At 41.5% G+C, this 136,283-nt stretch overlaps 4 protein-coding genes across 10 annotated transcripts; 2 read left to right on the top strand and 2 right to left on the bottom strand.

The window, feature by feature from the left end:
• The first annotated feature begins 7,147 nt into the window (after positions 1-7,147).
• LOC144693031 (alpha-1-antiproteinase-like) lies at positions 7,148-27,491 on the top strand. Of its 2 annotated transcripts, none has more exons than XM_078562319.1 (5): positions 7,148-7,304; positions 13,016-13,674; positions 18,272-18,545; positions 18,691-18,841; positions 26,061-27,491. In XM_078562319.1, exons 2-5 carry the CDS (start codon positions 13,041-13,043, stop codon positions 26,259-26,261), a joined length of 1,260 nt encoding a protein of 419 aa, XP_078418445.1. In that variant the 5' UTR covers positions 7,148-7,304; positions 13,016-13,040; the 3' UTR covers positions 26,262-27,491. The 2 variants fall into 2 exon arrangements, with proteins under 2 accessions (XP_078418445.1, XP_078418446.1); XM_078562320.1 differs by having other exon boundaries at positions 7,168-7,285.
• Positions 27,492-40,484: 12,993 nt separating this feature from the next.
• fkbp3 (FKBP prolyl isomerase 3) lies at positions 40,485-49,275 on the top strand. Its single transcript, XM_078562317.1, has 7 exons — positions 40,485-40,697; positions 41,363-41,464; positions 44,537-44,650; positions 45,587-45,722; positions 47,581-47,648; positions 48,156-48,253; positions 48,896-49,275. The coding sequence occupies exons 1-7, from the start codon at positions 40,593-40,595 to the stop codon at positions 48,948-48,950; spliced, it is 678 nt and encodes a 225-aa protein (XP_078418443.1). The 5' UTR covers positions 40,485-40,592; the 3' UTR covers positions 48,951-49,275.
• A 9,362-nt stretch (positions 49,276-58,637) lies between these two features.
• Positions 58,638-64,475, bottom strand: LOC144693030 (ubiquitin-like FUBI-ribosomal protein eS30 fusion protein). Its single transcript, XM_078562318.1, has 5 exons — positions 64,347-64,475; positions 62,811-62,892; positions 60,447-60,591; positions 59,493-59,548; positions 58,638-58,937 (listed from the first exon to the last, which is right to left on the bottom strand). Exons 2-5 carry the CDS (start codon positions 62,883-62,885, stop codon positions 58,812-58,814), a joined length of 402 nt encoding a protein of 133 aa, XP_078418444.1. The 5' UTR covers positions 62,886-62,892; positions 64,347-64,475; the 3' UTR covers positions 58,638-58,811.
• Positions 64,476-77,962: 13,487 nt separating this feature from the next.
• Positions 77,963-133,251, bottom strand: prpf39 (PRP39 pre-mRNA processing factor 39 homolog (yeast)). Of its 6 annotated transcripts, none has more exons than XR_013579449.1 (16): positions 133,150-133,251; positions 130,946-131,400; positions 127,929-128,054; positions 127,112-127,230; positions 118,720-118,887; positions 117,848-118,010; positions 101,185-101,292; positions 96,917-97,081; positions 93,508-93,634; positions 93,016-93,284; positions 91,488-91,570; positions 91,290-91,384; positions 90,993-91,177; positions 89,169-89,243; positions 80,600-80,717; positions 78,263-79,053 (listed from the first exon to the last, which is right to left on the bottom strand). XR_013579449.1 is itself a non-coding variant. In XM_078562322.1 (14 exons), exons 1-14 carry the CDS (start codon positions 133,160-133,162, stop codon positions 78,997-78,999), a joined length of 2,148 nt encoding a protein of 715 aa, XP_078418448.1. In that variant the 5' UTR covers positions 133,163-133,251; the 3' UTR covers positions 77,963-78,996. The 6 variants fall into 6 exon arrangements, 2 of the variants coding, with proteins under 2 accessions (XP_078418448.1, XP_078418449.1); XR_013579448.1 differs by having other exon boundaries at positions 91,293-91,384; XR_013579450.1 differs by lacking the exon at positions 91,488-91,570 and having other exon boundaries at positions 78,730-79,053; positions 91,293-91,384.
• Positions 133,252-136,283: the final 3,032 nt, after the last annotated feature.

Here is a 136,283-nt window from a genome sequence, read left to right as displayed (position 1 = left end):
TTCTCCTATAGTGAAGTTTCTTTCACGACTGGTAATCGTGTTCATTTTTCTGGGCCTCCTGACTTCTCTCTACCCTCCCACCTAAATTTGGCCTTATGAGGCTCAAACGTGTCCTGAGATGTCTCTTCACATAACTCTGCAGGGGCAATACCAGTGGTTGTATGTGTCCTATAGCTGAGCAGGAAACATGATAACTTTGTTGCTATAGAGTCCCCACCTAGTTTTTTCATCCTGGCCTTGAAGGTCTGGACTGCCCTCTCGGCCAACCCATTGGATGCAGGGTGGTATGGCGAGGTCTTAACATGTGTTATGCCAATGAAACTTGTAAATCTTTGGAATTCCCTGCTAGTGAATGCCGTTCCATTATCAGACACTATTATGTCTGGTAACCCGTGTATCTCAAAACTATGGTGCAATCTATCTATGATGGCAGCAGGTGTGGGTGATCTCACTTCGTATACATCCATCCATTTGGAATGAGCGTCGATAAGTAAGAGGAACATTGTGCCCAAAAAAGGCCCCAAGTAGTCAACGTGGAGGCAGATCCATGGCCTTCCTGGCCATTCCCAAGGATGCAGTGGAGCAGAAGGAGGAAATTTCTGCACCTGCTAGCGCTGCATGCAGCTCTTTACCATGTTTTCAATTTCAGTGTCCATCCCTAACCACCATAAGTAGCTGCACGCCAACATTTTCATTCTAGAAATGCCGGGGTGAGCGCTATGCAATTCTATCAATAATGGCTGTCTTCCTCTGGGAGGCACAATGACTCTCGCTCCCCACAGTAAGATGCCATCCTGGCAGGTGAGCTTGTACTTCCTGTTAAAATAGGGCTCCGCTTCGTCCGACTTTGGCTCGTTAGACCATCATTTCAAGACTTGTTCCCTGACGTGATACAACACTGGATCACGGTCTGTCCATTCTCCGATCTGTTTAGCATTCACTGGTGACAAATCCAGAAAGTTTAATAACAAGACAAGTTCTTGGGGAATTGGGACGTTCACAGTGCTGTCCTTTAGAGGTAATTGGCTTAGTGCGTCAACATTGGCAATCTGGCTTCCCAGCCGGTGGATAAAAGTATATTCGTAAACAGCAAGAATCAGTGCCCACCTTTGGATGTGTGCCGAGGCAATTGGGGGTATTGCTTTATCTTCCTCAAACAAGCTTGTGATCGGATATGATGGCGAAGTGGTGACTATGGATGTACCGGAGGAATTTCTTAATGTCAAATACAATGGATAAGCCTTCTTTCTCTATTTGTGAGTACCTTCGTTCTGCCACACTGAGTGTTCTTGAGACATAGCCAAATGGCCGTTAAGAGCCATCTGCCACCTGATGGGAGAGTACTGCTCCTACTCTGTAAGGGGATGCATCGCAGGTTAAAATCAATTCTTTCTTTGGGTCGAAATGTACCAACAGGGCCAATGAATGTAGTAACTGCTTTACTGCCATAAAAGCCTGTTGTTGTGGGGCTTGCCAAGTCCACCTGTAGTTGTTCTTGAGTAACCCATATAATGGAGCCATTACTGTTGACAAATTTGGGAGAAAACAATCATAGTAGTTAACCATTCCCAAGAAGGACTTGAGTTCTGTGGCATTTTTCGGGGCTGGCGCCTCACGAATAGCTTTCACCTTGTCTTCTACTGGATGAAGGCCTTACGAGTGACACAGATAAATTACTTCTTTTGCTTGGAAGATACATGTTTCCCTTTTCAAGCATACTCTGGCTTGTGAGAAACGCTTCAATACCTCTTCCAAGTTAGCCAGGTGTTCTTCATCAGTTTGTCCTGTTAAGGACATCATCGAGATAAACCACCACATGGGGTAGACCTTGAAGTAAATTTTCCATAGTCCGTTGGAAAATGGCACAAGCCAATGAGACTCCGAAGGGTAACCTGGTATACTGGTATAACCCCCTATGTGTGTTGATAGTCATAAAATCCCGAGAGACTTTTTCTAGCTCGACTTGCTGGTAGCGTGGCTCATGTGGAGTGTCGTATATGTGGTTCCCCTTGCCAGTTGGAGTATAATTCATCAATTTTTGGTATAGGGTGCCTATCAAGTCTAGCCGCTTTGTTATTGGTCAACTTGTAGTCCCCACATATTCGCACCTGGTCAGGCTTTAGTACTGGAACTATGGGCGCTACCCATTCGGAAAATTGTGCAGGTTGTAAGACTTCCAACCTTTCCAGCATGTCTAATTCAATATCCACTTTTTCACGTAATGTGTAGGGCCTGGCCTCGCCTTCAAGTATCTGGGGGTTGCTCCAGGATCCCCATGGATTTTAGATTGCAGCCGCTGAATCTTTCCGAGCTCTTCCCCGAACACAGAGGCATATTTATGTAGTAGTTCTTGCAGGTCTTTCATTCTGAGTTGAAAAATCTCAGTGCACTCCAACTTTATTTCCTCAGGCTAGTTCCAACCAAGTAGAGTTGGACCCTCCCCTGCTACCACTATCAGGGGTAGGTTAGCAGACTGGCTTCTATATTGTACTGAAACCTTGCATATACCTTTGACTCGTACGTCTTCGCCAGTATGTGCCTTTAATCTAGCATCTAAGTTTTCCAGTTTAAGTGAGTGGCTTCCTCCATTCAGATACTTAAACGTGTGTTCCCTATGACTGGCATGGATGCGCCTGTATCCACCTCCATTCAAATGGGTTTTCTGTCGACTTCTACTGTCACGTAAATTGGCTCTGCTTTACCCATTTTTAAGTTGTGCAGTGAGTAAATATCTGATTCTGTTTCTCCTGGTTCCTCCATTATAAAAATTTCACGACTCCTGCCTTTATGTTTGAAATTTTGCTTCAATCTTTCTTTACAATATCGCTTAATGTGCCCATTGCGATGGCAGTAGAAACACTGGGTTCTTTTAAATTGTCGTTCGTTTGTAGGCTGTCTGGTTCCAATTCTACTATTATTAATGCGGTCTTTATCCGTTAAACCATTGCTTTTTGCTGGTCTGTTAATGGTGGCTGTTTCCTGCCTTTCCGTGAATCCCTGTGCTTCCGCGCCATTTCTAACCGGTGCCACCCTCCCAACGTGAAGAACGGCGCCATTTTGTGCTCCTTTCATTTCTTCTGAGTCCCTGACTGCGCTCTCCATCGCGGGCACCTACTCCAGTGCCTTGCTGAAGTCTAAATTTGTTCCTGACAACCTTTTTTGAATGGCGTCTTCATTAATCCCACACACTAATTGGTCTCTTAACATGTCGTTAATTGACGTCCCAAACTCACAGTGCTGTCGGTTGTAAGGCTGCTACATAGCAAGCGACTGTCTCTCCAGGGGCGCAACACCTCGAATTGAATTTAAAACGCTGCGTTGTTACCGAGGGTTTCAGCTGAAAGTGACTTTTCACAAAATTCACCAACTCATCAAAGCTCTTGCAATCTGGGGCATTGGGTACCATTAGACTATGAATTAGGCCGTATGTTTTACTACCACGTGTCGATAAGAGGATCTCTCGCCTCTTCTTCTCCCCAGGTATGTTGTTGGCCAAAAAGAAAGGGTGTTCGATATAATGGGACCAGTCATCGGTGGTCCAATCAAACGGTTCGATGCGGCCAAATTGTGGCATACCAGAGGGAGATAACTTCGATGACTTTGGTGAGGGCTTACAATTGTAATGTACTTACAATCGGCCTGCAAGGCACAGCTGATTCATTTCAGTCGAGTTTTCACAGCTTCCTTGGTGCCGTCGACTGGTCGTGTTTTGCCTCATCGCAAGTTGTTATGCTCTACTATGGGGTCGCTTTGCTTGCGAACCGGTTGCACGCTTATCTGTCGGCAGGTGAATTGATTACAATATACTGCAGACACAGAGACCAATATGAAATGAAGCACATGCTATTTATTTACACAAACAACAGAGCACTAATATGATGTGTACTTCTCCAACCAGACCCTACTGTAGACTAAAGTTAACATGGTAGCCCATGCGACACAGCTATTGGGTCTTACTGTCACATGGTCAATCTGCCCACATTCTCTTAAAGGTGTACTACACCTCAAATTAGCACAACCACCAACTGAGCAACCCTACCACACATCTAAGAATTTTCATTAGAAAATTATGTTGATTGTACTTTGTAAGATTATGTGTCTACTTATGAGGGGATGCATCCTTGATTTTATCCAAGTTTCTCCTGTGGCTGCTCCACCAGTGCATGCACCTCCTCCACTTAAATCCACAGTCCATTCTAAGGCTACCAGAAATGCTGGTTTTGGACATGCAGTATGTTAATGCATGAAAGTGACCAGTGGATACTCTGCGATTCCCTTACTCTTGTGGAGAGACAAATGATTCAGCGTCTCCCCGCAGGACACAGCTGAAATCAGAGACTTCAACAAAGAGAGAAATTTTATAACTCCTGTTTATCCTGTTTTTTTGGGTGGGGGTGGGGGGAGAGAATTAATGTAGATTGTGCCAAACGCCACTGTGGTACAGATAATGTAATTTCTTTTTTAAAAACCAACAAATTCCTTAAATAATATTTGGAGAACAAACAAGTTTAATTATTATTATAACTATGGGATGACAAGCTGGGCTACCCATCCTACATCCAGGAAATAAAGGAATGAAAGTTAAAAATAAGATTTTAAAAATAAGATAGAAAAAATGTTTTTATGGAGTAACAAGTTGAGATATTCGCCCTGTGGACATATAGACTGAATGAGAAAAGTATTAAAGCTGAAAATTAGACCACCATAATGTTTCTATGAAGTAATTTATTTGAAGAACTTCTTATAACCAAATGATTTCATTGAACAATTCACTTAATTACCTTCTTTCACACAATTATTCTAGTTAACAATTTTAATCCCACAAACATGAAACACATTCACACAAAATTATTATCAAAAGCATTGTTTGGCAAAAAATCTTTCTTTTCACAATTAATTTACTTTGATTTACTTTACTTGCCTTGGGTCTAGTTTAATTGGATTTACAAATTTTATTACATGCTTTCTACTAATCATTCTCTACATCCTCAGAGTCAATCTCAAAATCCTCAGGATCTACATCTACACATATTTCCTCAATATTTGTTAATACTCTGAATATTTCATCATCAGTGTTAAAGGCAATATCTGTAGCATCGCTGTGTGCATTTCCAATGGCACTATGTGCTTTTTCAGTATTTGTTGAAACATCGAAAATTTCATAATAGACCACGTTAGACATTCTTTCTTCTTGAGCCAAAATAAAGAGATTTCTCGATCCTACTTATCTGTTATATTTTCTGAGGTTTTTAAGAATTGTTTTGATTTTGTTGTTCCCATAAGAAGAACATTCAGTGGGTCAGGTGGCTCATTTAAAGTTGGCAATCATATTTTACCATTTGCGCAACACAGTGACGATCTGTATAACCGAAGCATAACCTCCTGACTTTTGTATTCAATTCCCCTCACAATAAATGATAACATTCTATTAGCTTTCCTAATTACTTGCTGTATCTGCATGCTAGCCTTTTGTGATTCATGCTCTAAGACACTCAGATCCCTCTGCATCTCACAGAATCTTTACAGTGCAGAAGGAGGCCATTTGGCCCATCGAGTCTGCACTGGATCTCAGAGCTCTGCAATCTCTCGCAATTTAGATAATATGCTTCTCATTTATTCTTCCTGCCAAAATGAACAATTTGTACCTTGCCCCCACTGCTTAGTTTAAAGCCCTTTCTACTTCCTTAGTTATGCAACTTGCAAGAACACTGGTCCCAGCACGGTTCAGGTGTAGGCCGTCCCAACGGTACAGATCCCACTTTCCCCAGTACTTGTGCCAGTGTCCCACGAGCTGGAATTCATTCCTCCCACACCAGGCTTTGAGCTACGCTTTCATCCCCCTAATCTGATTTGTCCTATGCCAATTTACACGTGGCTCAGGTAATAATCCAGAGATTATGACCTTTAAAGTTCTGCTTCTTAACTTGGTGCCAAGCTCCTCATACTGACAATGCAGAACCTCCTTCTTTGTCCTGCCTATGTCATTGGCACCAACATGGACCATGACGACTGGGTCGTGTGTCCCCCCCACCACCCCCTTCCACAGTGTCTGCAGCTCGGCCTCCAGCTCAATAACTTGAAGCCGAAGCTCCTGCAGCTGCAAACACTTACTGCAGATGTGTTTGCCCTGGATCACACCAATATCCAGAAGCTCCCACATCCTACAATTGCAGCACATCACCTGTCCTGTCATCTCCAATATGTCTTAATTAATTAATACAGTGTTAGCAAGGGCACAGTGTAGGCAGGGTCACAGGATCCCTTGCTAAGAGGCTAAAGCCTCCCCAGTGGGCATGGTTAAATGTCAACTTCCCTACAACATGCCCTTGGTCCAAGATTTCATCCTACAAAGTTTGGTTGGGACCAGCCCTAGGACCTCAAACCTTAACATCCTGCCCTGCAATTTTTTCCTCTTCAAGTACTTATCAAATTTCCTTTTGAAAGTTAATATTTAATCTGTTCCCACCACTCTTTCAGGCATTGTATTTGGACTGATAACAACTTGCTACAATGAGTGAAATTCTCCTTGCTCTCCTCTGGTTCTTAATTACCTTAAATATGCATCCTCTGGTTAACAAACCTTCTGCCACTGGAAACAGTTTCTCCTTATTTACTCTATCAAATCCAAGATGATTTTTGAAAACCTCTGTCTCCTTATTTACTCTATCAAACCCAAGATAATTTTGAAAACCTCTGTCAAATCACAGCCTAACCTTCTCAGTTCTAAGGAGAATAGCTCAACTAGTCTGTCCAATTAACTGAAGCCCTTTATCTCTGATATCGTTCCAGTAAATCCCCTTTGCACCCTGTCTAACATCTTGATATCATTCTGAAAGTGTGCCCAGAATTGGACAGAATACTCAAGTTGAAGCCTTATCAGTGTTTTATAAAAGTTCAGCAAAACCTCCTTGATTTTGTGCTTTACACCTCTGTTTATTTTACCAGGATCCATATGCCTTTTTGACAACCTTCTCAAATCCTCTTACACAAATTTATTATAAATGTTATTGAGGCAAAGTAACAAATGTTCTCTTTCAAAAATACAGCAAAATGATTCCATTAAAGTAGCCCAGTTAAACATTAATGAGTAGCAGATAAAATAATTTTGCAAACAAGGCTTGTGCATCAAGCAAATAACAGTGCTGTTGACTTTGTGTGTGTGACCTCCCAGCCAAGTCACAAAGGTCTATTTGACAACATTTCAACATTTTAATATTTTCAAAAAGTAAGACAGAGAACAGTAAATCACAAATTGCAGATTTCTCGAATGAAGAACAGCTAATAAGTGGGTCCTAAAACTGTCGGTAAAGTATTCAGAAAATCATTTTGCAGAATATTGTGGTGCATTTTAGGATAGTTATTGCTTTATAATAAATATTGTTAGTTTTATGTTTTCTTATTGGATATCTCCAGACTAGCACTAACTGTAAATAAGCTGAAGGTTATTTTCTATCCTTTTTTGTGTTGTGGAATGATTATTTGCTTCACTGATCACAGGACGATATTTCAATTTTGCCAAAAAAATCATCGACAACAAATATCACATGTAAAATACTATTTAACAGTCGTTAACAGAAACAGTTTAGAGAAGTCCTAAAAGTTATGCCAGGAGATGTATCTCTACAGAATGGAGAACGGCGTGATTCCGCTATATCCTGCTCCCAGCTACTACTTCAATTGAATTTGTCGTGCATTGTGAGAGAAATGCAAGCCTTTATCCATTGGACAAAACAAGTTTAGGTTGCACTGAGTTTGAAGCCATCTTTGAGCTCGGCGTTTTCATGGTTTTAAAATTTTTTATTTCACAGCTCATGATGGATTCTGTAGAGTATAAATATTTTCTGTTTGGAATGAAATGGAGCTTGGTTGGGAACTTGTGCTCACAGGCTGCAAGGGCGGGAGAATCGGGTCTACAGCATTGTAGAGCTTGCTCCAATCAGCACTCCCTATGATCATGGAGTGCAGAATCATCCCTCGTGGGCCAGGTTTTACTGGAATGGGTCATCTCACAGTGTACCCTGTAAGTTAGACTGGTTTGTGCATGTTTATGTTTTAAAAGTTTTTGCCCACAAAGTGATTGAAATTGTGAGCTGATAAAGAGGGCAACGAGGTGTGTGGCACCGTGGTGAATAACAGGACAAACATCTTCACCAATGAAATTTTTAAAAATTGAAAAGAAACAGAGGAAGGACTGGGTGAATTAGAGTTGGTGAATATAATGTCAAAATTAGGTATAGAAAGATTAATAAAGAGAAGGAACGAAAGAAAAGAAAAAAGAGATGGAAAGGTCAAGTTAGAAAAAATATGTTAAATTTAAAATTTGACAATTTTAACGTATCTTAAAACAATTCACAGTCTCAAGGAATGAAACTCCACACTTATAATTGTTCACTTTCTGGGCAAGAAATGTTAATTGGCAGTCATTAACAATTGTCATGTCATTAAAAGGGTGCCTAAACTCTTAATTATTAGAGTCAATTTTCTGTGTTGAATGGGCAATTAACATGCAAATGCAGCAACTTCAGGAAAATCACAGGGATGTTAACGGGAAGAAGCTGTTTGTGCAAAGCTAACAGCACAACCGGCACAAATCATCCAACAACTTCTGATGATTTGCAGCTCATGGGGTATTTCTTCCTTACAACAAGTTGCTGGTTGATTAGTGCATTAATAATGGCATGTGCTGTTTGGGGCACCATTATTTTTTTCAGTAAATGCTGGCCCAATATCTTTCCAAGAATAAGGGTCTGTTCCAGTTATTTTTCTATCACCTCTCTCTTTCTCCTACAAATAGTGGCTAAAGATAAGAACATGAAACTGTTGCAGCAGATGTAATGTTGTGGAACTGTAAAAACTACAGCAGACGTTAATGTATTTGAGTAAGCTTGTTCTGCTGAATGTTTCCTGTGTATCACTTGCATTTTTACCTGTTGTTTAGTTTTAATTAAAAAATGGGTAGAGTTTGCTGAAAACTTGTGCAATCGTAATGGTGCATCAATGGTGTATGTCATTATTGTGGTGCAGATACTCCAAAAAATATGGTGTGAGTGACTTATGCCATTATGTATGCCACATCATTTTTATGTCACTCCATTGGGTCCCTCACCGAAAATACAGCCAATTATCATATATTTGCCCCCATTAAAATCAATGGTGAGATAGACTCTGCTGAATTCAAGCCATTATGATTGCTACAGCCACTTAGACCATCAACAGAATGGCACTGGCAGGTATGTTGGCGTAATCACAGAAATCGTTGTCTATTGTTTAAATTAGATACAATTGTGTCATCCTAATTATGTGCTTTCAGTGGTGCGACAATGTCCAGTGTCACTGGCACAAAGTGCAACGTAGAGAGATTTTATATATATATGATGGGAGGGAGTTGACAGTTCCTATTCTTAAGTTAACATCTGAATGTGACTTTCTTTTATATGTACTTTGGATTGTTCATCCTATGTATTTGTTAGTGATTGCACAACCTTCTTAAAATCCATGTAATGTATCAGAAATAGCACTGGGATTACACATTGTTTTGGCAACTAAAGACTTTTAGTTACTCTGGTTACTATGGCAGAATTTTCCCCCCGTTGGGGGCGGGGGGGGGGGGAGTTTAGGAGTGGGCACGTCTCTGATTGGCGGTGCGCCACCATTTTACGTGGGTGGGCCAATTAAGGCCCGCCCAGCGTGATGTCCACCAGGAAGCGTTATGCGCTCCCTGTGCGGGCGGGGAGGGGTATTCCCTGAGCCGAGAGTGCGCTCTTTCGCGCAAGTGCACAAAAGAGCGCACTCATCTCCCTGGGGCTAAGTGCTGCCTCAGGAAGATCGGCTCCACAATAAAAAATCTTAAAAATAGAAACAAAAATTTCCCTGACATGTCCCCTCATGTGACACTGTCACATGAGTTGGGACATGTCCGTCACTTTCAAAGACACTTTTATTAAATTTTTAAAAACCTACATGAAACCTCATCCCGCCCGTGGATGAGGTTTCACGCTTTCTCTAATGCCCGCCAGTACTCCCAGCCTGCCTGCCAACCTGAAAATTGAAATGGGGCGGGGTGACGTCAGTAGTTCCGCCGGGAAATCCTGGCCTATGTTGTTCTTATAACCTCAATGGGAACCGGAGAGGGTCACTGTTCCATCGAATTAATTAACCAGGCAGATAGGCAAATAACCAGGCAAGATAGTCTTTAAAATGAATCAACTCTCTATAATTTGAATTTGTGAATGTTTCTGCCATCAATTCAACTTTTAAAATTCTATTTTAAACACTTCTGGGCCCAAATAGCACCGCATTGCAATGAATTTTACTTTAGCCATTGGCTGCTCCATTCTCAGTCTGTATCTATGCTGTCTATAATGTCTTCCACCTGTTCTTGCAACAAATTGTGGGGTAACGTTACCATAGGAGGATTAGAAAGCTTAACAGTATAACTTTTGGTAGTACAGAACTTGAGTATTGCTGAAAAAAGAGACTTTTTTTGTTGAAGCTTTTTGCTTTGCACTCATCAGAACAATTCGCAAGAAAATACCAATTTAAGGGGAAACAGCATATTTATACTGTATGAGCAGAAAGTGCTGATTGGTTGGCAATTCGACTCCAATTGGTAGATGTATTGCCATGGAGAATGCGCCAGTTGATGGTGACTGGCAGTTAACTGCTGAGCATTGTTTGAAATTTAAACCAGGCAGCTTGACTCCAATTGGTCAAGACATTTTCCTGGGGAATGAACCAGCGAATGGCTGTCACTTATTTTGTTTAGCTGAAACAGGCACAATGTCTAGGTATTTGTTCTTTCTGTCACACAAATGAGTAATGTGGTGTGTGAATTTCAGTGCCAGTGTGATGCTAGTTATGTAGGCCATATGTCCCAAAGACTGGAGGATCATATCAAACAGCATGTCCCTTCCACTGCTCGCAATGGGCAAGCTATGGACCATATGCAACCAGCCTGTGCTTGCAAAACTCAAAACGCAGTGTCCAACATTAGATCTGATTCTGCGATTGGACAACATTTGCTAAATAATCCTCAGTGTGCTAAGAATTATGCTGAAAACCAATTTAAGATTGTCAATCAGGCGCATTTACGTGTACTGGAAGGTACATATATTAATACACAGGGCTCTGTTCTTTGCAGACAGAAAGAACATGTACACACATTGTGCCTGTTTCAGCTAAACAAAATAAGTGACAGCCATTCGCTGGTTCATTTCCCAGGAAAATGTCTTAAACAATCAGAGTCAAGCTACCTGGTTTAAATTTCAAACAATACTTGCCAGTTAACTATCGGTCACCATCAATTGGTGCATTCTCCATGGCAACGCCTCTACCAATCAGAGTCCACATGCCAACCACTCAGCACTTTCTTTTCATACAGTATAAATATGTTATTTCCCTGACATTGGTATTTTCTTGCGAATTGTCCTGATGTCACTTTATTCAGCAATACTCAAGTATAACTTGTTTGTCATCAAGATCACCATTACATCAACTATTTTCCCATTGCTAGTGAGATAAAGGTAGCAAGGACAGGTGGTTTTGCAAGAGAATGCCAAAAGGCAGCAGTTGAATGATTGGCCTCTGATAGTGAAGTGGAATGGGAATAAGTGGCAATATAAAGTCAGGGGAATGGAGAGCAGCAACCCAGATAGTCTGTGCTGTTCAGATAGAATGTACTATTGGAGTAAATACAGTGATGGAATAACAGCATAACTAGAAGAGCACTGTGTCACAGAACCATAGATAAGAGGCAGTGGAAGAAAACAGAATGATCAGCAGTGTCCAAGTTAGCAGAGAGAACACAGAGGGATAGAGAAACACAATCACACAGGGTATCATTGGTGGCTATGACCAGGGTGATCTCAGTGCTGTAGGCAGGTCAGATACTTTGGGGAGACTTGACCATGGAATGATGAAAAAGGTATGAGGTGGGAATGATCTTGGAGAGAAAGGGCAGTGATAGCTGAAGAAAAAAAATTGAGGGTGGAGTTTCAATCGGTGAATGGTGAAAGCAATTTTGAAAGGGATGGGAACAAAAGGATAGGGGAAGGCTGATAATGCTGACAAGCTTTTTAAGAACATATGATTACATAGAATAAACATTTTAACAATAATTAAACTATTGTAAAATAAATTACTACAATAAAATTTTCTAGCTTTAATGGAATCATTTCCCTCCTCCCTTTCCTAAACTAAAATACTCACTAACACCTTGGCTGAGATTAGTTAACTCAGCAGAGACCAAAAATCAAAATTTCATCCCAAAATGGGTCTAAGTCCTTCCAAAGCTCTCCTGAAAGAGTTATTTTCAATCACCTAATGGCTGCTAACAATTGAATTCTATTACAGGCAAATATTCAATTTCTCAGCATTCTCAAATAATTCCTTAGGTTAAATGGTGAAAGTTCCTGTGCCACTATGAGATGGTTACATTCAATTAATATATATTAGAAAATCCTGGGCAAGCTGCCTGTAATTTACCATCCACTGAAATTGCACCAACATGTACTGGCTGAGGCCCAACTGATGTAATGGAGTCTTGTAAAATTTACCTCAAAAATTTAGAGCACATGGCATTGCACGCTGAGATATCTGGAGATGTGAGGAGTAAATTAGCTGTGATGTTCTCTCTACCTCACTTTCCTCCATCAAGATACTCCTTAAAACCTCCCTCTTTGACTAAGCTTTTGGTCATCTGACCTAAACTCACTTTATGTGGCTTGATGTCATACCTTGTTCATAATGCTCCTGTAAAGCGCTTTGGGATGTTTCATTATGTTAAAGCACTATATAAATACAAGTTGTTCTTGTTGTTGTGGTAATCTTCTTAGTGGTTGAGTTGAAATTGCACTTGCAGGAATCTGGAAAGAGATGACCTTCCCAACATTTCAACATGGTAAATTATAGTATGGAGGATGCAGGGAAGGAGGTTTACCTAAGAAGAAATAATTTATAAAGGAGGCAGGAAAATAAATATATTTTGAAAAACCAAATTTTCTTCTATTAAAAACAGGAGTCAACGAGAATTGACAGAAGCCATGCTCCCTCCAATAATTTTGCTGTTAATCACTACCTCATTCACTGGAACAGAAGTTTCTGCAGTCATGAAGCGTCATGTCCATCATGAAGAGGGCTTTCAAAGTCATGGACAAGAATCTGATATGGCAATGGTTACTTCTGCAAATTCTGACTTTGCTTTCGACCTTTACAAACGAATAGCTAACCACAGCAGTTCTAACATTTTCTTCTCCCCTCTGAGTATTTCCACAGCTTTAGCCATGCTATCTCTGGGAACTAGGTCTGTCACTCGTGAGCAGCTTTTCAAGGGACTTCACTTCAATGATATGACACAGGAAAGAATAGCACATATGAACAGAGGCTACAAGCGACTTCTACAGGCCCTATTGGCAGAACACAATGAGCTTCAGCTATCTACAGGAAACTCTCTTCATATTCAAAAAGGTTTTGATGTGTTGCCAAACTTTCTAAATGAGACCAAGAAGTTTTACAATGCAGAGGTGTTTCTTTTAGATTTTAACCTGGATCCCGAAAATGCTAGGCAACAATTGAATGATTACGTGAAAAAGATGACAAAAGGAAAAATTAAAGATATGTTTTCCACGATTGACCCTTCAACTAAACTAATGCTTATTAACTACATCTTTTTTAAAGGTAAATCAATTTTTGTTGTTGAATGTTTTGTATGTTATACATCAACTATTATAAAAGAGCATATTGCAGCAAAAGTAGCCAAACACACCATAGTTAATATTTTGCAAGATATGAAATTATTTTATCTGTATTTATAGAAATTCTTCTACTTTATGAATAAATAATTTACAAATAGTTACAAATAATTTTAGTTAAAAATATAATATTGAAACTTTAGACAAAATCTTCTCAATTACTCTATAGGGTCAATTTAATTCTACTTGTTTAGTTCAGTGAAATTAGATTTTATTATCATATAACGAGGGTGGGCTAGCAGAGTGCCCTTTTCCAATTTCGTAACAAACCAACGAGCAATCAACCTCAAAGGCAGTTACATTATTTGTCAATGTGGGCTTTGCATTAAAAAATGTGATCTAACCACTAAAGAATATGCAGTTCAAATAAAATAGGCTAAATTGTGAACCATGCATTTGAAAAGCTCTAAGTTTGGCAACACAGAAGTAGATGATGAGTAGTTCCTTACAGAATAGGAGAATACATATATTTACATCACAAAACATACAACCAGATGTCACCAGAATCAATTAGACATTATAAAATATTACTAAGCATAATTTTCATGTGAAATCGAGTTAGAGAGCAGGGGATAAATGGACATGGGACACAAACATTATTCAATCTCCATTTTAAAGTCATATATTGTTTTTATTTTGACATAATACTTTGATTTAATATTATTATTTATAGTTAGATAGAAAAAAACTGATGGCATTTTGGGAAGCAGAAAAATAGAGTTGGTTAGAGCATAGAACTCTGCAGTACAGGCTCAGGATCAGGGAAACATTAAATTGAGGTGTTACAGTGACACCATTGGTAGAACATTGTAATTACGGTGGGGCAAGACTAAATGGCTGATTTCTTTATAAATGTGGAATGGCAAATTATAATGAAGCAGGAAGTAAAGGTTTTGCACCTATATGATTTTGTATATGCCCCTGCGTTGCTAACACTGTAACAGTAACCATAACACTTGTTATTTCTACTGTCCTTATTCATACTCTCCTCCCACCCAATATAATGTCTAAATGTTATAAGAAAAATTGTTATTCTTGCTAGCTCCAGAAATGGTGCTGTTACCTCTCCCAGCCTTTAATAGCAAACACAGATTTTTTAAAATGCGAGAGATTTTTTTCTAGTATTTTTAAAATAAAACATGTTCTGACTGTGGTTTGGGCAGTAAATGTTGCAGAGTATTTATTACATGTTCAAAACTTATTGCTGGTATTTTGGATAAACAGGTTGTGTATTCAGGAAAGCCAACTCCATTTCTTAACCCATGAACCAGTAACAGTAGCTTGAGAAGTCTGGCCAATTCAATTGGATTGCTGGCATTTCTAAAGTTTAGATGCTGATTGATGTACCAATGAAGCCAACTGTAAAAATGGGCTTTAATGCCATCAATGTGTAGCTGCTCTGTGATCGCTATTCTGCTTCCTAGGCACCTCCCACAATACTGTTATTTTGTGCCAATTATTGTGCCAGGCTGACTTAGAGACAAAGGGGAACAGGGTTGCCCTTTTCATTACTGGCTAATAATGATTCCTTCAGCTTCCTGGGCCTCACTGTATCAGCACTCAGTCTTTTCAATAGCAACCATGGGAAGAACCTGAATTGATACAATGAGACCTAGGAAACCACCAGGATCAGTATCAAACGTACAGTTGGCAAATTGAAAGAGTGCCTTAGATATCTGAATAGATCAGACAGACATTACAGTGCAGCGCCCACATAATCTGCATGATTATTGTCACCTGCAGCATGTTCTATAACCTTGCTACATAAAGAGGCATAACATGAAGAAAGAGGTGAACAATTTAAAAGTAATGCTGAGGTTAAAAAAGGATTTACATTTATAGCACGCCTTTCATGACTTGAGGACAGCCCAAAGCAGTTTACAGCCAATGAAGTAATTTTGAAGTAGGAGGAAGCTAATAGCCATGATAATGAAGCTTCTCTTCCAGGTGCCTTAGTTAGGCAGTGGTTGAATTATTATTTAATTTTGGCACTCCATGTAGAAAGAACATAGAATCATTGGAAATGGTGCAGGGTAGAGTGTAGATTCACTAGAAATATACTAGGGCTCAGGAGTTGCAGCTGTAAAGTCGGACTAGAGAAGTTAGGGTTATTTTTATTAGAGATAGGAAGGTTAAAGGATGACCTGATTGCTGTTTTCAAGATTATGAATGATTATCGTTGGGTATAGATTATTTCCACTGGTCAACGAGAAAGTAATGAAAAGCCACAGTTGTAATTTTATCACAAAAAGAATCAAAATAAAGGTTTAAAGCTAATCTTTATATAGGAGGCTAGAATTTGGAATTCTCCGCTGGACACTTGTCGAAGAGGAGCCCATTAACTTTTACAAAAAGGCATGGATTCACTGCTTGAAAAATAGGAATATTGAAAGGCATGAGGGGAAAGCAGGAAACTGGGATTAGAATAGATGGCTCATGTGGCAAAAAAGCACTGCAACAAAGGAAGATAGCTATTGGAAGAATGCACGACAATGGATTCGTTTTGGATCATTCTGGCAAACAGCTGACACACACACAATAGATCGAATGGCCCTCTTCTGTGTGATAATGGTTCTATATAAAATGGGCAGTGTCAGACAGCTACTCGCCCTCAAGGCTATCCTGCCTAACACTAAATGAACATGCATCATGCAGTTAAGTTGATTTACAAGAATTTTCTGAGCTAATCTCCTTGATGTCATGCCCTAAAATGGGCTCAGAGAATTGCTTGTTCTATTCCAACTCTGCTATTATATAAGAAGTCAGTGCTTTCCCTTCTGCATGACATTACTACCCAGAATTTACCCATTACTGTTTAGCATGGTGCAGCACAATGTTCACTGCAGGTTATGAGGGCAAATGTTGTGGCATTACTATTAGTGGCAGGTACTAGACCAGGCTTGTCCAACCCCCGGCCCACAGGCCCATGTGGCCCCCGGAACCATTATTCAAAAACAGTAAGACAGCTCCGTGTGCTTTAAGGTTTCTTCAGGAGCCTGATCCTCCAACCACAGCCTGTTTTTCTCCCACACTTGCTGTCAATTGTCTCAAACAGGGGGAGGACCAGAGGACCAGGCTGTGATCGGAGGGGCAGCGTACTCCGGCAACTGCGAGTATGTGAAGATAGAAAGACTTTGGAGCACACGTTCCCCATGCTTTTCCTCAGCTGCAGTCGCTTTCCTGTGGATACTGGTGCTCTGGCCCGGCTGGGGTCACTTTCCCCCGGCTGCGGTCACGTTCCCCCGGCTGCGGTCACTTCCCCCCGGCTGCGGTCACTTCCCCCCGGCTGCGGTCACTTTCCCCCGGCTGCGGTCACTTCCCCCCGGCTGCGGTCACTTCCCCCCGGCTGCGGTCACTTTCCCCCGGCTGCGGTCACTTTCCCCCGGCTGGGGTCACTTTCCACCGGCTGGGGTCACTTTCCCCCGGCTGCGGTCACTTTCCCCCGGCTGCGGTCACTTCCCCCCGGCTGGGGTCACTTCCCCCCGGCTGGGGTCACTTTCCCCCGGCTGGGGTCACTTTCCCCCGGCTGGGGTCACTTTCCCCCGGCTGTGATAATTTTACAACAACTGAAGACCTTTCTGTCATTCTGACAACATCTGTAAGTCTGAAAGGATTCCATCACAACTGTAGCTGCTGTATTTAAACAGGCAGCGCCCAGGTGAGGGGGTTGCAGACGGTGCCAATAGGCAACCCCAAGGACTGAAAGCTGCAACACTTGCATTGTAACACTGCTGTTCTACTACCAGAAATCACCCATTGACAGCATCATACCAAAGGGCTGAAATTTCCAAGTTTCTGCTTCACCTCTGGGAGATCTAGGGAGCAGGAGTCTCTGCTGCCTGAGGTAGGCAAGAAAGCCCCATTTCCAAGGGACGGAGACATTAGCATCTTTGGGGTTAGTGCATCATGCCTGTAAGGGTGCGTCAGCAGTGCCCATCCCAGTGGAAGCTGGGAATATCAGTGATATCATCATGCTGCTCTAATGTAGCAGAGGAGACCCAAGTAGGGCCTCACAGTAGAACAGCCGCACAACTCTTCAGCTTTCAAAGTAACTATCCGGCCATCCCTGTACAGTGGAAGATCCATCTCCCCACACCCCGCAACCACCTCCCCAAGACGATGTATCTTTTGTAGCTTTTACCAGATCCATAGTGGACAACACAGGCTCTCAATAGATCTGGTTTCCAATGGGCAATCTGGGAAATCTTGGAGATCCCCCCAGACACACACCCTTTGAAGTTGAGATGGCTGGCAGAAGATCACCCATAACCCATGTCAATGGAATTTCCTGGCCACTTTTCCAGGGAACAAAATCCCAGTGGAACCAAATTCTGCTCCATTTTCCATCATTAACAGTTTGAAGGGAGATGGGCCAAGAGCCAGGATTTTAGGTTTCAAGTGTGTTATAACATTGTAACAATAATCTCATATGTGCTTTCAACTCACGACAACTCTTTCAATATCAATTTGTCAGAATTAATCACTGCTCCGTTACCAAACACTGTCAAATTTCTGCCTGACAGGAAAATGGAAGAGCCCATTTGACCCAACACATACTCATGAAGCATTCTTTAATGTGAACAAAAGCTCACAAGTAAAAGTTCAAATGATGCACCAAGACAACAGGTTTAGTAAGATATCTGACTACCATCTTTCCAGCAATGTGATAAAACTTCCTTACGTTGGAAATGCATCAATGATCGCCATCTTGCCTGCAGAAGGAAATCTAGAATACGCAGAACAAAACCTTTCCCGAGAAAAATTTGAAGAGTGGCTCCAAAAACTAGGCCACAAAAGGTAACTAAAATCTCATTCTAAACAGTCAGGTTAAGTATATGAAGATTTTTTTCTCAAATTGATATTTATACCAGTATAAGTGTCAATGGTTTAAAAATGTTCTTTTGCTTGCTTTCTCCCTTCTGTTCAATAATTTGTTGAGCAGTCAACAACTTAGCCTTTCCTTTCCAAAACTGTCACTGTCAATATCATGCCGGTTAAACAATATCCTAATGGAAATGGGTGTGACAGATTTATTTACATCTGATGCCAACCTATTTGGAATAAGTGGGAATGAAAGTCTGAAAGTTTCACAGGTAAGCTCATAATGATGCAAAACATTTTTTTCTGTCCTGGCAGATGCACATTTGAGACGTGTGTCTGTGTATGTTAACTAGAATGAAAATAAGTACACTTTTTGCCAAATTCAGTTTTTGTTATCCTACTGAAATCAAACCTACCTAATGTTCTTGACATTTTGGAAGGATAGTAAGCCAGGAAAATAAGGTGGGGTTGCTCTGTTAATTAAGGATTACATTAGTACAATAGCAAGCGATGGCCTTAGTTCTAAAGATCAAAATGTAGAATCTGTTTGGGTAGAAGTAAGAAATGGAAAAGGAAACATGTCACTGGTGGGGGTAGTTTATAGCCCCCCTAACAGTAGCTACACTGTAGGACGGGTATGCAGGAAGAAATAATGGCAGCTTGTAAGAAAGGTGCCTCAATAATCAGGAGTGATTTTAATCTACATAAAGATTGCACAAATTTGTTTGGAAAAGATAGCCTAGAGGATGAGTTCAAGGAGTGCATTTGTTAGAGCAGCATGTTCTAGAGGCAACCAGAGAGCAGGCTATTCAGACCTGGTAATGTGCAATGAGACAAGATTAATGATGACCTCAGAGTATAGGAGTTTCTAGGTAGCAGTGATCAAAACAGGATTGAATTTTGTATTTAGTTGAAGGTTGAGAAGTGTGTGTCTAAATCTAGTGTTTTAAACTTAAACAATGACAATTACGAGGGTATGAAGATAAAGCTGGTTAATTTAGGTTAAAAGATAGGACAGTAGAGATGCGGTAGCAGACATTTCAGGAGAAATTTCATAACTTTCAGCAAAGATATATTCCAGTGAGAATGAAAGGCTCTACGAGAAGGACATATCACCTGTGGCTAACTGGGAAAGTTAAGGATAGTATCAAATTGAAAGTAAAAGTGTACAATTCTGTGATGAATAGTGGTAGGTCAGAATATTAGACAGAATTTTAAAAACAGCAAAGAATGACTAAAAAAATGGGAGAAATTAGAGTATGAGAGAAGGCTAGCTAGAAATATAGAAACTCTTACTATCTGTTTTTATAAGTATTTAAAAAGGAAAAGAATAACTAAAGTGAACATTGGTCCTCTAGGGAGTGAGTCTGGGGAATTAATAATGGGAAAAAAGGAAATGGCAGAAGCGTTGAATGGATATTTTGTGTCGATCTTCGTTGCAAAAGACAAATAACATCCCAGAAATACTTATCAATCAGGAGGTGAAAAGGATGGAAGAACTTAAGACAATTACAATCATCAGGGAAAGGGTACGAAGAAAACTATTATAACTAAAGGCTGACAAGTCCCCAGGACCTAATGGCCTGCATCCTAGGGTCTTTAAAGAAGTAGCTGCTGAGATAATAGAAGCATTGGTTGTAATTTTCCAAAATTATCTAGATTCTGGAAAGCTCTCATTGGATTGGAAAATAACAAGAAAGGAGGGAGACAGAAAGCAGGATACTACAGGCCAGTTTAGCCTAATATCTGCCATAGGGAAAATGCTAGAATCTATTATTAAGGAGGTTATAGCAGGACACTTGGAAAATCTTAATGTGATCAGGTAGAGTCAACAATGATTTTGTGAAGGAGAATAGTTTTTGACTAATTTATTGGAGTTCTTTGAAGAAGTAACGAGCAACATGGATAAAGGGGAATCTGTAGAGGAGTTAGTGACAAGAAGTCAGCAAATTAATATTATCAGAGGAAGTTGGAATGGACACTGGCCAGAATTTTCCGGCTGCCGCGCGGGTGGCGAAGCCCGCACGTCAGTGCTTAAAATGTCACGCGAGCGTGCCGACGCCAGCGTGCAGCATCACGATATTTTGGTCGGCGGGTGCGCTCAGCAGCAGGGCGCTCACCTGCCATTAATTGAAGGCCTCGCTCAGGCCCTTAACTTGTCAATTGTCCTGGATTTTGAGGGGCCCGTGCGAACTTCGGGTCGGAGCACGGGCCCAACAGGCAGGCGGGTAGGAGATTTTTTAAGAAAACTAATGCAATGTCTGGATATGTGGACTCAGAGGGGTTGCTCATGTTTTACATGAAGTTTTAATTGCTGAAAATGTTTTAAAGTTGCCTGTGTGATTGTTAGCAGTTCTCATCGATTTCCAAGAGCTTCTTGTGTACTTTGAAACCAGTCTGCAGACAGTAATCTTTCTCGGGCCTGCAGCTTTCCAGAGGCCTCTATTTAGCCTGGGGGTATGGGTTCTGACCTCTCCACTTGAGGCAGTTCCCCTGAGGAGGAAGGGAGGGAGAGAATAAGGAGGAGGCCAGGACTGAATAATCAGCCTCCAGGGGAGCCACCTTTGGGAGGCCAGGCGCAGGCACAAGGGGCGCAGGGCCAAGAGGTTGTCCAAGGTGGAAGAGGCCACAGAAGACGCCACTATCCTGCTGCCAGGGTATACAGGCGGCGAAGCAGCTACCTCAATAATGACTGAGGTGCAGTGCCGAAGGAGGCTCCGACTCTCAAGGGAGACAGTCAATTATATCTGTCAGATGATTGGCCCTGAGATCTCCCCTAACTGTGTGGGTGGACACCCCATGCCAGCGGCTCTGAAGCTCACAGTTGCCCTCAACTTCTATGTCTCTGGCTCCTTCCAGGGCTCGGTGGGTGATCTTTGCGGTGTCTCCCAATCAGCTGTCCACACTTGTGTCAAGCAGGTTACAGACACTCTATTCAGACAGGTATCCACCTTCATCCACTTCCGCTGTGACCAGGTAAGTCAGGCACAGCGAACCAGAGGCTTCACAGCCATTGCTGGCTTCCCCCGTGTCCAGGGTTCTATAGACTGCACACATGAGGCCATCAAGGCACCAGCAGGTGAGCCCGGTGCCTTCGTCAACAGGAAAGGATTCCACTCCATGAACATGCAGATAGTGTGTGATCACAGGATGCAGATTCTGCAAGTTTGTACAAGGTTCCCAGGCAGCTCCCACGACTCCTACATCCTCAGACACTCCCAGGTGCCGGGACTTTTCAGTGCTCCGGCTCGGCTGGATGGGTGGCTGCTGGGTGACAAGGGCTATCCCCTCAGAAGGTGGCTTATGACGCCACTATGCCATCCAAGAACAGAAGCTGAGCAGCAGTACAATAGGAGGCACAGCACCACAATGGCTGTGGTGGAGAGAGCCATCGGTCTTCTCAAGATGCGCTTCCGTTGCCTGGACCACTCAGGGGGCGCACTCCAGTACCCCCCAGATCGTGTCTCTCTGATAGTGGTAGCATGCTGCGCTCTCCACAATCTTGCGCTGGAAAGGGGGGATGCAGTTGACAATGAAGACCTTGACCCACTGGATGAGGCTGCACATGATGAATCCAGCAGTGGCTCAGAGGATGAGGAAGCACAGGGGCAATGATGAGGGGCAGCACGCCAACCCGCTACTACACCAAGGAGGCAGGGACACCCGGGACAATTTAATCCAAAGAACCTTCAGCTAGCTCCACACACATGGATCAGCAGGAACAGCATTGCCTGGCGCTTCCACACGTGGCACTTAGGTGCTAGATCTCCCACCTGTTCAGCTGCAACTAAGGGCTTAGTACAGAAACATCAATGTCCACTCAAACACTCATGATAAATATGTGAAAAAGAAAAATGCACCACAAACAAAAGACCCTCAGCCATGGTAACAAAGGTGGACTTTATCCTGTCCAAAAGAAAACCAAACAACAATCCATTGCAATAAGAAAACTTTGGGTCTCTATTCTAAGGGCAACACAAAATCACCAGTGACATACCCATGGAGTGCCTAAGGTGCCTTATGCTTACGTTTTTGGGTGCTATGTCTAGGTGCCACTCCATCGCTCGGAGTGGCTTGTGAGACAGCCTGCTGACTCTGCTGTCCTATTGGCCTCGATGACCTTGGCGGTCGTCCTCTGGCCCGTGGAGCCTGTGATGGCTCCGCCTGGGAGGGAGTGGCCAGTTCCTGAACTGGCACCTCCCCAGTTGTCGCAGCCTCAACGGAAGAAACGTTGACTGGCAGAGGGGCGGAGGAGCTGCTGCCCTCATCCAGAGCACCCTGAGAGGACCTCGCAGCGACGACAGACAGCTGCTGCGCCGACGTGAGATCCCTTTCGACCTCCCTGCTCACCGCAGATGCATGGGCACCGAGTGCCGACGCTTGGTGTCCACAACATCTCCCACATTGGGAATGACCACCCGTGGCCAGTACCACTGTGAGGGCTTGCAGGTCAGAGCGTATCCCAATCATAAAATGTTCCATTCGATTGAAGCCCCTCTCTATGAGAGTTGTCAATCTCTCATTGGAGGAAGCCTGAAGCACTGCCCTGAGGGTCAAACCTTCACATGCACTCTGCCTGGACTCCTCCATTGCAGAGAGCAATTGAAGCATTCCCTCATGCAACCCTGCCAGACTTCCTGCCACCTGTCCTGCAGCTACTGCATTGGGGACAACTCCAGAGGCACGTTATCAGTGCCGGACTCAGCATGTCCCCTGCAACCCTCTGGCTGCTGGTGCCATCAGCACTCTCTGCCCCTACCATCTCCTCCAGCGATTGTGATGTGCCCTCTCCACTGTGACCCGGGACACTAGCCGACGGTAAAGTCCCCACCAAGGTGTGTGTATCTGCACTGGTGCCTGGCTGGTTGAAATGATGTGCCACAAGTTGCACATGTTGGCCCTCAGGTGTGGAGGAGAGGCTGCGGTGTCGAGGTGCAGGTCGCTCTGGTAGTGATGCTGAAATTAATAACAAGGTCAGTGCATCAGTTAGCATACATTCAGTTCAACCTTTCATCCCTTCCCCCCCCAGCCTCATAAGTCGTTCACCCTTCAAGACCCTAAGGAGACGAACATTGGTGAGGTGGGAAAGAGTCAAGAGGAACCATTAAACGCACATGCAGACAGACTGGTCAGGTGGCCTCAGGAATGCCACATGGCATGCGATGTACCATAGGAGTGGGGAGAGTGCAGAGGTACCTAACCTGGATGCGTGCTGGCCTGGATAGTTGCGGGGCTGAGGAAACATCGCAAACAGTTGCGACATTTGCCGTGGATCACAGGAGATTGACAGGTCACATTATTGGCCTTCATTCCGTTAGGAGGGGCACAGAACGCGTGTGCAGAAGGCAACATTTCCCCTTGGCGCAGGGATGAGTAACGTGGTGGCATTCATCTAAGTTGAGTGCCTTGAGGTTCACAGTTGAGGTGCTGAGGACCTTTTGGACAAAGTAATGTGGGGCGCACTGGCTGAAAGGGTGCAGGAGGTCAAAAACCCCCTAAGATGCAATAACTCTTTGGCTGTGCATCAGCGATCCAATGGCATGTTAGACCATGGTGATAGTGGTCACAAATGGGATAAGGTGACTTTGGAAGATGGTGGAGACGCGAATCCTCAAGGGGACGAGGGTCCCTTTTGTATGACCCACACGTCAGAATGTCTCAGTCTGTGAATAAGCAGTGTTTCAGCATTAACGATTCCAGCAACCATCAGTGGTTTGGATGGTGGGCAGACAGAGTGGATGGGACTGTGGACCTCAAATACCTGGCCGCTGGACCCCAGCCTCACCGCCCCCGGCCGCCCTGGCCTCCTGCCTCCTGCCCAGCTCCATGGCCTCTTCTTCAAAGGTTGTGAGGCGCTGGAGGAGGGCGTGCCCACCTCCAGTCCACTGGCGCTCCCGGGCATTATGGTGACTTTTTGCCTGCAAAACAGAGAAGAGGATTTATTGGGGCTGATCGCTCATGTACTCTGCACGCGCACACCGCACCCCAACCACAGTGGCCCATCTGAGGCCTCCAACGGCTCCTGTCCACACTACTGGTGATCAGTCCCCAGAAGATAGTACGGCTGCTCCCAACCCCCTCCCGCAATGGCCACCTTGGACACATTCGGCGTCCATCACTTTGAATAGCACACGGGTCTTAGCACCCATGGCAAGGAGGCGCAACTAGGTGCGGCGCCGATGCCAGCAGGTGGGACTTGCCCAAAACACCTTGAGGCTCCCCTTGCACCATCTCATTACCACCAATATGACATGTGTTGGAGTTCTGAGTATGTGTCTAGCTGCCTTCCCTGCAGGTTGCCCCCAGACTACTCAAATGTCACAAAGACCAACATATGCCGCGGGGAGAATCCTTCTTCTCCTCAACCACTGAGGCTGGTGTAAGCATGGTCAGTACCCATTTGCCCACCCAGCGTTCACCAGATGCTCTATGCAGTAACAACAGCAAGACTTGGTGGGGGAGCTCAAAGGCTAAGGCTGCCTTCTGGGTCAAATGGCCAAGACAGACATGGTACTCACCCGTCCAGAGCGCAGCAAATGATTGAATCTTTTTCTGCACTGCGTGCCAGTGCGCCGCACATCATGATGGGCACTCACAGCGTCACCCACCTCCTCCCACGCCTGGCTGGTGACATAGGGGGCCCTCCTCCTCCCATCCTCTGGATACAGCACATGCCGACGGATAGACACCTCTCAGAGGAGGACAGCAAGGCATGCATCGGAGAATCGAGGGGCACAGTAGCCCCCCCGCTGGCCTCTCCTGTAGCCTGCCCCCTTCTCCTGCTCATGCTGTTGTCCAATTGGTCTTCCCTCCTTCTCTCCCCGAGTGGCCATGGTGCACTGCTTCAAGCAGGCTGCCTGGCCACTCTTTAAACAGGCTGCCGGCTCCCCATTGGAACTGGCAGTCTGAGGCCGCCCGTCCCCGCGACTATTTTCCCATACTCCATGGGAGTCGCTTACCCGCTGGGCGAGCCTTAATTGGCCCGTCTGCGGAAAATGGCGGCGCGGCCCATTTCTCCAGCGGCAATCGGCCGCCTGCTCGCCACCGAGTCTGTCGGGCCCGATCGACCAACAAACGGAAAATCCTGCCCAGAGAATTTATTTTATGCATGTGAATTGTTGAGGCAATAACCATAGAGACCAGGAATTTCCTCGGAGGTCCTCCAGCTGTGCTTCTGCAAATTTGACAGAAATTTGAAGGACAGCAAACTTAGAGCTGTATATAGGGTTTCTGCTGAATTTCCATGATTGTTACTCTGGAGCAACTCCAAGAAATTCCCAGTGATACATAGCAGGGCTATGGGAAGAGAGTAGGGAGAACGGTTTAGGTTGCAAGATGGGCTAAATGGCCCATTGTGTTGTTAAGCTTTATGGTTGTAAAATGCAGATTTACCAGTGATTTTATCAAACCTTCTTCAACAATCATTATTTACACTACACTTGTGAATATATGACCTTCAGCTCAATTTTTTTTTCTCTCTTATTTCATAAGGTTACTCATAAGGCCCTGCTGGATGTTGATGAGTATTTTACTGAGGCAGCTGCAGTCACTGGAGTAGAATTGGTGCCATTGTCACTGCCGCCTTCAATCACATTTGACAAACCATTCCTTTTGATCATCTATGAGGAAAACACAAAGAACATACTCTTTCTTGGAAGAATAAAAGATCCATCCGAGAAATCTTCCCCGTGAATTTAACCTGCACAGTGAAGAAATCAGGCTACACCTCAATTCTAAAGCTTGAAATGATAGACATATGTGATCAACCCAATATTATGATACATCACTATTGTAATTTTTTTTTTTCAGAAATTGGTGGCAATACACAGCAGACGCATCAGCAACTGCAAAGAGAACACATAGGTCAACATTTCAGGTGTAACTCTTCATCATTGCAAACTGAAAGTTAGGCAAACATTTTAGTATGGTTGGGGCACAGTGGTGTAGTGGTAATGTCACTGGATGAGGAGCCCCTGGCTAATGCTCTGGGGACATGGGTTTAAATCCCACCACGGCAACTGGTGGAATTTAAATCCAGTGAATAAATTCTGGAATATAAAGCTAGTCTAAGTAATGGTGCCCATTGATTGGGGTAAAAACGCATCTGGTTTACTAATGTCCTTTAGGGAAGGAAATCTGCTGTCCTTAGCTGGTCTGGCCTGGCTTACATGTGACTCCAGATTCACAGCAATGTGGTTGATTCTTAACTGTCCTCTGCAATGGTGTGGTAAGCCACACAATTCAAGGGTAATTAGGGATGGGCAACAAATGCTGGCTTTGCCAGTGACGCACACATCCCATGAAAGGATAATAAGGGTGAACAATTGATACTCCAATCAGAAAATTAACAAGCAAACTGCTTCGCAGAAAAAAGCTAGATGATTTTACAAATAAATTCTCAGAAACATTTAAAGACCCAAGGATCAGTGAGTCCATTAAAGCTGTTCTTTATAACACCATGTACTATCTGGACACTAACATCCCTCTCTCCCCAACACACACACACACACACACACACACAATAAAGCATAAGGCCAATATAGAAAAACGAAACTCTTAAGAAATATTGCTCTGATTATGGAAAGGATCAGTCAAGAAAAAGTTCAAGAATATTGGGGGAATGGGAAGAAATTAACAAACTGTGCAGATGTAGGAGGTTTGAAGTGGGACCAGAACATGTTGGAAATGCACAGTAGGTTTGCTGATCTTAAAAGAGCTAAAACAGACCAATGTAAACCCTCTAACTTTACCTGGCTGGAACTCTATTATGGCAGAACACCTTCAGTCAAAAATGCAAATCACCTCCCTCTCCCAGAATGCAACACACCCCACAATTCTAACTTTCTATGTTGTAAAGTGATATGGGGTATATAACTAAGGTGTGGTTACTAAAATTAATTTTCAGACTAGAGGGTTACAAAATGTTCAAGAAAAATAATAAGATGCTGCTCCTTTGCAATTTCTTTTTCTTTTCCTTCTCCTTATATTCTGTTTTACTGATCAACAGAAATTAGGTTAATTAGCACATCAAAATAAATGCGCTTAATTCTTGAAGCCCAATGATCTGTTAATTTATCTGTAAAACAAATTGCAGACATGTGTATTTCTCTTCATCTTCCCTCATAGAAGTCACAATAAAAGTATTTAACTTTCTTGTGAAATGTTATGCTTTTATACCAGTGGTTGATGCTTAGGAGGAAGCCATAGTATTATCCATTACTGAATCAAGCTGCAATCTAATGTTTCAATATTTATCAGCCACAAATAATGTTTTATCGAAATTCAATTAAAGAAATGATTTTTATTCACACTGCCTTTTATTTGCTTTAACAAAATACCTACCATTTCTGTCATCTGCAGCATCTTCTGAGACCAGCTGCACAAAATTATTAAAAGTGCACCAAGTACAAGGAGAAAGACTTGCATTTCTATAGCACCTGTCATGAACCTTGGGATATTCTAAGGTGCTTTACAGCCAATACAGTACATTTGTAATGTAAACACAGTTGTAAAGTAGGAAATGGAGCCACTAATTTGTTTGCGCACGGCAAAGGCCTAAAATTTCATTGGTGGTTCTTCCCATCTCCTTGAGGTGACAATGGAGGAAACAAACTCCAATTATTCTGGGGTTTTTGTCAAACACCTACCAAAGTTATGAAAGAGATCAGAAAACATCCCTGCACTGACTACAAATTGGAATGTCTCTGTTATTTCTCAGTGACCAGGACTGGATGCACTATTTAGGGTGTGATCTGAGTAGAGCACTGTACAGTTTGACCTTACCTCCTCTGACTTATATTCTACCATTTTGATCATGTTGTTCAATATTCTACTGGCTCTTTTGATTGCTGTTCTGTGTTATTTAGACATTCTTATGTTATGACCACTGCCAATCTTAATTGCTGCGCAAACCAAATCCTAGAGGGAAGCTTGGCTTAAAAAAGGCTATACCCTTTTTTTTGTATTCTAAAAATGAGAAGAAAATGTACCGATCTCAGCAGTAAGAGGTCCAGTAACACTTTTGGAATTTTAAAAGCTAAAAGTAAAAGTTTTATTAACAAGAATAAAAGGAAACTTAAGCACACAAGATTACAGTTGCACAATTAAGTTAGTCTTGTAAAACATTTCCCCAAAAATACTCTCCACTTGGCCAGGTCCACAAGTAAACACCTCCCAGGCAACATTTTGTTTTGGATTTCCAGCATCCGCAGTAGCTTTTAGCTTTTTGTTTTTACTCCCTTATAGATGTTTAACTATAAAAAAACCCAGTAATTTTACCCAAGACAAGCTGCTGTAGCTTTGATAGAGGCATACCACATGACTGCACAACTCTCTCCATTCTGCTATGGAATCCAAACTTCAGAATAGAGCTGCTTGTTGCAGCCCAAGACTTTTCTGACTTGACTGGATGGCTGATTCAAACCTGCATCTTCTCTCAGCCCAGAGCTAACAGCTCCCAATCTCTCAGCCCAGAGCTAACAGCTCCCAATCTCTCAGCCCAGAGCTAACAGCTCCCAATCTCTCAGCCCAGAGCTAACAGCTCCCAACTCAGCTCTAGCTGCTACCAACAGCTCATACAGCTACAGCACAACAGCTACCCTAAGCTCCCCATAGTAACTCTAAAATACCATTTATTCTCTTTCATCTCAGGTTCCATTGTTCTTACACCTCTTTGAAACACAAATCCTTCCAAATGTAAGATCCTTCATGTTTCCATCTTGGTTTTGCTTTTGGGTTAAAAAAAATATAATATCCCCTCTAGTGAGAACAACCCAAGTTTCTCCAACCTCTCCTCATAGCTAATAACCTCCAGACCAGGCAGCATCCTGGTAAACAAAAACAAAAATACCTGGAAAAACTCAGCAAATCTGGCAGCATCTGCGGAGAGGAACACAGCTAACGTTTCGAGTCCGTGTGACCCTTCAACAGAACTAAGTAAAAATAGAAAAGAGGTGAAATATAAGCTGGTTTAAGTGGGGGGGTGGGTAGAGCTGGATAGAAGACCAGTGATAGGTGGAGATAACCAAAAGTTGTCATGGACAAAAGGACAAAGAGGTGTTGAAGGTGGTGATATTATCTAACGAATGCGCTAATTAAGGGTAGAAAGCAGGACAAGCAAGGTACAGATAGCCCTAGTGGGGGTGGGGTGGGGTGAAGGGAAGGGATCGAAATTGGCCAAAAAGGTAGAGATAAAACAATGGATGGAAATACATTTAAAAATAATAGAAATAGGTGGGAAAAGAAAAATCTATATAAATTATTGGAAAAAAAGGGGGGGATCGGAAAGGGGGTGGGGATGGAGGAGAGAGTTCATGATCTAAAATTGTTGAACTCAATATTCAGTCCGAAAGGCTGTAAAGTGCCTAGTCAGAAGATGAGGTGCTGTTCCTCCAGTTTGCGTTGAGCTTCACTGGAACAATGCAGCAGGCCAAGGATGGACATGTGCGCATGAGAGCAGGGTGGAGTGTTGAAATGGCAAGCAACAGGGAGGTCTGGATCAGGTTTGCGGACAGACTGAAGGTGTTCTGCAAAGCAGTCACCCAGTCTGCGTTTGGTCTCTCCAATGTGGAGGAAACCGCATTGGGAGCAATGAATGCAGTAGACTAAATTGAGGGGAGTGCAAGTGAAATGCTGCTTCACTTGAAAGGAGTGTTTGGGCCCTTGGACAGGGAGGAGAGGGGAAGTAAAGGGGCAGGTGTTGCACCTTCTGCGGTTGCATGGGAAGGTACCGTGGGAGGGGGTTGAGGTGTAGGGGGTGATAGAGGAGTGGACCAGGGTGTCCCAGAGGGAACGATCCCTGCAGAATGCTGCCGGGGGGATTGAAGAGAAGATGTGTTTGGTGGTGGCATCATGCTGGAGTTGGCGGAAATGATGGAGGAAGCTCCTTTGAATGCGGAGGCTGGTGGGGTGATAAGTGAGGACAAGGGGGACACTATCATGGTTCTGGGAGGGAGAGGAAGGTGTGAGGGCGGATGCGCAGGAGATGGGCCGGACACGGTTGAGGGCCCTGTCAACCACCGTGGGTGGAAAACCTCGGTTAAGGAAGAAGAAAGACATGTCAGAGGAACTGTTTTTGAAAGTGGCATCATCAGAACAGATGCGACGGAGGCGAAGGAACTGAGAGAATGGAATGGAGTCCTTACAGGAAGCGGGATGTGAGAAGCTGTAGTCAAGGTAGCTGTGGAAGGGTGGAAATTGGAAGCAAAATTAATAACTTTTTCCAGGTCCAGACGAGAGCATGAAGCAGCACCGAAGCAGTCATCGATGTACCAGAGAAAGAGTTGTGGGAGGGGGCCGGAGTAGGACTGGAATCAAGGAATGTTCCACATACCCCATAAAGAGACAGGCATAACTGGGGCCTAAAAGGGTACCCATAGCCACACCTTTTATTTGGAGGAAGTGAGAGGAGTTTAATGAGAAAGTGTTCAGTGTGAGAACAAGTTCAGCCATACGGAGGAGAATAGTGGTGGATGGGGATTGTTCGGGCCTCTGTTCGAGGAAGAAGTGGAGAGCCATCAGACCATCCCGGTGGGGGATGGAGGTGTAGAGGGATTGGACGTCCATGGTGAAGAGGAGGCGGTTGGGGCCAGGGAACTGGAAATTGTTGATATGATGTAGGGTGTCAGAGGAATCACGGATGTAGGTGGGAAGGGACTGGACAAGGGGAGAGAGAATGGAGTCATTTAGCAAGAAATGAGTTCCGTGGGGCAGGAACAGACTGACATGTTCGGTCTGCCGGGACAGTCCTGTTTGTGGATTTTGGGTAGTAGCGGGCAGTCCGAGGTTGGGAGACTATCAGGTTGGAAGCTGTGGAAGGAAGATCTTCAGAGGAGATGAGGTCAGTAACAGTCCTGGAAACAATGGCTTGATGTTCAGTGGTGGGGTTATGGTCCAGGGGGAGGTAGGAGGAAATGTCTGCGAGTTGAAGCTCAGCCTCTGCGAGGTAGAGGTCAGTGTGCCAGACAACGACAGCACCACCCTTGTCAGCAGGTTTGATGACAATGTCAGGGTTGGATCTGAGAGAACGGAGTACAGAGAGAGACACATAAAAGTAGGGATGTTTTGTTACAGTTGTATAGGGCATTGGTGAGTACTGTGCAGTTTGGGGACCCGGGTTTGAATCCCACCACCACAGATGGTGAAATTCAAATTCAATAAAAATCTGGAATTAAAAGTCTGATGACGATCATGAACCATTGCCGAGTGTCATAAAAACCCATCTGTTTCACTAATGTCCTTTAGGGAAGGAAATCTGCTGTCCTTACCTGGTCTGGCCTACATGTGACTCCAGACCCACAGCAATGTGGTTGGCTCTTAAATGCCCTCTGAACAAGGGCAATGAGGGATGGGCAATAAATGCTGGCCTAGCCAGTGACACCCAGATCCCATTAATGAATTTAAAAAAAGTTTTGGTCTCCTTATTCAAGAAAGGATATAAATGCATTAGAAGCAGTTCAGAGAAAGTTCACTTGACTGATTCCTGGGATGAAGGTGTTAACTTATGAGGAAAGGACAGATTGGGCCTATATCATTGGAGTTTAGATGAATGAGAGGTCATCTTATTGAAACATATGGAGCATGCCAGAGTGGACACTGAAAGCATCACTTGTGGGAGAGACCAGAACTAGGGGACACAGTTTAATCATAATCGATAGTAAGATGGAAATGAGGAGAAATATTTTCTCTCAGAGGGTTGTGAATCTGTGGAATTCTCTTCCCAAGGGAGTGGTAGAGGCAGGGTCATTGAATATTTTTAAGGCAGAGGTAGATAGGTTCTTGATTAACTGAGGAATCAAAGGGTATCCACAGGTAGGCAGGACAGTGGCGTTGAGGCCACAATCAGGTTAGCCATGATCTTATTGAATGGCAGAGCAGGATTGATTGGCCGATTGACCTACTTCTGCTCCTAATTTGTATGTTTATATGTATTTGCCATGCAACCCAAGTTCACATGTCCATTCTCAGCCTTTTCTCAGCCACATGATGATTCACTTCAGCACTTGCATCTGTTACCTTTTTGCGCCAAGTGTCTTACCACATATCAATTCATCATCTATACTATCTCTCCCCACATCAAGTGGATGTCTCTGGCTGGTTGTGTAAGGGAGAGGCTATGTGAGTTGTTACCAGTGCTGCCAGAGGGAGGAAGGACTATCAGCTCTTGCTCTTCAGCAATCTCCTCTGCTGTATCCAGATGCAGCTTCTGGTGGGAAAAAACACTACTGCAAACATTGACCTGCTTGAACAGCATCCTGTCTTAATCAGTTACTTGTGAATCTCTTAAGAGGAAAGTGGTAACTGGTGAATGAACTGAAGAATATGAAAAAACATTAACTAAGAAAAGGTAAACATTCTCACAAATGCACTGAAAATACAATGGGTGGAATTGTCTGTGCCCACAGGCGTCGGGCATGCTCAGTGGCATGAGCGGACAATATGGCGAGAAGGCCAAAAATTGGTTTCACGACATCATGAAACTAGTTTACGATCGTCTGCTCAGCCCATCAATAGCGGGCCATGTGCCCCGCCATTGGATGTTGGGAACCGCATTGTAATATGCATTGTTATAAAGCTAGCCCACCAGACTCAACCCCCCACTGCTGGATCTCCCGTCCACATCGTCGTGATTACACGCTGGTGCAGAACAAATCTTGACAACTGTGACGTGCAGAAGTCGGGACTTACCGCCAGGGCCTTGCTCAAATCGCGGACATCCGAGGAGCAGAAGATGCTGGAGCCCGACAGCTACTTCACACCGGAGGAACTTCCATGGCATGCTGGTTGGACTCTCATGGACATGGTTCTGCTGCGAAGCAGCCCACAGAGGTTGGCAAGTCGCCGTTGAGGGGCTGCTCACAGCAGATGATAGTCGAGGGGGTGAAGGGGAAGGTCCAACTGTGTTTGGGAGGAAGATGTACTGGGAGCGGAAGGTCTAGGATCAACTGGGAGAGGGAGAAGTGTCGGGGGCAGTGAGGTTGGGGGGTGGGGAATGAAGGTTTCAGTGGGGGAGGTTGGGAGGGAGTACGGAGGGAAGGAGGGTGATGGGAGAAGACGGCAACTGGGGAGGTAAATGTAAATGGGGTGGAAGGTGTAAGGGAAGGAGTTCAGAGGGGGTAATGTCTGGACGGGGAAGGAGACCTGGGGGGAGCAAGGAGTGCAGAGAGGTGGGGGAGTAAGGCTGGAGGAAGAAGTAAGGGTGGAGGATGGAGTCGGGAAGGGGGGAGGACTAATGATGGAGGAAGAAGGAAAGGTGTCTGATGGAGTCAGGAAGGGGGAAGGAGAGGGGTGGAGTCCAGGAGGTTGCAGGGGACCAAGGAGAGGTGAGTCTGGTGAGGGGGGTGGTAAAGGTTCCAATGGGGGAAGGGGTTCCAAGGAGAGAAGGGGTCCAGAGCAGGGAAGGATCTGGAGGGGGAAGTGGTCCGGAGAGGGGATGCCTAGGTGAACATGCAAGGGAGGGCTCTGATGAGTCCATGATTGCCTCCTGGGTGTTCATGGAACAAGAGAATGGTGAGAATGACCGAGGGCAGAGTGAGGCCTTAAGGTGTGAGGGTGAGTGTTCAACGGTAGCGGTAGAAGGGGCGGTGATGGTGGTTGTTGGGGACTCGGAGGCAGACACAGACCCTAGGGTTGGGAAGGAGGGGGTCAGGGAGGTGAATGTGGGTGGGGGTGGGATTTTCGGGAAGGAAGGGAACGTGCGTGTTCACCTGGACATCCCCGAAGGAACAGGGCTATGGCTGGTAGGTTACGAAGGGGAGGTGGAAGGTGAAGCTAGTGGGGTCAACAGTGATGGGGGAAAGGAAATGGGTGACTGGGAAAATGGGAAAAGATGGGGCAAGACCATGCTGTCTAAATTGAAAGTGAAATGACAGTTGTGATGGGTGAGGTTAGGTGCTGCATAGGAGTGTGATCATTGGGTGGGCGGAGATGCAGGTCAATTCAGATGGACAACTGAAAGCGAACCCCAGACAGCATTGAAAATGCTCAGGACATTGAGGTGATTATGATATGTGAAGGATCCATGTGCGTGGGAGAGTGCTTGCACGAGGCTCCAATAGGCCCTGCCACACACACACTTCTCCCACCAGAATCACTCATTGGCCGGCTGCTCCCTCTGTGGTGACAGAGGATCAGGTTGAGGGGTTCACAGACAAAGGGGATTTGGAGGGAGAGAACAGCCTCTGAGATTCCTGATTGGATGACCCAGGGGTGTCCAGCTGCTACACCTCCTCCCTTTGGGTGCCTGAGGGCCCTGGCTTGACTCCTTGAGAGGAAGAAGCACCTGGAGGGACGTTGAGGTGCTCCGTTTCCCTCTTGTGTTGCCACTTCAGGAACTCACCCATGCCTCCCATGATGGAGTGCAGGTCTGTACACATCTCCGTGTTCTGCTGGATCAGTGTCTCCATGGCATCCGCCATCCTCCCCATGGAGACCTCCATACGTGCACATGTGGGCACCACTTCATCAGAGAGCAGGCGGACACACTCCTTCAACTCACATACACTTTGTTGAAGGCTTCCAGCAGCTCTGTGTGGTGTTCCCACACATTCTGCTGACTCAGACCTCACAGATGCCTCTTCCCCGCAGTCATTTGAGTGCTGGGAAGCTCGGTCGAAACTGCCTCCTCCTGCTGCAGACATGTGACCGTGCTGTGGCCACCAGATTGTGAACCCAAGCTTGCTCTAGATCTAAGTCCCACTGAGGTGTGTGTCTCTGCGCTGGTGCAAGGTAGGGGTAAGCACTGTGACGGGTCTTCCAGGCTGCTTATTTCCAACTCTTCTATGGAGGAGGTGTCCTCTTGGCTGGAGGTGAGGACCTGGATGGAGCTGAGGGACTGGCTGGCTGAGAGTGTTGGTTGCTTGGCAGAGCTCCCTGGTGAACCAAAGTAGAGATAAGTAGTACAGGGCAGCATAGTCAAAGGCAGGAGAGAAAGCACTCACATTTGCATTGAGAGAGGGGTGATGTGGTTCAGGAGTCTCACGAGGGTGTTTGCTGCCGACCTCACCGTCACCGCAGGCATGGTCCACGTCTTCACCAGTCAGCAAGATGGCACACTCCACAAAGAGAATGAGGGGCCTAACGTGGGCCACTTCACCTCTGGTCTGGGACATCTCCCTACTAATATGAGTAGGCTCTTCCTTCAATGAAAACAGATGGAGAGAGTGTGAGCAGGACACATGGCACTGTGTAGAATGTTTGTGTGGTGAGCGGAGCCATGGACAGAATGAGGACCTCAGCTCGAGTGGATATGAGCCTGATGGAGATGTGAGGGTGTGTGTGAGAGTTAGTGGTGTTGTCCCTTGAGGTGTGAGATCCCTGTGGATGTGTGATGGGTTTGTGAGTGTGTGAGTTGAGAGTGATGAGAAGAGTGAGTTACCCTGGCGGAATGGATGAGACCATTCACCCTCTTTCTGCACTGGGTGGCTGTCCTCTTTTGCAGGGCATTGGTGCTGACCACCGCTGCCACTGCTTCCCATGCACCCATAGGTGATGGAGCTGGCCATCCTGCAGCCGCGGTGGGGGTAGAGGACATCACCATGGGCCTCCACGGCTTTCAAAAGGCGCTCGAGGGACTGAAGCGGGGGGCTGCAGTCTTTTTGCCTTTCGGAGCCATCCTGTCTTCCGTGCAGCGGTCCTGGGCTGGAAGCACTGAGAGATGTGCGTGCGGCTGCACTTTAAATATGGTGCTCGGCGTGATAAAGCAGCGAGATGATGGTGTGGCGGGCAAATGAGAGCCTGCCTGTCATGGAAACAGCGTGTTTCCCAGGAATGGATAATTTACGTGGCAGTTTTGGGACGATACAGCGTGAAAAGCTGCCATTGCGGCCAGCGGGTAAAACACCATTTTATCTGCCTGCTATTGCACTTAGTGCAAATCTGGGATGATTCCACCCGAGAGCTCCAACACACCCAATCCCAAATGCCAGGCCAGAGTTGCAGTCAGTTATGTTTCCATTCCATGGGCTGTAAAATGCCAGATGTTGGTGCATTGTCCCCCATTTTCTGCTGTCTTCCTAAGGAAAGCATAATGTTAATGAACTGCTGCTGTCTTCAGTCAGTCAGTCAGGGATGAATTAAAGTAATGATCAGTGTCAAGGAGCTAGGACTAGGTTGTTTGATTTCAGTTTGCTGGTATAAATTATGGGTTGTGAGACACATAGGTGAATGCTGATAAGTGACCATGCCTCCAGGACAGGGGACATGGTGCCTTGTCATACCTTGATGGGAAATGCTCTCCTATTTCCTTCTTGAAGCCCGTCATTGACAGCATCCTTCCATCTACATAAGATGATGGTCATGCAGCAAACCGCTTGGGGGTGGGCTAGCTTCATATGATGCACTTTTGCTGATGGCTGAAGAGACCAATTTGTGAGAGACAGACTCTGCCACAAAATGCTGCATGTGAAGTGATTATCAGGTGTCATTGTGGGCTGGTGTTTTCAGAATTAGTGTCTGTTGCCAAGCTTCTCTTACCACTAATTGTCATGCTGACGTACACTGGCCCACAGGTGATGTTACCATTTCCCTCTGTCATCATCTAGTGTGTCTCAGGTATAAGAATCGATGTTTAGGACCTTCATGTCACATTTGCAAGCATTTTTGAAGCAGAGCTTTGGGTGCCCTACTAGTCTTCTGGCTCCAGCTACCTCACCATACGAAAAATCCTTTGGAAATATCCATCTTCCATCCCACAAATGTACCCAAGTCAACGAAGTCATCTCTGCTCGATGAGCGCCAACATACTTGGGAGCTTTGCATTTGAGAGGACAGCCGCTTTTGTGATTTTGTCCTTCTATGAGATTCCCAGAATGCGCCACAAATGATGAAGATGGAAGTTGATGAGCTTCTTTTCATATATCTTTAAGTTATCCATGTTTCACAGCCGTACAACAAGGTGCTGAGAACATAAGCCTCATAAACCAGCATCATGGTCCTAAGAGTCAGCTTGATGTTATTCATGCACATCTCCTGAGTCAGCCACAGGCAGTAGCTGCTTTCCCAATGCCTGTATCAAGCTCTGTATCAAAAGGCTGATTGTCTGCGTTACAGACAGGAGAGAGAGAAATGGAACTTCTTTATTCTCTCCCCATCTGTCGGTAAGCAGAAGTGTTTTGATTTATTTTTAAAGTAGGCTGTGGCGTGTTTCCCCAAATGCTTGGTTTATGTGATTCAATCTAATAATAACTTGCAGCAAGCCCACATTATGATTAACTCAGAAGGTTAGTTTATTCACATTCAAACCCAGAGGGTGGGGGTGGGGACACACACACACACGCACAGAGTAAGGGGGCATAGAAAAGAGGAAGATTTACAACTATGGGTAACAACAATAAAAGAACCACAGAAATTAATATTAGTTCACATGATTTCCAAAGTCTGAGAAGTCAAAGTCCAGGGGGTGTTTCCTTCATGGCAGAGTTCAGTCCAGATAAGTTTCTGGTTAGAGACAACTACATGAGAATCCTTGAAAAGAATGTAGCACAATGGAGTTTCTGTGCTTAGACCACTTAGCAGGTGATGATCAGAGACTTGTAAAATCAAACAGGCTTCAAGAAGCAGGGAGGTGGTGGCTGACTGCTGAAGTTCTTTCCAGTTGGTTAAAGCAGCAGTCTGAGCCCTGAGGTCAGAAATGTAATATTAAAATGATCTAAAAGACTAGAAGAATGGGGTCCTGTGATGTGGTCCATTAATGAGTTAATTGCAGCCTTGCAAGCAGTTTCTGTGCTCCTGACCAAAATCCATTGTTTCCTTTAGGAGAGAAATGGTGGCTGTTAACACTTCTTCAGGTATAACAAGATTCAATGTCTCTGTCCTTGATATCTTCCTGGCTGGGTGACTCAGTTTGTCTGGTAGTCATCTAGTTTGTGATTATAATGTCACTTTACGATGGAATGTGAGATTCCACAGGGATGGGAGTGGAGCTCTTTTGTTCTTGTAATCTCTGTTGGAACCTCCCAGAACAGGTGGTCAATCTTGAATTATATGACCTGTAGCAGCCATTTTTGTGCTTCAGCAGAAGTCCATTTTAAAATAGTAAAAAAAATAAAGTTATGAAATAAAAAGTTTTGATTTATTTTCCTGTATTATTGACATAATATCTGTCACTATGGATCCAGGGTAACAGAATTTGCCAACCACTTCCGGCAGGGTGTTATTTAGTGTGATCAAAGGCAGAGATGTGACACTCTGTGCCATAACCATGGTTCTCTTGATGCTTATAGTAAGGGAGAATAAGTTACAGGCATAGGAGAGACTATCCATGAGCCTTTGTAGCTGAGATTCTATGTGAGAGATTAGCATAGCATCATTAGCATAATCAAGATGAGTTATATTTTTGTCTTTGCTTTCAGTCTGGACAGATTGAAGGGTTTTCCACCTGATCTGATATACAGGTTCTTCCATATCTATAGCGAAAGCAAAGGCCAGGACCATGGAGAAGAAAATCGATCTTTGTGCTTATCATTCGATGCAATTATAGATCTTTTAAAAGTTGATCCCAGAGTCTGCTCAGCTCTTTAGCTGCATGGATCCTTTTAAATTTAGAAGTTGCATCTTTGCTGCACCTCATTTCTGAATTTTCTGGCCTTGACACAATTGATCCTAAGGTCCAACACTTCTGCTCTCATCCCTTTCCCTCCTTTCCAGAACGAAAATAGGGTTTCCGTCCGCACCTTACCAGCCTCTACATTCAATGGATCATCCTCTGCTGCTCATATCACCTCGAACATGATACCACCACCAAAAACATCCAGCCTTCCCCTCCCAGCATACCAAATGGAATGGTCCCCGCCATAACACTCAGTTCCATGCCCTATGTTCTCCATGGCACCTTCCCATGCAACCACAGGAGATGCAACACTTGTTCTTTTACCTCCTCCCTTCTCGCAATCAAAGACCCAAACACTCCTTCCAGATGACACAGCGGTTTACTTGTACTTCTTTCAATTTGGTGTCCTGTATTTCTTCTACTCTGGGGAGGCCAAATGTAGATTGGGGTCCATTTTATGGAACACCTTTGTTCAGTCTGCAAATGTGATCCTGACTTTCTGTTCACCTGTTGCCCCACTGACCTCTCTATCCTCAGCCTCCTACACTGTTCTAACGAAGCTCAAAATAAGCTCAAGGAACAGCATCTCACTCAATTCGCAGCTTTCCAGACTCAACATTGAGTTCAATAGTATAAGCTGTTGGTGATGACCCTGCGTTTCCCATTTGCACCTCCTCTAGATCTGCCTTTTGTATTTCTACTTGCCCCATTACCAGTTTCTTTCAATTTGCATCATCGTTCCTTCCAACTGCCTTCCTAACAGCACTGTGGGTGTACGGACGCCATGTGGACTGCAGCAGTTCAAGAAGGCAGCTCACCACCACCTTCTCAAGGGCAACTAGGGACGGGCAATAAATGATGGCCCAGCCAGTGAAGCGCACATCCCGTGAATGAATAAAAAAAGTCATGACTTTTGTCATTTAATCTTTCCTGCCTTCCACCCCGATCACAGAGTTTCCCTTTTGTACTCCACCCCACCCCCTTTCCCTGCTTCTGTACTTGCTTAAAACCTCTTACATCTCCGCTTCTCCCACATCTGGTGAAAGGTCATCGGCCTGAAACGTTGAACATTCTCTGCCCAGAGATCCTGGTACTGCTGGACCTGCTGAATATTTCCAGCCCCTCTCTATTTTTATTTCATATTTCCAACGACGGCAGTATTTTGCTTTATATCAAAGTCTCAGAGCTCACTGCTGCTATCACTGCCTTTGTAGGACCATCGTTTTCTTGTGTTCAAATTGGTAAGAGACTGCATCGTAGTTCCTTCAGAACTGTACATGATAATAATAAAGTGTCAACAATGATCTTTGTTGTCTGTTTTGTCTCCTGTTGGCTGTGACTGGGATTCTACTGGCAGTGGGTCAGACCACAATGCTCTGCGGTGTAATTTCCAAGATGGCGGTTGTGAATAGGTCCTATCGGTGGCCGCTGGGCGGCGGTGTGGCTTCCCCGGGAGGCGGGTAGACAAGGGGACGGTCATGGCCGCCGAGCCAGCGAGGCAGTGGACCGAGGAGCAGCTGAGGAGCGACGATGTGGCTAAAAAGGAGATTATCCAGTTCATGCAGCAGAGCGCCTCGGAGCTGGTGAGAAAGAGGGGAGGGGGGGAGGGGGAGGGGAGGGGGGGAGGGGGAGGGGAGGGGGGGAGGGGGAGGGGAGGGGGGGAGGGGGAGGGGAGGGGGGGAGGGGGGGAGGGGGGGGGAGGGGGGGGAGGAGGGGGGGGGGGGGGGGGGGAGGGGGGGGGGGAGGAGGGGGGGGGGGGGGGTTCCGGGGCAGAGGGTTTCCCCTGGCCTTCCCAGGCTGGGCAGCGCTTGTCCCGGGAGCAGCGTTGCTGCTAGTCCGGGGAGCCCACTCCTGCACCTCGGTAACGCGGGACATGCGGCTTGGCCTTCTCGCCTGATGGGTTTGCAAAACCTGCTAAGCGGCAGAATCAGTGCTAATCGCTTTCATGACAAACCCCGTCATCCAGAGCTTCATGTGTTAGGGTCTAAAGCCACAAAGTGTCTTATGTTAAGTGCTGTAAAGTTGCTGAATATTTTATGAATATGAATCATTTTAAATGCATAAACCTGGCAAAAAAAAAACACAATGCAAAAAAAAAACTCAAGTATAAAATTGGTTGCTAATTTAAATGTAAAGAGAGGGCATGCTTTTGATAACGTTACCTTTAGAATATCAGAAGCTGGCTATTGTATTATATATTCTATTTCTTTGACATGTTTTATTCAACATGTTTTCTTTTTTAAATTAGTTTCTTGGTGAACATAAGTTAATGGGAAACATCAAGAACGTTGCCAAGACTGCAAAGAAAGATCAACTAATAGTTGCCTACAACCAACTTTTTGAAACTAAGGTGAAGAACTGTGCTTATCGTTGGATGCAATGATAGAATTTTTAAGTCTTTTAAATGCCTAGTGCCCACATTGGTATAATTTCAACCATTTTTATTAGTAGAGCATGTTAGATTATTGCTTCAAGCAAGTTTTTGATAATGGTGAATTCCTGGTTTGCAAGCCAGGATATTGATTTAACATTTGCATTTATGTCACATCTTATGGTGATAGGTCTTAAAAGCACTTTGTCCAATGAATTATTTTTGAGTTCAATGACTGATGTAAGTGGACATACAAAAATGAGATAGGAAAAGACATGTGTTCATCCATCCGACCTGTTCCATACAATTGTGATGTCTTGAACATCACAATACATACACATGAAGGGGTCAGGGATAGGTTTGAAGGCAGGAAATTAAGTTCCAAAGTTATCATGGAACAAAAGGCAAAGAGAGTGGGAATAGTAGTAATAAAGGAACATAGCATTAAAGCAGTGATAAAGCAACAAAGAAACAAAAACTTAATTCTATTCTTCTTTAAAGGCGTCAAGACCAGCTCTTTGCGTCTATCTCGGTAACTAAAATGCTTTGGATTTAGAATTAGTGGCCCTCCTCTGCACTGTTTGGAGAGCCTTAATAATATCCACCATGTGAAGAGACTATAACTAAATACAATATTCTAATTGAAGCCTAATCAAGGTTTTGTATAAAGACAAAAAAGCTTGCTTTGCCTTATAGCGAATTGTCCTGTAAACACTCTCTGATGTCCTACTCAGGCTAGCTATTGCATTATGACATTGTTGATAAACCTTTAGAGATCTATGCATCAGAACTCCTTGATCTCTTTCTCCAAATGTTTTGATACTTTTTCCCTGAAAGATATATGTATGCATTTGTCCTGCCACATGCATTTTTCCAAGCTAAGCATAATTTGCTAGTCACTGCTCCAATCTTCCAGCACATCTAAATCCGCTGGAGAGGTGAGCTTCATGTGCAGGAAGGATGTTCCCGATGGTGGGGGAGTCCAGAATCAGGGGTCACAGTCTTAGGATATGGGGTACACCATTTAGGACTGAGATGAGGAGAAGTTTCTTCACCCAGAGAGTGGTGAACCTGTGGAATTCGTTACCACAGAAAGTAGTTAAGACCAAAACATTGTATGTTTTCAAGAAGGAGTTAGATATAGCTCTTGGGGCGAAAGGGATCAAAGGGTATGGGGAGAAAGCAGGAGCAGGCTATTGAGTTGGATGATCAGCCATGATCATAATGAATGGTGGAGCAGGCTCGAAGGGCCGAATGGCCTCCTCCTGCTCCTAGTTTCTATGCACTTCTGACTCTCCCATATCTTGGCACGATCTGAAAACTTGCACATCATTCCATCAACATCTACATCTAGACCATTCATGAAAATAGTAAATAGCAACATGACAAACATTCTATAATAACTGTGTACCACAAACATCGATAGGATGAAAGAAATTTGGAATAATTGGAAGACAGAAAGAAATATAGTTGCATTTCTATTACATATTACAACTGCTCTCAAAAACATTCATTTACAGTGAATGACTGTTAAAGAAAGAGCTGGCATTTATATAGCACTTTTCACAACCTCAATACATCTCAAAGTGCTTCACAACCAATCAAGTACTTTTAAAGTGTAGTCTCTGTTGTGATGCAGAGAAATGAAGCAGTCAACTTTTTTTTAATTCCTTCATGGAATGTGGGCTTCACTGGCTGGGCCAGCATTTATTACCAATCCCTAGCTGCCCTTGAGAAGGTGGCGGTGAGCTGCTTTCTTGAACTGCTGCCGTCCATGTGGTGTATGTATACCCACAGTGCTGTTAGGAAGGGAGTTCCAGGATTTTGACCCAGTGACAGAGAAGAAATGGCAATATGCTTCAAAGTCAGGATGGTGAGTGACTTGGAGGGGAGCTTCCAGGCGGCGGTGTTCCCATCTATCTGCAGCCCTTGTCCTTCTAGATGATAGTGGTTGTGGTTTGGAAGGTGGTGTCTAAGGAGCCTTGGTGAATTCCTGCAGTGCATCTTACAGTGGTGGGAGGAGTGAATATTTGTGGATGTGATGCCAATCAAGCGGGCTGCTTTGTCCTGGATAGTGTCAAGTTTCTTGAGAGTTGTTGGGAGATGCACTCATCCAGGCAAGTGGGGAGTATTCCATCACACTCCTGGCTTGTGCCTTTTAGATGGTGGACAGGCTTTGGTGAGTCAGAACATGAGTTACTTGTTGCAGGATTCCTAGCCTCTTACCTGCTTTTGGAGCCACAGTGTTTATATGGCTAGTCCAGTCCAGTTTCTGGTCAATGGTAACTCGCCGGATGTTGATAGTGGGGTTTCAGTGATGGTAATGCCATTGAATGTTAAGGGGCGATGGTTAGATTCTCTCTTGTCGGAGATGGTCATTGCTTGGCACTTGTGTGGCGCGAATGTTACTTGCTACTTTTCAGCCCAAGCCTGGATATTGTCCAGGTCTTACTGCATTTGGACATGGATTTCTTCAATATCTGAGGAGTCGTGAATGGTGCTGAACATTATGCAATCATTAGCGAACATCTCCACTTCTGACTTATGATGCACAGCTAGGGTCCACAAACAACAGTAAAATAAATTACCAGGTAATTTGTGTGCTTATTGATTGAGGGATATATGCTAGCCACAACACTAATGGAACCCCCTGCCCTTCATTGAATAGAACTGGGGATCTTTTACATTCACCTCATAGAGCACATACGGTTTGATGTCTTCTCCAAAAGTCAGCAATTTCACACACTGCAAGATCTCTCAAATTGTAATGAGATGAATGACAGTTGAATGCAATGCTTAAATGCTTCAAAAGTTTATCATATGTTTCTGTCTGCTTCTTGGAGGAGAGTCCTGTGCTGTAAGCACAATCACTCTTCTACAGTAGGCCAGTAATTGTCCATTAAACCATGCCAAATTGAACACAGTATGAATATTTACATCAACTTTCACTATATTTGCATTGACAAAATAAAATCACAACTTCTTAGTTTTGGTGGTAATTGTGGCCTATATTTTTTATTTAAAAATAAACTATTGTTCGTTGACCTGCAGAGGTTTAAAGGCACTGAATGTGTGGAGAAAGTCAGTGAGCAACTTAAAGATGTGAAGTTAGGGGCTGCTCAAGATAAAACAAAGTCCAAGAAACCTGAAATGACTGTAAATGAGGTTAGTACGCTAAATCAGGAAATCCTTTATTTTTAAAGAGTCAGCATTATTGAATAAAAATGTGTAAAGTAATTCTGTTACAATGATGTATCCAATTTTATTTATGGAAATGCTTCTGGAATATGATGCAATTCAATGGCCCAGATTTTGCTGGAGTGGGGCATCTCATGGAATGCCCTGTCAGATTTGTTGGTGTACATTTAAGTTTCAGAATTTTTTATCCACAAAGTTGATGGGGGTGCAAGTTGACAACAGGAGGCAAAAGAGCATAATGGGACCTTGGTGAACAATAGGACAAACAGTACACCTCCTTAACTTTAAAAAAATTGGATGTTAAATGAGAAGAGCTGAGAAGGAAGGTGAATTACAATGGATGAATTCAATGTCAAATCAGGTATAGAAACAGCAATGGAGAGAGAAAGGCAGATTGGATTAAGAGAAAAAAAGAGACAATAAAAGATTATTTTTAAATTATGACTTTTTAAAATCTCCAATAGTTTACAATCTGAAGGAATGAAGCTCCATATTTTTAAATTTTCACTTTTTAGGCGAGCAAGGTTGATTGGCAGTTGTGAACAATTATCACACTCTTAAATGGGACTTATGTTTTTAATTACTAAGCTTAATTTTCATGAAAATCACAGGGAGGTTAAAGGTGAGATGCTATTCCCTGGAGGCTAATGGCTGCGCTGCATAAATTAGCCAGCAATTTATGGTGATTCACAGAATATCTTTTCCACATTGCAAGTTGCTGGATGAATTGCACATTAATAGAAGTGTGCATCGTTGACACGCTGCAATTTTTTGAGAAAATTCTGGGCCATTGTTTCCAAAAGCTCGGCATTGGATGTTGGTTTTATTTTATTTCACTTCTGCTTGTTTGAAATATTACTGATTTGAGTTTAAAAAATTTCAACATCTTGTGATCAATTCTAGGAACCACCAAAATATACCAAATCCGTGTTGCAAAAAGGAGACAAAACCAACTTTCCGAAGAAGGGTGACACTGTGCACTGTTGGTACACAGGAACATTAGAAGATGGAACTGTGTTTGACACAAATGTTGCTTCTAGTAAGAATCTTATAGAACAGAGGTGTTTTATAAATTAGAGAAAATAATTCAGAGTATGAGCACGTTTATAAAATATGATGTTGCCTCTTATTCGAAACTCATTCACATCCATACATTGCAAGAATACTTTTGTGTTTTTTTAAAATTGAGTAAACTTGTCACATATTTAATTGTAAGTGCAGATAAAACCATACAGGACTTTTAGATCTTACAGTGGAGTAATCTAACCAGAGTTTATGTAATAGTGGGAGGTTATCAAGTATTCTTCAGATGAAAACATTGTGAGCAGGAAATTCTCCTATTCTTATTCTCTTTTCAAATGCAATACTATTTTCCCTTTTTTAAGAAAAGTTCCATTCTTTAAACTCCTACTCCAGTCTTCAATGAAGGGGCCAAGTCTTTTATATTTCTTCCTAAAGAGCTTCAAAAACAAGAAAATGTGAGGAGTGACTAACATTGAACATCCTTATTTTTCAGTGAGATACTTCAATAAGCTGCTGTTTTCACCCTCATTAGATGGTTTTTGTGCAACTGAAGTTTTAGACCCACATCCATGAAATCTTCCGTTTCTTGGATACAATGGAGCCTTAAGAGTGGTGCATTTGACACTCTTTCCTGATTCCATTTCTTTTTGTTGTTGTTGCTCCCTAGCGGAAAGTGTTTTGTCTTTCCCTGATGGCCCGTTGACACTATTAACTTAACTCGGTATATAGCAAGCATGGACACAACCTGCATCCTGTTAGTTCATGACACAGTGTTTTCTTTTGGTGAATTATCTTTGCATTTGTTAGTCTTTTTAAATTGTGCTTGATAAATTAAGCCAGATCTTGATTTCTAAAAAGGGCAAAACATTACAAAAGCATATATCGAATACAAATTTTGAAAGTGGCAGGACATATTGAGAGTGTGGTTAGCAAAGCAAATGGGATCTTGGGCTTCATAGAGGCATTGACAAAAGCATGGAAGTTATGCTGAACTGTTAAAGCTTTGGTTAGGCTCCAACTGGAATATTTCATCCAGTTCTGGTCACCACACTTTAGGAAAAATGTGAGGATTCTTGAGAGGGTGCAGAGGAGAATTACCAGAAAAGTTCTAGGGTAGGGGGAGTTTTAGTTACAAGGTTAGGTTGGAAAGGCTGGAGTTGTTCTTTGAGCAAAGGAGATGGAAGGGAGGTTTGATAAGAGGCACACAAGATTATGGCAGGCTTAGGTACACCAGGAAAAACTCTTGCCACTAGCTAATGGTACAAGGACGAGGAGAGACATTTAAGATTTTGGGCACAGGATGCAAGGGGAATGTGAAGAGAAACTTTTTAATGCAGTGAGTGGTAATGACCTGGAACTCGCTACCCACGAGGGTGCTGGATGCAGAAACAATCAATGATTTCAAAAGGAAAAAACTTGGAGGGCTATGGGGATTGAGCAGGGGAGTGGGACTGTTTGGATTATTCTGCGGGAGCTGGTATGTACTCAATGGGCCGAATGGCTGCCTCCTGTACCATAAATTACTCTGACTAAAATACAATATTATTTTCACTTTGTTTTTACTTATTGTATATAGAATGCACTTAAAGATTTTTTTAAAAGTCCCAAGTAGTTTCAGTTGATGATCCTTGGTTTAAAAAAGTATGTTTTGAAAGCTTGTCTCTTCCCCATCTCTGCTGAAAGTAGCTATTTGAGCTTAAGTATGATTCCATTGCTGCTGGTAGCCATTAACAGGCCTTGTTGTCTTGCTTAAGTGGATGAAAAAACCCACTGGAATATGGCACAGAGAATGCTAAATATAGAATAAATTATAATAGGTAAAAGAGCTTTAAGAGAATTAACCTTTAAATTATTAATGGAATTTCTGCCTACAGGTTCAAAAAAGAAAAAGGCAACAAAGCCTCTGAGCTTTAAAGTAGGAATTGGAAAAGTTATCCGAGGGGTAAGACATAATTTATAGAGCTGACAGGGTGTGTATTTATCTTTAACAAAATTGTCTTTATATTGGTATTTTCCTGTTTTTATTTTCCACTCTTATCACCTCCTGTAGCGTTCAATTAATGGGCACTGGCAGCCCTCTGCTAAGTGACTGTTCTTTAATTTTTGCAAGCAAATTGACCATAGAGGAGATTATAACAGTCTGATCCTGTCACTCAGTGGTCAAACATTTGTACTTTACAGAAGAATTAATGGGATACAATCAGTAACTGAAATCTTGATTGCAATTTCCCTGCCTCCATTTCTCAGGGACAATGAGACCAATTATAGCAAGCTAGCTGGATTTGAAATCAGCCAACTCAGGAAAGATCAATTATGATAATAAGCCCTTCTGGTCTGTATTGAGCATTATCTTTACCAATGTTGGCCTTTAGGCCAAGAGAGAAGTTTACGTTTTGAATGACCTGTTGTTTGCTGCCTTTCATTTACCATTAATTTTTTTTCTCTACAGTGGGATGAAGCGCTTCTGACTATGAGTAAAGGAGAAAAGGCTCGGCTACAGATTGAAGCTGATTGGGGATATGGTAAGAAAGGGAAGCCAGAAGCCAAGTATCCTTTTCTTTATAATAGCTTGGTGAAAGTATTTTTAAAATATTGTAGATAGGGCAGGAGCTCAGCTATGGTACTTCTATATAAAGAATTTATCTAAATGTTTAACAATATAATTGTGATTGATTTTACTAAATGATACACCAGTGAGATTATTTCCTTCAGAGAATATATGTTGAGTTCTTATAGGAAGATTTTTCTGCATAGAAATAACAATCATGTACTCTGTAATGTTTGGAGTTTATGGAGGAGCATACTCGTGGATATTGACGTTCAGTAGGAAACACATGAAGCATACGAACCTCCCAACCTTGTTCACTGGAACTACCAAAGGATTGTGGGATTTGCTGCTATATATTGCTTCATTTTTTGGAAATATTCCCAATATTTTGGAGACATTCTTATTTAAAACTATAACATGTGACCATTGACTGAAGTTAAGTGATAGAGCTACAGCATTTTGAGATGAAGAACTTTTATAGGTTTGCAATATCAGTTTACCCATCAGAATTTTTATACCAGGCAATGAACTAAGATACATAAGATATAAAATAAGTTTTATTTTACTAAGTGATTGATAACTTATTGAAAAAATTGCTTTTGAATTTTGCTATTTACTGATTTTCCTTAACTGCATAACAGGATTCCACCAAATGCTAAACTAATTTTTGAAGTTGAGCTTGTGGATATTGAGTAACTAAATGCAATATCTTCAGGTTCACGTTTCAAAATGCTGCCTTTGAATTGTCCATTATTGTTCAGAAAGATCTTTCAGTAAAACAATCTTGTTAATTGTAAAAATATTCAACTTATGAACGAAATTGTGCATTTGTATAAAACCTTACTGAATTTCAAGTGCTGAACATGATTACATACGATGCTGGAGAGTGTGAAATACAGCTGGTAATTTTCTTTGCTGATTACTTTAATTCTTGCACTTCAGAACACGGTGATGCTTGTGACAACATGAAAATTGTTCACATTCTAAACAAAATAAATACGTTCTGGAGCCACTGCAGATATTTTTTGATGTCCACGAATTGTATTTTTTTAAACAATGTGTGGTGTTAAATTGAATTACATTATAGCACAGTATAATCATGCAAGCAGCTAAGATCTGCCAGTCTTTTATGTTACATTTGTGCTGGGTTCACTGCACTTGGCTATGATGCCTGAGCTTTAGAGAATAAAGCAGCCAGGCTACCTGCCCATGTTTATTATCCAGTTACCCCAGGAGGAAAGTGCGGATGAGTTTGCATTATTATGCTTAGACAAGAGCAGCCGTGTGAAGGGGTTAGCGGCAGCTGATAGACATGATTCAGACCATTCGGAGAAAATTATGGGGCAAAAAAATTAATGCCTACTACACTGCATGTTTATCATTGATCTAGTGCAAGTTTTGCATTTGCACCGAGCCTTTACAATATTTATTCAGTGAGGACTAACTTTAAATATTTAACTACCCACCCCCGCATTAACCGTTTTCTGATCTAGAATGTTCATGTTCAGACTTACTGTGGTGTTATACCTAAAATTCCAGGATCCTATGTCTGACAATGTTTGCAATTTCTGCCAGGTTATGCCAGCAGCTGTATCAGAGAATGATTAGCACAAGAGGAGGCCATTCAGCCCATCTTGCCTGGGCACTCATTTCTTTTTGATAAATGAACACATGCCAAAAATAAGTCATCCGTATCAATGCATATCCTAAAGTTTATAAAACTTTTTTTAAAAAAACTTTATAAAAGAAAAGAACCTACACCAGGTCTGTAAGTGGCAGACTCTTGTCATCAGCCTCTTTTGTTTTCAAAAACACAGCTTCACTTGAAACTTTCCCAATGGCTTTTCAAATAATTAAGAAACTTCTGGAAGCTAAATAAAAATTCCTACAATTGAGCCAAACTGATATAGTTACACCATGGGAAATAGGATGCTGCATACCTTCAAATGCTGTAACTCAATTTTGTTTCCTGCACAGTCTGTGTAGGCTGTGACAGTCCAATTTCAGACCTTTGAGAAAGGCAGAGATCTTTAGAAAAAGCTTCAATGAAGGCATTAAAAAATACAGTTCAAGATAAATTTAGTTACAATAAGTGTAATTTTTAACTATACTAGGGTAGATAGGCAGACTGAAATGTCATATTTCCATTCTAAATTCCTGTCCACATTTCCACTGGAAACCACTTTAATTTATCACTATAATTGTACTCTACCCTTTGAAGGTATTGCACCATCCCCACCAAAAGGGTTGAATTACAGCGTATCACAGATCATGTTACAGGTGTAGAATGCATTTACTTATAAAATTACAAATAGTATCTATAGATGATTGTTTTGAGTGAGAGCATTAACTGAATTTCCCTTAAAAAACAGCTGTTGGTTGCAAGGGCAGGCTTCCAAACTCGAGCTAGAAACAAAACAAGATTCCTGCTCCTGATGGTTTTTCAACAACCATCACTACTGTCGTGTGGAGAAGGCATGAAGAAAAAAAGTCTTAAAAATTTGTTTCTCTTCTATATTCTCTTGTTTACATTGTTCTACTTTAATGAACAAAGGCTAACTCATCAACCTCCTGGAATGTGACACCCCTTGCATTGTATGAACATTCCAGCTATGCCAACACAAAGGGCTAGTAGATGAGACATCTACATCAGCCAGCTCTGGTCAAAGGCAGAGCTATTGAGACTTCTCATCTCCAATGTTGTGCTAATGGTTCCACTGTTGTCTTCTCAAAATACAATGGGTTTTAACGAGGATCCTTAAAGTATAGCATTAGCTGAATGGCTCAACCTGAAACCATACTGTCACATGACCGAGATGAGCTGTTTGAATTGCTTTAACTCTGCAGCTTTTGGATTCTGTCTTCAGTTGCAGTTTAACCTCAGAAGAGAAAACTGGACTCCAGGCTAGGAGCCTGCCTCTGATCTCTGTCTCAAAGTTGGATCTCCATAAAGAATCCTGTATTTCGCCTACTGCATGAATTAATTCCCCGAATACAAGAATAGTTTGCTGCATCTTCAACCTGCAACCAAGTTCCTAGGACCAAGAACAGGAATTCTGCCACAGAAAGCCACCTGGAAAAAACTTAATTGGACAGTGACTTACTGGGCTCTATTCATGTGAATTAATGCCAATACCTTTTGATTTTTTTTTAAGGTAACTTCTTTCCCTTTGTTTCTCTGCCTTTCTACCTTGTATGCTTGTGAGTGTGGATGTGTCGGGATCTATCCCTCAGGTTTTGAATGTGTTAATAAATCCTAGTTTTGTTTCACCTTAAAGAATTTGCTGTGGGGTTATTTTTAACACTGGACCTCAAACCAGGGTTTGGAAAACACACCATGGCCCATTTTAACAAGGGAAAGGACACCAAAGGAAACAAATTAAATTAGAAATTAAAACTACCCCGTCACGAGCAGAAGAGGGGAATAGTAATAATTCAATTCACCTCACCCTCGTGTCTAACAGAATTGGGACTTCGTATCTGGGATTGATCCATTTACATGAGCCAAAATTTGACCAAAACGCACAAAAATCTGAGCAAAGTCCAAATTTTAAAATTAACCTGAATCGAATACTGAAAGAAGCAGATTGGAAGCCAAAGAGGGAAAATTCAGTGGCTGAAATTATCTTCAAGACAAATACACGTACCACAGCAACTTCTTTTAATTTCATATTAGAGCAACATGGTAAATTATATTTCAAAGATGGGTATGGAAATGAAGTACTAAGTTGTGAAACCTTTGCTTCCCTAAGTCTGGTACCTTTGAGATTTGAAGCCTGGAAAACACAGGTTCTTCCTGGAGGCCAAAAGGCCCACAGGATTCGTTATTTTTTGAGAATTTAGACCTCAGTCCCTATCCAGAACAGATAAAAAGAATCAGAACCAAAAACTGATTGGAGACTTGTACCCAAGATAATTGCCCTAGCTACAAAACGGCTGTTAGAGTTGGAAAGGAAGACACTAGAGTATGTTCTAGGAAAGTGAAAGAGAAAGCCAACTTTAGCACCTTTAGTCTTTACCATGACCGTTAACACACTCCTTGTCCTGTGTCCATGACACCATTATCAAATTTCTCCTTAGCTCCCACTCATCCCTGATCTTGTATTTTGCCCCACCCCCTCTTTAACAGTATAAATCCATCACATTTCTACTTCTCTTTAGCTCTGAAGAGGCATATGGACTTGAAACTTTAACTCTTGTTTCTTTCTCCACAGATGCTGCCAGACCAATTGAGTTATTCCAGCATTTTCTGTTATTTCAGGAGAGAACAGCCTCACCAGCAAAAGATGCTGGAGATTAAATTGAAAGCTCAGGAGGAAGAGAGCCAAATGGAGATGGATTGGAGACAGAGGGAATTAGCTTTATTACAGGGAAATGACTTGATGAGGTCCCAAGCACTGTGCCCTGAACAGAATAGTCCAAAGAGGCTGGGCAAACTGAATGATTTTTGGCAGAAGGCTGAAAAAAGTTCAGGGGCACGAAAGAACCGATGGGGGACAAGGTGGCTTAGGGAAAGATATCTGGATTTAAAAAGGCTGAGCTTAGGCCAGTAAAATTAAAAGGGGTCAGGAAAATGGATTTCAAAAGAGATGAAGGGTGTGAACCAGGGACCGAATTGGCCAACACCACCACCTTTGCAAAATTAAACAGGGAACAGGGCTATTCCCAGGTAGGAAAACTGATAAGTGCCACATCACACATTCAAAGAGCCACATGGCAGAGCAGAAGCTAGCCAGCCCCATGTGAGCCAGGGCGTCCCAGAGGACAAGGGACTGAAAAGGGACCAGCCCCACCCCTACGGTAACTAAATTAGGGAAGTCATTACCCTGTGAGCAAGCCCACGCTTGCCACCACCCAAAAGTCAGAGCAAGTGTTGCAGTTAACTCCCAGGCATCCAAAACAGGAGGTCTGTACTCAGTTGAGGAGCCAGGGGAAGCAAAAAGGCTGGGATGGGAGTAGCAAAGATTCAAGGAGATGCAGCCAAAGAGGGGCTAGCAAAATCCTCCCTGGGGATAAATATGGGCATATAAAGTCCCCAGACCCAGCCAGAAAATGTAAAAAGGAGCCCATACCCCTGCTGGATAAGTTAGAAGAGCAAATGTGTCGGCAGATTTCTGAGTGAACAAACAATAGGGCAGTAATAGTTGGGGATCAACTACCTTGCTATCAATTGGGATACTAAGTGTGAAAGGCACAGTGAGTGCAAAATTCTTGAACTGCACTCAAGGGAACTTTTTTAGCCATTCCCCGAGAGAGTGCAATTCTAGATTTAGTCTTAGGAAACGAAGCTGGGCAAGTGGATGAAGTAGCAGTGGGGGACCATTTTGGAGATAGTGACCATAATAGTTAGATTTAGCATCATTATGGAAAAGGACAAAGATAGAACAGGAGTGAACGTTCTAAATTGGGGGAAGACAAATCTTCCAAACCTCAGAGGTGAGCTTCAGAGAGTGGACTGGATACAGGTATTAGAAGGGAAAACAATGTCAAATCAGAGGGAGGCTTTCAAAAGTGAGATTCTACAGACGCAGTGTAGACATGTTCCCACAAAAAAGGTGATACTGTCAAATCTGGAGCCCCCTGGTTATCCAGAAGCATTCAGGCCAAGATAAAGCAAAAAAAGAAAGCTTATGAGTCACAAAATACTTTATACTCTAGAAAGCCTAGAGGAGTATAGAAAGTCACAGGGGTGAAGTAAAAATGGAAATTAGGAAAGCAAAGAAAGGATGCAAAAAAATATTGGCAGGTAAAATCAAAGAAAACCCAAAGATGTTTTACCAGTACATTAAGAGCAAGAGAATAACTAAGGAAAGGTTGGGCCTATCAGAGATGTACATGCTAACTTGTTCATTGATGCTGAAGATGTGGGCAGGGTTCTCAATGAGTACTAAGGAGATGATGCAGACATTCTAGTTAAAGAGGAGCAGTGTGAAACATTAAGTACAATAAGCATAGTGAGAGGAAGTACTCGAGTGACTGACATCCTTGAAAGTGGATAAGTCACCAGGGCTAGATGGATTGAATTCAGGCTGTTAAAGGAAGCCAGGGAGGAAATAGCAGATGCTCTGAGGATCAGAGATGCAGGCGAGGTACCAGAGGATTGGAGATCTGCAAATGTTGTACTATTATTTAAGGGTACAAGGGATAGGCCAGAAAATTATAGACTGGTCAGTCAGACTTCAGTCGTGGGCAAATTATTGGAATCAATTCAGAGACAGGATAAACTGTCACTTAAAAAGGCACGAGTTGATCAGGGACAGTCAGTATGGTTTTGTTGGGGGAAGATCGTATCTTACTAACTTAGAACTTTATGAGGAAGTAACGAGGATTGATGAGGGATGCTGCCTACATGGATTTTAGTAAGGCATTTGATAAGGTCCCACATGGCAGACTAGTCAGAAAAGTGAGATCCCATAGGATACAGGGGAAGGTGGCAAGCTGGATCCAAAATTGGCTCAGCAACAGGAAACAAAGGGTAATGGTCAATGAATGTTTCTGCGAATAGAAATGGTTTCCAGTGGTGTTCCACAGGACTGTGTTGGGCCCTTGCTGTTTGCTGTATATATTAATGATTTGGGCATAAACATGGGAGGCATGATGGGGAATTTGCAGATGACACAAATTGGCCTGTAGTTGATAGTGAAGAGGATAGCTGGTTTCTCCAGAATTTTATCAATGGTTTGGTTGAGTGGGCAGAAAAGTGGCAAATGGAATTCAATCTGGAAAAGTGAGGTAATGCATTTGGGGAGGGCAAACAAAGCAAAGGAATACTCAGTAAACGAGATGATATTGGAGATTGAGGAAGTGAGACACCTTGGAGTGCATGTCCACAGGTCCTTGAAGGTGACAGGACAGGTGGATAAGGTGGTAAAGAAAGTATTGGAATGCTTTCCTTTATTGGACAAGGTATTGATTACAAAAGCAGGATGTAATGATGGAACTGTATAAAATGCTGGTTAGGCCACAGCTGGCATTTTGGGTACAGTTCTGTTCACATTACAGGAAGGACATAATTGCTCTGGAGAGAGCAGAGATTTACAAGAATGTTGCCATGGCTTAAGAATTGCAGCTATGAGGAAAGATTGGCTAGGCTAGGGTTGTTTTCCTTAGAACAGAGGAGCCTGAGGGGTGACTTAATTGAGGTGTACAAAATTACAAGGGGCCTAGGTTGGGTAGACAGTAAAGACTTGTTTCCCCCTGAGGGATCAATTACCAGGGGGCACAGATTTAAGGTGAATGGTAGAAGAATTAAGAGTGGACATGAAGAAAAACTTCCATGCAGAGGGTGGTGGGCATCTGGAATTCACTGCCTAAATCGGTGGGTGAGGCTGAAACACAAATTATTTAAAAAGGTACTTGGGTCTGCATCTGAAGCACTGTAACCTGCAAGGCTACAGACCAGGTGCTGGGAAGCGGGATTAAAATGAGCAGCTAGTTTTTCATCTACTTCTGGCCAGCACAGACATAGGCTGAATGGCCTCTTGTGCACTTTAACTTTTCTATGGTTCTATAAGCAGGCGTGGCTGTCTGAAATATTCTTTTCAATTTTATAATAGGGATGGCAGGAAAGTTCCCTAATACTCAGTTGGTGAGGAAACTTGCCCAGATTTAAATAAGGAGCCTGCACCCTTCTTGGTGGAGGTCTGAATTTGGAGGCAGACCCGCGAGGTTCCCAAGCACCCCCAGAGCTGGTAAGGAAACTGCCTCCCTCAGTAGAAAAGCCAAAGCTAGCCCAACTGAGTGAGGATATCCCCAAAGTTACAGGATGGAACATTGCAAAGAGATCCCAAGCCAGGCAGAATGATTTAAAAAGCCTGCACTCTGGGTAGCCCACAGTGTTTCCAACCTTAGAATAATGAAGGTCACAAATAGACATGCAGGTCCTGAAGGAGACACCTCACCTAGATGATGAGTTGCAGAGCAGTGCAGCAAGAGCTAGACAGTCACCTGAGGGCAGTGGTATCCCAAACAAAATGGGACAGGTTGGGAATCAACCCCTCCCCCAGGTAACAGGTCAGGTAAAGACAATAACATTGAAACTCCACCACCCTTGGGACTACCACAAGGGGCATTCAAGTGCAGATAGAACCAAATTGAACCCTGGGCCTAATCAGCCAGTGAGTGTCGGCCCAGGGGGTGGACACATGCAAGGGTAGCCTGGATGCATCAAGTGAAGGGAGACAGGAGACTTTCCCAGTTGAACCCCTGGCTGCCTGACTCCAGAATCCCAAATGCCCAATCAGCAGTCCTGACCCAAGAGCAGTGAATGTGGCCACTCTGCTCAGGAAAATAAAGAATTCACAAGGACCTACTGGAGGGTACCTCACTAGCCATCCATGACATTGATGTCAGAGAACCCCACCAATAAATCAAAAGCCCTACCAACTGAGCCCCAACTACCTCAACCAGGTCAGAATGGAAACCCAGCACTTGCTGGACCAGAGCAACTTTTTTTCAAGGAGTGAATGAGAATGAACATTTACCTCCTTACCTTTTTCTCTTCTTGAGCATTTTTTAAAATGCTGAGAAGGCACGAAGAAAAAATCTTTAAAATGTGTATCTCTTCCATGGTCTCTTGTTTGAAGTTTTTAAAAAAAATATACAAAGGCTAACTCAACCACCTCCTGGAATGTGACCCATTGCATTGTACGAATATTCAAGCCAACACAAAGGACTAGTAGACAAGATGTCTGCACCAGCCAGCTCTGGATAAAGGCAGTCATTGTGGCTCATCTCCAGTGTTGTGCTAATGGTTCCAGTTAGCTGCTCAAAATACAATGGGTTTTAACGAAGGCCCTTAAAGTACATCACTGGCTGAATGGCTCAGCCTGAAACCACCCTGTTACATAAATGAGACTTGAGCTGTTTTTAATTGCCTTAATTGTACAACTTTTAGATTTTGTCTTCAGTTGTGGTTTTAGCCAGAGAAGAGAAAAACCAGACTCCAAGCTAGGAGCCTGTCTCTGACCTCCATCCCTCAGAGTCAGATCTCCAGAAAGAATCCTGTATTTTGCCTACAGAGTGAATTAATTCCCAGAATACTTTGCTGCATCTTCAACCTGTACCTGAGTTTCTAGGACCAAGACCAGAAATTCCAAAAGAACCTTCATTGGACAATAACTTACTGGATGCTACTCAGGTGAATTAAAAAAAAATCAAAGATATTGGCATTAAGTAATTTCTTATTTTTTTAAACTTATTTCCCTTTGTTTCTCTGTCATTCTACCTTGTATGCTTGTGAGTGTGAACGTGTTTCACAACCCGTCTCTCGGGTTTTGAATGTGTTAATAAATCCTAGTTCAGTTTCACCTTAAATTTGCTGCGGGATTATTTTTAACATTGAACCTCAAACTGGGGTAGCTCATCTGCAACTCCTCTGTAATCCAATTACGCAAGGTTAAGCCTTTTTGCTGCCCTCCGCTTTGCCTTCAGAGATTACTGTAGCTTTTCACCTCCAATAATGGCCAAAATGCTGACATTTCTGGATGTCACTTCTTCACACCTCATTTTTCTTATGGTCTGCATATGAATTATGAGCATGTCTTCATATTCACATTTCAAAGGCCTCTATTTTCTTCCACAGACTTTTACTTATTGTCCAGGTTTAATGGCATAGGATGTAGCATCTTGAGTGTTTCTGTTGCTAAAAGCTCAAGTTTTCTTGTTGGTAACATCCTTCACCTTCATAAAATTATTTCTGGCTATCTCTGTCCTTCATCTTGGTACTATACCTGCAATTTTCTGTTTGTCTATTTAGGACAAATGTTATCTACTTATTCCAGTGTGACACCATCCACTTCAATCTTCACTAGTTTATTATATGTATTCCTTCTATCTACCATTGTTTTTGTCTTTCAGGTGTTTATACTCAACCTATAATAAACTTTTATTTTATTCGATCTAGAATATTGTGTCTAATCTGAAACTTTGTTGTGTAGACTATGACAAACATCATTGAATACTTTTTCATAGCCTATGCAGCATATGTAAATGTTCTTGTTTACTTCTAGATATTTACTGGATTGTTCTTAGGTTAAATATACCGTTATTCCTACAGTAGGTCTAAATCAAGGCTGCATTTCACCAACTTCTACTTCAAATCTATTATGATTTTCAAAAATGACTTTAATAAGGACTATGGTTCTAAAATAATCGCACTCCATTATTTAAGGGATCTATGAAACCTAAAGCAATGAATGTTTCAAGTCTTTTCGACTGTCATTTTGGTATATATGAGCAAAAAAGTCATAAGACAACTTACCAGTATAGAATTCAGTAGATAGCTCAGCTAGCACTTAAAATCCATACTTCGGAGCAGAATACTATGAGTGAGTCAAAGAAGTGTGTACACCAGCTGACATGAAGACATATTTTGACAACACAAATGTTAAGTATTTTTATTAGTCATATTAAAGATTTTAAATGACTAAGCCAATTACTTGATTTCTGAAAGTTCCAGTACAGTGAGCCACGCCTTTAAGAGAGTGAAGCATAGACCTCAATTCAGTATTGAATCAAATAGTGAGTTTCTGACGACAGAAAAGCTCAAAAGCATATTTAGGAATTGGAATTTGGTCCCTTCCTCTTGCCAAAGTATGGCACAACATTTACAAAACGGCGATTGTACTGCATGCGTCTCTTTGCACGGCCAGTCTTCTTTTTCCTCTTCTCTTGCTTTGCAACCTATGCAAAGAATAGTTATTTGCTGCATTAATTTATGAAAATTCAAAATACTAGTATAAAACATGACCAGTTTTTGTAACCAGATAAAGAAGAATACAGGAGAGGCCACTGTCCTCAAAAGCATTAGGGTCTCATTTGCATGTAAAGGTCTCGACTGTTGTGTAATCACACACAGCCCACCTGCTGGTTTTGACAGGGTTATAGCTCCCAGCTGCAAAGCTAGACATCTCTGTTCTACTTAATGAAAAAGCCTTCCTCCACAAAAAAATTTACTACTGTGGTGTAAAACTGACTAAAAATGAACGGAACACTAACCAAACAGTTTCACATCAGAATAGACAAATGCCAGTCAATGTAAAGATATATTCTATTAGGAAATTGCTCATGGTTAAATAGGTGGACAATTCAGATCTCCATCTGATTCAGTGACTGGCAGGGCTGGTGATTACTATCAAACTGATTTTATGTACACAATTTAGATAAACACATAATGCCATAAAGGCTACAGCAAAATCTCCTAGGGATGCTTTTGTTGTGGGGTTGCTTTCAGCTTACCTTTGGAGTCTGACCTTTTACTTTTCCGGCTCGAGCAAGGGATCCATGGACCTTGCCTAACAAGGAGAGAAAGGGAACAGCACTTTTAATATACTTAAGACCATGATATCATCAAGTGATTTCCTTTCAATAGTCCTCATGTCAACTTATAATCTAGTGAAAACAGAAGCCCATCACAATGCCAATAAAGAAACAGGCTTGCAAGGCTGCTATAAATATCTGGAGGTAGATGCCTGGGCACTTATCCATATGCCTACATTGACAGGTATAACCGTTAGAGGGATGTTTGCAATGTGGCCACCATGCCACTTCTGAAGAGCTCTGCACTTGCTGGATAACTCAAATCACCAAATGGGCAGTGAGTGACCAAGTGAATATCTTCTCTTCAGTAAAGATGTGGAGGGTAGAAAGCAACAAGTCTCAGTTGGTTTAAGATGTTGCAACTTGCAATGAAAATTCAGAACCAAAAGCAACTGTGGGAGAGTATGTAATCTAACACTTAATTCAGATGCCCTGCAGGAAGGAGCTGCAATAAAAAATTAGGAAAGGCAATTGAAGTTATGATATCTTCAGTCACTTAAGGTAGAGGGGAAACAACAATGAGTACAGGGATCACTTTGCTGGCAATAGTACGGTGTGTGCCAGATCATTCTTCTATGTATTCATAAACTGGAACAGTGACCTCTATGAAGCACCTTGGGACATTTTGATGCAGACTAATCTTTATGCATTTAAAGGGAACACTAGATAATTACAAGAAGGAGAAAGGAATAGATGGCTATGCTAATAAAGTTAGATGAAGCAGAGTGGAGGGAGGTTCTTGATCACTACATAGCCAACAGCATAGACCAGTTAGGCCAAATGAAATAATTCTATTACAATACTGTAAACATTCAACACTACATGATTATATAGTAAAGTAAGGAGAGAAATACAAGTCAGTAAAATACATACCACCCAATAATCGAGCAACTACTTCTAGAGTGCAGTGCTCACTGATACCACATTGGCCTATGATGGCATCATCATCCAAGGGAGTGCCAGCCAAAAGGATCACTTGGTCAATAGCAGAGACTCCTTCCAGGGATTCAGCACGGGCCTAGATTAAAAAACAAAGTTTCATTAGTATGAAATCAATTCTTGAGGCTAGCAAAACAATCATCTAAGAATCAATTTACAAAATATTCAATTTAATATTCAACTGATGCAGAAGTGACAGCAAGTGTATTTTTTGGCTAAAAGCCCAAAGCAAACTAAAAATAGCGTGTCCCAATTTTTCCTGTTAAATATAAATTTGCAATCAAATGAGACACCAAGAATGGTTGATTAAAAATTTTGATCACACACACAATTGTCCACCTTAATCAATATAAAATATAGAACAAAAACCAGAAAATACTATAATGCCCATCATAACATCCCAGTATAGTTTAACTTCTCTATTTTCTTACCAGCTACAGCTTACAATACTCAAGAGGAGCCAAATTAATTCAGCAATGGTGGGACATTTAGATGAAAACTACAATCTACAAATACAAGTATATTTATCCTTAAAACATGTTTAATCTAAATACCCCAGATTTGATCCAATTACTACAGGTCTGGGTATGATCTGCTGGCTAATCACAAACCACTTAACTTACCACAATTATAAACGAAAGAGCTACAGCACTGACAATGGCAATTAAAAAAATAAAAACCGCCAAAGAACACACTGACATGGCACTTGGCAAATCACTCCACATTAATTGCGCCTGAATACTCAGTCGCCGCTAATCAACGATCAGTTTGTCAGGGTTACTGTGGTGTCACCATTACAGAGTACACCAGATCAATTCTTCAATGTATTATGATCTGCAGCCAATGTATCTGATTTTCCCCCCTCTGACTACACGTCAATGAAGCACTGCGGGATATTTTACTATACTAAACGGGCTACATTAAATAAACACAAGCAGCAATTAGATTCCACAAAAATGAATTCATTTTGACTTTACATGTTTTATTTTAAACTTTCCCAACCCCTTAGACAATTTGTTCTTTGGAACCTAAACAAGACAAAATTTGTCCTGCAGTTTACTCTTGAAGCCACCAGTTGCTGGATAAAGCAATGGTCCTGAGAGGATCGAAAATAGGTCTGACAAACCTTCGAATGCCTATTTTTGGGTGTGAATTGTCTCATTAAGTGAAATGGAGTTAGCACTATAAAGTACAATATTTGTGACACCACATACAGGTTCTAGTTCTTCAACATCGAAAGAATGAACCTCTCCTAACATTGTAGGAGTGAGAATCTTTCCCTTTAAAGCCACCACCCATTCAGGTTCAACTGGCTGGCACCCACTACAAAGATTTGGGGCTGCCCCAAACTCATTTCAGGTAGGACTCCCACAGTGTGCAAGATTTCCACAACAGTTAAATCTAGATTTAAACCAAAGACACAGATGTGACAGGACTGCATGCCAACAGATTGCACTATGCAATTCCAGCACTTCTAATTTAAAGTTAGTAAACATCAATTAGCATCTGTTTTAAACGCTGTCAGATATGTTAGGGAACCTGTAATGCAGCTACTTCCTATCATTGTCTTCAGGTTGTGTTCTTACCCATCACAAAAGCAAATCAATACCCAACTTATAAACAGTGTATCTGGAAACATAAGTGCCCAAACATGTAAAACCATCAAACTGGATACACTTCAGACTTATCATCTGAAGATTAGTATGCCGCAATCTAAAACATGCATTCCAAATCCGATCAATTTAACTGCAAATGAATTGGGATTTTACTTTCTTCACCCTTTCAGTCCTTTTGGTTTAATAGTGGTATTCAAAATCACGAGTGGTCTGTACAGAGTAGATTGGAAGAAACTGTTCCCTTTTGTGAAACAATCACAATACACACACCTCCTCACGAGTTTTTCAACCCTCAGAAAATCACAAAGCTCAATCAATTACACTTTCTTGGCTTGTGTTGCAGTTCTCCAAGGGCAAAGGGAATGGCATGATGTAGTCAGGGTGCACTGTAACTTCATAAGGTACAATTGCAAATTTACACTGCTAAACTGTATTCCGTCATTAGAGATAATGGCATGATAGAAAATTAGTCCTTATAAAAGAGCACATCAACTATAAAGATCACAACTGGAGATTAATGTTTTCTAAACACCTAATTCAAAAAAGAATTTTCTTTAAAACCAAAACATCTAAAATCTGGAAAATACTCAAGTGACAGGTAATTGGTAAAATATACACATAAACTATATTAAGTTAAAAATTTAAACTTCAAAAGTTGTTCACCGTTTAGTAGATAGCCTACCTTAATTTCCCCAACAGTCTCTTCCCCAGTCACATCAAGGGTGTGGGTGTTTTGAGCATGTAGAAACAGCTGCATGATGGTTCTAGAGGGTGGAAAAAAAAATCACTCCAATATGTGTAAAACAGATTTGAAGTTTCTTAATTCACCTTTTTTGAGCTCCAATGTCAAAAATCAGTTCTTAATTCTTAGATTCCTAATTTCCAGTCAAATAAATATGGGTCGCCGTTAGAATTGTTATGGCCCAATATGTTGGCATCGGGTCTCCAAATGAGCAATTCACCTAGTGCCATCCCGCCCCTCCCATAACCCTGTACATTCTTCCTCTTCAGAAAACAGTCTAAAAATTGAACCTACCGCTACCACACACTGGCAGTATAATTCCAGACCTTAACCACCCATTGCAAAACATCTTTTTCCCCGTCACTTTTGCCAATTAGTTTACGTCTGTGCTCTCTTGTTCTTGACCCTTTTGCGAGTGGGAAGAGTTTCTTCCTATCTACTCTGTCTAGACCCTTCGTGATTTTGAACACTTCAATCAAAACTCCTCTCAGCCTCACCTTCTCCATGGCAAACAATCCCAATAAAAGATTTCAGCAAATATATGGCTCAGACATAAACATCTATTTATTAGTCCCTCTGAACAAATTACTACTAATAAAGTGAATTTCACATTCAATGGTCATAAAAATCCAACAAGTTCAATAAAGGAAAATAAATGCCAACTTTTAATTTGTCAGGCCTACTATACATGACTTCAGAGGCATCAGGGTGGGGGGATCCATTTTCTCATGGCAACTAAGGATGGGCGCTCCTTTGTCAAACCCCAAAGTTAAAGGCACTATATTAATGCAAATTGTCAATCCCCGCCCTCTTTCGCATGTTTGAACAAGCAAAGGAGAAAAAGTAACAGCACAACGGCAGACACGAAGGGCCAAGTGGCCTCTTTCCGTGCCATAAACATGATGAAAGCGACTATCACCACTTCAACGGGTAAATTTAAGGCAGCTAGAAAACCGCTCTTCCTCTAACCCAGTCACGGACTTTTGCCAGTCTGCATTAAGATAACCGCGAATAGACAGCCAATGTACACCAACCAGATTCAGGCTAATAAAACATTCTTTTAAAAAACTGCAATATTCGCGATTACTGGAGAGCCGCAGGAAAACGCGACACGTCGCGCAATGGAGGAGGCCGCCGCGTGGTTGCAGATTCCCTAACACAAGAGCCGGCACCGCACTCCGAAAAAACAGGCCCGCAAACCGCACAGGAGTCCGGGCCCTGACCGCATGAAGCCGACGCCGCTCCCCGCATTCCGGCCCATGCCCGAGGCCTGAGTGTGTGTGGCGCGGGGGGAAGCCCAAAGGCCACAGGCCCGGCGCCATTTTCATCCTCGCACACGCACAGCCCGACGGGCCGCGACTCCACAATCGGCAGCGGAGTCACGGCGAGGACAAATCCACTATCGAGGATATTTGCAAGGTGGTGAGGCAGCAGGCGCTTCTTCAGAAAGCAACGCACGGCTCCCCAGAAACCCACCTGGAAAAGGCGGCCCTGGTTCAGGTGCAAACGACTACAACCCGCCCGTCAACTCTCAACAGGGGCGAAAAGGGAGAGACGCTGCGCGAGCAGAATTATAACTGCGAACAACCACAACCGCGCATGTGCTGGCACTGCGCGTGCGTACATGCTGCCGGGCGCATTAACGGGACTGCGCACACGCGATCGTCCGTTTCCCCGCCTGAGTTCTCGCGAGATTGGAGGGAGGTGTCTGTGCGGTGCATGTGAAGGGGACGGGCACCCTCTCCCCGCCCTTGTGTCGTCGAGTTGTGAGGATGGATGTAGTAGGTTCTTCCCAAACCAGGCGCATGGGACTTCTTCAGATCTCCGCGGTGTTTTGCTTTTATCCTGGTTGCTCCACCCCCACCACAACACCATAAAACCCACAGTAATATAAAAGCTTAGTACTGCGGGATGCCCTGAAGAAGAGTCATACGGGCTCGAAACATTAACTCTTTGTCTTTCTCTCCACAGATGTTGTCAGAGCTGCTGAGTCTTTCCAGCGTTTTTTGTTTTTGTTGTGACTATGAAACCCACCACATTTCCATCTCTCTTCAGCTCTGAAGAATCATACAGACTGGAAATGTTGACTCTGTTTCTCTCCCCCACAGATGCTGCCAGACCTGCTGAGCTTTTCCAGCATTTTCTATCTTTATTGGAGCAAAACAACATCGGGAATAGGTGGGAGCTCAGGAGAGTTTTGACAAAGATGCCATGGACGCAAGACAAAAGGAGTGGTTAAGGATTGAGTCAGGTGCACAACGGTCAGACAGCAAAATGTGTTCGTCGCAGAACAAGGGTCCAGCGCTCTCTGAAAGCAAAACAAAAGAACAAGTTACAGTCTGGCTCTGTGTGGTGGAAGGGTTTGGGAAAAATATCAAAATGAAGGACAGAGTTCATGATCTGAAGCTGTTGAACTCAATGTTAAGTCCAGAAGGCTGTAAAGTGCCTAATCGGAAGATGAGATGCTGTTCTTTCAGTTTGTGTTGGGCTTCGCTGGAACGTTGTAGCAGGCTAAAGGCAGAAAAGTCAAGATGGTGAATTGAAATGGCAAGATCAGGGTCATGCTTGGGCTGGGTGACCACTTTGTGGGACAACTTTGCTCAGTCCAATTTAACAAAAAATGGAAAAGATTTCCATTTATGCCTTTCATGACCACAGGATGTCCCAAAGTATTTTACAGCCAATGAAGTACTTTAGAAATGTAGTTACTGTTGTAATGTAGAAAACAGAGTAGCAAATTTGCACATAGCAAATTCCCAAAACAGCAATGTGATAATGACCAGATAATCTGATTTTCCGTTGTTAATTGAGGAATAAATATTGACCAGGACACTGGGGATAACTCCCCTGCTCTTCCTCAAAATAGTGTTATGGGATCTTTTACATCCAACTAAGAAAGCGGACAGGACCTCAATTTAAAATTTAATCCAAATGATAGCACCTCCAGTATGTTTGCATGCAGCATGGTGTATCAGCTTTTGATTTTCGTACTTAAGTCCTAGTGTGGGAATTGAACCCATGACCTTTGTGACTTCGTGGCAAGAGTGCTACCAAGTGAATGAAGATTTTTTTTTGAAAAATATACTTTATTCATAAAATATCTGAACGAACATTACAAAACATTTCTAAATCGCCAACACAAAAAGTGCAATCAGATTCAACTTTTACACATGGATCACGAGGTGCTTCAATACAATCAATGAATATTACAATCATTTGAATATGGTCATTACAGACAGTCAAATAGTGCAGTGGTACTGGGATTATCAACATACATCATGTTGCACTCAGGTGCTTCAATATAATTATAATACAATTAGTATTCAATGCATATATTCATTGTGAACTGTACAGCCCGAAGGGTCTTTACCTTTCCCAGCCCCTCGGTGCAGAATGGCAGAAAGATCTTTGACAGCGACCTTTCCCCATTGGGCCTTTGCAGCGGCTGCCCCAAGCTTTACTGCGTCCCTCAGCAAGTAGTCCTGGACCCTGGAATGTGCCAGTCTGCAACACTCGGTCGGGGACAACTCTTTGCACTGGAAGACCAACAAGTTTCGGGCAGACCAAAGAACATCTTTCACCGAGTTGATGATCCTCCAGCTGCAGTTGATGTTTGTCTCGGTGTGTGTCCCTTGGAACAGCCCGTAAAGCACAGAGTCCTGTGTCACAGCACTGCTCGGGATGAACCTCAACAAAAACCACTACATCTCTCTCCAGACCTTCTTTGCAAAGGCACATTCCACAAGGAGGTGAACAACAGCCTCTTCCCCACCACAGCCACCTCGAGGGAAACGTGCAGAAGGGGTGAGAGTCCTGGCGTGTTGGAAGGATCTGACGGGAAGGGCCTTTCTCACCACCAGCCAAGCTACATCTTGGTGCTTGTTGGAAAGTTCTGGCGATGAGGCATTCTGCCAAATTACTTTGACAGTCTGCTTGGGGAACCATCTGACAGGATCCATCCTCTCCTTTTCCCGCAGGGCCTCTAAGACGTTACGTGCAAACCACTGTCTGATGGACTTGTGGTCAAAGGTGTTTCTCTGCATAAATTTTTCCACGAGGGACAGGTGGTACAGCACGGTCCAACTACTTGGAGTGTTCCGCGGCAGCGTGGCCAGACCATCCTTGCCTTTATGTTTTAATGGACTAAGCATAAGGCTACTGCTTCAAGACAACTAAATAAGTGAAGCTCCTTATTACATTAGATTTCGCATTTTAATTGTTTTAGGATCGCATCTCACATTTCACTTATTTTTTAAAAATGAAAGCAAATCCAGTGGCCTCAGCAGTGCCATTTGCAAAGTAGCAGAGCAGTGAGGCATGAATTAAAGTAAAAGCAAAATACTGCAAATGCTGGAGATCTGAAATAAAAACAAAGTGCTGGAAAATCTCAGGAGGTATGGCAGCATCTGTGGAGAGAGAAACAGAGTTAACGTTTCAAGTTTTTAGGCTCTTGTTAGGCAAGGGAATCAAAAGTTATTGGGGCAGATGGGAACATAGAACTTGAAACACAGACAGATCAGCCATGATCTTATTGAATGGCGGAGCAGGCTCGAGGGGCCAAATGGCTTTCTTTTGCTCCTATTTCGTATATTTGTAAGTCCACTGTGACTTCAGAACTCGTGGTAATTAAAACTTTGGTCATACCCAGTATTCTATTAGTTGTCTTACTGAAGCAGTTGAGAGAAGTTAAATTCACTTAAAAAATATGAAAAGCTGGAATCAGAAAAAAACAAAAATGGCCATCAAGCTCTCAAAATTGTAAAAAAAACTCAACTGGTTTACTGATGGCCTTTAGGGAATGTAATGAATTATGAACAAGATATTCACATGCTTTAGAATATAACTTTTAGTTTTAGGAATTAAAGTGTTAATGGAAAAGCCCGGTTAAGAAATTGATAAACAACCCTAGATTAAAGGCAAATCAAGCAAATCTAGGTTTAATTAACCAATGTTTATCTTACAAAGTCAGAGTTGATAGTTAAAGCCTTCTCTACAGCCCTAGTTATATGACCCACCAGCAGCATTCAGGAGAAGTACAGTTCCCTCTTTCTCCAGTACTGGTGCCCCATGAATTGAAACCAATTTAGTGCCTAGCTGCTCATACTACCTCAGCAGAACCTCCCTTAGTCCTATCTGTGTCATTAGTTCCCAGGTGCACCATTCACTATTGTGGAATCATGCTGTACGCAAATTGGCTGCTGGCTTTTACATGATACATCCCATCATAATCACTGTTATGAAGATTCCACATGCCCTCTCTTTCAACTATTTTTTTAAACATGGGAGGAGGTGGGGCTTCAGAAGCAAAATGGTTGAAAATTTTTGATTTAGTCTATGCTGATAATACCTCACACTCATAAAACTATTACAAGATGGTTATGTTTTAAACTTTCTTTTAATGGAGCATGTGACCTCCCACTAGTTCTGCCAGGTGATAAGCCGATGTGACTTTGTTGCTTTGGGGACCGGGATCCCAGGACATGTCCTATTGAAGCTCAAGTGCCAGATTTAACACCTGAACACGGGCGAGGCTGCTGTTCTTGCTATTACAGACTGAGTTATTGATTCAGAGACCCTAGACAAAAAGGGAGATGCTTCTAGGTGAAGATGCAGGGAAACTATTGCTGCGAGCAGCAGGGAAAAAGGCTGTTTTCTGTTAGCCACCATGCAGTGGAGCATGTTTTCTGATTGAAAAATCAGAACCCATGGAAATTTAAGGGCACTGGCAAGGCCAGGAGGAGGAATCACTAGAGCCAGCCTTGCTGCTGGAAGTTGGCTTGGGGATTCTCAGAAGATGGAGGGAAATGACTTTCCATGGACACTGGATGTTATGACTCAGCAAAACAGGGAGAAATGAGTCTGTTAAGTTTGGGCTGTTTCTTTTAAAGACTACAATTTGCAGAGAGTGCAGTGTAATGTATAAATGGTGTGGGGTTTTCAGTCATGTTATGAAGTTAAGGGGGATATCTTTTCTGTAGTTCATAGGATTAGCTGTCTAGTAAGTAGTGTTTAGTCAATGTAGATTTTAGTTTTTTGACATAGTATAAGTCTTAAAACTTGAAATCTCGTTTTGCAATTCCTTTAAGTTTGTCCCTGGGAATTCAAATCTCTTTTTAATAGTTATTTGACTCTACCTGGAACATAACTAACTGGGGGCTCGTCTGACATATTAATCCAGAGGCTGGAAACAAGTTTAAACAAACAAGATTTCAGTTACTTTTGCTGTATTCATTTAACGTGGCTATGTTTAATATTCAAGCATTTCTGGAAAGGGATGACTTGTGCAACAGTTAACAAAGATAAGGGATGACCTGTGAATGCCTCGCAACAGTTAACAAAGGTTAATTTAAAGGCTTGAGTTAAGGAGAAAGAGGAAAAGAAAAATTAGAAAGTAAAAACCTTGAATTCTGAGACAAAAAGAAGCAAGGGAATTTGATCCAGGCAAAGAAAAACTGAGATTATGCAAACGGTGGTAGCAGGAAAACTTGATGATGACAATGCAGATTTAACTCTTGGTTTTGATTTGGCCAGGAATATTTACCTAGTGCCTAAATTCAGTGAGTAAGAATTGAAATGTACTTTGTGTTGCTGAGAAAATTGCCACAAAGCTTCAATTGCCGAGAGGAAGTTGGGCGGTTTTATTGTAAAGCATGTTCGCGGGAAAAGCATTAGAAGTATACTCATTTCTTTCAGATATACAGTCTATTGATTATTATAGTGAAAACTGCTGTTCTCAATGCCTATGAGTTAGTTCTAGAAGCTCACAGACAAAAGTTTAGAAATTTAAGAAACATAATCAGAATTTTGTGGAATTTACTAGAGAAAAGGAAATGATATTTGATAGGCGGTATAGATCTATGAAGACTGAACAAGATTTTGAAAGGTAACGCTAATAGGGAAAAAAAATAAAATAGTGTCTGTTCGGGAATAAGGTTCCAACTCAAAACCATAAAGTTTCTAAGATAAGGAAAGCTGCTGCAATGGCTGATAATTACAAATTGTCTCACAAGCATCTGAGTAGCAGCAGACCATTGGTTGTAAATCCACATAAGTTTTAGAGACAAGAGATATGATAATGGACAGAATACTGGTTACAGCGAGGGAGATAGCAGAAATGGAAAGACAGATACTTTTCAGTAATAAACAGATGGTATGGAGGAAAAGTATGATACAACATGTTATTTTTGTAATGAGAGTACGCGTGAAGGCAGCGTGTCGGAAACTAACAGCCAAAACTGCAGCATGGATTTAGAAAATGCTGAACCAGTAGGGGGAGCTAGCGACAAACCAGTTGCTTCAAATGTATTTACTGTTGGAATAGACCAGAGTTTTGAAGATTATAAAAATTGTGTGTTCAAGTGTGAAGTATTCCCATTTTTGTCCCATATAGCAGGCAAGCAAATTAATATTCGTAGAGATACCGGGTCAGCTTAATTGTTGGCTGTGGTAGGTGATGGGGATTTACCTCCAGAAAGTTCACAGTATGAAAATGTATTGACACAGGGCATTAACGGAGGTTGTTTAGGTACTCTGTTGCACAAAGTTAATTTAAAATGTGTCTTAATTTTCCAGCTGTTCCTTGACCTTCCTCTCACCTTCCCATTTTCTATCTTTCTCAGATTTAAAAGGGTGTCGAGAAAACGTTTGGATTTATGGACCAGCTTATAATCATCTGCTATCTCTGCTGCCTGCCCAGCAGTTTTAACTCTTTGTTCCTCCACATGGATTCTTACTACTGAAGGAAATGAACCTTTTAATTCTTCCGAAATAATTACTTCTCTAAGGGCTTAATAGGTTCTCTCTATTTTTATTGCCCTGATCCACCTACTTTGTTTGACTTTTTCAAACGCAAAATAAGTCTGTCCAGGCTGTTTTCTCACATTTTAAAATTTCTGTCTGTATGCCTCTAGAACCAACCTCTAGGCACTCAAAATACCCTTCTTCAATGCATCATATTTCCCAGATATTTCTCCTTACAGTGATGCATATACCTCATTAGCTCTACCTACCAACCTAGATTGTAAAAGCAATGTCCAAATTTCTTTTGGCCATTTAATCTGTTTAGCCATCTTCTCAAATGAGATAAATAATGCCTTGACATCTTTTGCTTCAAACTTTGAAAGAGCTTGTTCAAATTTAAACATCTCCCCACTGGGTTCTGATCTGGAAATAAGTCCTTCCTCACTTTCTGGTGTTCTTTTTTAACTGCCAGCTTTTTAAGCTGGAATTCTCTGTCTCTCTCTTTTTATTTTTCTTCCTTTTCTAACCTCACCTTTCTAATTCCCTTTCCTGTTTTTTTCTTCTCATTCTCTTGCCTTTTCTCTCTCCTGCCTTTCTGCCAGTTCCCTTTGGAATGCCATTTCTCTTTCCTTTTCCTCTGCCTCTAGCCTTTTCAATTCCAATTCTCTGTCCTTCCCTTTTTCTTTTTCTTCTTCTTCCAATTCAAAGTTCTTCAGTTCCTTTGCTTGTTCAAGTTCAAGCTTCTTCATTTGTAACTTAAATCTCACTAGTTCAGGTATCCCTTCCAATTTCAAATAGCTGTGCTATTACTTCAATTATGTCCGCTTTCTTTGATCCTATGGTTAACCTCAACTGCAACTTATCCACCAGTTCCAGTAACTTAGCTTTATTTACCTTTTGTAAACCCTCCAAGGTTGTATCTTCTGCTCCCAGACAAGCCTTAGTAACTGCTAAGGCCATTTTGCAGTTTCCCACTTCAAAATCTCACAATACCACTCCTGGTTCAGTATACTTCTCACCCTCGCTGCCTTTAACTTAATCAATTCCAAGCCAATCAAGGAATTACTCTTTTAATATCCAGCAAAGAGCCCTCAATTTTGTTATGACACAACATATGGTAAATGCCAAGCTGCTCAATTCCCAGAGAGAAACTTGAAACAGCTGCCAAAACGGTTTTTGCAACTTGCATAGTGTAAGGGGCAGTTCTGAAATTAGGAAATGATGTCCCAAACTACTTGTGATGATTGTATAGTAAAGTAAGCATTTATTCAAAGAATAAAGAAAAACAAGTAAAACACAATTACACTTAAATACAGTTCCACAAATCTTAACTACCCTCAGAGCTAACCTTCCCATTTTCTATTCAGCTACTATCCTTATAGATTTTAGAATCTATAGAAGTCCATAATTTTTACCATGGAGTGCTTTTTCCTTGAACTGTCCTCTGCAGCTGACAGAAACTGGTTCTTTCAGTCTGGCCTTGCTCACACTGTCTTCTGGGAGTTCTGACCAGTTGCCCTGCTGCCTTCTGGGGGATCTAAGCAGCTACTCCCTCACACAGGCTTCAGTATTTCCTTAAATGCATTCCTTCCCTTTGATCTATTATCTCAACCAGCTTCTTCAGAAATGCTTTCTTTCCACAATTGATTAAATTGTTCTTTACTTTAGCTCTTAGACTTGTAAAAACAAACTTACCCTATCTTTATAAAAACAAAAAGCTAAAAGCTACTGCGGATGCTGGAAATCCAAAACAAAAACAGAATTACCTGGAAAAACTCAGCAGGTCTGGCAGCATCGGTGGAGAAGAAATCAGTTAACGTTTCGAGCCTTCACGGCCCTTCGGCAGAACTGAAGCATAGTTAGGAGAAAACTATGCTTCAGTTCTGCCGAAGGGCCGTGAAGGCTCGAAACGTTAACTGATTTCTTCTCCACCGATGCTGCCAGACCTGTTGAGTTTTTCCAGGTAATTCTGTTTTTGTTTACCCTATCTTTACCTTATTTCCTTACGCCTTTTTACAACCTGCATATACCCTTTTGAACTAAAACAACTCAATTCAAAACTATTCTTGTTATTGATTTATGTAAAACTCTGATTGAAGTTCCTCTTGATTCATTAATATATCAAAACCACTTCTTACTGTTGGACTTAGACCCTTGCAGTCACTCTGGCTCTTAATCCAATTACTCCAACTCCAACAGCCTGACTTCCTGTACATAAGAAAATATGCCAGGGTTATTACCAGAAGAAAAATATTACAATTCCATGTTTTCTTGACACTCAGGGAAATGATTGCCGTGAGCAGCAGCAGAAAAGGCTGTTCTCTGTTAATTACCAGACAGAATGAGGGTAGGAGCACATTCTCTGGTCAAAGGGATGGAATCAGTGGAAATTTAAGGACACTGAATGATTGTCCCTGGTAAGGCCGAGAGAAGGAATCACTGGAGTGAGCCTTGCTGCTGGTTTGGGGATTCTCAGGAGATGGAGGGAAATGTCTTGCCAGAAATTGGACATTGCAACACAGCTAAATGGAGAGAAGCAAACCCATTTCAATCTGGGAGTAACTTTGTTCTAGTTCCTGTAAAGACCACAATTTTGCTGAGTGTAATGTAATGAATAGATGCAGTGTGCGGTTTTTGGTCACGTTAGGAAGGTATAGGGGATATCTTTTCTGTAGTTGAAGTATTAGTTGCCTACTAAATAATGTTTAGTCGATATTGATTTTTGTTCATTATAGTATAAATCTTAGAACTTGAAATCTTGTTGTGCACTTCCTTTGTTCCTGAGAATTGAAATCTCTTATTAAAAATTATCAGTGTCTATGGGCATCATTAACAACCAAGTCCAGATTTGACTCCCACATGTTGAATGTTGAGAATTATATGCAGAGAAAGGCAACTATATTGATATCAAAGACCTCTCAGTTATGAGGATCGCTTACATGAGTTTAGCCTATTTAATGAAACTAAGCTTGGAGGGCAAATAGCTGTTTTTAGTTAGAGAGAGATTCAAAACCTTTAGGTTGAATAGGTTATTTAAGATGGAAGAAATGGTAGAAATAGGAGAATACAAAATTTGATTAGATGCCATGAAGTATTTCTTCTTGTGGGGAGCACTCATCCTCAGTAACACATCACAAACATTTGATAGATATGGGTGCGTTGCTCTTCTTTAAAAGGGAATTTGAACAAGTTTGTGAATTTTAAGTATGTGTGTAGTTATAGACGGGAGATTGCTTGTAATTGAGTTAGAGTTACCTAGGGAGATCAATTTCTCAGAACTTTTCCTGAATTGGTTGCAGAACTTGGTTCCTCATTTATGTTAAGGGATAATGCAAAAATTTAGGGACCAGATGCTATGTGTAATTGACTTGTTAGTGGAATCAAAGCGACAATGAGTATACCAAATTGGTTAAGTGACGGAAAGCAGATAGTAGTGGTGAACAGCTTTTTCTTTGCAGTTTGAAGTTTATAGGGTTCCCCAATAGCTGTATTTGGACCACTGTACCTGTTGATTTATATATATAACCTGGACTTGGGGGTACATGACATAATTTCAAAATGAGCAGATGACACAAGCTCTGAAATGTAGTAAACAATGAAGAGGATAGCAACAGGCTTCAGGACATAGTCTGGTGAAATGGGCAGATGCATGACTGGTGAAATTTAATGCAGAGAACTGTGAAATGATACATTTTAATAAGATGAGATGAGACAATATAAAGTAAATAGTGCAATTTTAAAGGGGGTTCAGGAACAGCAAAACCTGCAGGTGTATGTATACAAGTTCTTGAAGTTAACAGGAGAAGTTGAGAAGACTGTTAAAATTTAGATTAAATCTTTGGCTTATCAACAGAGGCATAAAATACAAAAGCAAGCAAGTTATGCTAAACCTTTAAAAAACCAGTTAGGTCTCAGCTGTTCAATTCTGGACAAAACACTTTAGGAAAGATAGCACAACATAAGAGAGGGTGCACAAGGTATTTAATAGAGCAGCATAGATGGGTGACTTCAGTTACAAAGAGAGGTTGGAGAATCTAGGATTGTTCTTGTTAGAACAGAGAAGGTAACTTGGCCATTTGATTTCTCTGTTTTCACTGGCAAAAAGATCAATAGCCAAGGGCACAAATTTAAGGTGATTGACAAAAGAACCTGGGACAACAGGAAACTTTAAAAGAAAAGACTGAGTTATGATGATCTGGAATGCGCTGCCTGAAAGGGTATTGGAAGCAGATTCATTTGTAAACTTCAAAAAGAATTTTGGATTTAAAAAACCTTGAAAAAAAGTTTACAGGCTGAAGAAGAGCAGGGAAGTAAGACTAACTGGCCTCTGATTGTTGTATCATTCTATTCTATGATGCACCTAATCTTATATACAAGCAAAACAACTATACATTCACGTCCTCTCACGATGGGTACTGGCTTCTTTTAAGGCTTCACAGTGAGTTCTTATAGAACTAAAAAGTTAACAAGTTTCCTTTTTCCTCAGTTGAATCAATTTTACAACTATCTGTTGAAGTGCAATCTAAGCATTGAAATTTAATGTCTTAAAGACTGTAGTCAATGGCACAGACTAATTTTTCACTCGCTCAAAATTTGTTCATGCTATGCATATTTTACTACATATCGTGTCAATTTAGTTCAGGGGGTGTTCAACCTTTTCACGCAAGGGGTCACATTTCAATTTTTTTTTCACTCAGGCCAATGAGCAAGCTTTGGAAAGAAAAGGCAACAGAAGATGAATAGAAATTTATCTTGCTAATTAATCAAAAGAACAAAAATGTGCATTTTTATGAACAAGTTTCAAATGAGAAGACTAATTTATTACCTTACTTTCTCATCACTGTACTAAGCACTGATTTAATGAGATATCTGGCATTTTGTTTGCACAAGTACAGTAGCCAATGTCTGCCTGCACAATGTAGCGATACAAAGTATTCCAGATAGATGTCCAACTGTCAGGAGTGATCTTGATTTTATATTTATGTTTTTCGTTCTTGAAAACATGCTGTTTGCAGCAATATGTGCTGCCAAACAGTGCAATGAATCAAAGGGCATATTTTGATAGATTTGAGGGAACGTATTGACTATAAAATGTCAGGCAGCTATGCTCTGCAAAAGCATTCATCCTGTCACTGTAATTTTGGATCTGAGTTAGTTCCAGTTGGAACATGTCATGGGCAGCAGTTCCAAATGGATCTGCAAACAGCTTCAATTCTCTGAAATCTGCAAATCTTTATCTTGAATTTGTTTCTCAAGCTGCCAATCAGTGCAGAATAATTTTCATGGTTTAGTGTCTGTGCATGCTTTGTTAATAGTGTTATGAAATGGACCTTCTTCATAGTCAACTGTTTCTGAAGCAATTCTAACTTTTGAATGAATGCTTGGACATGCTCATACAGTTTGTTGACAAATTGATCCATCTGCAAATACTTGATGTCAACTAGGAATGTCTAGTCATTCAACCACTTATCGTCCATGAAGTTTATATCTTTTCCTGTTTGTCGTGAAGGTTTTATTTCTTCAAGCACTGGCCAGAATCTGGCTAGTGTGGCTGCCTTGCTGAGCCAGTGAACAAGGCTGAAGAAAATGACATCAATATGGTCTGATCCTACCTCTGCAAGAAAGGCTTGGAGCTGTCTGATCAAGCCTTTTGGACTTTAAGAAAATTGGCTGTGGAAGCAATCTTTTCCATCATATTTCACCTCCAGGCTCTTTGCACACAGTGCAATCTTGGTGAATGACACAATGGTCTGAGGCACTGATTTCAGCATCAGACTAACGAACCATTGTGCCTGCCTATCATTACAGGAGTTCCAGCAGTTTAATTAGACTACAAAGTTTGACCTCTGGAAGATTTAATTTCATCAAAACACGTTTTACTTCAATGAAAATGTCTTGTCCTGTTGTGCCTTTCATTGGATAAAGGTCATGTAGTTCCTTAATGACTTCAAAAAATTTGGTGACTGCTTGTACAAAGATTGCCAGTCGAACAGTATCACTTACATCCATGCTGTCATCAAGCCCTAAACTGTAAAACTGAGGCATTGAGTCTTTTGATCAGAGAATTTTGAATGCTAGATCATCAACTCATCTAGCAATAGTCTAATGTGAAACCATCAGCTTTTTATCAGGACATACCGCAGATGTGAATATGCCCAAGGAGTCTTTCACAAATTCCCCATCAGACAACGGCTTCCCCCTCTTGGCTACTGTTACAGCTATCAAAAAACTGAACTTGGCTGCTGCCTCAGAACTCTGGTTTGCAGCTTTGAAGAAAGGTTTTTGCCTTATATTGATTTGTTTCACAGTTCACTAGGTCAATTCTCACATGACCTGTGAGGCTGTCAAATTTGCTAGTTCGATTCAAAGAACATCAGTTGATAATGTATCCCTTGAAAGCAGCTATTTTCTCTTGACATATCAGTAACAATATGCCCATTGTGTTTAATGGCAAAAAAAATCATTAGTCCAGGAGCCTTTGAAAACTCGACCTTCAGTATCAATTTTGCATTTCTTGCCTGGTATCAAGGGAGCCATCATTTTGTCTTGATAAATATTATGGGTACAAATTCCAGCAGGACTGGAAATTATCAGAGTAGAAATGTGGTTTATGTTTACTTGCCTACAAATTACAGATCGAGCAGTTAAATAAGGTCCTTTTGTAAAGGTTAGTAAAAGTGGGACAGTAAAGTTTCCAGTATATTTCCACCCCCCTGACCCTAGACAGTCACTCCCTCACAGGCTCTCCCCAGACAGCCTCACCCCTGCTATAGTAGCTGCTTACCCTGCACCCTCACCCTATTCCCCAATACAGCTACACACTCTCTACCTCTTCCCCCATGCACACCTACCCCCAGCTGTAGTCACGACTCCCCATAGTTCGTAAAGGTAGAGGGACAAAATTCTGTTTTTTTATGCACACCTAACCCCAGCTGTAGTCACTTCTCCCCATAGTTCGTAAAGGTATAGGGACAAAATTCTTTTTTTTTTCTAATAAGGTTGGATTGGTCATCTGTAGCTGAAATATTAACCGTTAGAATATGGCTGATGGTGAAACTGTCCTGCGTGGAAGAATATTTCAAATATTAGAGCTGATAGTTTCACCTGATAAATGAGTGATTGTGAAAGGGTGCATGTACTCTGATTTGATATGAATCAGAACAGGAGCACAGCTTGGATGTACCAACTTTTCTGGAGTGCTAATTTGACCTACTTTCAGATGGCCAGCGTTACTCTGAAAAGTCCATCTTTTGACATCATAGTTTCTCCCTTTATAACTGTATGGTCGCATTGGTGATGGAAATCTAATAGATGGTGAAGTGGAACACAGTAAATCTCTTAAAACAAAGAACTAAGCTTTGTAAAATTCTCATTTATATTAGAAGAGGTTTGAAATAAGAAAATACAATTGTTTATTTGAATCACATTGTTCCAGAATACCAGTCTGATCATCTCTCCCTTCAAGTGTGTGTTCCTGGCAACCGTTTTTAGCTAATGAACCTCTGTTTAATTAAAAAACATCAAGTATTGAACTGGTATCCTCCTGCTGCTCTTAATTGCTTAAAAGGAAGAAATGTTTTTTTTTTGAATGCGTGGAATTTTATGTTCGGTTTCAGTTTGGAAAAAATAAATGCTCAAAAAATACGATAGTCTTTAAACGTATACAGTACCTATTTTATACTTGCTGCTTCCTAACAAATATGACTGGAGGCAATCCTTTGTTTAATAAAATTGCTAAAATTACAGCAAGTGCATTTACAATAGGCAACTTCTAATTTTAATGTTGAACAGACTAGCAACATGTAGCAACACAATTTCAGTTTAAGGTAGGCAGGAGTGGATCAAGATCCCTTTGCTTAAATGTGTTTAAGAATTACTAGATCCATCAGTACTACTTCACAAAGCAGGAGGCATCACTGACTGAGGTATCTAAAGTCAGAACTCCCATATATGTAGTTATTTTAATTGAATAAGAAAAAGAATATATTTCTTTGAAGTTAATCTCTCAATTACAAATGTACTAGTTTTTAAAAAAAACTTGATTACATAGTTCTCAGCATATTTTTCAAAATTCTACAATTGCATGAAATTGCCAGTTAAGAAAATATACCATCAGTGGTGCTCTGCAGTGTTTTAAAATTTATTTTCCTATTAACAAATTATGTATGAAGAGAAGTTTCTTTAAAAATCACATTCAAAAAAGGTATGAGAATTCACAAAATGTTTTTGAACGCAAATCATGTCCGACCTCAAATATTTTGCAGTAAACAACTTTCTCTTGAAAAAAAAATTCCACAGTCTTGGATAGCATGTCCATTAAACTGCAATATCTTCCACTTTTATAACGAAAAGGAAACACTTCAGTCTCTCAAGCAATTCCAGCAAATTAGGTAGGGGGCGGTGGGTAATACTGCCCATAGCTCCATGGTGTTGGATAATTATACTGTTGGAGAAGACAACAAAAACTGGTCAAGTATATGGTAGAGAGGTTTTTAAGCAAACTTTTATTTAAAGAAAAACTTACAAATGTTTATTTTTGGTGATCATACCATTTTGGGCTTTCAGTGTCAACATTTAAACTTTCAGGTCAAGTATAGCATTCATATGTAAAGAAAAGCTCCTTCTACTTTGTCCATGCTGCAGCTCCAACCTTAGGGTACCCCTATTGTTCTAATATGCTATTTCACCCTTTACTATACAAGTCTGAGGCCTGAGCACCAATGAGCATTGAATTAGGTGAATTTTGTGCAGACCTATGTGAATTAAGATATTGGATAGGTTGCCAAAGCTAATTTTGTCCTAACAATCATGGAACCAGTGGACATATGAGAATTCATAGCCCAGCATAGAGGTTGAATTTGCACCCACGTGATCAGAGTTGAAAAATCAGCATCCAAATCATTGATGTTCAGTCCACCAAAAGTTTCCTTTTCTACTTCAGATTATCAACACTACTTAATGTAAAAAGAATCGAGATGTGTACAATAACATAGCAGAAAAAGGTGAAAAATATTGGAACTAATACCTAGCATGCTTAAGACAATATTATAAAAATAAGACTGAATAACTTTGAAAAATTAATTCCAAGATGTGGGCGGCTGGCAAGAGTGGCATTTATTGTCTACTCCAAGTTGCTCTGAGGTGGTGGTCAACTGCCATGTTGAACAACTGCCATGTTGAACAACTGCAATCCATGTGGTGAAGGTGCTCCCACAGTCCTATTAGATAGGGAGTTCCTGCATTTTGGTCTAGTGATGATGAAGGGTAGGCAATACATCTCCAGATCTGGATGGTTTGTGACTTGGGGAGGAACAAGAGGTTATGGTGTTCCATAACCTTATCCTTCTAGGTGGCTGAGGTGAGATGCTGCAGTGCATTGTGCAGCTAGAACACACTGGTGCCATGGGTACGGTGATGATGTAATACATGTGCATTTTCCAGACAATAGTAATTACAAATGGAAGTCAATTGACTTTCTCCCTCCACAACTTGCAAGTTCAAGGCAACTGCAGAGCCCTAATCATTCCACCATCATCCCATTTGAGATCAGATAACTCACAGGTCTTAAAAAAACTGACCTCCCTGATCTGTATGTCTCGCTGCATTATACAGACTTTATGCTTCAAATCAGTGGCGCAGATTGGAACTGAGTAGAGCAAACATCCTCTACAAGTGAATTTGAGGGCAGTCACACCTGAGCAATCTTTAGTGTTGTCCTGCAGTAGAGATGGCCAGCTAAGTACACTGAACATACAATGGCCTGTGCACAGCCACACAACTTAAACACCTGAAAACTCAATATAAGTCAATATTTCCAATCAGAGACCTTTTTTTATAAAAAAGGAGCATCAGATATGTATTAATGAAATACAAAACTGGATAAGGAATTTCAACGATCTTTCAAAGAAACCAGAAATATGTTTTATGATTCTCAGGTTTAAAGCAATTTGTTTTGTTGATAATCTCCAATTTAAGCAGAAACTACCCACCTGATACCAAGCATTGTAGTTATATGCAGACTGATTAGCTTGCAAGTCCCCACTCATCAACTGGGCAGATGCTAATGTTGCATCACTCCTTTGTTTTTTCTCCTCTGGCTCTTCTGACCTGTCATGATATATATATTAAAAGCACTTCATTCCGAAGCGATTTATTTCAAAGGAAGGCTTTTGTTGTGAAAACTCTGGGACAACCATACAGAAAAATTATTTAAAAATGTAAATTTAAATTACTTTTCATTCAAACATTACAAGGAGGAACGTTCCGTGGTACAGTAAAATTAGAAGCATACTTAATTAACATCAGAATGAATGCCAAAGTTAGAACACCATTTCAAAGCTATATTTAATCCAGGCAAAACAAAATGAAAGCGTATCAATACTTGTCCAAGGGGGAACCTCAGGCAGACGGGTTGCATCTGAACTGGAATGGGACCAGCATCCTTGCGGGGAGGTTTGCTAGTGCTGTTGGGGAAGGTTAAAACTAACTTGGCAGGGGGATGGGATCATGAGAGGAGGTTCAGCAGGGGGAACAAATTAGAAGAGAGAGCAAGTGAGTTTGGAAGGCATAGAAATTATAGGCCAGTTAAGGCACAAGGGAGTTTGGCAAGGTTGGATGGTATTTATTTTAACGCAAAGAGTCTGACGAATAAGGCAGGTGAGTTGAGGGCACAAACTAACACATGGAAATACGATGTCATTGCTGTCACAGAGACATGGTTGAGAGAGGGGCAGGATTGGCAGCTCAATGTTCCAGGATATAGGGTCTTCAGGCGAGACAGGGAAGGAGGTAAAAGTGGAGGGGGTATCACAATATTGATCAAGGGATCAATTACAGCAGTAAGGAGGGATGACATCTTAGAAGGATCCTCAAATGAAGCCATATGGGTAGAACTGAAAAACAAAAAAGGAGCAATCACATTGCTGGGAATGTACTATAGGGCTCCAAACAGTCAGAGAGAAATAGAAGAGCAGATATGTAGGCAAACTTCAGAAGTGTAAAAATAATAGGGTAGTAATAGTGGGGGATTTCAACTTCCCCAACATTAACTGGGTTAATCATAGTGCAATAGGTTTAGAGGGAGCAGAATTCTTAAAATGCATCCAGGAGAGCTTTATAAGCCAGTATGTAGAAGGTCCTACAAGGGGGCAGTCCTGGACTTAATTTTGGGGAATGAAGCCGGGCAAGTGGTAGAGGTATCAGTGGGGGAGCATTTTGCAGATAGTTAGATTCAAGGTTGTTATGGCAAAGGGCAAGGATGGGCCAGAAATCAGTTCTAAATTGGGGGGGGGGGGGGAGGCCGATTTTAATAAGATCAGATATGATTTGGCCAGAGTGGACTAGGAGCAACGACTTTTAGGTAAATCTGCGTCAGAGCAGTGGGATTCATTCAAGGAGGAAATAGGGAGAGTACAGGGCTAACATATTCCAGTAAAGACAAAGGGTAGGACCAACAAATCCAGGGAACCCTGGATGTCGAGGGATATACAGGATTGGATAGGTACTTTGGCTTCGCTTCCTTATTTATGTGGCTTGCTGCCTATTCAGCCTTTACCAGCTTAATACTATAACAAAAAGAGAGAGTCCTGTCCTGTAGCTCCCAGCTTGCTTTGTGCTGTTTAAAATATTTTTCAAAATGCTGTACTACTGCACATTCTGGAGTGGTAGTTTCTACAAAAATAATTGATACCGAGGGCTCAAAACAGCGGAAGCCCTAGAGGAGTATAGAATGTGTAGGGGTGGTAAAAAAAAACTTTAAAAAAGGAAATTAGGAGAGCAAAAAAAGGGGCATGAAAAAAATAAAATAACATCCAAAGTTATTTTACAAATACGTTAAGAATAAGAGGATAACTAGGGAAAGAGTAGGGGCCATTCAGGACCGTAAGTGTGTGTGGGGAGCTGGATGGCGTAGGTAGGGTTCTAAATGAATACTTTGTGTCGGTGTTCACAATTGAGAGGGATGACGTGGATATGGAAATCAGGCAGAAGGACTGTGATATAATTGAAGAAATTAGCATAGAAAGGGAGAAGGCGGCTCTAAGTGGTCTGGCCGGCTTAAAAGTAGATAAATCTCTAGGTCCACATGAAAAGTATCCCAGGCTGTTGAGTGAGGCAAGGGAGGAGATAGCAGGGGCGCTGGCAATAACTTTCAATACCTCTCTGGCCATAGGAGAGGTGCCAGAGGACTGCCAATGTGGTACCATTATTCAAGAAGGGAGGAAGGGATAAACCAGGGAACTACAGGCCAGTCAGTCTAACCTCAGTGGTGGGGAAACTATTGGAAGCAATTCTGAGGGACAGAATTAATCTACAACAAAACAAAAACAGAATTACCTGGAAAAACTCAGCAGGTCTGGCAGCATCGGTGGAGAAGAAATCAGTTAACGTTTCGGGTCTTCATGACCCTTCAGCAGAACTGAAGAACTGTGTAGACAGTGTACACAGAACTGTGTAGAATTAATCTACACTTGGAGAGGCAGGGATTAATCAAGGACAGTCAGCATGGTTTTGTTAAGGGGAGGTCATGTCTGACCAATTTGATTGAATTTTTCGAAGAGGTGATCAGGTGTGTAGATGAAGGCAATGCATTTGATGTAGTCTACTTGGACTTCAGCAAGGCTTTTGATAAGGTCTCGCATGGGAGACTGATAACGAAGTTAAGCGCCCACGGGATCCAAGGCAATTTGGATCCAGAATTGGCTGAGTGGCAGGAAGAAGAGGGTGATGATCGAGAGGTGTTTATGTGACTGGATGCCTGTGTCCAGTGGAGTTCCACAGGGATCGGCGTTAGGTCCCTTGCTGTGACATAGGCAGGCTGGTCAGATGGGCTGATCAGTGGCAAATGGAATTTAATCTGGATAAGTGTGAGGTGATGCACTGGGGCAGGACAAACAAGGTACGGGAATACACGATGAATGGTAGGACCCTGGGAAGTACTGAGGATCAGAGGGATCTTGGTGTGCATGTCCACCTGTCCCTTAAAGTAGCAGGACAGGTAGATGAGGTGGTTAAGAAGGCATATGGGATACTTGCCTTTATTAGCCAAGGCATAGAATATAAGAGCAGAGGAGATTTGCCAGGATGTTGCCTGGGCTGGGGAGTTTTAGTTATGAGGAGAGATTGGATAGACTGGGGTTATTTTCCCTGGTGCAGAGGAGATTGAGGGGGGACATGATTGAGGTGTATAAAATTATGAGGGGCATAGATAGGGTAGACAGGAAGAAACTTTTACCCTTGATGGAGGGATCAATAACCAGGGGGCATAGATTTAAGTTAAGGGGCAGGAGGTTTAGAGGGGGTGAGGGGAAGAATTTTTTCACCCAGAGGGTGGTGGGAATCTGGAACTCTGCCTGAAAGGGTGGTAGAGGCAGAAACCCTCATAACATTTAAGAAATATTTGGATGTGCACTTGCAATGCCATGGTACACAAGGCTATGGGCCTAGTCCTGGAAAATGGGATTAGAATAGTTAAGTACTTGTTTGACTGGCACAGAGCCAATGGGCCGAAGGGCCTTTTTCTGTGCTGTAGACCTCTATGACTATGAGACTATGACTTTAGTTATTGTGGCTCTGTTCCCATGTTCACCAGTGGAATCTTAAGGTGCTCCCTACTTTGCAGTTATAGCAGTTTTCCTGTATGTTAAAAATCACTTCCCACATCCTGGCTTGCAATAAAGCTCCAGCCAACCCATTTCCCACCCAGCCTTTGACGTTTATACTCACCCCAGGGGTTGCCACTAATGGCAGTGGCTCCATGTGTTACCAACCTTTCCTTATGGATGCCCCACTTTATTTTACCTGGTTCAAAATTTCCTACTAACATTAAAACTCAAGGGCCAAAATTTGCTCCATACTTAGTGTTTCCACTCTGTCAGCTTGGTACTTTGGCTTCGCTTCCTTATTTATGTGGCTTGCTGCCTATTCAGCCTTTACCAGCTTAATACTATTACAAAAAGAGAGTCCTGTCCTGTAGCTCCCAGCTTGCTTTGTGCTGTTTAAAATATTTTTCAAAATGTTGTACTACTGCACATTCTGGAGTGGTAGTTTCTACAAAAATAATTGAGGTGCAACCCATTGTTCCCTCTCCACACTGAAATTATTAAAAATAAATTCATAAATGTAGCCACACTCCAGCCTCCACCCCACCAGTATAAGACCATAAGATGTAGGAGCAGAAGTAGGCCATTCGGCCCATTAAGTTTGCTCCACCATTCAATGAGATCATGGCTGATCTGATAATCCTCAACTCCACTTTCCTGCTTTTTCCCCATAACCCTCAATTCCCTTTCTGATTAAAAATCTGTCTATCTCAGCCCTGAATATACTTAACGACCCAGCTTCTTACAGCCCTCTGCAGTAAAGAATTCCATAGATTCACTACCCACAGAGAAGAAATTCCTCCTCATCTATTTTAAATGGGCACCCCCTTACTCTGAGATTATGCCCTCTGGTTCTAGACTATCCCACAAGGGGAAACAACCTCTCAGCATCTACTCTGTTAAGCCCCCCAAGAATCTTATATATTTCAATAAGGTCACCTCTCATTCTTCTAAACTCCAATGAGTACAGGCCCAACCTACTCAACCTCTCCTCATAAGAAAATCCCTCCATACCCGGGATCAATCTAGTGAGCCTTCTCCAGGCTGCCTCCAATGCCAGTATATCTTTCCTTAGATGAGGTGACCAAAATTGTTCACAGTATTCTAGGCATGGTCTAACTAGTGCTTTCTGTAGTTTTAGCAAGACTTCCCTATTTTTATTTATTCACGGGATGTGGGCTTCACTGGCTGGGCCAGCATTTATTGCCCATCCCTAGTTGCCCTTGAGAAGGTGGTGGTAAGCTGCCTTCTTGAACCACTGCAGCCCATGTGGTGTAGGTACACCTACTAAGCTGTTAGGAAGGGTGTTCCAGGATTTTGACCCAGCGACAGTGAAGGAACAGCAATATATTTCCAAGTCAGGATGGTGAGTGACTTGGAGGGGAACTTCCAGGTGGTGGTGTTCCCATCTATCTGCTGCCGTTGTCCTTCTAGGTGATAGTGGTTATGGGTTTGAAAGGTGCTGTCTAAGGAACCTTGGTGAATTCCTGCAGTGCATCTTGTAGATGGTACACACTGCTGCTACTGTGCGTCAGTGGTGGAGGGAGTGAATATTTGTGGACGTGGTGCCAATCAAGCAGACTGCTTTGTCCATTCCCTTTGAAATAAAGGTCAATATTCTATTTGCTTCCCCTATCACCTGTTGAACTTGTATGTTAGCTTTTTGGGATTCATGCACAAGGACTCCCAAATTTGCTGCAGCCTTCTGCAGTCTTTCTCCATTTAAATAATATTCAGCTCCTCTATTCCTCCTGCCAAAGTGCATAACCTCACAATTTCCCACATTATATTCTATCTGCCAAGTTTTTGCCCATTCATTTAACCTGTCTATATCCCTCTGTTGTCTCCTTGTGTCGTCCTCACCACTTGCCTTCCCACCTATTTGTGTCATCTGCAAACTTGGCGATAGTACATTCACTTCCCTCATCTAAGTCATTAATATATATTGTAAATAACTGAGGCCCCAGCACCGATCCCTGTGGCACTCCACTAGTTATAGCTTGACATCTTGAAAATGCCCCTCTTATCCCAGCTCTGTCTTCTATTAGTTAGTCAATCCTCTATCCATGCTAATATGCGACCCCCAACACCATGGACTCTTATCTTATTAAGTAGCCTTATGTGCGGGACCTTATCGAACACCTTTTGGAAATCCAAATATATTATGTCTACTGGTTCCCCTTTATCTATCCTGCTTGTTACCTCAAAGAATTCTAATCAATTTGTTAGGCGTGATTTTCTAAATGCTCTATTACATCCTTTATAATACACTCCAACATTTTCCCAATGACAGATGTTAAGCTAACTGGCCTGTAGTTACGTGTTTTTGTCTCCCTCCATTTTTGAATAAGGATGTTACATTGGCTGTTCTCCAATCCTCTGGGACTTATCTAGAATCTAAGGGTTCTTGAAACATTACTACAAGTGCATCAGCCATCTCTGTAGCTACTTCCTTTAATATCCTAGGATGCAACCCATCAGGTCCAGGAGACTTATCAGCCTTTAGCCCCATTAGTTTTCCTAGTACTTTTTCACTAGTGATAGTTATTGTATTTATTTCCTCCCCCCATCCCTCCTTTTGCCCCTTGATTATTTAATATTTTTGGAATGCTATTAGTATCTCCTACCATGAAGACTGAAGCAAAGTATTTATTTAACTCCTCTGCCATTTCCTGGTTCCCCATTATTTCCCCAGCTTCATTCTCTAAGGGGCCTATGTTCACTTTGGCCTCTCTCCTTTTTATATATTTAAAGAAGCTCATACTGTCCATTTTTATATTCCTTGTTAGTTTCCCTCAAAGTTTATTTTCTTCCTCTATTTTTTAGTTATCTTTTGTTGGTTTTTAAAACTTTCCCAATCCTCTGACTTACCACTAACCTTTGCCACATTGTATGTTTTTTTTTTCAATTTGATATTGTCCTTAATTTCCTTGGTTAACCATGATTGGTTTATCCCCTTCCTGGAATCCTTCTTCCTCACTGGGATATATCTTTGTTCAGAGTCATGAACTGTTTTCTTAAACATCTGCCATTGTTCATCAACTATTTTTTCTGCTGAACTGCTTTCTCAGTCCACTCCAAACAACTCTGCCCTCATTCCATTATAATTACCCTTATTTAAGTTTAACACAGTTGTTTCCGACCCAAGTTTCTCACTCAAATGGAATGCTAAATTCTACCATATTATGGTCACTGTTTCCTAGCAGATCCTTTACTGAGATCATTTATTAAACCTGCCTCATTACACATTACCAGATCCAAAATAGCCTGATCCCTGGTTGGATTCACAACATATTGTTCTAAGAAACTGTCCCGAATATATTCTATGAATTCTTGCTTGTGTCTACCTCTGCCAATTTGATTTTCCCAATCTATATGAAGATCAAAGTCACCCATTATTAATGTATTGCCTTTTTTACATGCCCTCATTATCTCCTGATTTATTTTCTGCATTACAGTATAGCTAATGTCCGGGGGCCAATAGACGACTTCCACCATGTCGTCTTCCCCTTGTTATTTCTTACCTCCACCCATATGGATTCTGCATCTCCCGATCGAAGATTCTTTCTTGCTATTGTACTTTTACCATCTCGTACTAACAAAGCTACCCCACCACCTTTTCCTTCCTGCCTGTTCTTTCGAAAAAGTCACATACCCCTGAATGTTTAGTTCCCAGCTTTGATCTCCTTGCAACCATGTCTCCGTAATGGCTATAAGATCATACCCATTAACCTCTATTTGTGCTGTTAATTCACTTATTTTGTTCCGAATACTATGTGCATTTAAGTAAAGAGCCATTAATTTTGTCTTTTTACCATTTTTGCCTCTTTTGACCCTATTTACTGCTGCTTTTTCATGTTTGTGCACTCTGTTTCATCCTGTCACACTCTGGGGATCATTACCTAAATAGCTGCCCTGCAAGGCTGCCATGTCCTTTTGCTTTGTAAGCCTATGTATTCCCTTTCCAGAACCCCTCCCCACTTAGCTTAAAGCCCTCTCTACAGCCCTAGTAATTCAGCTCGCCAGGACACCAGTCCCAGAAAGGTTCAAGTGAAGCCTCTCCCACCAGAACAGCTCCCTTCTACCCCAGTATTGGTGCCAGTACCCCATGTACTGAAACACATTCCTCCCACACCAATCTCTGAAAATGCCAAAAGATCAAAAGTTTACACATCAAAAAGAAGTTTAATGCAGAAATCTAAATTTTAATAAATCATCTTTTGCTTAGTCCTTTGCCAGCACAGCGAACAAGTACATGAGAAACAGAAGTAGACTATTCAGCCCCTCGAGTCTGCTCCTTCATTAAATATGATTACTGCCGATCTTCCATCTCAACCCCACTTTCCTGTCCACTCCCCATATGACTCAATTCCCTGATATCAAAAATCTATCAATCTCACACCTCTGCTAATGCTATTTCTGGTGGAACAAGGCAGGCAAATGCATTTAAGATGTAGGTCAGCTATAACCCAATTGAATGGCAGAAATTGGCTCGAGGGGCTGAATGACTTACTCCTGCTATTTCGAAGAGTCATGTTGGATTCGAAATGTCAACTCGGTTTCTCTCTCCACAGATGCTGCCAGACCTGCTGAGTTTTTCCATCACTTTGTTTTTATTGGTGCTACTATGTTCTGTGAATCACCACATTAGCAAAGCCTAGAAGTTTTCCTTTTTGGAATTGCCTGATTCTGTTAAGCAACCAATACCATATATAAGGAACATCAAGTATAAATTGGTGTCCTGTCACTTTAGCGTCAATGTATGTATGGATCAATTAGTCATACAATTTTTAGCTGCAAGCATTAATACCTAATTTTACAATGGGATACACTGAAAAGAAAAGACTCAACAAGGAAAACGAAATATTTATAATGAAGCATAACTTTTTACCAAAGCAGAGGTCCTCAATCAACTCTTGATCCATTGTCATTTCTACATTCACTAAAAAACACTACTTGCCCATTTTCTGCCTTTCTTTTAGATGACTCCTGGTCTTTCAAAAGCTTTTGATGATCATCATAAGCCACCATGAGTCTAGGGCATAGAACACAATTAATGGCAGTTTTCAAAGAAATTAAAAATATTTCCATGTACTTTTGAGCAAATTACTACATCACATTGGAACATTTGAAACAGGACAAACACTACTCAATTCAGTTTCATTAAAAATTCAAGTGTTTGAGACATAAAAGCTGATTAAACTAGTTGCCTGAAAGTTGATGCTGACTTAAAAATGCTTTTGCATCTTTCAGCAACCACATTTAAATGCTCATCAGATAGATTATTTCACCCTCAAAATACCAAAATGCACACATTTCATCCCATCTGATAATATTACAACAACCCAACTTCATTTATTGCAAAGTAAACTTGGGTTACATAACATATTATGGGTAAATTGCATATTCCCATCAATAAGGGTGCCAAAAATTAATGATTCTTTACTAGTTCCCAATAAACATCACAATTCTACTGTCTCATACAGCTTGAAGAATTTCCATATGATATATACACATTGTTATTGATTTGTTGGGATTTTGAAACAGAGCATGGTATTTAAAATATAGATGCCAACAAGTGCTTCCATTCGATTAGATTTCAGAACAGTTGCAATCTCTTCTCTATTTCGCCTCTATTACACCGCGACTAACCTAAAACTGAAAATTCAAAAACAAACTAGCAAGGTATCATTTATTACCTATTCCTATGTACCGCAAGCACATCAAAAGTCAAGCACAATGTGGGACTGGGGGCACAATCTTGGGTTGGATAGGGCTAACAGGTTTTTTTCCTGAAAGACATTAGCAAACCCAGTTGGGTTTTTAATGATAGTCTGGCATAGTAATTTTTTTTCCTGATGTTATCCCACAAACCACCAGATTTATTGATTTCAATATAACAACTTGCCAGGTTACTGTACCCATGCATTTCTCAGGTAGTTAATTCAATACCTCTTTTCTTTGCACACTAATTGATATGGATTAGTCCTTGATCTAAGGCTGAAGGGGAAGAGCAACCCCAATTCAACACAACAGGGATCTGAAAGTTGAATGTGCGAGTTTAAGGCATATTTGCAAAATATTCCCAATTTATACTCTTCAGCGGCATGCTCTGTACTAGATTAAACAATCTAGGTTTAATTTGGTGATTGCGAATTTGAATGTGTATGTTTGGAGCTGAATGCACTGCTGATGGGCAAATGTAGCTAACGTTTTACACCTGTTCCATGCACACAGACAGCTGTAGTACAAACTTTAAAATATATGAACAATATCAAATGTTAAAATAATATTGCAACTCTTAAGTACGTATCCTAATTATCAATCACGAACAGCATACTACTGGTGTGTCTTCCTATAAATGTATATTTTATTTTAGCCAGGTTCCCAGGTTATGCACTATATAGTGCATTGACACATGCAGCAGAGTCCATATTATGTTGCTCTACTTAACCAATAGGGAATGTAGATGAAAAATTCCACTTGCATTTAGAAATAAGAAACATGCAATTTAAAGACGAGGTCAACAATGAGGGCCAAAATTTCAGAAATGTTTTAAAAAATGACAAATCTCAACTGAAGAAGTCATATTGGACTCAAAATGTTAACTCTGTTTCTCTCTCCACCTATGCTGCAAGACCTGTTGAGTTTTTCCAGCATTTTCAGTTTTTAAATCTTTGTTATTGTTTTCACCTGTTTCTCACCAAGCAAGGAAGCAAATTTGGAATTATTGAATTTTCAGAATTATCTTGTTTCATACTATCAAAGCATAAATAAAATTCACCTTTTCACATCAGAGCCAAAGTCCTCCAAAAATTCAACTTTTCGCTGGGAGAAGGCTATCCTCGTTTCTATTGGCATCGAGCTACTTATTGCTTTGTCGAAAGCATTCAGAATGTTTTCCTCATTCAGTTTGAGATCTGAATTATATTCAAGTTCCAACAAATTCAGATATAGTTTGGTACTTTCCTAAAATCACAAAACAGGTAGACACTATCATCATCCAAATGTTTACAAACCCAATAATACTACCTAGTAAAAAGATGGCAATATTTTACTCATTTCATAGAAACTAACTGACTACATTTAATTGGTGAGCTCCCAAGTCAGATTCCCAGTCTCGACAACAATGTGCACTTGGGCTTCCTTGGAGGAGTTGCACTCGTCTTAGACAGCCTGGAGAATGGGAGGGAAAATAAAAATCAGCATTTTTTTAAAAACACATATCCTGAATTGGTGACAATTTTTTTTGTCACAGGATGGGAGTAAGAGAACATACCCAGCTGTATACAGCATGGTATATGGTAGTAGAATAAAGCCATTAAAGCTGTTCCAGTGGGTCAAATTACTGTAGAAGGTAATCTGAAAATACACAGCAATGATGAAAGTGAAAGTTCAGGTAAAAATAGTTTGGTTTTAACTGCCCATAAAGCTGTTTATGAAAAGACCAATTCATATAGAAATATTGCACATTACCAGTCATGTATTGAACCATTTACTAAATATAACATAACATTTTTAACCAGCAATTAATAGATGTTGCCTCACCTAGCCACCAACAGATTCTAAACTTTGCATGGGGTATAAATGGATTCAGGAATCCATTTTTTGAACTATAAACTACAGTTAAAGAAAACATAACATCTCATTCTCAAAGACTTAAGGTTGCACATCACAGTTACATTTTTAAAATTTAAATGCTGTGACAGTTGCAACTTTGTGACTTGTAAATAAGGAAATTGGAACTGTGATGAGTACAGTACCCACAAGACTATATTGTAGGCACAGACTTCTGAAAATATATGTTAGTAATTTGAAAAAGGCTTAACAGTTTATTTTCTCACGGAACTGGTTAAGATTAACAGTTTCCTCAATATCAGGCATGCAACTTCAGGTTGGGATGATATTAAAGTTTAGTAGGACTTAAACAGTGCTAATACATTTGTCTTAAAAAGAAATCATATTTATAACATTTGAATTGTACTTCACACTTCTTTTGTTACTCCGGCTAACAATTCAACATTGTACCAAACAATCTAAAAAGGCCAAGACCAACCCTGCTGGGTTTAAAATGTACATGGTCTTCCTCACTGAACTGGAGGTGAGGAGATGTTAATATGGGGGAGGGGAGGACTGGGGAAATGGATAAAAGAATATTAAGTTAACCAAAAGAAGCTTCAAATCTGCCCACCCCCACCTTTCTGTTAGAGAAGTAACTTAGAAGTGGAACTATCTATCCCACTCCATAAAAAGCTGATGAAAGCAAAAAAACTGGTTGCCCACATAATCCAACTGATTAAACTGAGTTACAGAAATGTTAAACACTGGATCAATTACAATGGCTCCATTATATAACAGTGCAGAACTAATTATATTAAGTTTGAGAAAGAAAACTACATGGTGTTTTGCCTTTTTTGCTGCCACTCTTATTGGTGAAACAGCCTCTGAGAATATACAGCATAGCTCAATTAGCAAAAGAGGTTGAATGTACACAGCTGCTTTTGAAAGTGATTCTGTAACTACCAAATCCAAGTGAAAAATACTGAAATCATTTGCAAAGCAGCTTAGGATGCACCATGTGATCCAATGCAACTTCAGCTCACAATTATAAAGCTAATTAAAATCAATATTACTACTCTATTTTAATATAGAATGGTTAAAAGATATGACAATGTTAATAACAGATATAACAAGCTGCTCCTTAACCACTCCAAAACTAAAAATATGCTTCTCTGCTTTACAAGCTTGGTTCACAGAAGTCACTGTTTTAATGCTTAACTTTATATTTGAAATAATTTCCATCCTACCTGATCAATGGCTATGGCTTCCACTAAAACCTTCCTAGCCCTAGGAAGGCTCTTCTCTACTTTGATTAAAAGACGAGCCAACTTCACAGCATAGAAAGACGCTTCACTGGGCGTTTTGCTGTTTTTAATAGCATCTTGTAGCAGAAACTCCGCTTCATCTATATTTCCATGGCGGCGTTCTAGGCTCACTCGTCTTAAGCGGACCATGGCTAACCCAGGCACAGATCCTTCAAGTGTTTTAAGAATTCTTCTTGCTTCAGTAATGTTCACTGGAACAGAAGTTACAAAGTAAAAACAATTCTAAGAGAATAAAATATTTCATATATAATGATTGTTATAATTATGCCTGGGAACTGATAACTGCTATCACCAAGAGTGTTGTTAGCCCCACTTTAAGCCTTTACAAATCTACATCAATTCATCACAAGAAGGATTTATATCAAATGCAATTAAGCAGATTCAGACTTATTTAAATGATTTACAGTAGCTTACCTTGCTGTTCCTCAAAAGCTGCCCAAAGTAAGTGTACCATTGGTTTCTTTGAGAGGTGAACTGTACATGCTCTACTGTACACATGTCGCACACCTTCATCACTGTGGCTTTCCATGAATTTAGCATACTGAAATTAAATACATAAACAGCATTCATTCTGATTCAAGCTGAGCAGGTTATAGATTGGTAAATAATTTTAACTCAGATTTAAATGTTAATTGTACATCAATTGTGTTTAATTAAATGCAGGTGGAAAGCATTAATTGGGGTTTCATTTGAGCACAAATAGAGAAACTTCCTAAAACAGGCATGTGGTTGAGTTAGGTGAGTAAAGATTAGGTCCAGTACTATCCTTCACTATCTGGAATAGAACATTAGATGTTTTTGAACAATGAGATAAAAGTAAATGATAGCACTGATGTTCAAATGATACAGTTCATCTGTTTTAACTTCACTGCTAAGATCGAGTTTTGGAAAGGAAGACAGAATTTTTTGTACTTTGGGAGCAAACATGTTAAAAATCATAACTTGAATGACCTAAAACAAACGACTGGTAAAGTCATTAAAATGAGAGAATGATACAATCTATAGATTTTATACTATAGAAGATAGGGGAGGGAGAGGGAGTGAGTGGAGTAGGTGGAGTAAAATAAAAGGTCAGGGATAGGTGGGAGCTCAAGAGAGATTTGACAAAGATGTCATGGACACAAGACAAAGGGAGCGCTAATGGTGGTGTTAGAAACTAAAGGAGGTGCCAATAGTGGCATAAAGGTAAGATAGCAGAATGCGTTAATAGCAGAACAAGGGTCAGTGCTCAGTCCTACTCAGGCCCTCTTCCACAAGTCTTTTTCTGGTACATTGATGACCATATCGGTGCCGCTTCACGCTCTCATCCGGACCTGGAAATTTCTTTAAATCAATTTTGCCTCCAATTTCCACTCCTCATGTTCACATGGTCCATCTCCGATGCTTCCCTTCCTTGACTTTTCTGTCCCCATATCTGGTGACAGTCTGTCCACCGACTCCTATAGCTATCTAGACTGCAGCTCTTCACATCCTGCTTCCTGTAAGGACTCCATCCCATTCTTCCAGTTCCTCCGTCGCATCTGTTCTGATGATGCTACCTTCCAAAATGGTGCTTCTGACGTGTCTTCCTTTTTCCTGAGCTGAGGATCCTCCTGCCCACCCACCAGTTGATAGGGCCTTCAACTGCGTCTGACCTATCTCTCACACCTTTGCCTTCACCCCTTTCCCTCCCTCCCAGAACATGATCCTCTTGCCCTCACTTTTCACCCCACCAGCCTCCGCATTCAAAGGATCATTGTCTGTCATTTCTGCCAACTCCAGCATGATGCCACCACCAAACACATGTTCCCCTCACCTCCCCTGTCAGCATTCCGTAGGGGCCCTGGTCCACTCCTCCATTACCCCCAACACCTCAAACCCTTCCCACAGCACCTTCTCATACAATCATAGAAGATATAACATCTGCCCCTTTACCTCCTGCCTCCTCACAGTCCAAGGGCTCAAGCACTCCTTTCAGGAGAAGCAGTGATTCACTTGCACCTCATTCAATTTTGTCTACTGTATTCACCGCTAACAATGCAGTCTCCTCTACATTGGGAAGGCTAAATGCAGACTGGGTGACTGCTTTCCAGAACACCTTTGCTCAGTATGCAAGCATGACTCCAACCTTCCTGTCGCTTGCCATCTCAATTCACCATCTTGCTCTCATGCCCACATTTCCATCCTTGGCCTGCTGCAATGTTCCAGTGAAGCCCAACTCAAACTGGAGGAACAGTACCTCATCTTTTGATTAGGCACTTTACAACCTTCTGGACTTAACATCAAGTTCAACTACTTCAGACCATGAACTCTCTCCTCCATCTTGATCCCCCTTTTAAACCAATTTTTCATTCCCCAACCCCACAGGGCCACTGTCACTTGTTCTTATGCTTTGCTTTCACAGAGCACTGATCCTTGTTCTGCTATTAACACATACCTTTACGCCACCAATAGCACCTTCTTTAAGCTTTAACATTACCATTAACATTCCTTTTGTCTTGTGTCCTTGACAGCTTTGTCAAATCTCTCCTGAGCTCCCACCTATCCCTGACCTATTTTGCTCCACCCTCCCCTCTCCAACAGTATAAAATCCATCACATTTCTTTCTTTTCAGCTCTGGTGAAGAGTCATATAGACTCGAGCATTAACTCTTCTTCTCTCCACAGATGCTGCCAGGCCTGCTGAGTTTTTCCAGCAATTTCTGTTTTTATTTCAGATTTCCAGCATCCGCTGTATTTTACTTTATTATGATTGTCATGAAGAAATATTGATGTGTATAATGTTATTGGAAATCATTAAATTGGAATTGTAGTAAGGTCTGTGTCTATGTGTGTTTTAATTGGGTTAAAGCCAGCTAATCTGGGCGCTTTGATGTATAGTAGTTTTGAAATGTTAATTAGATAAATGTAAGGAAGTTAAAAAGGTAAAGTGTAAATTTGCATTTGTTGAATAAAGCTTTCAAGAACAAGTGTAAAATCTTGCACCTAGCTGGAAGATGCCAAGCAATCTGTTTATATTACTAATAAAATTGGTGGAATGAAAGGATTATTGTTGGGAGAGGTAAAACTAAAAAACCTAGTAATACAAATGAAAAATTTACATTCAAAGGAAAAGCTAGGTATAAACAGAAAGGAGTTTGTGTGTGTAGGTCAGAGGCATTTAAGATCTAACCAGCCTGTAAGCCTGCAACTGTGTCTGCAAAGGAACCAAATTGAAAGGAACCTCATTTAAAAATCATAAAGGTCAAATGTTCTTTGCCTAGCGTCTGTTTAAAATCTATGGGTTACTGTTGCCTTGGTGAAGATTTACCTGGGAGTGATTAATTTGGGGATTTGTTTAAAAGTTATTATGGTAGCAATTTGTAGACACGTGTATGTGTTTAATTTGTTGTTAAATTAATAAATGTTTAATTTAGTTTTATATAAAAACCTTGAGGTGCAGTGGTCTTATTCCTGAATTCAGAGGTGCATCTCAAACATACCAATTGAAAGTCATTCAAGTTTCCCTTTGGGATTTAAACAACTCAGCTTTTATCAATTGTTTTGTCACAACAATGGTACAATCTATGATACTTCCAATGACACAATAAGTGCATTTAAACACCCTGCCAACCTTAGCCTTTGAGGAAATTCAAGACAGCTGAGATCAAATCAACTTCGTGCCAGTGTTCAGAGTCCAACACCAACTAGGGTCATAGCTTTTGGGTCACCCTTGAAGATTATTTTTAAGCCTTATTACAGTCTAAAACAATGATCCAAACAGATAGTATAATCTGTAGACTCAGGTCTTTGTTCTGTACATACTAGTTTAAAAATGCACCCGTTATGCAAGGTTCATCACTTGCCTTTATCCAGAAGTCTTCATAAAGGGCACAAGCAACAAGGCACCTCTCAAACAAAACCACCACACGTTCAAGGGTTCCATTTTCTATCTCAAAGTCAAGATAGTCTTTCCAGTTTTTAAGCTGTACTTTTTCCAATGGCTTCACATGGAAGTAAGGTCGTTTAATCTATCATAGAAGGCAAATAAATTACACAAAAAAAACCTTACCAGCATACAATGTAGACCTTGTCTTTCTACATTAAAAAAAAATTAAATCACAAAATACTGTTTTTTTTGTGGTGCATTCAGCATGCCAAGTCCACAATGGTATTTTCCTCTACAGATGTCTAATTCCATCTTGATAATTTTCCATATATTTTAATAATTCCCTTTTTAAAATAATTATCTAATTCCTTTAAAAAGAATTTATGGACAGTTAATTGTTTGGTGACAGAATTCTACATCCAGAACTATTTTTTAATAACCCCATTAAAATTTTTGTTAGTATCTAGCTGATCAATGTAAAAGGGAAACAATTTATTTATGCTATCATAACCATTCCTAATTTTGAAGACCACCACACAGATAACATTTTAATATTCACAGTTCTAGTGAAAAAACTCTTGAACTGAGAACATTTTTTTTTCACAACTGTAATTTACCATGCATCCCTGCTAATTTTATATTGCACTTTTTCCACCACTTTCATATTATAAGTGGTCTTAAGTTAGTCATCTGCATCAAAAAAAATATCAGGACTTGGCAATTTAATACATCAGCCTCGGCTCAGTGGTAGCACTCGCCTAAGAGTTTGAAAGTTGTAGGTTCATGCACCACTTGAGAAATTAGGCTGCAGTGCTGAGTAAGTGTTGCATTGTTGGAGGTGTAGTCTTTCAGAGAGGATAGTAAATTAAGGCCACATCTGCCTCAGATCGATGTAAAGGATCCCACAGCACTATTCAAGGAGGGGAATTGTCTTGCCAATATTTATTCTTCTGCCAACACCCAAAACGCATGACCTGGTCATTTTTGCTGTTTGTGGCGAACTGGCTGATGTGTTTCCTGCATTGAAATAGTGACTACACTTCAAAAATACTTCTCTTTAGCCATAAAGCATCTTGGGACATCCTTGGATTGTGAAAGGTGCTACTGAAATACAGATTTTTTTTTATTTACAGTTTAATTTAAAATTCAGTGCAAAGAAAAAAAACTGAATTAGTACACTTTTCTCGATTGTAGTCTAAGAATTTCTACAAGATCAATATTAGTTCTATTCTTTTCTACCCCATGCTTCCAGGTACAAAAAGATTGTTTTTATAATGGCTTTATTTAATTGCGCTGCCATCTTTAAAGCTGGGTTTACCTGCATATAATTTTAAAATCTTGTAATTTAAGGTGCATTGCCTTTCCCTATGCTTTTAAAATAAATCAGTACACATTTTTATTTTTAATCTGCATCTACTAGATATCTACCAATCCAGCTAGCATGGTTTTTCACAATCCCTCTGATGTTTGGTATCACCAGAAAATTATGATAATACTCCAAGTTTCTAGGTCCAGATCGTATATAAATTAAGAATGGGATCCAATACTAATACCTATAGAGCACCATCTATCCAATGAAAGAGGCTTCCTTTTGCCTTCTGGCCTTTACCCACCTATGCACCCACGTAGCTTAATTCTCCTCAATTCTTGGAGTCATTGTCTTTAACAAGTTTCTAATTTGGTGCTTATTCAAATGCATTAATAAAATTTACATAAACCACTTCCAAAGCATTGTTTAATAATTTTATTTCTCAAAAAGGATTTAAGGGACCTTAAATATGACGTGCTATTTAGAAATCTGTGCAGATTGGTCCTCAAACTCCTGTTTCTTCAAATGTTTACTACTTTTATCCCTTATTATAGACTAGTGGTTTACAAACAACTAAAGCAAACTAAATGACCTATAATTTCCACACTCCATCTGTCTTGGTGTCTGAAGTGAGAAAGTCACATATACTCTCCAGAATTCTTTCCTTTGCACAGAACTCTGGGAAAATTCTCAACAGAGCCTCTGCAATTTCTTCAAATGCAGAAACCCAAATCATTTTTTGCATAATCAGAGCTTTGTCACAATAATGCTTAAAAATTGCAGAGTCTAACTATTTCACCTTTCGGCAATTTTTCCTAGTTAAAATTGCTGCTGCCTGGTTATCAGCTTCTCTGTAATAATGAATAAGTGAAGCATACTAAATGCAATAATGCAATGAATGGAATTACGACTGCAATTAAAACATTTAAAAAAATAAGTGAGGCAAGTGAATCACATGTGGTCTGAAGTAGCTCATTTCATTTTAAGCTAGAAGGATCAATGATACAGAAAATGGATTGATTGCACGCTGCTTTTAAGAACACGTGGCAAAGTATTCTGGAGAACAATCCTATTCAATGAAAGGGGAGAAGAATAAGCCAATAAGTAGAGGTCAGTCAGCCTGCCTATTAGTGGTGGGAAAGCTACTAAAGATCATGGTCAAGGACAAAAAAAATCAATTCTCATTAGGACAAACATGGATTAATGAAGGACAGTAAGCACAGATTTATCAAAGGCAAACCACATCGGAGTAACCTAACTATATTACTTCATTAAAGTACTTAGAACATTGATGAAGGTAGTGATTGGGATGTTGTATGAACAAACTTTAAAAAGGCAGTTGATAATACACTTATTCAGATAATAAAAATCCATGGGAGTAAAGGGATGGTGTAAATTGGGTATATAATTGTCTAAGGCATAGGAGGCAGAGAGATGTTTTATGACTGGACAATAGTATGTAGCAGGGCTTCCCCCGTGGATGCATACACACACCCTGTATCCGAGTCTGCCGATAAAGCCAATCTTGTAGTGTGTGGAGCAGTAGGAATCCCAATGCATATAAAAACCAGTGAAGGTAGGTTTGCGGTAAACAGTAATATAGATCCCATTAGCAGATTTCTCAACTAGCATGTCAAAGAAAGGGCGCTCATTAGACTGCTCCATTTCAAAGGTGAATTTGAACTCTGGATGCAGCATATTAAGGTGTGTAAGGAAATGCTTACAAGATATACTGATGTGGCGTAAATGTCAATGGCTTCCTTGAGCGGCACATTAGTAAACAATCATGCTTGTAAAAGTCAGAACACGACATGTTAGATGTGATTCTGAGATTGGGCATCATTTGCTGAACAATCCAGAGTGTGCTAAGAATTACACTAACAACCAATTTAAAATTCAATCGGGTTTGCAATGTAGCTCACTTATGAATATATGTGGCTTCTAGCGAGCATATGTAGGGATTTGTCCCTCGCAGGCAAATGGAATAGGTCCAGACGTTGCACCTTTTTTGAATAAACAAAACCATGGGGGAACAATAGCTTCCTAGCGCATTCACCATGGCAATGTATCAACCAATCAGAGCTGACTTGCCAACCACATAGCCCTTTTTCTCATGCAGTATAAATTCTTGTTCCCTTTGAAATTTGGCATCTGTGCGTCTGTCCTGATGAGTACAAGATGAAAAGCTTCAACAGCATCTCCTTTTTCAGTAAGACTGCAATACATTTTCCAAGTTTGTGGATGATACACAATTTGGAACATAGTAAACAGTGAGCAGGATTGCAGATTTCAGAAGGACATAGACACATGGCAAATGCAATTTAATGCAGACAAGGATGAGATTGCGCACTTTTTGTGAGGAACATGGGGACTCCATAAAATCTAAATGATGCTAATTTGAGGCAGTGCAAAGACGGGGGTAGTTGGGTGCACATATTCACACACCGTTGAAAGTGGCAGGGCAAGCTGGGAAGGCATATGGGATACTTGGCTTTGTAAATGGGGTATTGAATACATAAACTTAAACAAGGGTGTTATGCTAAACCTTCATAAAATCACTGGTTAGACCTCAAATGGAGTAGTGTACATAATTCTAGACACCATACTTTAGGAAGGAGATGAAGGCCTTTCAGAGGATACAGAGTGGTGATACTCAAGATGAGGAACTTCAGTTATGTAGAGAGATTGGAGGAGCTGGGATTGTCTGTCCCCCTTACAAAATTCTAACGGCAAACTCAAGTAGCTTGTAAATACTAAGTCCAAAATAGATGGGCTATTTCAAAGACTTGAATTCTTTTATAACTTCAGGGAAACAAAATATACATTTTGGCTCAAGCTCATGACTATACTGTGCAATTATAAATCTTGCATACAAATGGCATACTACAGGTTTTCTTTTACAGAATTTTCGCACCAAATTTCCTTTTAATACTTACCCCTTCCTCAAAAATCCATCGTCTGCTAACTTCATTCTCATTATGATTATATGTTTCCTGACGAACTTCAATTATTCTATGACGCATGTTCTCTATTTCAGAAACAATCTGGAAGAACAAGAATGTCAAATCCTCACCAGATACAAAGTGATAACAAAGGAAACTAATCTGGGTGAAACCAAATAAGAAGGTAATTAAAGAGGAAGTAAATAATTCAACATCCCAACAAATAGACATGAAATATGAAGACAGCTTTAACAGTATTAATGGGCTACTGGATAGCTGTTTTATGGCCAGCATGAGCACGATGGGAAGATTGCCCTCATTCTCTCTCATAAATCTTTCCATTTTTTTTTGGAATGTGCAAGAAAGTGTGCGTGCCAGTGAGACAGAAAGAAATTAGAACGTGTGAACATGAAAAACGGGCGTGGGCAAAAAAGACAGAACACAAAGCAAGAGGAAAGAGAGAGACATATTCATTGAAAAAGAGATAAAGAAGATTGAAGGAAATAGCTAGAAAGAAAGTAGAAAGAGAAAAAAGACCAGGAAAGAAAATCAAATAGAAAAAAAGGGGAGTGCCAGAAAGTAATAAAACAAAATGAGAGCATGTAGAATGACTACCAAGCAAAAGAAAGCAAGGTAGAGAGAGATAAAGTGAACAGTGTAAAGTGAAAAGAAAGAGGAACAGTTAAGTAGGAAGAGTGAGAAGGAGAGATTACAAAAAAAGAGGAACTAAAAAAGAGGGAAAGAAAGTGTGATAGAGCAAAGAGTAATACAGGGTAGAGTGGGATCAAGGTACAGCTATCCCTTGTTTAGCGCATCTGTTCCTGAAAAACAGCGCACTAAAAGAAAACACACTAAACAAAATGGATTTTACCATAAGAAAACAGTAAAATCTTTATTATCCTGCACACACAGGGAACAGGTGGTGCCAGTTAATCAATATTGTCAGTTAACAGAGTTCAATTTACCAATGGAATACAACGCAGTACTTGTAGCCATAAACTAATATGCAAGTACTCGAAGTAAAGAACATTATTCTTTTTACTTTTAATTGTCAACAGTACATTAAAACATAAATTAAAGTATAAAATAAATATAGTATGGGTTCCAGATAGCTTCATAGCTTTTGGTTGGCAAAGTGATGATTTGCATTACCGGAACATCAGAAATATTGGTTAGTAGAGAATTTCGGATAACATGAAGTTTATTGTACTGTTTATTTTCCCGCCCTGGACAGAATGCTGCCCATTACCTTCAATGCAACCATACCAGACATATGTACTATCTGAAAAAACCTGAATGATCTGAATCAACATATCACAAAGGAAGCCTCCAGAAATCTTCCATTTAAAAGGGAGGGGGGGGGAAATACTCAAAGGACCTGGAGTGGTTCTGGTGACTGTGGCTGGCAGACCTGGTCCGGCAGAGTCAGTTTGAGCTGGGGAACTGGGCTAACATTTGGCTACTGCAGAGTTTGCACTGAGACTTGGTGGTGGACACAGCCTGGGTCTGAACAGTCTCTCAGAGTACCTGCACCAGGACAGCCTGACTAGATCCTGGTTGCTCCACCATTGCCACGCATATCCACTTCGATCACACAGGCAGCCTGCACCATTTGGAGATCATGGCTGTGCACTGAGCCAAGGCTGAGGCGTGGTCCTGGGGATGGTGAACTGGTTGAGGAAGTGCAAGGTTTAACAGGAAACCAGAGCGCAGCTGGGGGGGGGCTAGCAGATACAGAGTGAAGACCACATGGCCCAGTCAGCTACTGGAGGATAGGTATATCAGCAGCCAGAGAGACTGGCAGCTTACCATGCACTGTACAGTATTTTACAAAAATTCAGGTAGTTGTGAAAACTGAAAGTGTCAAGTCTGAAAATAAATTTTGGCACACAATGCATGCGCAGTAATAACTCATCAACCAAACTAACTCAAAAGTTGAACTTGTGGCTGGTGTGCTATTTGGGAAAGTTACCTATAAATGGGGGATATCTGTACAGCAAGAGACAGATAATGTGAAAGACAGAAATAGATAAGGTAGAAGAGAAAGATATGGCAAGGGTATAAGAAAGTGGGAGTGACCAAGAGAGAGAAAAAGAGAAGATTTAGAGCGTGAGATAGAGGGATGAAACAAAGAAAAACAGAATAGACAAAACAAGAAAGAAAAGCAAACATTTGAAGAACACACCAGTATTCCTCTTCAATTCAATGTTTGACTCTTGATTACAATACCACTATGCCTGTTGCTGACGTACTACATTTCATAATGCTTTATGTTCTGGTTCCCTTATGAACAGCACTACCACCAGTCTTTGCAAAGCAAGTAGTTTTTTTTTATAACAAACCAGAGAAGAGATTTTGGCTTGATCTTTTGGTTAGGGATAAAGTATGTTTGTAGATTTTCTCCTGTATAATTGCATAACATTTCTGAGGAAAGAGTTCATTCTTAAACTGTACGTGCATGTAGACTAACTCTTTCACCTCTGAAGGATGAACTCAAATAACAGCAGGTATACAGTTACAGAAAGCCAGGAATATGAAAAAAAAACCAAAAAGAAACAGAAGAGATGCTACATTTCAGTGTTACTGGAACCAAGACATTTTTCATTAGTTTTGATTGGACAAGTTAGCTAGCAGCAGTCATAATACTCATTCTATTCCTTTCACCTTCCAAATTGTTTCAAACTAATTATTGTTGTTGAAAGTGAGGAAATTGCATGCAAAAACAGCATCATAAAATTCAATAGGCAATACTAAATCATGAAGCAAACACATACATTACTTTAAAAAGAAATCCTTTATACTTATGTTGATCAAGCTATAATTTACTTAGAGAGCCCAAATCTTCACAATAACTTGTATAAATCTCAAATACATGTGGGTGGGTGAAAAGAAAGGGAACAAAAGCACTCCACTCCTAGGGAAAGGAATTGGGGCATGAAAAACAAACAGAAAAACACAGCTTCACTAAATAATTTCTTTCTACATTGTGTCATGAGGCTAGTGACAACAGGCCAACACATCTTCAAGTTAACCTTGGTGACTACAGGTGTATGAGCAGGAAAGTCTATTTCCATAGCATAATAAAGAGAATTCTTGGCAACAGCTGCATCTGGGGGAAAGAGCTCCTCAGCCAGCAGTAGATGTAAAACTCTTCTATTGATTGTGTGTGTAGCTTTTGTACTGATACAGAACAGTGAGGCTAACTGCAACAAGTTCATGTTCCTGCCAAAAACATGAAAGTATGGTTTAAGCATTAATCATTGTTCTCAGAGTTCAGCCTTGGCTCTTTGGTAGTACTCTCACCAGAGTCACAGCATATGAAGTCAAGGTCCCCTCCAGAGATGAATATACTTGTTTAGGCTGGTATTTTGGTCCAATATTTAACCCCAACTAAAGTAAATCAGATCGTACAGTCAATCATAATAAGACCTTGCTGTGCCTGAATTAGCTGCCAGGTTTACATATGAACATACGAATGAGGAGTAGGCCACTGGGCCCTTTGAATTTGCTATTCAATAATATCATAGCTGATCAAATTGTGGCCTCAGCTCCACATTCCCTCCTACCCCGATAAGCTTTCACCTCCTTGCTCATTAAGATTCAACCTACCTCTGACTTAAAATATTCAGAGACTCTGCTTCCACCATCTTTTGAAGAAGTGTTCCAAAGACTCTAAACCCTCAAAAAAATTTCTCCTCATCTGTCTTAAATGGGCGACCCCTTATTTTTTTTTAAAGAGTGATCCCTAGTTCTAGATTCCCACACAACAGAAATGTCCTCTCCACATCCACCCTGTCAAGAGCCCTCAGGATTTTGTATGTTTCAATCAAGTCGCCTCTTACTCTTCTAAACTTCAGCAGATACAAGCCTAGCCTCATAAAACAACTCACCCATTCCAGTTATTAGTCTCGTAAACCTTCTCTGAACTGCTTCCAATACACTTACATCCTTTCTTAAATAAGGAAAACAATACTGTACACAGTACTCCAGATGTCCTGTAAAACTGAAGCAAAACCCCCCTACTTTTGTATTAAATTCTTCTTGCAATAAATGTTAACATTCCATTAGCTTTCCTAATTACTTGCTGTACCTGGATACGAGCCTTTTGTGGTTCATGTACTAGGACACCTGGATCCCTCTGAATCTGAGCTCTGCAATTGCTATTTGAGATAATATGCTTCTTTTTCATTTTCCTGCCAAAGTGGACAATTTCACATTTTCCCACATTATATTCCATTTGCCAGATCTTTGCCCATTCACAACCTATTTATCCCCCTTTGTCGTCTTTACATGTGTCAGCTTCATACCCTACTTTCCTACCTTTGTGTCATCAGCAAATTTAGCAACCATAACTTTGGTCCCTTCACCCAAGTCATTTATATAAATTGTAAAACGTTGAGGCCCCAGCACTGATCTGTGGCATACCACTCATTGCATCTTGCCAACCAGAAAAAGACCCATTTATGCCTACTCTGCTTGCTGTTAGCTAGCCAATCTTCTATCCATGCCATTATGTTACCCCCTACACCATGAGCTTTTATTTTTCACAATAACCTTTGATGTGGCACCTTATCAGAAGCCTTCCGAAAATCTAAGTGCATCCACCGGTTCCCCTTTGTCCACAGTATATGTTACTTCTTCAAAGAGTGTCCAGAAATTGATTAAACACGACTTCCCTTCCACAAAAACATGTGGACTCTGCCCGATTACCCTGAATTTTACCAAGTGCCCTGCTATAGCATATTTAATAGCTTCTAACAATTTCCCTTTGACATATGTTAAGCTAACTGACCTGTAGTTTCCTGCTTTCTTTCTGTCTCCCTTTTTGAATAAAAGGAGTTATATTCACTATTTACCAATCTAATGGAACCTTCCCCAGATCTCAGAAATTTTGGAAAATTAAAAACCAACACATCAACTACCTCACCAGCCACTTTTTTTTTAAGACCCTAGGATGAAGTCCATCAGGACCGATGGACTTGTCACAGCTCCAACAATTTGCTCAGTACCACTTCTCTGGTGATTGTAATTTTCTTGAGTTCCTCTATCCCTTCCATTTCCTGATTTAGCTATTTTTAGAATGTTATTTATATCCTCTATCATGAAGATTGATGCAAAATACCTGTTCAATTCATTTGCCATCTCCTTATTTTCCCTTAATTCCCCAGAATCACTTTCTATACGACCAACACTCACTTTAACTCTAAGAAACTCTTACTGTCTTTATATTTCTAGCTAGCTTAGTTTCGTACTCTAATTTTTCCTCCATCTTTTGCTTTTTCAAAAAATATTCTGTCCGATCTTCTACCCTGCCACCCATCTTTGTGCAATTACATGCTTTTTCTTTAAGTTTGATACTATCTTTAACTTTTTTAGTTAACCACAGATGGTGGGTCTTCCCCTTGGAATTTCTCTCATTGGAATGCACCTGTGTATTCTGAAATATCCCCTTAAATGCCTGCCGCTGCATCTCTAGTGACCTATCCCTTAACTAATTTGTCAGTTTACTTTAGCTAGCTCTGCTTTCATGCCCTCATAATTACCCTTATTTAAGTTTAAAATACTAGTCTTACTCCCTCAAACTGAATGTAAAATTCAATCATATTATGATTGCTGCTACCTAGGGGCACCTTCACAAGTTTATCAATTAATACATGATAGCAATGTTCTCAGGTGCATCTATTTCAATGCAAGGAGTATTGTCGGAAAGGCAGATGAGCTTAGGGCATGGATTGGCACGTGGGATTACAACATTATTGCTATTAGTGAGACTTGGTTGCAGGTGGGGCAGGACTAGCAGCTCAATGTTCCGGGGTTCCGTTGTTTCAGACGTGATAGAGGGGGAGGGATGAAAGGGGGAGGAGTGGCATTACTAGTCAGGGAAAATATCACAGCTGTGCGTAAGCAGGACAGCTTGGAGGGCTCGTCTACAAAGGCCATATGGGTCGAGCTGAGGAGTGGGAAAGGTGTGACCACACTAATAGGGTTGTATTATAGACCACCCAATGGTCAGAGAGAATTGGAGGAGCAAGTCTGTAGAGAGATAGCGGACCGATGTAAGAAACAGAAAGTTGTGATAGTAGGAGATTTTAACTTTCCACATATTGACTGGGACTCCCATACTGTAAAAGGGCTGGATGGCTTGGAGTTTGTCAAATGTGTTCAGGAAAGTTTTCTAAATCAATATATAGAGGTACCAACGAGAGAGGATGCAATACTTGATCTCTTATAAGGGAACCAGACAGGTCAGGTGACAGAAGTATTTGTAGGTGAACATTTTGGGTCCAGTGACCTCAATGTCATTAGTTTTAAGCTAATTATGGATAAGGATAGGTCTGGTCCTCGAGTTGAGATTCTAAATTGGAGAAAGGCCAATTTTGTGGAAATGAGAAACGATCAAGGATTGGCATAAGTTGTTTTCTGGCAAGGATGTGTTCAGTAAGTGGAAGGCATTCAAAGGCGAAATTTTGAGAGTGCATAGTTTGCATGTTCCTGTCAGGATTAAAGGCAAAGTTAACAGGCATAGGGAACCTTGGTTTTCAAGGGATATTGGCGATCTAGTTAAGAAGAGAGAGGTGTATAGCAGGTATAGGCAACAAGAAGCAAATGAGGTACTTGTAGAGTATAGAAAATGTAAGAAAATACTAAAGAAGGAAATCAGGAAGGCAAAAAGACACGAGGTTGCTTTGGCAGATAATGTGAAGGTAAACCCGAAGGGTTTCTACAAGTATATTAAGAGTAAAAGGATAGTAAGGGACACAATTGGTCCCCTTGAAGATCAGAGTGGCCTTCTATGTGTGGAACCTCACGAGATGGGGGAGATCTTAAACAGTTTTTTTGCATCAGTATTTACTCAGGAAACTGGCAGAGTGTATAAGGAAGGGAAACAAGCAGTAGTTTCATGGAACATATAGAGATTAAAGAGGAGGTGGTGCTTGCTGCCTTACAGCGAATAAAGGTAGATAAATCCCCCAGGCCTGACATGACATTCCCTCGGACCTTGAGGGAGACTAGTGTAGAAATTGCAGGGGCCCTGGCAGAAATATTTAAAATGTCCTTAGCCACGGGTGAGGTGCCGGAGGATTGGAGGGTAGCTCATGTTGTTCCACTGTTTAAAAAAGGCTCCAAAAGTAAACCAGGTAATTACTGGCCAGTGAGCCTGACGTCAGTAGTGGGTAAATTATTGGAAGGTGTTCTGAGAGATCGGATATATAATTATTTGGACAGCCAAGGGCTGATTAAGGATAGTCAGCATGGCTTTGTGCGTGGTAGGTCGTGTTTAACGAACCTTGTAGAGTTTTTCGAGGAGGTTTCCAAGAAAGTAGATGAAGGAAAGGCTGTGGATGTTGTCTACATGGACTTTAGTAAGGCCTTTGACAAGGTCCCACATGCGAGGTTAGTTCAGAAGGTTCAGACACTTGGTATCCATGGAGAGGTTGTAAACTGGATTCGAAATTGGCTGTGTGGGAGAAGACAGAGTGGTAGTGGATGATTGCTTCTCAGACTGGAGGTCTGTGACTAGTGGTGTGCCTCAGGGATCTGTACTGGGACCATTGTTGTTTGTTGTCTATATCAATGATTTGGATGATAATGTGGTGAATTGGATCAGCAAGTTTGCTGATGACACTAAGATTGGAGGCGTTGTGGACAGGGAGGAAGGCTTTCAAAGCTTGCAGAGAGATCTGGACCAACTGGAAAAATGGGCCAGAAAATGGCAGATGGAATTTAATGCAGAAAAGTGTGAGGTGTTACATTCTGGAAGGTCAAACCAAGGTAGGACATACACAGTAAATGGTAGGGCACTGAGGAGTGCGGAGGAACAAAGGGATCTGGGAGTTCAGATACATAATTCCCTGAAAGTGGCGTCACAGGTAGACAAGGTTGTAAAGAAAGCTTTTGGCATACTGGCCTTCATAAATCAAAGTATTGAGTTTAGGAGTTGGGATGTTATGGTGAGGTTGTATAAGACATTGGTGAGGCCAACTCTGGAGTATTGTGTGCAGTTCTGGTTATCTAACTACAGGAAGGATATCAGTAAGATTGAGAGAGTGCAGAGAAGATTTACTAGGATGTTGCCGGGTCTTAAGGAGTTGAGTTACAGGGAAAGATTAAACAGGTTAGGACTTTATTCCTTGGAGCGTAGAAGAATGAGGGGCGATTTGATAGAAGTTTACAAAATTATGAGGGGTATAGACAGAGTAAATGCGAGTAGGCTCTTTCCATTTAGATTAGGAGAAATAAACACGAGAGGACATGGCTTTAGGGTGAAAGGGGAAAGGTTTAGGTGGAACATTAGGGGGAACTTCTTCACTCAGAGTGGTGAGAGTGTGGAACGAGCTACCATCTGACGTGGTAAATGCGGGCTCACTCTTAAGTTTTAAGAATAAATTAGATAGATACATGGATGGGAGAGGTCTGGACTAGGTGCAGGTCAATGGGACTAGCGGAATAATATTTCGGCACAGACTAGAAGGGCCGAATGGCCTGTTTTCTGTGCTGTAGTGTTCTATAGTTCTAATCCTATCTCTACTCAATACTAGGTCTCGTATAGCCTGCTCTCTGGCTGGCACCAGAACATGCTGTTCTAAGAAACTATCCCAAAAACATTCTATGAATTCCTCATCTAGGCTACCTTTGCCCATCTGATTTTTCCAGTCTAGATGTAGATTAAAATCCCCCATGATTTTCACTGTACCTTTCTGACAAGCTCCCGTTATTTCTTTCTTTATACCACATCCTACCATATGATTACTGTTAGAGGGCCTGTACACCACTCCCACAAGCAACTTCTTACCTTTATAATTTCTCTACATTGCAACAAAGTCTTGATTTCGAAAGCACATTGGCTGTTATTGGACATTATGAGGTTATAAAAAAGGTGCTATATGAATGCACAGATGGACCGCCAGCCTACATTTCTTAGAGGAAGATAATCTACTCTCTACTGAAATCTTTCTCCCTATGCAAAGACATTCTCACCCTCCCTGAGTTTGCGTGGCTTTCAAGTGTATAAAATCCATGTACAAATGTCACCACACTGAAGAGGCGCTAGCAGAACAGATAACAGTATTTTTTAAAAGCAACAATTTTTTTTTTACTGTTTACTCTGAAGAATGATTAATTGCTAACTTTATTATAGAAATTGTAACACCAGGAACAGAAAACAAGCCACAGCGTTCACTTACTGTTGCCTGTAAATGGACCCAACACGTCCTGGTACTTTCTCTTTTAATATATTTTTAAAAACCTTTTAATATCCCCTGCAGATAACAGCAAAATTCTCATTTCTTTTTGCATTTATTACTTTCTTGCATTCTTTTGCGGTTTTTGATAGCTCTCCCAATCCGCAAAATTTCCACTTTTCATTACAATTTGCAAGCTTTTTAAACTTGATACTGTCTCTTGCCTTATTTGTCAACCATGATAGCTTAACAAGATGAGCCTTTGCCTTTTAGAAAATGGTTTGCACAAATACTTATGAAAAAATTATCCATTAAAAGTTCAGCTAATTACTGCAGTCAATTTATTTCTGATCCCTTCAAAAATTGTCATACTTGAATTTGATATTATTAAGGAGATAAGAAAGACAAGCCACATTTTTAAATTTAATTATATTGTAGTTACTGTTTGCAAAACGTTCCTTAACAGTAGATTCTTGAATTCTAGTTTGTTACTGAGCCTAAATCCAGAATGGCCCTCTGCAAAACTGTCCCAAATAGTTTCTAAAAAATTAGCTGCCATTATTATTTGAATTGTCTACTTCTCCCAATCTGTGAAAATTAAAATCTCTTATTATAACCACAGTGACTTCCGAGCTTCTGGGCATCGTTATCGTAACTGGGGACCGCAAAAATAATGGATCTGAACTTTGTGGGGTGGCAGAGTTGTATTGCCACTCTGCTCCTAGTTACTTAACTGGAAATCCAGCCACTCCTTTCTTGCCCAACCTTGCGAGAACAATGTAGGAAAGCGCGCTCCTGAGTCCTTCAGTCGAGGGTTTGAGAGTTGGAGGTAAGGAAGCCACCAGCTCAGCAGGCAAGTTTAAAGGTCCAGCCACTGAGAAGCCAGGGAGAAACACCACAGCCACCAACTGCCCCACCCACCAAGTCCCCAGGTAAAAATTGCCTGGCAATTGCCAGGAAGTTCAAACTTCCATTGGTCAATTGCCCTGCAACTGAAGCCATCCAAAAGTACAATCTAAATTGCAAATTTTGGATGGTTTCAACTGTCTTGCAGTAATAGTTACCCAGGTAAAGTTTGAAGAATTAAAACTAGTTCTAACTCCTGGGTAACTGTAGTACAGACCACCGACTGCCCCTCTACCCCTTGGGACTCCCCCGATTCCCCCAAAGGACTCGCCAGATCACCTGACCCCTCCCACCATCCCCCATGGACTGATTTCCCCCCCGCCCCTCAATATATCCACCCACTTACCACCTGACCTCAGATCTCCCCCCAACCCACCTTACAAACATACCTTCCCCCTGGCTTCTCGAAGTGGCTGGACCTTTAATCTTACCCACCTAGCTGCTGTAAAAAGGGGCATGGCTTCTTTACCTCCAACTCCCCAGCCCTCGACTGAAGGCCTAGGGAACGTGCTGCCCTATAGAGTTCCCGCCAGGCCTGAGTCGAAAGTTTAGGCTAGAAAGGGGCAGCTGGATTTCTAGGGACATAACTAGGAACAGATTGGCAATAGGAATCTGATTGCCACTCCACAGAGTTCAGGCCCATTATTTTGGCTTCTTGCTTTCTTGGTTACATATTTATGCATCTCCCTCCATCACCATTAGGTGGTTGGCAGAACAACTTCTATTACAGTCGTGCATCCTTTGTTTTTCCTCAACTCTACTAATGTTTCTACTGCCTGTTCACCTTCATCAAAATCCCTTCTTTCAATTCTCTCAATATTTGTACTCCCATCCTTTCCCAATTTCCCCCTCCTTTCCAGAGATCTGTAGCCTACAATATTTTCTTAATTATGCTCAGATAGTAGCCATGTCAGTTTAAGCCCAATATGTGCTTATAAACTCACTTATTTACATTGTGTACATTCCTGTACAGAACCCTATCTGGGTAAGTATCCTCACTCTTCCCACAAGTCCTGCAGATTTTTAAAAAATTCTTTCCAATGGGGTACAGGCATTGCTGGCAAGGCCAGCATTTGTTACCCATCTCTAAATGCCCCCAAGGTAGTGGTGGTGAGCTGCCTTCTCAAATCCCTGCAGTCCCTCTGGTGCAGGTGCACCCACAGTGCTGTTTGGGAGTTCCAGAATTTTAATCCAGTGACAGTAAAGGAGCAGTGATATAGCTCCAAGATAGTGTATGGCTCAGAGGCGATATTGCAGATGGTGATGTTCCCATGCGTCTGTGCCTCTGTCCTTCTAGGTGGTAGAAGCTGTGGGTTTGGATGGTGCTGCCAAAGGAGGTTTGACAGTGCATCTTGTACATGGTACATACAGTTGCCACTGTGATCCGGTGATGGAGGGAGCGAATGTTTAATTATGGACAGGGTGCCGATCAAGAAGGCTACTTTTCCCCTGATAGTTTTGAGCTTCGAGTGTTGTTGGAGCTGCACTCATCCAGTCAAGTGGAAAGGCAACTCCTGACTTGTGCCTTGTGTTGCCCATTCCTAGGCAGATTTTGGGAAGCCAGGAAATGAGTTGCTCACATCAAAATTCAGCACTTCTGAGCTGCTCTTGCAGCCACAGTATTTATATGGCTGGTTTAGTTCAGTTTCTGGTCAATGGTAACCCCCAGGATGTTGATAGTAGGAGATTCAATGATGGTAATCCCATTGAATGTCATGGGGAGATGTTTAGATTCTCCCTTGTTGGAGATGGTCATTGCCTGGCACTTGTGGGGCACAAACATTACTCGTCATGTTGGCTCAAATCAAAATGTGGTCCAGGTCTTGCTGCATATAGACATGGATTGCTTCAGTATGAGGAATTGTGAAAGGTACCAAACATGCTCAAACATCTTCCCTTCACCCCCCCGACGGCATTCCGTAGGGATCGTTCCCTCCGGGACACCCTGGTCCACTCCTCCATCACTCCCTACTCCTCAACCCCCACTTATGGCACCTCCCCATGCCCACGCAGAAGATGCTGCCCCTTCACTTCCTCTCTCCTCACTGTCCAAGGGCCCAAACACTCCTTTCAAGTGAAGCAGCATTTCACTTGCATTTCCCCTAACTTAGTCTACTGCATTCGTTGCTCCCAATGCGGTCTCCTCTACATTGGAGAGACCAAACGCAAACTGGGCGACCGTTTTGCGGAACACCTGCGGTCTGTCCGCAAGAAAGACCCAAACCTCCCTGTCGCTTGCCATTTTAACACTCCACCCTGTTCTCTTGCCCACATGTCTGTCCTTGGCTTGCTGCATTGTTCCAGTGAAGCCCAACGCAAACTGGAGGAACAGCACCTCATCTTCCGACTAGGCACTTTACAGCGTTCCGGGCTGAATACTGAATTCAACAACTTTAGATCTTAAACTCCCCCTCCCCCCATCCCCACCCCGTTTCTGCCCCCCACCCCCCCCTTTTTTTTTCAATAATTTATAATAGATTCTTCTTTCCCCACCTATTTCCATTATTTTTAAATCTAAAACTAAAACCTTTTTAGTCTTTCCACCCCACCCCCACTAGAGCTGTACTTTGAATATCCTGTCTTCCATTCTTAATTAGCACTTTTCTTAGACAAATATCACCACCTTCAACACCTCTTTGACCCTTTTGTCTGTGACATCTTTTGATTATCTGCTCATCTCCACAATCACCACACCCTCAACATCTCTCTGCCCCCCCCCCGCACCCCCACCTTAAACCAGTTTATATTTCTCCCTTCTCCTAACTATGCTTCAGTTCTGCCGAAGGGCCATGAAGGCTCGAAACGTTAACTGATTTCTTCTCCGCCGATGCTGCCAGACCTGCTGAGTTTTTCCAGGTAATTCTGTTTTTGTTTTGGATTTCCAGCATCCGCAGTAGCTTTTAGCTTTTTGTTTTTATGCTCAAATGGTACTGTTCAGGCTTTTCCCCTTCCACTTCCCTGCCTCAATCACGAACCCATCACAACTATCACCCGCCAACTAGTTAATATCATTCTTACTGTCCTAAACTCTCCAGTTTAGATGTAGGCGATCCCAATATGTTCAGCCTCCCCTGGTCCCAGAATCTGAATTTTTTCCCTCTACACCATCCTTCCAGCTGAGCATTGTCAATGCTAGCCTTTATCTTTATCCACTCCAGAGTGTAATCTAGAGTTCAACACCCTGATGATTCACCTCCTGAATTTAGAATTTGGCTCCTTGAAAGCTCCTTGTAGAATGTTGAACCTACTCCTATTTATGTTATTAGTTTGTACATGAGCCACAGCCTCAAGCTGCTCACCCTCTCATTTCAGTATCTTTTATATTAGCTCCATAATGTCCTGAACCTAATACCAGGAAAGCAGCGTGTCATTCAGGCCCCACAAAAGAAACTCCACCCCACCCAGCCCTTTTAGATGGTAGGCTTCATTTGCATAGTGTCCCCCATGGGAATAGGCAGTTTTTCCTGGTGTTTTGGAATTCTATTGGTGTCTATTTTAGAGTGGTGTTCACAAGGCAGTTCACTCCATTTACAGTGCAAAATCTAGTTCCCTTGTCCTGGCAGCAGAGTAGTGGGTTTGTTTTCATGCGTCTGTCACATGGACATGGGAGCCAGATTTAGCACAGCACACACAAAAAGTTGGCTGACAGACATAGGTCAAGCCGAACAAAATTAATGCCAGGATGAACTAGAAGAGGAGATTCATTAAAGTGCATTTCATCAACTATCAAACCAGAAACTTTAAACTTATTGTACCTTCCTGTACCACAGCCTTACTAAATATAGACCCACAATGATGTACCGTAGATGACCAATGGGACCCTTGTGATTCTCGGCATCCAATCAATCCAATGCACTACATTATTTGTTATATAGACTGCGCTGTAAGTGAACCATAATAGAAAGACCAAGATGCTGCTACTACACGTAAACTGACACGACAAGCCACAACTGTGTTGATATATGCTCCCTAGAGAAATTAGGTTACAGAATTTTCAATATTAGATTTCCTGTAATAGAATGCATTATACTGTATAATGCACTATCATTTCGCTAAACTGGAGTTGTGTTCTTTTGAAACAAAATCTTATTGTTAAACAAGCCAAGCTTAGAACAGAATTTAAGTGTGCGGCCAAGAAACTTTGCCTATTGGGCTATAGTTAGTTTTAACTACAGCTCAAAAGTCTCAGCTTTGCAACTGTAATGGTGCAAGAATTGTGTGACATCAGTGTGCAGATATAGATAATTTTTAATTAATTAACTAGTTTACCCCTGTAGCATTGTTAATGGTGAGCTGGAGGATTCACTGTTTTCTAACTATGCTACACCACAATGTAACATTAATGTTTCATTAGGGCAACTGAATAAGTCAAATAATTATTTTAGTTACATTGTACTGTAGAGCATTTACTGGCCTTTTGGGGATGATTTCTGAGATTTTAAGCACTAGAAAAAATTAAAAAAGATTCTGGAATCTGAAAGCATGGGGGACAAAGAGGAGGATTGTGGATTTAGGTGTTATAGATGGAACATATTGTCTGGCAGCAATAGCCTGTCTGAAATCAACAGCCTGTCAATATTTTTCTCAGAATTTAGCAATTTCATGAAGGCTCCCAAAATTCTAACAGACTGTGCAGAAGGTGGTGGTTCAAGAAAATGGTTCACCACTACCTTTTCAAGGGCAATTGGGATGCAACAAAAGTTGTCCTCGCCAGTGAAGCTCACCTCCCATGAAAGAATAAGTATTAGCATAAAAATATTAGCCAGGGGATTCCCCACAACGGTTGATAGGGCCCTCAATTGTGTCCAGCCCATTTCCTGAACTTCTGCCCTCAGTCCTTCCCCTCCCTCCCAGGGCCATGATAGGTGTCCTCACTTTCCACCCTACCAGCCCCCATATAAAAAGGAAAATTCTTCGCTACTTCTGCCACCTCCAACTAAGTTTCCCCTCCCATCTGCATGCTGAAGGGACCATTCCCTCTGGTCTACTCCTCCATCAGCCCCAACACCTCATCCCCTGCCCACAGCACCTTACACCACAATTGCAGGAGGTATAATGCCTGCCCTTTTACCTCCACTCTCCTCACTGTCCAAGGCCCTAAATACCCCTTTCAGGTGGAGCAGCAATTTACTTGTACCTCTTTCAATTTAGTCTACTGTATTCGCCGCTCACAATGTGATCTCCTCTACACTGAGAGGCCAAACACAGACTGGGTGACTGTTTTGCAGAACGTCCGTGCTTTGTAGAACATCTCTGCTCAGTGCGTAAGCATAACCTCAACCTTCCAGTCGCTTGCCATTTCAATTCATCATCTTGCTCTCATGCTTGCATTTCTGTACTCGGGCTGCTGCAGCGTTCCAGCGAAGCCCAACACAAGCTGGAGGAACAGCACCTCATCTTCCAATTAGGCACTTTACAGCTTTCTGGACTCAACATTGAGTTCAACAACTTCAGACCATGAACTCTTTCCTCCATTTTACCCTCTCTCCCACAAAGTGCCAGTTTGCATCTTACTTTCATGTTTTTGCTTTCAGACAGAACTGACCTTTATTCTGCTATTAACAACTACTCTGGACCAATGTTTTGTTTCTTTACTACCGCCATTACCACTCCCTTTGCCTTTGGTTGCATAACTTGTATTTGATTTCCTGCCCTTCAACTAATCCCTGCCTGCCTCCAACCTTCTTTTGTTCCATCTGATCCCTTCCCCCTTTTTCAACAGCATAAAACCCATCACTTTTCTACCTCTCTTCAGTTCCAAGGAGGAGTCATATTGGACTCAAAACGTTAACTCTGTTTCTCTCTCCATGGATGCTGTCAGACCTGAGCTTTTCCAGCACTTTGTTTTGATTTCAGATCTCCAACACCTGTAGTATTTTGCTTTTATAAAAATATTAGCATATTGTCTTGAGACATCAGATATGTGGAGTCAGGTTCGAGGGTCCTAGAAAGTAGCAGCAACTGGAAGTATGGCAGCACTGGAACACAGTTCTTAAATTGGTGACAGATTCCCAAAGGAGTGCCAGGCTCAGGAAGCACTGGAAATAAGCATATTGGGTGTGGGAACCGTGGAGAAAGAGAATTTTTAAGTCTGAAAGAACTGGGTACTGGGCTTGTGGAGTCTGGTAGCTGTAGAAGAATGGAAGAAATGTGGAGAACCAAGGAGAAACACATGGCTACTTAGATACCCATGAACTAGGGTTGTTAGTGTTCCCAGCTCAAAAGACTTTATATTGATAGACACAAAAGCCATTAGATATAGAGCAGACATTATTAACATGAACAGGCTAAACTTTTCAAAATCCCCAATTATATCATTTGTAGAAACATTTTAGCTGAAGTGGACCACTATGTTTATGTTCTGAAGAGTCATACAAACTTGAAACGTGAACTCTGTTCTCTCTCCAGAGGTGCTATCAGACCTGAGTTTTTCCACTATTTTGTTTTTATTATGTTTATGTGCTTTGAAATGCATAAAAATCACAAAATATATTTTTGCCTTAGCTAACATGTAATTTATATGCAGTTCATGTTATCCAAACATAAAATTTGTATATAGTCTGTTTTACCTGTGCAGGATCATTTATATCAATTCCAACTGATAGATCATTTCCTGGAGTACCATCATTATCAAAATGTTCATTTGTGGATGCCAGCTCTTTACGTAGTTTAATAAAATCCCCTGAAGAGATTATATCTTTAGGCAAATGATTCTGAACATGATCTTTGAACCTGAAAAACAGTAGAATTATTCATACTTCATGTAATATCACACATTAATGAGCCTTTTATTACCAGACAAAGACTTAGGAAAGAAAATTCCAGTTTATAATACAAAATATTGGGATACACTATTGGAATTTTCCTACCCTGAAGATTCAGTTTATTGAGAATTTCACATTTAATCCTTTGTTGACTGTAGTAGAATTTCTGCACAAAAATAAAAATAAACTATTACAATTGTTAATTTACTACGAATATGGAGAATTTAAAAAATATTCCAAGGTTCAGCACAATTTTTGAATTTCATTTCGTATTGATTTTTGCAGAAGTTATTGGTCAGGAAACAGGGTATTTTAAAAGTTGAGAATGATATTAAGTATGGAACAATCAGACATTCACAAACTGCCCAAAAAATGCAACAATGTCTGCAACAATAGAATTCCTAACATTGATAAATTACAATGTACAGACATTATACAATATGGAATCTGTGAGCCAACTTCCTTAACTCCACTTACTTGACAAAAACATAAGCTTTCTCACTATACTTATCCATCTTTAATTTTCTTTCTATTTCTATTTTTTTTTGTATTTTCTAGGGTCAGTTTCTATCTCCATTCCTCAAAACATAGGACAAGAATTTCAACAGCAAGACAAGAATTGAAGCACAAACATAAATGTGAAAAAATTGTTTTCCATTTTGATTCTTCGAGCTTACCTTTGGAAGTGATGACTGTAAAGCTGTGTTGGAATACCAATAATCCGATCGTAAATTGCAGTCACCTCTTCCAAATTTCCCCTCTCATTCTCCCAGCTGATGTAAGTTTCCCAAAGTCTATCCGAGCGGAAATCAGTCCCTGCAGCTAACACAGCATGTTCAAATACACTGTAGGAATGTGGAAAAAAAAGGTTTGTCATTGCAGCCTGGAGTTTTCAGCATAAAGATCATGAAATTTTAATTGCAAATTAAAATTGTGATTTTGTGCTCTAGGTTTAAGAATTGAGCTAGAAGCAGGCCCTGCCCACAAAGTGGCCACAACCCCAGAGCGAATCAATCACCGCTGACAGTTTCTGTTAATTGTGCTCTTTTACACGCCTTCAAATAGGCTATAAAAACTAAGGTGGATCTTTTTATCACAAGGACACAAATTGGCATGTTTTGAAATTTCAGAATGAAATCTTTTTTAAAAAATTAAGGAACTGACTACTTATACCCCAATCTAATTCAAAAATTGTTTTGCATATTTTTTTAAAAAGTCACTTTCAGCAATTTAAAACCATAGGTGGTGATATGATTTTCAGTTGTACCAAATTTTACCAAGTCACTCTATATAAAGAAATTTTTTTTTTTTAAAAAGTAGTAATTTTTAAAAATATATATTTTAAAATGCTGCCCAGTTGGGATAGCTCACAGCAGATTGTATGTTCAACAATAAGCAAAGACATTTGAAATAAAAACAGAAAATGCTGGAAAAACTCAGCATGGCAGCATCTGTGGAGACAGAAAGAGTTAATGTTTTGAATCCTATGACTCTTCATCAGCATTTTGTTTTTATTTCAGATTTCCAGCATCCACAGTATTTTGCTTTTAAGCAAAGATGTTTGACTGCAGATTCAATAAGTTTTGATTTAGTTGTCTCTTCTGTATAAGTAGTTCAACAGCTGCCTAGAGCCAAGGTTTTGCATCAGATCTTTCCTGACTTAAAGTTGCTATTGTGGTCATTTTCAAATACATACATGCTACTTTGTGATTGGTGCAAATTACATTCACGCGACAGTGCTCTTTCAAATTTGAAGTCAAAAAAAGAACGTTCCTGGTCTCTATTTGAAATCTCTTGAGACAGCATAAAATCTCAAGAAGCCAAAAGACTTTGATAATCTTAGGATAGGTTCTTATTGCCACGAGTATTTATGTGCAACTGGAATACTAGGCTCCAAGTACTGCACTGGTCTGAGGTTCCTGTGTTTGGGGAAGGGAAGATGGGGGTGTTGGTGAAGGGAGCAGAGAAAAAGGGAGAGATCTCTGGACACTCAACTGATGGTTTGGCCAACTACATTATGATAGTCTTAAAATATATGCAAATATATTTAATCACTGGTATATTAAGCAGCAAACATGTTAATAAATTTGCTTGTAACTTAAAAGGGCTGCTGTGATGCTCTATAACTTTCGAAGGCTGAAATGAAAATTTATGGATTCATAAGTAACTCCAGTTAAAAGCAGTTGGCAAATAGGCTTCTGTGCATACCTGTAGGCACCTTAGTGAAAGCCAACCTAGATCTCAAGGCAAGAAAAGGCATTGTTATAAGGTATGGGGAGTGATCGAGATCAATTGTTCAAGAGTTAAAATTATGCACATCAAGGCCAGAAAAGGTTCCAAAGCATAAAAGCACAAACAAGAGGTGGAAAAAAATTAGAACCAACAGTGACATGTTCTTGAACTGGTGATGAAAGGCACACAGCAAGTCCTGTAAATGAGGATGGAATTGATTAAGTCATAACTCTGTATGGAGTTATTTTACTAAATTCCTTCTGCGTATGATAATAAGTTATGATAATTGGTAGTCCTGGAAGATATTTAGAAATTGTAGAGAATGCACAGCATAAGCACTGAGCTGAATGATGTAAAAGGGATCAGTTTCTGGAAGCAGTAACAGCCAACTTGTAAAAGCGTGGTGTAAAACCCTGAAGCAGTTAAAGCAGATAAGCAGAACATTTTGTGGTCTTAATGTGCAAAACAGTGGGAGCTCAAATGTCATGCAAATGTCCATGGAAGCAGAGAGAGCCTGGAGCAAGTGCTATTTGAATTACACGAGCGATCAGAAGGTGGTGCAAGGGCAGTCCAGATTTAAAACGTTTATTTTATCTAACAAAAGTACCCTCTCTCGACAAGGACATCGGATGTTGCACATAAAATAATTTCACACCATATTCCAAATGCAATCAGAAAGCTTTGCATGTACTGCCTAATTAAGAAAATGACATGGAATTGAGTGAGGGTAATGTGACTCACAGGGTGACTGGCAACAAAGCAAAGCTCTTACAGGGCTTGACTGCTAAAATTTAATCAAACCACAAGGACAGCCAGTGTAAAGTCAGTGAAAGTTATGTAGCCACTATCATTGGACACAGTGCAAGACACTTTGTTCAGTGGGTAAACTGCAATAAGGCAATGTAAACAGGATGCACCTTCAGCCTTGCCACAGTGCATGGAACTGTGGCAAAGGTGGCATCAGGGATACTAGATGCAGAAGTGGCAGGTTTCCACTCAGCTTTGGAATGCTAAGATCTAAAAAGCTCAGCAGGCTGCAATACTTGTTACTATTTGCGTGGCTAGGGAAGCAGCTATAGTTCAATGCCGAGGTTACAATCCATTCAACGGCCTCAGCTGAGGCAGTGTGAAAGGTTGTGATGCCACCAGGAATGGATTTTTCAGTGCAGAAGTTCAGCATGTGGATGATGATCTGACATGAATGGCCAAAGAGTCACAATTTCAGCTGTTCCTCACAGAGGGAGACAATCTTCACCAGGTCCTCCTGTTAAAGAACACAAGAATTAGAAGCAGGGGTGGGGCATTCAGCCTCTCAAGCCTGCTCCACCATTCGATAAGATCATGGCCTCAGCTCCACTTTCTGGTCTGCCCCCCTAGCACTCGGCTCCTTTCTTGATCAAAAATATAACTCACTCAACATATTGAATAAACTCAAGGACCCAGCCTCCACTGCTCTCCGGGGAAGAAAACTCCACAGATCAACAACCCTTAAAGAAATTTTTTTCACATCTCAGTCTTAAATGGGAGACCCCTACTTTTTAAAGTGTCCCCTAGTTCTAGACTCCCCAAGGGGAAACATCCTCTCAGCATTCACCCTGTAAAGTCCCCTCAGGATCATACATATATTTCAATAAGATCATTTCTCATTCTTCTAAATTTCAATGGGCATAAGCACAACCTGCTCAATCTTTCTTCATAAGGTAACACCTTCATCCCAGGAATCAGTCAAATGAACCTTCTCTGAACCGTGCAAGTTTTCCCAACTTGAAAACCCAGGAACTAATACTATCAAGAAAGCGACCAAACCCCATTCACCGGGCTCCGGTCAGAGCAGCAAAAACCTACTGGAAAATGGATTCTCCCAGGAACAACAAAGTTAAGAAATAGGAACAGCAACAAAAATATCCCAGCTCCACTTTGAAGGCCTATCCTGGGCAAAATGCAAGCTTCTCACAAAGGAACTCTGACAGGAACATGGACATAGTCAGTTTGCAAGAAACCCACCTCACGGACCATTCCAGCCATCCAGCTCACAAGAAGACATGCAGTCCAGCCACCTACACCAAAGAGAGCCTCACCAAAGACATAAAAGATCTAAAATCAGACAACCCCTGCTCCATCTCCAGAGTGGATAAGCTGACCATTAAAAATGTTGACAAGTCAAATGACTTGTGGTCCAACATCACAATACAGCCAATATATACCAACATACCCAACCATCTATATGGTAAATTCAAAGACAACATTACATGTGGGGGTAACTCAACAGTACCACTGCAGGAGAACAACTGTCAGACTGGACCTAAAATTTATGTATGATTAAAACAGTCTGGCACATTCCATTCTGCCTGGTGGAAGGAGAAGGAATTCTTACTTTGCTTCACAACCCATGACAGCAACAGCCAACTGCTGTTGTGCTGCTCATTTTTCCCCAACATTGCCCAAGCCTCACTCATCAGCCTGGAGCCACCATCCATAAACCTAAAGCCAAAACCATTTGCGGAAGGGCAACGAGGATGCCTACAGCAGATAATTAGAAGCCTCTAATCACCAAATACTACCTCAATCACTGAACGACCCACACAGCTACCACCCCATCACTTGCTCTCCACAACATACAAGGTCCTGGAATACCTCTTGCTAAACAGATGCCATTGAGAAAGATTTGGCATTCTGGTCATCGAATCATTGATGTTTATAGAAGTTGGCTATTTAGCCTATCCTGTCTCTGCTTGTTCTTCACTTGGGCAATTAAAAACTAATCCCACTACTTATGCTCCTTCTGTGAGGTTTCAGGATGCTGAATTCAAAATTTATGGAGGATGTATGAGGTTAGAAGAGAAAGCAGTTAAGTGATGTGAAGAGTGATGCTTCTGCTTTTCACTGTGGTTCAGTCAGTATTAAACCAGGATCACTTTTTATACAAAAAAGTTACACTGACAGATTTTTTTCAGGTTCAGTTTTACTGCGAACTTTAACACAACCAACAACTATTTTTTGTTTCTACACTGAGGAGTAGTAGCTTAGCACTGTGTGCAAGGACACAATCAAGGAACGGGGTTTGGATCAGGGAACCAAGAACAATGGTTTCAATATTCCCAACATTTAACTGGAGGAATTTACTGCTCACCCAGTAATTGATGTCTGATAATTTAGTGACAGCATAGGAGGTGAGAGAGGTGGGGTTGCGGTAGAGCTGGATGTTGTCAGTATATATAAGTGAAAATGAATGTTGCGTTTTCACACCATGTCAACGAGAGCAGCAGGTCAATGAGAAATAGGAGGTAGCCAAGGATAGATCCCTGGAGAAACTAGAAGCAATGGTGTGGGATCAGGAAGAGAAGCCATTGCAGGTGATTCTCTGACTATAATTAGTTAGATAAGAATGGAACCATGCAATTGTTGTCCACCCATTTGGATGGCAGTGGAGAAGAAAGGTAGTGTGATCAACTATGTCAAAGGTTATAGACAAGTTGAAAAGGACAAGGAGAGATGGTTTACCTTTGTCAGTCACATAGGATATCATTTTTGATAGGAGTTGTTTCAGTACTGTGGAAGGGGTGGAAACCTGATTGGAGGGATACAAACCTGGAGTTGAGAAAGATAAGCACAGATTTGGGAGATGAGAACACATTCAAGGACTTTGGAGAGGAAAGGAGGTTGGAGATGGGGTAGTAGTTTGCAAGGAAGGTGGAGATCAAAGGTTAGCTTTTTGATGAGGACTGATGACAGTAGTTTTAAAGGAGAAAGGGAGAGTACATGAAGATTGTTACAATCAAGAGATTCGTAAGATTGTTATATTTTGGGACTGTAGCTTTAAACTTAGCACAAATGAAAGAGGTGGTCATATGACTTGTTCTGACATCTACCTGTCAGTAAGCCAGGTAGTTTGATTGCTAGAGATCAAAGGAAGGTTTGGATTGTTTTGCTGGGAAAAAGGTGCAAGGTATTTACGCTTGGGGGCAATGGCAGCAGTCTGAGTTTACCAGGGGTAGATCCCGAGTCTCCCACAGTCCCAGAAAGGTGTTGCAGATTTTGGGTTGAAACAGTTGTGATGTAAATTATCCATTTATTTCTAAGATGAAAGGGAGTTGAGGTCAAGGATAGCAGCTATCATTTCTACCTAGATACAAGGTTAATGAGTTCCACATTGAGGGCAGAGGAAGCCATTCTGAGATTAAGTTTATAGGCTTCCCTACAGATCAATGAATATCCCAGAGGCGGTGGCATAGTTGTATTGTCACTGACTAGTATTCCAGAGACCCAGTGTAATGTTCTGGTGGTTTGAATCCCACCACAGCAGATGGTGAAATTTGAAATCAATAAAAATCTGGAAAAGTCTGATGACGACCAGGAAACCACTGCTGATTGTCTTAGAAACCCATCTGGTTCACTACATGCGACTCCAGACCCACAGCAATGTGGTTGACTCTTAAATGCCCTCTGAACCAGGGCAATTAGGGATGGGCAATAAATGCTGGCCTAGCCAGCAATGTCCACATCCCATGTGCAAATAAAAAACAGACAGCACAGGTTCAGAAGAGAGAAGAGGTTGCTTGACTTTGCGAGCTACCACAGCACATGTGGGAGGGAGACAGTTACTAGTCAAAGAGACACAACCTGCAACCTTCTATAGGTTCCAGGAGATTTGTTCTGGCATGGTGAAGGGGAAGAAGAATCAACGGAACAGGTGACGGAAGAAGCTCTCCAAAAACTGAGGAAACCACCTGGAGAGGTTCATTCGAAGTCAGTAAGTAAGAAACGAGGATATAGGAACCCACTGGAAGATGGGAGTAATTGTGGGCTGTTAAAAAATTTGTGGACTGTGCAGAATAAACCAAGGTTGTTTAATGCCCAAGTCATAGTGTTTTTTTCAGTCATTCCTTACAAGGAAAGTTTTAAAATGGGGTCATTCATTCAGCGAATAACTAGAAGTTTGAATCTATTTTTAAAAAGTTATTGGTATCTTAAGGAGATAAGAGAGAACCGTTAACATGGGGACTAGGAAGGGAAGTTGGGTGGTCAGCTGTTCAGTGATAACAGGATTGTGGGGGCAGGAGGTGGGTCTCATGACATAATGAACTTGGAGGGTGTATGAGGGAAATAAAGAAAGAAACGAAAGAAAGACGCAAGATGAGGGCTAGGATGGGGGCAACTTTAGAGTAAGTTTGGCCCGATGGGCTAAGGAATAGGAGGGAAGCAGCTGATTGAATGGCCTCAATTTTAGCAACAAAGAAGTTCACAAGCTGCTCGCACTTACTGGTGGAGGAAGAAATGGTAGGGGAGGTTTAAGGTAGCATTTTGCAGTACAGGAAAGCATTCTAGGGTGATCCTGGAATAGTGATTAGGTTTAGCAGACGAGCATGTGACCTGATAGCATTATATGTGGTCCAGCTAGATCTAGCGGTGAATAGCTAAACCACAACTGTCCGCCACATCCATTCAAATCTGTGTCCCTTGGACTTAAGGGGAAAAAAGATGAGGGCCAAGCTAGGAGGACTGTGGTAGCGAGAGAGAGTGGTGGTAGTTTTAGTAGAGAATTATGGCAAAGGTGATGATGAGGGTTTGACTGAGCTAACCAGTAGCTGCAGAAATATCATGGTGAACAGAAGGCCAAAAACTAGACGGCTGGGATTTTGAAAGTAAATTAAATGGGGGATAGTTTTTTCCAGGGACAAACAGAAGGAAATAGCACTGGGACACATGTAGGTGGAGTGATAAGGAAGTGATCAGAGATGGCCTTATTCGTAATTGATATGATGGGAGTAGTGACACCATGCAAGATGGCAAGGTCCACGAGTAAGGGTTGGGGAGTTTATATTTAGGAACAGATGAAAGGAAAATAAGGCAGCAGTGAACTGAGAGAAGAGAGCGCAACTCATTTGAGTTGAGGTAGAGGTTGAAATTACTGAGGATAAGTAGTTGTTTGATGCAGAGGCTCAGGGAGAAAAACAGTGAAGGGAACTTGATTTATAAAAAAATGGTACTTGGATGAGCAGTAGAAAATGAGGATTTTAAATGGGAAGTGAAGGGTTTTTTCTTAGACCAAGCCAAGCAAAGGATTGTGATAGGCAGATCTGACCTGCAAATGAAGAGTGAAAGGATAAATCAGGTACTGGCAACCAGGCAAACTTTAGTCAAGGGGAAGTTGTTTGAAGTGTTATGGCAAGTTTGTCATCAGTTTGGGAAGGAGCTACATTTTATCTATAATTATATATAACCCACTTATTGGTTGTAGCAAGTGTTTCCAATCTCTTGCTTCAAATCTCTCGCCCTGAGTTTTTCCTTCATTTTCTGTTTTTATTTCAGATTTATAGTATCTGAAGTATTTTGCTTTTATCTTGCTCCAAAAGACTGCTTTATACTACTCTGCCCTACAGTAATTTTTTCTATTAAGCACAAATATATTGAGGTGCCAAGCAAAGGCTACAGATCCAAAGTTCACCACTGACCAAAAATTTTAATAAAGTTTAGCATAAGGAGACACAAACACAAAGTGAAGAAAATTAAAATTATAAGACTCATGTCAAAAGGTTAGGAAAGCTTAGCCTACTTTAAAGTTAAACACTGAATTGCAATGCAAAACTTATAAACTGTATAATGGGACAGACATGGAAGGGTCTGTGTTGTAAACTTCCAGAATTCTATGAAGCCTGAAGGTACTTAGTTGACACAAATTACTGATTTATTAAAAAAAACATACAGTAAAGCTGACCTTCTTAAAAAAAAAATCAGTTGGTTCAACTGAGCTTCACGTTCAGAAATTCAGCAGTCTGGTGCAAATTGAGTCAGGATGCGTTTTGTTTGTCAAAGATTCAGGTACCAATTCAATATTACCTTTTTATTTGGGCATCAGTCTCTGGACAGTTGCTATCCAAGATCTCTTTTAAGAAATTGATATAGTGAAGCCAAAGATCAACGCTAAGAGGTATTGCTTGAAGTCCTCGTCGGTACACCTGTGACAAAGAGGTTTCTAGTAATAACTAAAACTTATTAACAGAAAACCACCAGAGAGTCTGTACACCGAAAATGTTACTTTCCGGATACTGTTTTCAGAAAAGCAGATAAAAATCAGGAATTTGTTTGAATAATCTGCCATTACCATTGTGTGGAGGGTGGAAAGAACATCACAATGTTCTGCTCTCCACGCGTACAGCCTTGATCTTCAGAGTGTGAGATGGCTCCTGCATTCTGACCAGGTAGGGCAGGCTTGGGGTACAGACCATAGGGCACAGACCCATTAGAACATCACTGACAGCCTCTAACCACAAATGTAATAAAGTTCAGCAAAAATAGAAACACAAACATAAAATAAGGAAAAACTAATTCAAATTAAAATTATATCACCCAAGTACAACTGTCAGAAAGCCCTGCCCTACTTGTTAAACTGCATTGATTTGTACTGCAAAGCTTGACAAACTGTAGTACTAATGAACCTGTTAACAAAGAGAGAAGACATTAGCTGAAAACTGCTAAGGGTAAATGTTTTATTTCAAATGTGAAAATGTGGATGAGACCATCTACTAAAAGCCAAGATCAAACTCGGCTTGTGTTTTAGCCTTCGAGTAGAAGCTGGCTTGGAGTAGTAGTCTGAGACAAGACCAGGTTAAAATTAAAAGTGAAAAGAAAACAAAAAGACAAAGTCACAAGTCACCTCTTCTGCCTGTTTCACGTTGCCATGTCGCCGCTCAAGGTCAGCATACTTTTTCCAATAGCCATAACAATATGGGTAGTGAGACAAAAAGTGATCAAAAGCTTTTCTGGCTGCCAGGATATGATTCTGCAAAGAGGATAATGTGCTTCAGTTTATTTTAAACACATCCACAGAAATGCTACATCCCATTTTGTTTCCAATTATCATATATTAAGTGGTTTACTATTGATTTTTACCATCACATACATATTTGAGTTACAAAATTCAGTATTCTGGGTAAACATTTCAAATTCACCTCTTCCATTTGGTACATAATTTTTTGTTGACAATCATCTTTTGTGCAAACTCTACAAAAGCAAAGTTATTATGGCACAGAAAGAGGCAATTAAGACATCAAGTCCATGTTAGCTCTCCATAAAGAAGCTCAGTTCTATTCATTCACTTTATCCCCATAGTCCTGCAAGTTTGGTTCCCCCAAATGCTCATCAAATTTTCTTTTGAAATCATTGATCATCTCCACTCACGCCATCCTTATAGTCAGTGATTCCATATCATCATCACTCACTATGTAAAAAATGTTTTTCTTCACATCCTTCCTGCATCTTTTGCCCAAAACTTTAAATCTGTGTCTCCTAAGTCCTTGCACCACCAATCAATGGGAATAGATTTACTTTGTTCATTTAAACATGTCATAATCTTCTGGACCTCTATCAGATCACCCCTCAACTTCCCTTGCAATGAGAAGAATAACCTTGTAGCTAAACTCCTCCACCCCTGGAACCATTCTGGGAAATACTCCTTTGCACTTTCTCAAGGATCTTCACATCATTCCCGAAAGCCTGGCAACCAAACTTGAACAATACTCTAGTTATGGCCTAGCCAGCGGTTTATAAAGATTCAGCATCACTTCCCTGCATTTGTATTCAATACCTGATCTTTGATCTGCAAGCCAATAAATGCCCTACTGCACAAAGGAGTTGTTGCCACCACACTCTCTCGGGCCACAATATCAACAACACGAGTGCCAGAGAAATTCCATCAGCAATGCCTCTGCCACATCCACCAGATTCAATGGGTGGACCGTCAAACAAATGCTAGTGTCCTTTTTGAAGCTAGCTCCACAAGCATCCAGGTAAAACTCCTGGAAAATCAACTTCTATAGACTGGACACTGTTCGGATGGCCAATAAACATCTCCCTGGCCAGGTCTTATTTTCTCAACTCTCAAATGGTTAGCGCTCCAGGGGAGGACAAAGAAAGCACTTCAAGTATACTAGGAAGCTCTCCTTGAAGCACGGCAGCATCGACGTTAGTGACTAGGAGGAACTTCCTACCAATTATTCAAAATGGTGACAACTTGTGCACTAAGTTGCATCATGCTTGAGCCACAACATCTTAATGATGAGGAAGAGCAGTGGCAGAGAAGAAAAAGGAAGCAAACCCTGCACTCCAATCCCACTATTTCATGGGACATCCTGCCCCATGTGCTGAAAGATCTGTGGGTCAAGAATTGGCCTATTTAGTCAAGCGAAGCCTCATGGCAGATACCTGTGACCCTGAGTTGACATCAAACTGAAGGACAGCTAATGACAATTCAGCACCTCTATTTATGAAGCCCAAGATCCCATGTGCTTTTCTAATTACTCTCTACGTAAGCAAACTGTGAAGGACATCAAGTAAAATCTGAGGCATGGCAAGCAATAGTCTGAAGGTAACTGGGTGACCCCTGTAATAATGCCTTGTCTGTCCAGATGGGCAGTTTGAAACGAAGTGTAACAGTGATGGGAGAAAGCTGCCTGGTGCAGGAAACAGAAGATCAGGGTTTGGACATCAGGAGCACAATCTGAACATTGGCTGCTGGCAAAAGTGGAAGGTTTTGTAAACAGTAATGAGACTGTAAAAATGTTCAGGAAGACACTGGTGTATCAAACACAACCTTTATTTTCCCACCTACTTCTATTATTTTTAAATGTATTTCCATCTATTGTTTTATCTCTACCTTTTAGCCTTTTTTGATTCCTTCACCCCACCCCACCCCCACTAGGGCTATCTGTACCTTGCTTGTCCTGCTTTCTACCCTTAATTAGCACATTCCTTAGATAATATCACCACCTTCAACACCTCTTTGTCCTTTTGTCTGTGACATCGTTTGGTTATCTCCACCTATCACTGGCTCTACTTGTCCCACCCCCCGCCTTAAACCAGCTTATATTTCACCTCTCTTCTATTTTTACTTAGTTCTGCTGAAGGGTCATTCGGACTCGAAACGTTAACTGTGTTCCTCTCCGCAGATGCTGCCAGACATGCTGAGTTTTTCCAGGTATTTTTGTTTTTGTTTTGGATTTCCAGCATCCGCAGTGTTTTGCTTTTATCTTTATTTTCATTACTTTAGTCCTAAATTTGTATCTTCTAGTACCCAACTTATTAATTGGTGTTCTCTAGTACTTGATCTAAAGCCCCTCAAAATTTTGAGCTCCTATCTGGCCACTTTAGTAATTCTCTACTCTATCAATGATAGATGATAAATATGCAAATATTCATAGGTCTGGATGAATTGACAAGTCCACCAGACTTAGTGTTCTGTGCCTTACAAATAATTAATTCTCAATTCACACAAAAGTAAAATACTGCCGAGGCCGGAAAATCTGAAATGAAAACAAAATGCTGGAAATACTCAGCAGGTCTGGCAGCATCAAGAAAGGAATAGAGTTAGCATTTCAGATTGATGACCTTTCATGAGAACAATTCTGATGGAAGATCATTAACCCAAAATGTTAACTGTTTGTCTCTCCACAGCTGGTGCCAGACTTGAGTATTTCCAGTATTTTGTTATTTTTCAATTAGTGATTAGCAGGAATTTTTACTAGCGCCAGCAATAAAGCAGTTAATAATGAACCTCAGCCCCGTGTGCGTTAATATGACACAAGTATACAGAGGACATGTCTACTTTTAGTTGTATTTTATGTGATAAAAAATAACTACAAAGGAAGTAATATTTCTTACAATCTGCTCACTCACCTCCTGTTCCACATATTGCAACAAGTATGTCCAACCTGTGAAGTCCTGGGGATTGTCCTCAACCACCTTCCAAAACTTTTCATATTCTTTGGGGAAGGGGATCTCTGAATCATTCAGTTCTACATTTTCGATATCTCCCACTATTCTCTCAGGTGGGGAGTTCTCAGGTTGAGATTCAGTGTCCATTGATGCCGATCCTTCAGGAGATTCAACCTGCACCACTGATGTCTCTGTCAAATCCATAAAGGGTTTCAAACTGGCTTCCTGTTTGCCAACTTTACTCTCACTAACTGTTGATTTTGATTTAGAAGTGTTGGTTTTATCAGAGGGCTCCAAGTTTGGCACAAGCATCTCATTTGGAAAAGAATTGCCAGTGGTGAAAATATTTTTATGCAAGTCACATTCACCTGCAGAGTTAAGTCCGTCATTCTGTGGCGATGCTGTCCGATTCGAGTCTTAAAGGGAAGCAATGGAAAATTAGTGACCATGACTAAACCACACAAAATATGAATTTTTTCACATTTTTCATCAGCTTCATTCCTGTCTTACAAAAAATACAAATTCCTCACAACAGCCTCTCCAATTCAAGCAAAGATCCCAACTAGGAAGAGAATCCCACTTCTTTCAACACTCTGGGATATAGATCATTAGACCCAAGGGATTTGTCTACTTGAAGTCCCATTAATTTCTCTGGTACTTTAAAAAAAAATTAATATCTTGAAGTTTCTAATTTACACTAGGCCCTTGATTTTCCATTATTTCTAAGAGGTATTTAATATTTTCCTCCGTGAAGACAGACATGAAGTATCTGTTCAGTTTTTCTACCATTTCCTTATCCCGCTTAATAAATTCTCCTGACTGCTTGTTACGAACCCACATTTGTTTTTGCTAATTTTTTCTTTTTACAGAAGCTTTCACAGTCCATTTTTATGTTTCTTGCTAGTTTATTCTCATATTCTATTTTCCCTTGATCTTTTTCTTGGTCCTTCTCTGCAGAATTTTAAAATGCTCCTAATCCTTAGGGTTACCTTTTTTGGCAACTTTATACACCTCTTCTTTTGATCTAACACAATCCTTGATTTCTTTTGTTAGGCACAGTTGGGACACTTTCCTTGCTGGGTTTTTAGTGCATTAAAGTAATGTACTTTTGCTGTAAACTATGTATTAGTTCTTTAAACTTTAGCCTCTGCCTGTCTACCATCATACCTTTCAACTTAGTTTCTCAATCCACTATAGCCAATTTGCCCCTCATACCTTCATAGTTTGACAGACATGTTGCCAACCATATCACAAATATATATATATACCTGAGTGTGACCCATCTACTGCTTGAAAATGTTTTTATAAAAAAGCCTGAAAACCAATCGCACTTTAAAAAATGAACGCATAACAGCTGCAATTCTAAACTCTGATATTTTCATAGCTGGGTCCATACGAGGGTCCCAACATCAGGCTCTCACTATTAAAAAAAATATTTTAGTCATGCAACAATTCTAAGGCTATACACTTATTATTTTCCGCAGTGCTTAAGCTGGGTGACTGGCACCGTTTTTCAGGAGACAGACAGACAGCTCGACCCCAGAAGTGCAAGAAGTGCAGGAGGCTCCCCGACTGGAAAATCCCGAAAAGAGCAAGGAGTCTGCCTTTCGGTATCCTCTCTCTCTCTCGCTCTCTCGGAAAGATGTCACTACGTCAGGCTTCCCAAAAAGATTAATACAAACTTCATGGAACAAGTGCACTCTCACACAATCATGTTGAAAACTAAGTACAGCAACTGATGCTAATACTGTGACCTGACTTCACGGCCCTCGACAGCTGCCACAGGGGACGGAAAGAGAGCTGGTATTTTTAGACCCCGGCCGCGATACCACTTTAGGGCATAAGCGAGGAGCGGTCCTCAGCACGGGGTTGGGGGGGGCAGACGCGGTGCTCAGCACTGGGGGGGGGGGGCAGACACCGCCCTCAGGGGGGAATCGCGTCAACCAATACAAACGGCCGCTGATCCCAAACTGAAACCTCCCAACACGACAGGCCGGAGAGCCCGGGCTCGAGAAACACTCTGAAAAGGCCCAGCCGTGGCGGAAGTGAGGCTGGAATGGCAATGAGTGAGGCCAAAGCCCAGACCCACCGTACAACGGCGGCAGCGCCATCGCCGTCTGCTGCTCCTCTTCCTTCTCAGACATAGCGGGGCTGCCCGCACTCACCTCGCGCCTCCATGCTGCTGACCTTTAAAGCCGTTACTGCGCACTACCTCGCTCGCGCTCCCTTCGTTCACAGTGCACTGCGCCCCTCCCCCACCCTTCAACGCGCAGGCGCACAGCTCCCTAGCCCCGCCCCCCACGTCTTATAGGTCAGCTGGTCGCTAAACAGCAGCGTTGAGATAGAGTCAAGCTGAAGCTTCTAGGCTTGGCTGCAATGCCGAAGAAGTTCTTTTGGAGAGTTTCCATTGGTTCCGGAATGCTTCCATATATTTCCAGTTTTTTTGTTTTTAATTCCACATTTCCAGCAGTACTTTGCTTTTGTGTAGATGCAGAGGCTCAACGCATACTGGAAAATACAGACGCGGAATAGCATTTTTATGGCCAGTTCTAGATTGAAGAAGTTGGGACTGTTTTCCTTGGAGAGGAGAAGGCTGAGAGGAGACCTTATAGAGGCATTCAAAATCATGGGGGCCCTGGACAGAGTAGCTAGGGAGCAACTGTTCCCAGCCGTAAAAGGATCAAAAATGAAAGGTCACTTTTTATTCATCCATGGGATGTGGGCTTCACAGGCTGGGCCAGTATTTATTGCCCATCCCTAGTTGCCCTTGAGAAGTTAGTGATGAGTTGCCTTGAACGGCTGCAGTCCATGTGGTATAGGTACACCCACAGTGCAGTTAGGAAGGGAGTTCCAGGATTTTGACCCAGCGACAGTGAAGGAACAGCGATATATTTCCAAGTGAGGATGGTGAGTGACTTGGAGGGGAACTTCCAGGTGGTGGTGTTCCCACGTATCTACTGCCCTTGTCCTTCTAGATGGTAGTGGTCGTGGGTTTGGAAGTTGCTATCTAAGGAGCCGTGGTGAATTCCTGCAGTGCATCTTGTAGATGGTACACACTGTTGCTACTGTGCTTCAGTGGTGGAGGGAGTGAATGCTTGTGGATGTGGTGCCAATCAAGCAGGCTGTTTTGTCCTGGACGGTGTCAAGCTTCTTGATGGTTGTGGGAGCTGCACTCATCCAGGCAAGTGGGGAGTATTCCATCACTCTCCTGACTTGTGCCTTGTAGATGGTGGACAGGAGTTGGGGTGGTGAGTTACTCATCACAGGATTCCTAGCCTCTGACCTGCTCTTGTAGCCACAGTATTTATATGGCTAATCCAGTTCAGTTTCTGGTCAGTGGTAACCCCCAGGATGTTGATACTGGGGAATTCAGTGATGGTAATGCCATTGACCATCAAGGGGCGATGGCTGGATTCTCTCTTGTTGGAGATGGTCATTGCCTGACACTTCTGTGGCATGAATGTTACTTGCCATTTGTTAGCCCAAGCTTGGATAGTGTCCAGGTCTTGCTGCATTTGGATGTGGATTACTTCAGTATCTGAGTCATCGCGAATGGTGCTGAACATTGTGAAATCATCTGTGAATATCCCCATTTCTGACCTTATGATGGAAGGAAGGTCATTGATGAAGCAGATGAAGATGGTTGGGCTGAGGACACTACCCTGGGGAATTCCTGCAGTGATGTCCTGGAAGTGAGATGACTGACCTCCAACAACCACAAACATCTTCCTTTGTGCTCGGTATGACTCCAACCAGTGGAGAGTTTTCCCCATGATTCCCATTGACTCCAGTTTTGCTAGGGCTCCTTGATGCCATACTCGGTCAAATGTGGCCTTGATGTCAAGGGCAGTCACTCTCACCTCACCTTGGGAGTTCAGCTCTTTTGTATGTATTTTAACCAAGGCTGAGTGGCCCTGGCGAAACCCAACCCAGTGAGCAGGTTATTGCTAAGCAAGTGCCCCTTGATAGAACTGTTGATGAGCCCTTCCATCACTTTACTGATGACGGAGAGTAGACTGATGGGGCGGTAATTGGCCGGGTTGAATTTGTGCTGCTTTTTGTGTACAGGACATACCTGGACAATTTTCCTCATAGTCGGGTAGATGCCAGTGTTATAGCTGTACTGGAACAGCTTGGCTAGGAACATGGCAATTTCTGGAGCACAAGTCTTCAGTACAATTGCTGGAATATTGTCAGGGCCCATAGCCTTTGCAGTATCCAGTGCCTTCAGCCATGGAATGAATCAAATTGGCTGAAGACTGGCATCTGTGATGCTGGGGACCTCCAGAGGAGGCAAAGATGAATCATCCACTCGGCACTTCTGGCTGAAGATTGCAGTGAATGCTTCAGCCTTATCTTTTGCACTGAGGTGCTGGGCTCCCCCATCATTGAGGGTGGGGATATCTGTGGAGACTCTTTCTCCAGTGAGTTGTTTAATTTTCCACCACCATTCACAAATGGATGTGGCAGGACTGCAGAGCTTAGATCTGATCTGTTGGTTGTGGGATTGCTTAGCTTTGTCTATCACTTGCTGCTTATGCTGTTTGGCATGTAAGTAGTGCTATGTTATAGCTTCACCAGGTTGACACCTCATTTTTACGTATGCCTGGTGCTGCTCCTGGCATGCCCTCCTGCACTCTTCATTGAACCAAGGTTGATTCCCTGGCTTGACGGTAATAGTAGAGTGGGAGATATGCCGGGACATGAGGTTACAGATTGTTCTCGAGTACAATTCTGCTGCTGCTGGTGGCCCACAGCGCTTCATGGATACCCAGTCTTGAGTTACTAGATCTGTTCGAAATCTATTCCATTTAGCACGATGGTAGTCCCACACAACACAATGGAGGGTATCCTCAATGCGAAGGTGGGATTTCATCTCCACAGCGACTGTGCGTTGGTCACTCCTACCAATATTGTCATGGACAGATGCATCTGCGGCAGGCAGGTTAGTGAGGATGATGTCAAGTACGTTTTTCCCTCTTGTTGGTTCCCTCGCCACCTGCCGCAGACCCAGTCTAGCAGCTATGTCCTTTAGGACTCAGCCAGCTTGGTCAGTAGTGGTGTTACTGAACATTGAAGTCCCCCACCCAGAGTACATTCTGTGTCCTTTCCACCCTCAGTGCTCCCTCCAAGTGGTGTTCAACATAGAGGAGCACGGATTCATCAGCTGAGGGAGGGCAGTACATGGTAACCAGCAGGAGGCTTCCTTTCCAATGTTTGACCTGATGCCATGAGACTTCATGGGATCCAGAGTCAATGTTGAGGACTCCCAGGGCAACTCTCTTCCGACTGTATACCA

The sequence above is a fragment of the Cetorhinus maximus genome, chromosome 18 (genome assembly GCF_964194155.1).
Source record: "Cetorhinus maximus chromosome 18, sCetMax3.hap1.1, whole genome shotgun sequence".
Lineage (NCBI taxonomy): Eukaryota > Metazoa > Chordata > Chondrichthyes > Lamniformes > Cetorhinidae > Cetorhinus > Cetorhinus maximus.
The sequence above is the reverse complement of the archived record's forward strand: the minus strand, read 5'-3'. Positions and strand labels throughout refer to the sequence as shown.

What these genes read in the sequence shown, in the direction of transcription:
- LOC144693031 (XM_078562319.1), top strand. Translation starts at nt 13,041, where the DNA reads ATGCTCCCTCCAATAATTTTGCTGTTAATCACTACCTCATTCACTGGA. An exon ending in CAAAAACTAGGCCACAAAAG is followed by an intron (nt 18,546 to 18,690) that starts GTAACTAAAATC and finishes TTTGTTGAGCAG; the next exon opens with TCAACAACTTAGCCTTTCCT. An exon ending in AAAGTCTGAAAGTTTCACAG is followed by an intron (nt 18,842 to 26,060) that starts GTAAGCTCATAA and finishes TTATTTCATAAG; the next exon opens with GTTACTCATAAGGCCCTGCT.
- fkbp3 (XM_078562317.1), top strand. Translation starts at nt 40,593, where the DNA reads ATGGCCGCCGAGCCAGCGAGGCAGTGGACCGAGGAGCAGCTGAGGAGC. An exon ending in AGCAGAGCGCCTCGGAGCTG is followed by an intron (nt 40,698 to 41,362) that starts GTGAGAAAGAGG and finishes TTTTTAAATTAG; the next exon opens with TTTCTTGGTGAACATAAGTT. An exon ending in ACCAACTTTTTGAAACTAAG is followed by an intron (nt 41,465 to 44,536) that starts GTGAAGAACTGT and finishes GTTGACCTGCAG; the next exon opens with AGGTTTAAAGGCACTGAATG.
- LOC144693030 (XM_078562318.1), bottom strand. Translation starts at nt 62,885, where the DNA reads ATGCAGCTGTTTCTACATGCTCAAAACACCCACACCCTTGATGTGACT. An exon ending in AGTTGCTCGATTATTGGGTG is followed by an intron (nt 59,549 to 60,446) that starts GTATGTATTTTA and finishes TCTCCTTGTTAG; the next exon opens with GCAAGGTCCATGGATCCCTT. An exon ending in TAAAAGGTCAGACTCCAAAG is followed by an intron (nt 58,938 to 59,492) that starts GTAAGCTGAAAG and finishes TTCTTTGCATAG; the next exon opens with GTTGCAAAGCAAGAGAAGAG.
- prpf39 (XM_078562323.1), bottom strand. Translation starts at nt 133,128, where the DNA reads ATGTCTGAGAAGGAAGAGGAGCAGCAGACGGCGATGGCGCTGCCGCCG. An exon ending in AAGCCATAGCCATTGATCAG is followed by an intron (nt 91,178 to 93,015) that starts GTAGGATGGAAA and finishes TTGTGATTTTAG; the next exon opens with GAAAGTACCAAACTATATCT. An exon ending in TTTGGCTCTGATGTGAAAAG is followed by an intron (nt 89,244 to 90,992) that starts GTGAATTTTATT and finishes TCTATGCCCTAG; the next exon opens with ACTCATGGTGGCTTATGATG.